The following is a 117,206-nucleotide window of genomic DNA, read 5'->3' on the forward strand; positions in this document are numbered from 1 at the left end:
TCTTGTATGTAATTTTGTATAACCCTGAGGGTCTCCTTCCATTTCCAAGCAATTTCCCTTCTCTCTCCCTGTCCCTCCCACCTCTCATCCCTGTTTAATGTTAGTCATCTTCTCATGCTCTTCTTCCCTACTCTGTTCTTAGTTACTCTCCTTATATCAAAGAAGACATTTGGCATTTGTTTTTTAGGGATTGGCTAGCTTCACTTAGCATAATCTGCTCTAATGCCATCCATTTCCCTCCAAATTCTATGATTTTGTCATTTTTTAATGCAGAGTAATACTCCATTGTGTATAAATAAGGCCAACTTCTTGAGAGCTGACTGCTGGAAAGTCAGGAGATGGCCGAGTGTGCCTTGGGTTGAACCAGAGGAGCTATTCCTGTGAGTAAAAGGAGGGACTGAGGAGTGTAGCAGCACCTACAGAAGCCCCTTTTGCTTAAGGGAACTCCCTCCTTCCTTCCCTGAACTATGTGGATTACTCCATCTTGATCTACTTTGAGAAAAAGGAAACTGAATGCAGTAAAATCGGGACACCTTGGCCTTTCTGTAAGCTCCCCTGCAGTGTGCACACCAAGACCCTTGATTCTACATGTCTGGTTCCCCTTTTGGGACATCTTTGGTGTCTCTGGTGTAGAAGTCATGGTTAAGTGGGAGTTGGGAGCTTCGGGGGACTTTCCCCTATCTGGTCTGTTTTAAAGGTTCCCATCTATTGGACGTGGTTGGGATTCTCAGTTTGTCTTTATGATTTTTGTTTGTATCTGTTTCTGGCCCTTTAAGACAGGGACAATACTGTGTTGATTCTATAGGTTGTTTTCTTGGGAAAGATCTTGGCCCAATGGGTTACCTATACATATAAACCTATCTAAGAAAAAGATAATGTTTTACTGTAACAACCTGGTCTTTGAATGGTTTTCTGAATTATTGTACAAACTTGCAGTTGGAAGTTGGTCTGTCAGAAACAAAATAAGTGAAAGATTCTGTATGTACAGGTATGTATGCAATTACAAAATAAGGAGTCTAAACAGTCAAAAACCAATTTGGATGCAAAAAGATACTGCCTCTAATGTGTGAGCAAAGCAGGACACAAAAAGAAGATCTAAAAAATATTTATTAAATTTTTTATTCCTTTCAACCCGGTGCTGACAGTCTAAGCACTCCTTCTCATCTTGGCCCCAGGCAGCTGCAAATCATCCTACTGTGGGTCAGAGCCACCAATCCTGGGATAAGGGGTGGGGGGAAATCCCAGGGAAACTGTCTGGTCTATAGAGAAATGAGTAAAGAGGACCTGGCTTCTACCCTGCTTTCCAGCCACTCTTTGCCCATGGAAATAAAATCAGAGTTTGAGAACAAGGCTCAGTTTGCCACTTCTGCAGACAAATGAAATCTATGTGGGCTGTAGCCTCACTGATTTCTTTCTGGGTTCTTGTGTCATGGATTCAAGCAATGAAATCCACCAAAGGTGGTAGAGGACAAAAATAAAAGAAATAAAATTAGTTCTAAATGAGAGACAAAAATAGACAGAACTCCCCATGATGTGAGGGGGAAACCAGCAGAAAGCTTTTCCACTTGAGTACACTAGTCTGGAGACGTAATGCTCTGGGTAAAGGCATTGGTCAGAGTCCATGCTGAACAGACCCAACAGTGTTGGGGGTAATCGTTGGAATCTATGCTGCACAGATGATGGGAAGGCACCTAGGCTAGTGTCTTGACCTCTGACTTTCTATTTAACTGTGTGCTTTTATTAGTCTTAAGTCTCTATTTTTTGTAACCTCCATTTGGATCCATCCCCACTTCCATTCTCCCTGCCCCTCTGAGACAAAGGAGTGAACTGGAAAGCTTCACCTCACAGGGTTGCCTTTACATTCGAACCAAGCCTTATCTGGGGCCATTACACTCCTTGTCTGATGATTAACTAGCCTATCTTAATGGAGGTGGAAGATGAAAGCTGCCAGTCACAAGGAACGGGGCAATGGGTTCCAGGACTATTAAATTATAACCCTGGGACAAAATAGTTTCCCCCTTTAAGATCTGACAGGGAGCCCCAATTGGCCAGGGGACACTTCCGGGTGCAGCCCTTCCTGTTGCCCACAGAGTTACAAGGGCCTACCCAAGTCCCCACGTATGCAAGTGTCTGTGTCTTGGCTCTGATGATTTCTGCAGAGAGAGGTCCCTAACAATCTCTGTATGGTCATTGTGACCTTCACTGGACAGAGTGCCCTAGATATAAAGATATATAAAGAGAGTCCCTGGGTACAACTAACAGTGAGGAACTCATTTAAAGTTGATGGCATTATGATGATGATAAAGGAGACTGGTCAAATAACAATGTCCTGTGCTCAAACCCCTTGAGTGCAAACTAGAAGGAAAAAAGATTAAGGCACAAGTTTTTAAATAAGGTCAGACTGCCACTTCCCTCTCCTGGGACAAAATTGGTTGTGTAAATTAAATGTACAGATAACATTCTCACCCTAAAAGCAACAGCTTCATTTGCAAGAGCCTCCCAGGGGAAGACGGAGGTCTCCTAGGAGTGAGTAAGACCTTTTAGGCCAAAGAGACTCTGAGTAAGGTGACCAATGTCATCCTAACCAAAATTTGTTTTAGGAGGAAATAACTTGTTCCAGGTGGCGGAAATAGCCCCTTAAGAAAGAGGCATTAATGGGGATTAATTCTCTTCTGGATGGTTGTTTAAAATGTGAATTGAGTCAGCTTTGCCAGATATCTTATTCTGCCTGTTGTGCCTGTTTAAAAAAAAAAAAAAAAAAAAAAAAACTCACACGAATGAGTCCCAATTTGTGCAAGACTTGAGAGCTAAAAAATATTTATGAAAGGGTGAGGTCCATTACTTGTAGGATTTTTCTTTGTCAGAGAAACAGATGAGTTAAAAATTTTGGTCCAGCTTGATTTTCAAGAATACCCTAAATATATGTGACTAGAGATACGTATACATCTAAAATTTAAAATGTTTGTCTGAGTTTTATCTAAATGTTCTTTGAAAGTTTATAAAATGAAAATTCATATAGATTTAACCAATAAGTGCTATCATTATGAAATTGGCATGAGCTGGCATCGGGGACAAGGACGGAGCGTTCAGTAACAGTTCCTGCCCAGAGGTCCTGGTGAAAGCACATGAAAGAGAATACAAAAAGAAAAAGAAAATGGAGGCCGACCTCATGGACCAGCAATGCTTTATTCAGCACTAAAGGGGCACAAGAGTCAGGTCATGGGAGGAGTTACTTTTGGTGGTGGGATCATTTATAGCTCAGAGTGGGGCCGGGCATGTAGGGCAACAGTAAGGGAAGTTCCTTGGGGTCTATTTTCCATATCCTTCACCTGGTGTCCCCATCCACCAAGGACAAGATAGAAGGGACCCAGGAGACCAAAAAAAAAAAAAAAAAAAAAAAAAAAGACACTAAAGGCAGTGGTTCTCAGCCTGAGCTGCACATTAGAATCAGCCCATAATGCCTGGAGTAGCCTCACTCTACCCTCAAGATTCTAATGACTGCTCAGGGGCAGGCCCTGGCAAAAGCATTAAAAAAAACACACCTTTCTAGGTAACTCTAATGTACAGTCAGAATTAGGAGACTTTTACCTGCACAGATGAACAGTCAGAAAATGCGAATATTGTCTCTTAAAATCTACTCCACAAGTTTGCTCTGACCCCTGGTGGTCAGACCCTGAATACCACGGAAGATCTCTTCCTGGGTCCCAGGGCCAGCACTACAGAAGGGAGCCCTCCTTCCTGACCTGTGCATGTGAGGATCTGTTCAGTGAACCAGCCACAACCAGTGTGAGTCCAGGGGTTCTCCAGGCAGGATTCCCTGGGATGCTTATTAAACCTGTGGAGTCCCTGGCTCTAACCCCAAATTACTAAGTCAGAATCTCTAGGATGAGGCCTGGGAATTCACATTGTTTCACAAATTCCCCAGGTGAATCCCCTGCACCTATGTTTGAGAACTGCTGTTGAGAGCTCTCTGCAGGGCACCTTTCTCCTAGGCAACCCCTCCACTCCAAGGAGCCCTCCAAAGAGCCCTCTTGCTCTTGTGTCGTTTGACAGCACACTAGCTTTCTATAGTGGGCAGTACAGGTTCCTGGATGGACCAATCAGCTTGTCAATGAGGATCTGAGAATCAGCAAATTCCTTCTAGTTTTTTTTTTCCCCTTTTCGCAGGTATGATAAACATTGCTTGTGAATTGTCCCAAATATATATTTTTTTCCTGGTCATTGTACAACTGAATTGAAAGTTTTGTATAATAAAAGGTTAACATAATGAGCTGAAAAAGAAATGAATAAAGCTTGATTGTTCTTTTCAGGGGCAGCATTTGCAGTTGAGCACACTGTATTTATCTTCCTGTTTGGTTCATTGTCTAATGATTGTCCTCTCAAGATGTAAGTATGGCCCTAATGCTGATAAAAATAGATATTAATAGACTTGCTTGCACACACCTCCCCAGAGGCACTGGCTTGTAAGGAGGCACAAATATTCCTCTGACCACTCAGCTGGCTTTGTGTAATCACAGCGGGCGCACCCCAGCTAGCTTGCAGCCCATCCTCCTGAGGCCTGTCTCGATATGGCTCTTATGCGGTGATCCTTGGCAGTTTTAAACTTCCTCATTTACTCCCTCAGTGAAGGCTCCAGTATCCATATTCATGAAATTATTTTGATTGTCTTTCATAGATAATGCATCCGTGGGCGGCAGACCCTCTGCTGGGTCAGGCCTCAGGGTTCCCCCTTCATCCTTCTCCAAAGGCCTCTTATCTTCTGAGGATTCACCCTCAAGACTGGCTGTAGATGAGACGGTCTCAACGGGACAGCCCTTTCTTTCTGTTCCTCCAAATGAGCACAGGCATCCCTTTTTGTCAGTTTTCTTGCTCATCGTCTTGGGGAATGGAGAGAAGTACCCAGGAGTGCTTGGGTAGCAGCAGCACTAGCCCACACTGGTTCTCCAAGATTATTTCGTTAGGGTACCGGGGGCTCTCCTGTTGGGACTGAGAGCATCTTTTCAGGTGTCTGACTCACAAATGAAGCTGGCACTGCCACAGCCTCTCGTGGATTGAGCTGGCACTGCTCTCAGGCCTTACTTGTCCATCCTGTGTCCTTGGCCTCCTGCCTCTTCTTCCCCAAAGTCCACTCATCCCCATAAGTCACTTTGACTTCAACAGGCAATTGAAACATTTCCCCACCTGTGTGCCCAAGTCCTTCCTTCGTCTTCAAGCTATTCTGCAGCAACTCTGAACACCACTGATCTGTGCCTGTCCCCACCCTACCATTCAATGCCTTTGGGAGAAGGTAGGGCTTTTCATGAGGTTGCCAAGTTAGCTAGAGGATGATAGCTGGAGTACAGCTTCCTCTAAGCTCCACCTACCCACGTTCCATCTTGACTTAAGCCCTCTGTCTCAAATTCTTGAGAAAGCCTTTATTAGGGGATGTAGTTGAAGAAGGAAGTAGTAAGAACAATCCCAAATCCTGCTATTCAATCAATATGCACTGGGTGTGTCCCCCAAAGTCCATGTGTTGGAGACTTAATTCCCAATGTAATATGTTGGGAGTGGGGCCTGAGAAGTGGATCCATGTCATTATTGCGGGGTGGGGGTTCCTTATTGTGAGAGTGGATTTGTTTTTAAAGTGAATTTGGCCCTCCCTCTCTCACACTGTTGCACTCTCTGATCCTCTGCCTTCGGTCATGGACTGATGCAGTCAGAGGGTCCTCACCTTATGCTGGCACCTTAATATTGGACTTCCCAGGCACCAGAACCAGGAGCTAATAAACTTCTGTTGTTCCCCGGTCTGTAGACATCCTGCTACAGTAACACAAAACAATGACGCCTGTGCTCCCCTTTGACCCCAGGACGGGATATGGTTCTGGTCCAGGTGTCTTCTGAGGCTGCAAGGACAGATAGTGGCCACCCTTGGACTGTGATTTCACGGGTCTGGTGTTCACCAAAGGGGCACAACCTGAGGGGTGCTGAAGTATGGGAGGAGACAGAGCAAGCTCCATGATTGACACATACTCCCACCAGGGCACAAGAAGGACCTGTACTGCTCCAGTCCCCTCCACCACGGCCACCACACCAGAAGGAGGGAGGGGTTCCTTTCCTTCAGTCCACCTGCTACTAAGGTTTCCCCATCAGTGGCAGAGCGCATTTCTCTCTGGATGGAATCTTCTGTCTTTATAGGTACGGCAACGCATGGCAGCAGCCATATTTTGCTAGTCGCTTGGTTTCTTCAGGCCATATTTACAGCATACTTTTCCCACTCTAGACTTTCTCTTGGTCAGTGTTGGGACCTACTTTACTGTCCTGGGTTGTCTCCTTTCTCTGCCCATTAATGTTCTTGGTTCCTACCTCAGGAGACCCAGCCTCCCTCCTAACCCAGTTCCCCTACCCTTCCACCAGCCGGATGCTAAGTCACATTTACTAAAGAATACCCATCATTTCCCAAATAGTTATTATGTACCAGAATTGGCATTAAATAATCTTCTTGCTGTTGGATTTTTCATTCTTATGACACCTGATAAATTAAATTCTATTATCATCACCCTTTTGATGTTGAGAAAACAGACTTAGAGTTAAGCAGCTTGTTCAGGATTCTGCAATAAGAAAGTGGTAAGGCCAGGACAGTCTGATTTGAAAACTTGAGTGTCGCTAATGTACTTTTGAAGATAATTTTAGATATTTTTTCACATATTTCTTCAATCTAAAAGTAAGACAAGACCTATCCATCACAGAGGCCATGAGAATCTGCAGGGCGCATCCTCCTAGAGGTCAACCGCCTCATCTCTGCCCCTCTAGCAATGTTCTCACGGGCCTTCCCTGTCAGTTCCAAATTCTAGTCTAAGGACTCCTTCTAACTTATAGTTCATTTGTCTAGGTAAAATAATTATTGTAGCCCAAGATAAATGAATGGTCTTCCTCTTCAACACTCAAGTAATCCACTTGATTTATGTAGTGCACTAAATGCCACACAGATTTATTGAGCACCTACCTTGGGCCATGTATCTGCTAGGAGTTTGGGACATAAAGGATACATTATCCTTGCCATGTAAGTAGCCATGTATATAGTATATAATAGCTTAAGTGAGTGAGTAAGACATTGTACAGAAAGAGGAAGAAGCTGTAAGATTCACAGAGGAGAATTTCATAGAGGATAGAAACCTAGGCTCTGAATTCAGATTGAACTGAGTTCAAATCAAAGTTGACCACTTCCATCTATGTGATCTTGGGTAAGTTATTTAACCTTTCAAAGGCACTCTCCTTGATGTGTAAAATGGGGTCAGTGACACCTCTCTTATAAGGTTATAAGGATTAAATTAAAGTATATGTCATATAAAAAGGGCCTTCCTATAGTATTCCGTAAAGATGTCATAGTAGGGGCAACTGATGATATTTATTAAACACTGGCCCCTAGTAGGTAGTGAGAATCATAGCAGTGATATTTGAATTGGGACTTGAATGCTGATTGGAGTTTGACTGATCAGAAGAGAGGTGATGAGAAATTCTAGACAAAGGAGGAACATAAATGAAGTCATGGGAGTATATGATGTGTTCAAGGACTGCTAATTAGCCCTGTGCCTGGGGCTGGGCACATGGCATGGGGGAAAATGCCACCTGAAGGAGAGGTGCTGGCTAGATGAACGAGATCACAGAGGTCCTTTGAGGGTTTGGAGTTCACTTCTTTACTCTCTAGTACTCCATCTTTCCACCCTAGGGAAGTGGCACCATTTTGTAAAGTAAAAATACTATAAAGGAGAGAGAAAGGCCTTTCTACACTGCTGGAAGGGGCGGCGGGTACAGTCCTTTGGAGGAGAATTTTAGCAATAAAAAATTAAAGACCTTTCCAGGGTTCGTAGCTCTTCATCTGATAATTTCACTTTTAGGAATTTAGGAAATGAATCATCACCTTTTGAAAAGATTCCCACGCAAGGATTTGTAACTTTGACAAGGCCAAAAGTTAGAAATGATATAATGTCCAAAGATGCAGGATAGGTTAACTTTCCCAAACTCAGGTTTGGAAGCTCACCCTGCAGAAAAACCAATGCCTGAGAGATCAGTGTTGGGGAAGAAGAAAGGGAAAAGAAAGGGGGTACAAGAAGAGAGACAGAAACAGAGCAATCTATGGAGAGTAAGTTTAAGTTATAAACACCTCCCTTCAGAGGCATACAATTGCATGATTGGTTTGCACAGGAAGAGGGCCCCAGCAAGGACTTGGGGACAAGAACTGGGGCTGGGGACAACGTAACTAGGTGCAGCATGAGTCCAGTGCATTGTGCAAGGCAGTTCAGGGTGGCCTAGTGGGACACATGCTCTGTGGACACCCAGAAGACACCCACAGGCTGCCCAGAAATATTGGGGGTGGTGAGACTTTGTAGGGAAGAGGCTCAAAGTCAGTAGGGTAGGTCACAAACTCTGGGTCAGCCTCTCTCACATGCAGCTGTAAGCTCCAGTGACTGAAGTGATTAAGTTTTTGTTTTTTTTTAATGGGTGGGTTTAGAAAAACAGTAATTGTTAAGTAACCACCACCTGGGTTCCTTCTGTCCCTCGTGCCTGTCCCCTTCCTGCCTCTCCACCTTCACATGCACTCCACATTCTTATCCTGCATAGGAATGGAAACTCCAGCTTTTGTTGGGATCCTGTCTCCCAGGGCACAAATTGGGGAGGAAGGGACCTGTGCCTGACTTGGATGGTTCATATTTATCCAGACCACAATCCACAGCTTAGCAAACACAGGCTGGATGAGTTTGGGGCGTCATCCTTCTTAAGAATAACAAAATCATCTCACTTTGTTGACTTTGCCATTTCCGCTCCCTGAGGAATGTAACAACACATGAAATCTCCCAGCTGATCTGTTCAAGCACCCTGTATACCCGTTCACCCGGCCCCACAGTGCCCTTTGTTATGTTTTACATGGAAATTTGACTTAATCCCGTAAATCAACACTGGTTTATTTTCTTATAAAGAAAAAGGGAATGAGGCTTATCAAAATTAACCAGACTGAGGACGCTTTACCTTGGGGCTGCCTGCAGGACACTGTGGGGAGGTGTCCAGGGAGCTTCTGGGAACCCAGTAATGCTGTTTCTTGACATGGGTACAGGTGTTTTGGCTTTTACTTTGGGAAAACTCGTCCAGGGATTTGGACTTTCTTACCACTCTCCTGCTGGCTGGTTCCTCGCATCTGCACTCCTCAGGGAGGCCTCCAGTGACCCCTCCACTGGGGGTGGGGGTGGGGAGGGGGTTTCCTTGCTTTGGAGTTTCATCAAACCTGCCACCCCTGCCCGCCTCACGGCGCTGATCCCAAGTGAAATCATCTAGCTGTTCTGTGGTTACTGGTTGAGGAAGCCTCTCACATTAGACTCCTAAGCAACAATGCTCGCTGTGTCCACCTGGTCTACAGCTGCGTGTGCTGAGGCTAGCACAGGGCCTGATACACAGGGTGGCAAAGGGCACTGTAAAGGAATGATGAAGGAACAGAGAGCGAGTCAAGCAGAATAGAGGACTTGGAGAAGAGGAGGAGGAGGGAAGGAAGGGGAGGGAAGAAGAGCTGTGTCTCTCAAGATCTGGGTAACTGGAATCATGGCTACAGGCTGGGGAGGGAGAGCCTCCAGGAGTGAGTGAGCAGAGTTTATCATGAGTGAGCAAAGAGGATCCCGAGACAGAAGTCTTTCCAAGGGAAGGTAGGTTGGTTCAAGGACTATAGCCTAAGTTCCTAAGGTGAGGTTGAAGACCCTGACCCTCACTGCTTTCTGATTTTCTTAAGGCTCAGAGGACAGTACAAAAAAGAGCTATTTCTCTATCATTTCTCTAGGACACAGAGCATGAGATGTCAGCAGTGTGGGTGCGGGGAGAGGCAGCACCAAGGACAACCATTACATTATAGAGTAGTGGTGGGGTGGGGTTGCAACACTGTGGCAATGAAAGCATCTTACTACAGTACTCAGGAGCAGCCCCAGCAGCCTGACTTGGGCGGCCACAGCAGGATCTCTGCATTTGTTAGACAATGGAGGCCTCTGGGTCTTGGTGACATAGCTGCTGTCACATGCAAGGAAAGAGATCTGCCTCAGGAGAAAGGGTGGCCATGGCAGGTGCCACTGGGGGACCAAGGGGCTGCATCTCAGAGCAGGATGTGAAGTGAAGGGCATTCCTTCAGAGCAGGAAGTCCCATTAGGAATTTACTGTTAGGTGTTACCTGGTTTATGGCCCCAGGCTGGAATTCTCTGGGAAACACAAATCACTGAGAGTTGGTCTCTAAAGAGCACAGACAGGTCGGGAGGAGAGCGCCAAAGAATCCAAGAAACCAAAAAAGCAAACAGCCACTTGGATTTGTGAACAGGTCTTCCTCTCAGGACCCCTCACCTTTGCCATCCTTATCATACAATTATCACCCAAAGAGACTTGTCTCCTGGCACCCAAATCTCCCTCGAGAGATATTTCCCTTTGAACTCAATACTCCCAAAGACCACTCTAGGGACAAAGGCTCCTGCTCTTAAGGGGAAAAATATTTCATGAGATGAGAGAAGACAAAACCATCATCAGTCAGTTGGAAAACACCCAATTATTTTCCTTGAGGCACTATCTCAATATAGGCTTGTGTGGGTGGGGCTTGCGAACACATTTTCTCACCTTTTTTTCCCAATATGCTGGCTTCCAAATGTTTTTGATTGCATACCCTATTAGTAAAATTATTTCAAGCAGGTACCACAAATATAGGCATGTTTATTCATTAACTGTCCTTATATAATAGTGTGTGTATTGTATTTATAGTGAATGTTCTAATAGCATACGTCCCCAAGTGTCCCACTAAACAAATGTGAGGCAGACAGGGCAGGCACCATAAACCTCACTTCACAGATCAGTGAACTAAAATTCAGTAGGGAAGGGACTTATCCAGGCTATAAAGCCAGAATTTATGGAATGAGATTGAAAGCCACCTCTGCTCAAGCCAGTGACCCCTACTAACCCACTGTGCTGTCTCCCAGGGTGGTTTGAGCCACATCTCACAGGTGCTCTGATTCTTCCTTCCGTGTTTCAAGCTCCATCTCTTCTCAGCCATCCCAGTTTGGAGAAGGTCCAGTGTTAGTTTCTGGTGATTTTCACATTTTTTTCCTGCCTTACTGATTTTATCAGTATCTCAGATAACACAGGTGAACTACGCCATCAGGGTTCTGGAATCAGGAACCATGGGCTGTTAATGCCTCATCTGTTGCTCCCTGACCCATCAACAGATGATGCAGAGATCATCTCCAGGTCTCGCTGGGCCCAGAGCTAATGAGTTCTGCAATTTATTTGCAGAAGGAAGATGCTCTGTCCAGTTGAAAGGATGTGTGCCATGATCCTCCTTGAGTGACCACTCTTGACAGGAGGACATGGCACATGTGCTCCCCACACTAGAATGTGGCATGAAGGAGAGTTACTTCCTGGAGTCTTTTCCTGGCACTTTCTCCCCTCTCCTAGAAGGGCTTTATAAAAACACCAATTTCCTGAAGCAGAATAAAGATGAAGATGAAGAAATATATGGAAACCACAATTGAAGCAGTCAAGATGTCGGTATCTGGAAGCATCCAGAAGTGAGGTGGGGTCAGATGGGGAGAGGGCTGGGGAGAGGACATGGGAGAACTTGCTGTTAGAACCCATTATTGGCTGTCTCTCTCTCTCTCCAGTGCCAGGGCCTGGACACAGAAGTCACTGTTTAACTAGGGTGGAGCGGCAGCACCTGGCGTGCCCATATAAGGAAGAGCCCAGGGAAAGAAGCAAGCAGATGCCAGGACTGCCAATTGGCCCACAGCTTCTCTGAAGACTTCTCCGCAGTCACCACTGCCACCTTACATCACACAAAACTGCTCCTGCTGAGGCTGTGGGACTGGGTCCCAACTGGGTTTCCTGCAGGAATACTGCCGTGGATGCTGCTCCATCAGACGTACCTGTGAAGGACACAGGTAAGGTGTGAATGGTGAACTTTTGGGGCTCTGAACCACGAAGAGTCTTCTAGAATTAGAGAATAATTCATGAGGCACATCCTGAGTCCCCTAGAAATGTGATTCAGTAACATGGAAGACCAGCTATGTGTGATCAAAGTGGTCCTAGAAGATGCTTTAAGAATGAGGGCAAAGGACGAGTTCACTTTCTAGGAGAAGATTATAGAGATTGTGGGCTGGGGATGTGGCTCAAGCGGTAGTGCGCTCGCCTGGTATGCGTGTGGCCCGGGTTCGATCCTCAGCACCACATACCAACAAAGATGTTGTGTCCGCCGAGAACTAAAAAATAAATATTAAAAATTCTCTCTCTCTCCTCTCTCCTCTCTCACTCTCTTTAAAAAAAAAAAAAAAAAGATTATAGAGATTGTGCCCAGTTACTGCAGAGAGAGGACCTCACAGTCACTGAGCCATCTTTGCCTTCTGCTCAAAGTCAAAGCCTTGAGTGCATCATGGACCATGAGAGAATTGTGCCCCTGTGTTCCCCTATGTATCATTTCTGACCCATGTAAGTGCTTAACGAAAATTTGCTAAAAGGAGAAAGGGGGCCCAGGCCTTCTGTTTTCTAAAGATGTAGCAGAATAGTTACATGAACAAAGTGGCAAAGTCTGGACTAATCACAAAAGATAGATCACTGCAGTTTCAGAGAGTCAGATGCTTCCCTTCCCCCTACAGCTGTGTCAGTCACAGATTTGTCCCTGTGGCTGCTGGAGTCAGATCATTTTTGAAATGTGATGCTGTTCTCAGGGAGATAGTCCAGCTGCTTAACTTGAGCTCAAATGCAAATGTTTTCCAACTTCAGTCACCCTAGTCATTGACTACTCTGTTTGTCCTGGGTCACAAGAAAAACTTTGTTCATCCCTAAGAGAGATTAAGTGGATCTCTGACCTGCACATCTTCTTGAATTGCTCCACCACAAGGGGCATTTTTAAATTTTTTTTGGTGGTGGAGGGGTGCATAGTAGCTGTAGGAAGGTTTACTTGTTTGTTCATTCACTGATGAGAATATAATAACCTAACAATTTCTAATAGGCATGAGTTATATGTGGCATGAGCTCATGGTTCTCAAATTATAGATGGACAAAGCGTCTACCAGACACAAATGACAGAACTAAAGTTCTATCATACCTCAGTTTGTCCCATTAGCTGATAGTGTTCAATGACCCATTTGGAAGAACACCTTAGAAGAAGAAGTGCTATCAAGAAAGGCATTCACTAATGACCCACCTCCCGGGACTGAGGGCATATTCTGTGTCAGGTATTGTGCCTGCTACCCTACTACATGTGAGCTGAGGGAATCTGGGCCTCAGTTTTCTCATCACTAAACTGTGGTAGCCATAGTATCCACCTCATACCATTGAAAAAGTTAGATGGGGTTGGATATGAAAAGTACTTAGCTATATCTGGCTCATGGTAAGTGCCCAAGAAATGTTAGTTATCACTAATGATATTTCTTTAGACTGGTTCTCTGTGAAGCAAAGCCCGAGGTGAAGCATCAGCAACATGCACTCACTTCCCTGGAGGTGTGATACCTGGGCAATGGGAGTGAGGGAAATGGAAAATAAGCAGAGAATCGTGGGAAACAATGCAGGCCACCCACCCAACCTGTCTTCACAAAGAGGCATGGAGGTCACTTGGCAAAGCAGGCCATCTCTGGGCTAGCTTTTCATAAACATTTTGGCTTAGAATAGAGAGAAGGTGGAGAGGAAATGGTGATACACTGGCTCCTTATCTCCTCCCTCTTCTGGTTCAGAGGAGTTTGCTCTCCTGCTTTCCTGGCTTGTGTCATTTTGCTCCCTTGGCAGCCTCTAGAAAACTCAGATCTTAGGTCCTTGAGGCTGAGGCAGAAATGACGAGCAGAGCCATGTGCTTGGCTAGAGTAGAAAAGGAAACTTAGAGTCCTGGAGACAGGTGAGGCTAGAAGAACCTGAGATAGCACTGGAGATATGCTCAATGAAGATCAAATTACCATGGTTATTATTTTCTGAACACTGTGCCAAGAACTAGTGTTTCCTGGGGTCACCTCTTTCTCCCATAAAGAGAACTGTGAAGGGTCATCTGAAGTCAGCTGCTCCATCCCGTTTCTCCTCAATGTTTGGAAGTCTGACAGAGTACATTCTAATGCTATCAAACTTCATGGTGGAGCCTGCCACTGATAGGTGGTAAGGAAGCCCAAGACCGTACAAAAAACACCAGAGCAGAATCAAGAGGGGAGTGTTGATTTTCTACCACCCTCGAGACAATAGGGTCTCCTTATCTGTGGTTTCTGTATCTGTGCATTTGACCAACTGCAGCTCAAAAAGATTGGGAAAAAAAAAATTTGTGCTGAACAGAACAAGCTTCTTTTCTTGTCATTATTCCCTAAACAATACAATATAACAACTATCTGCACTGAATTCATATTGTGTTAGGTGTTATAAATAATCTCGAGATGTTTGAAAGCATACAGAAGAATGAGCATAGGTTATATGCAAATACTATGCTTGACAGTCCTTGAACATCCTCAGATTTTGGTATCCACAGGATACTACACTACACAGTGTAGTCTTCTCAGTATCCATGGGGGACAGGTTCCAAGACCTCCTGTGGATACCAAAATCTGAGGATGTTCAAGGACTGTACAAGCATAATATTTGCATATAACCCATGCTCAGGATACTTGGGCTAGGAGAGAGCCAGGGTTCTGGAGCTAACATCCTTACTCCACCAAATAAGCCCAAGAGGCTTTAAAACCACGAGTGGCCAAGACCCTTGTTTGCTTTTCCTCTGAAAGAATGGTCCCTTGGGCAGCAGTCTGCCCTCTGATCCTATTAGGTCAGCCCTGCCAGGCCCACCTGCCAGTCCTGAGGATCAGCCTGAGCAGGACCTCTCCTTACACACAGAGAACAAGCTGACCCTAGCAAACCTGAAGACCAGAAACATGAGGGGCATCCTGTCCCTCAGAGTGACCTCACCTGCCTTCAATGACCACATCTGGATCCAGTGGACTGTCAAGGGCCTGGGGTGGGAGAAGCGATGAGGTCCCAAGCCATAGGAAGCGTGCCCCAGATCTCTATTCAAACACTGGCTTTCCCCAGCAAGCCTTCACCAGCTTGCTGCCAGTGTTAAGCTCCACTAGGACTTTTGTGGCATTACCTGGGGGAGAAGTTCAGGGCAGAGACTTTCTGGGTCCCAGGACTCTGGTGGGCAGGCTGGCCCATTCCATCAACTCGGTCCATCTTGACCCAGCTCTGCTCTCTCTGTCTCACCTGTCTGTGAACCATGCCTATTCCCTCCGCCAGGTTGCTTTCTCCAAAAGGACACAGGCCTCACCCCTGGCTCCCTGTCAACCTCATCTGTACTGGAAGGCTGTCCAGGCAGCAGGAGGGCCCTTCTGAGGTAGAGGCTCCCAGACCTGTCCACCCTCGTGGACCTGTCCTTCCCTCACCTCCCCTTCGACCTCCCCACAAGCTGGTTCTTAAACCATTTCTGTTCCTCTCTCTTTCCTTCTTGCCTGAAGCCCCTCCTGGAAATGCTCCGGCCCTCACCCCACCCCTACCTCGGAGTTCTAAGGGATGGGAACAGATGAAAGAGGAACACGGGGCCCCTCAGAGGCTTTTCTTTGCTCCTCTCTCGCACCCACAAACGCTTGTTTCTTCCACACTGCTCCTTGTCATATTTAATCAGAAAGCTTTCACTTTTTTCCCTCTCACTGGTCCACACACCCCTGTCCCTGACCCTAGAGGTGTGACTCCATCTGCTTGGATGGAAGCTTTCTTATTCAACCCCCCCCCCGCCCCCAACCATCTCAGAACATCTCAGAATATTGAGACCCTTGGTTCCACGCCCAGCGCCACAGAAAAACAAAAACAAAACAAAACAAAGGCACCTGAATCCCAGGATTCTCAGAAAAAAATCTGAGAAGAAGCTTGGCCTGGGCCCTCCTGAGAACCACCACAGGGTGACCTTGAGCTCCTGGTTGGGACAGAGATGGCTCCCTTGGCCAAGGTGCCTGGCTGCTCATGCTGCTTGGTGTTTCTCCCACCCCTGCCCCATGGTTGGGGGGGGGGGGCATTGGCAGAGCCAGGCTCCCACTCCCAGCTCTGCCCATGCACCTCTGTGGCTGCCAACAGCCTGAGATGCCCAGAATGACCAGGCCCAGGCTGGTGTGCCTGAGGTAACCAGGCCAGAGGTCCACCTGCCAGCTCAGCCGCCTTTCCTCCCTGCTCTGTTGTAGGCAGCGCTCCGGGTGGAGGGGTGGAGTCTCAAGGGCTCCTCCCAGGGGTACAGCAAGCAGGTGCAAGTCTCTTTTCCTGCTGTCCTTCAGCATTCCCATGGGATGAATGAGGCACAATGACAGTGAGCCAGGGACACCCAGGCTACACGTGAACGGCTGCCTTGTTGTGTCTTTGCCCTTCATTTCATCTTAGCCTCTCCTGGGCCACTCTCCTCCTTACAGTCCCTCTCCCCACTGACTGGCCTTTCCTTTCTCTCTTGGCTCCTCTCTGGGTCTCCCTGCCCCGCCCCTTCCCGCTCCCTCTGCCTTTATCTGCCTCATCTATTTCCTTTCTCTGTCTCACTTCAATGAAAGACTAAGAAGATAGGCCAAGAGGAAATTCTTTAAGAATAAATGGATAATCTAATTGTGGCCTCAACTTCCAAAAAGCCTTTGGAAGGGGCAGGGAGAGGAAAAGATGCCTAACCCAGTCCTCTCTGGTTCATGCCTTTTGGAATAGATCAGGTGGGGAGCCTGGGGAGTACTGGTCCAAAACAGAAGCTCTTAAGACCCAGCATTTTAGGTTGACAAATGGGCCCCATCCTCCTAAGTGTCCCAATTGACTCAGTAAGTGAACAGAACATTCCTTCATCCATGCCTAGAAACCTAGGAAAATATCAAATATTGGCAGAGCCAGGCTCCCATTCCCACTCTTTGAGAGGCATATAATTGCGGAACCCAGGGAGAATGCTCTATCTACCTTGTTTGTAGAACGCAGTTGACGATCTACTCAAGAATGTTCTAGGCCTCTTTCTCAGTTGAATGACACATATCAAAGATGTCTAGAGGGGAAAGAGGAGAATAGTTTTATGCAAAATGCATCATGTTGCCACACAATGAGCCTAAACTTAATGGCAAAGAATAAAAACATTCTGTGGGTTCTTGTTTTATCATCTGCCGAACAATATCACTTAGGGCTTAGAAGAACCCATATTCTCAACTCCAGAAGCACAGAACATTAGGGTTGAAAAACACCTAGAAAAGGAAATCCAACATTCTTAGTGTTCCCAATGGGGGAAGCTGGGCCAGAGGACGGAGCCCAAGGCTCAGAGACTTTAGTGGAGCTGCACAGATTTTTCTGCCAGGCAAATGTCCTCTTGGCCGCCTCACAGGGTCTTCTGGGAAGGAGCCATCTGCTGAGGTCTCTGAGCTCCCATGGGCCCGCAGGCTGGGTCCCCGTGCAAGGGCAATGGGGAGAGAGAGGATGTGGCTGCTCCAGGCCTGGCACCATGGGAGGTAGCTTCTGTGTTCTGCTCTCTCGTGCCAAGCTGTTGATCTGCTTGGCAGCCAGCCCTGAGGCCGAACCCAGTCACTGGCAGGCAGTGGATAGTTCCATTCTGAGCACTCACTTCTCTGGCACCTGCTCCAGATCTGAGATGCTTTGTAGCATTCTAAATCTGCCTCTTTCATGTCTCCCACTTCTGTGGCCCCTAGTGGATTAGAGATTATCTTAGAGGCTGAAAAACACTTGCTTACCTGCACCCATCTCAGCCCCAAATGAGCAGAGAATAGAATGCACAGGGCCAGGCCCTGCTTACAGGCCAGATCTCCAGCCTGCAAGCTGGGGCAGAGCAGGAGTCTCCTACAAGTGCTGTCCAATTCTCCTGATTGATCTTGAGCCTCAGTTTCCCCTTCTGCAAAGTGAGCCCAGCAGAGTCGTCCTCTGAGACCTGTCTTTCTGGGGGTCACAACCTCCACCTATAATTTTTAGGCCACCAAGGCATGAAAAGGCTCTGAGATGACTCAGATGCGTGGGAGCAGCCTGGGACGGCACCCTTCTGGGGTTAAGTACGATATTCAAAATCCAGAATTAGTGCTCATCCTCACTTAGCACCATATCCCACAGTTCTCCCGAGATTAGTCATGTGTCCCCTCTCTCCGTCTCTTCCTCTCTCTTGCTTCTCTCTCTCTGCTTTACCCTTTTCCTTGCCATTTCTCCTCTGTTTTCTCTTCCCCTTTCTCTCCCCCCTCTTCCTTGCTTTGTCTGATTCTCACCCTCTCTCTCTATTCCTCTCCCCCACATTCTCCCTGCCTCCCTTTTCTAGCTTCTCCCTCACTCCTTCCCTCTCTGTCCCCGAAGCCCTGAGGTGTGCCGAGGTGGCACATAGCTGGAAGTGATTTGCACTGGGTTTTTTTCCGCCAGAGAGCAGTTAAGTGCCTTATTTTCTCCACTTGGGTGGCTAGATTATTCTCCATGTGTTAAACAGTGTAATTAAACACATACACACGAGAGTGCGCGGGCCCCTTCCCCCACCCTTCCTTGTTCCTTGTCAGCAGAGAGAGTGTCAGCCCCAGCCTTCAAGCTCTGTTAGTTTTAATTTGAGTTGTGGAATTAGTAATGGGTTTTGCTGGAACACTGTTGTGGGAAATAGATCGCTCCTCGTGCAGGGCTTGGGCACCATTTCAAATGAGTATTTGTTAAGGGGAAAACCGTCCCTTGTCGTGTTCTGCTACATTACATCAGATTTATTTCCATTGTTCTGAAAAACACCAGCCACAGGAGAGGGCTGTGCGCATCACTCCTGGGCAGACGACGATTGAACCGAACCGCTGCTTCCTGTTTCTTAGTTGATTGAAAAAAAAATGCAAACAAACTCACCCTTTGTGGCTGGGAGATGCTAAGCAAGTCTAATGGCACAGTGACCAGGCCAACTCCTGCACCCTCACTGTGAGGGCTAGGGCAGCTGCTGTCCTGCATGTGAAAACTGGATGCTGGAGGAAAGCACCAGAGAGACGAGAGCCCAGTGGGTCAAAGGTGAAAGGGAACTGCCCCGCTCAGGGATGCTTCTGCACCACCTCTGCTTGACCAGTTCCACTCAAGTGTCCTCACACCCTTGTTTATATCATTCATAGCTCTTTTCTTGGTGCTGTCCAATAAGGCAGCCACTAGTTGCATGTAGATATTTACACATTTAAATGTAAATGAAATAAAATGGAATAAAATTAAAATTCAGTTCCTTAATTGTACTAGCCATATTTTAAGGGTTTGATAGCCACACGCAGCTACTGGCTACTGTGTTGCCTGGCGTGAGTTTAGAACATCTTCCTTGCTGCGGAAAATTCTGTTTTAAAGATCTTTAATCCCTTCCCCCAAAATCTGAGGACTAGTTGCACCCTCTAAGCCACACAGATGATGTGTGCCTCCTTTGCCTTCCAATTCTTTCCACTGGGAATGTGATTGGCTTCAGGGGCATGCTGCCCATCATGGCAGGACAGGGTGGGCACGGAGATGCAAATGCCCTGGGATAGGGTGGAGGCTGCGGGATCCTGGTGCAGTTACAGGTGCTGAGCAATAGTGCAGTGTACAGCTCAGCTGCGTGCCCATGTAGGTGGGCACTCAGAGTGGCTACCAGGCAGAGTGGTGAGTGTCCAGACATTTGGGAGGAACATGACTCTGGAAACCTGATGTTGGAAGTCCAGAGGAAGTCTGGCCAGGGCTTGGGGTACCCATCACATGGTATGGAGCCCCAGTCACTGGACTCAAGTTCAGTAGGCCAGGCAAGATACCTGAGGACTTCCTGATAGGATACTGGTCACAAGATTTTCTACATGCCCCACCAAGAGTCTTCTCCCTTAATACCCACGGGGCACTATGAGGCTGGTTTTACTACTTTCACCTCCAGTCTATTTTATATGTTAGGAAAGGAGGCTCGGAAGTTCCAGTGCCCAGGGTCATGTAGTCAGTAAGACACAGCTGGATCCAAACCAAAGTCCCCACCTGATTTCACCTGCTTGTGCCCACCACCTCATTCTGCCTCTTTTGCTCTTTTATTTCCTCTTTCTAAAAGGGCAAGGCAGAGCACAGCTTTTCCACACTGGATCTTAACATTGGGACAGAGAACTGCCAGGGAGACAGGAGTGGGGAGCCCTGTTGAAGGTCTGGAAGTGGTTGAGCCCCTGTTGTCTCAGTGACATCCATCTGGAGGGCCAGGGAAGGGGGCTGCAGGGACAAAATGATGAGTCTGTAGACCTCTCCTCAATCTGCATTTCTCCCAGTAAACTCTGGAACTCCAGCTCTTCTTCCCAGGAAGTGACTTCTAGGCTCCTGGTCTACTTGGCTTAAGTCTGGATGGCACACTTGTGCCAATTAGATGGCCATCGCCTGTTCCTAGTTGGTATAATGCCTGCCAGGAGAGCTTCCTGCCAGCACAGTGCTTGCCTCCCTGGCCGGGTGACTCCATACCACTCAAATACTCTTTTTTTGGATACAACTGAGAATGTTGATGAACCTCTTGGAATGCAACTTCTAGAACTCAACCCAGACATTAACGCGGCTCAAGAGAAGCTTCATACCTGGGACTGGAGCCTGGATCCCAGTCACAGCAATGCTGTACTGCCCTAAAGGCTGTCAAATCTCTCATAGTTTCGCCTCATTATAAAGAGGAAGGCAAGGAAAGCATGCAAAATATTTTTTAAATGAAATGTAGCGAGACAGACCCTGCTCACTGTGTACTTGCACAATTAACTTTGAAATGTGAAGACAGGTTTGCAGTCGCATGGAGTAAGTTTCATCTCCTGGGTTCTGAGGTCATTTGGGTTTTAGTTCTTCCCTCTGCTTGGTTAGTGGTTCTTCCTTTATTTCTACTATTAAGCCTGAAAGAGATGAAAAGGATTTTTAAATTTTCATTTCAACACTTTCTTCCAGGATTAAGATTTAAAAAAAAAATTTTTGTTTTGAACAGGAAAAAACAAGGGAAAGAACTCTGTGACCATTATAATACAATGATTCCAAGATAATCCAGAATCTTTCATCCATAATCTCTGCAGCAACTGTGAATTCTATTTACTAAGCTCTACTCTACCTTCCTGTGCTACATTTCACAGCTCTACCATATGACATGATGTACAACTTAGCCTGTACAATCTGTTTTCACCATCTTATATGTAAGAAATAGGTGATTTCATCAAATGATTTTTAAAGATTAAGAAATTACACACACACACACACACACACACACACATCCTCTTCATTCAGCATATCAACTAAGTACTCAAAATACTCCTTTGTAAGTCCATTTCAGGTTTTTGCTATGAATATTAGACTTCTTAAAAATATAATTATGGAGCTACAAAAAATTTTAAATCAGTATTTGGAAAATGATGGCCTTAATTGCAGATAAACTTTCTGTTAGGAAAAGAATCTCTCACAAATTATCTTATGTTAAATTTCTATAATAATTAACATTTGGCTCAATTTATAATAATTAAACTTATCAGCAGATGTTTGTAATACCTCTGTATTTGCATAAGGTAAAGAATAACTGTGCTCTTCAAGAGACACTGTTTAAAGATTAAGAAGATTAGCTGCAAACTGGGAGAAGATATTTGCAGCATATATAACCAACAAAAGATGAATATCCAGAGTAAGTAAAGAATTCCTACAAATCAATAAGAAAAAGACAACCCAATAAACAAATGGGCATAAGATATGAATATTCATTTCTCCAGGGAGGGAACATGAATGGAGAAGAAACATATTGAAAGACGCTCAATCTTACTGGTAATCAGGAAAACAAATTAAGACCATAAGGAGTTGCCATTTACTCCCACTAGACAGATACAAATAAGAAGCTTGCCAATACCAAGAGTTACTGAGGATCTATAGCAATGGGGGCTGTTTGCAATGCTGGTGGGATTATAAATTGGTACAACCTTGAAAATAATTTGCCATACTTAGGTTCAGTATGTGCATACCCTAAACCCAGAAATTCCACCCAGGAGTACACCTGGAGACATTCTTGCATGTGTTTATTGGGAGATCTGCTCCAGAGAGGAGAGGTCTAAGTAAATTGTAGAATGATTACTTTTTTATATACAGCAATGAAAAGGAAAGAAATACAACTACTTTTTAAATTTATGGGCTTATAAAAAAAAGGAAGTTGCTGAAGACTAAGCTATGTACAGCATTTGATTATTTAAGATTTATTCTAAAAATTAAAGTATATATGACATCAGAATGCATTTTGATTCATATTACACATATATAGTACAATTTTTCATATCTCTGGCTGCACACAACATAGAGTCACACCATTCATGTCTTTAAAACAACCTCATTTAGGTGCAATGAATGTACAAAAACTGCACATATTTAAAGTATAAACTTCAGTAAGTTTGATATGTGTTTACGTGTGAAATCATCACCACAAAATGGTAAATATTTACATGGCCTCCCCAAATTTTCTAAGAACCCCTTTAATCCATTCCTCCCTCCACCCTCATTTCTGAACAACCACTGAGCTTCTTTCTGTCGTGGTACATTAGTTTGCATTTCTAGGATTTTATATAAATGAAATCATAACAGATGTACTCCACTTTGCCTGGCTTCTTGCACTCAGAACAATGATTTTTGAGATTTGTTCATGTTGTTGGATATATCAGTAAGTGTCTAAGGCCCTTCCACCATTAGGGAACCCTCATTATCTTTAATCCAAATGATGTCTGCATACTCTGCACATTAGGTGCTGCTCTGCCATTTTTGTGTCTGCTGTCATCCTTTACCTATACCCCAAGGTCCTAATTAATATGCTCCAGTTCCCCCGTGGTCTGCATTCTTCCTGGAATACACAGTCAGAGCCTGAAAAGTCAAGTCAGCCAGGAGTTAGTCACTGCTGTGGCCTGAACCATGTTTACCCAGAATTCATATGAAGCCCTGGCCCCCAGCATGACCATGTCTAGAGACAGAGACGATTAAGGTTAAAAGAGGCTAAAAGAGGTCATAAAAGTGAGACCTAATAGGCTAAGACTGTGTCTCCTCCCCTCCCCCTTTTTTCTTAACATGTGAGGACACAGAAGCTGACATGCTAACACGCTGGTCTCAGATTTCCAGCTTCCAGAAAGAATTGTGAGAAAATAAATTCTGTTGGTGAAGGCCCCAGTTTGCAGTATATTTTTATGCAGCCCCAGCTGATTGTGCCTGTCCCCAGACCCAGCAGGGGAATCACAGAGGCCTAGAATCAGCCTCTTTCACAGACCCTGAGGCCAGCAGAAGAGGCCTCATGACCGCACTGTTCCTCCTGCCTGCTTCAGCCTGCTTCTGAAACTCCACACATCAGCTCACAAAAGTTCTCGTAGGAAGACCTTTGTGTCAACTCTCTTTGCCAATTTCTGAGCTCCTCCTGTATCATTTTTCTTGCCAACCCAAGAGATCCCTCCTGAAATAAGACAGACTTTAACCTTGGTAGGTCTTTAGGTAGGCCTTTTGTCTCTTACTTCCTCTTTCTTAAATCAAGGCAGCGGAGTCTCTTCCGGCCTTTGTATATCTTACACGATGGGGCAAGCAGGAGAGAGGTGGGGAAAGAAACCATCAGCCCTCTCCAAGTTGACCATGGGAAATTTGGTTGTTCTTTACTGGGTAACAACAAGTAAAATATTAAGTTCTGTAGACTCTTCCTGAGAAAGTGAGCCCAGAAGCTATTCCTTGGTCAAGCCATGAGCAATTCAAGAGAAAGCAGACCCTGGTAGCCATGGAACGTGGGTGTGAAGGCTGAACTAGCTTCCCTGTTTGCCTTCTCTGTTCCCCAGGAAGGTTCTCCCCCAGAGCAGCCATTTCCTCTAACAGCCAACTTCCGGCCGGATGCCTGTCCTCAGAGCCCTGCCCTGCCCTCTCGGCTCTGGGCAGCTCAGTGAGCTATCACAGAACAGCAAGGCATAGTGGATCACCCAGGCAGCCCTCACCCCTGAAAGCCCCTCTGAGCCTCGCCTGTCCTTGGCCATAAGTCAGTCCTTAGAGGGTGTCTGGCTTCTGCACAATCCTTCCAAGCTCCAAGTGATAATGATCATGGAACTAATAGCCATTATGTATTGACTGCTTTCTATTTACTAGTCACTGTGCTAAGCATTCTATAAGCATGATTTCATCCGAGCCTCACAACAACCCTATTATGTGAGTAATATGATTATGATCTCCATTTCACAAATGAGGAAGGTGAATCTTAGAACAGGGATTCCTTAAGTCTGACCAGCCCACCCTCCAACCCATAGTGGGCAGTGAGGTCCCCCAGATGGGTTTGGAATGGATTCTCACATGAAAGGCCTTTGTATAGTTCTGATGGAAAAAATGAAGCAAAGTTCTTTAGACTTTTATTTTCACCTAATATTAGGACTGCTTACCAGCAATCCTGTAATTGTGTTATTAAGAGTAACTACAATTTGGTTTTCATGAACCGAAAATAGCTCATTGCTGGAGTCTATCACACTCCAATTTGACAGAGAGGTGGGAGCTTGGCAATGCTGTGCTGGTGCCCCCATCCCTGAGCACGCACAGAGAGTAGAAAACCCACAATCTCTCAGCTCTTCATTACCAGGTACCATTGCCTTTGTCTCGAATTGACAAGCAATTTCTATCACTATTTTCTTGCTCTTGAATGATAGCTTGCCATTATTTTAGCTTCATCACTATTTATTTAATTTGTTGTGGGCTCTCCATGTAACTCCATTGCGAGTGGTGGGACATATTGAATATTTTGGTCTGTTATTTTCCAAAGATAAGATTGAAGAAATTCATCTATCACATTAAGTAAGATCAAATGAAACTGCCTGTATTTAACCACTATTTACCTTAGCCTATACCACATGAATACGACTCTATTCAACTATTTTGGATCAATAAAAATGCCAGTTTTTCACAGTTCAAATAAAAATTATTCACATCCTTTTTGGAAGACAATTGTATGTACTATTCCCTCCAAATACACTTGTATAATGACACTTAATCGGTGATATTCTGCCTATGAATCTGCTATCTACAGAATTTGCCACATACCATTATAAGAGAACTGCAAGATAATTGTGAAGTTATTTCAAGTTTGCATGTGTTTTTCTAAAATTCAAAATCTTGATTGCAAACTCATGCTCTTTCTTTGTAAGTTATTTATGCTTTTTCTTCTTTATCATTTGACTTTTTTTTTTCCACTGAGATTCAGTAATCAGTGGGACACTTGGTCCTCAGGGTTTTTTGTGCCACTCAAACAAGCTTCCAAAACACTCCTTTGAGGCCTGAGAAGCCATCATTAATAAGGTAGATTTTGTATTCAAATCGAGGCTAATCTCATGATTGAGGATATGATGCATATTTTGGAAAACAGCAATAGTTGCCTCCCTGTGGCTATCTGAATGAGAAACCTCACCCATCCTTGAAATCTCTTTAGGGAAACTGGACACCAGCATTTATTGAATGCCTACAGTATGACAATCCCTCAGGTTGATCTATTAGGTCAAATTTGAGTTAATTCCACAATGAACCCAATGCGGTTGGTAGAGTCATTCCATACAGATAGAGAAACGGGTCCAACAGCTTGAATACCAGCTCAGGATTATAGAAACAGTAAGAGGTGAGAGCAGAACGCAAACTTCAAAACCCATGGTGTACTGCCTTTTCTTCTCCCCGCTCACCTCCCATATTTGATTCAATCTCAAATCCTATTGGCTCTACCTATGAAATGACACTGGAATCTGGCTTGCCTCCACTTTCTTCACCACTGATGCTCCATCAGGGTCTCACAGGGACAGAGGCAGCAGCCTCCTAGCCTCATCCCTGTTTCCAGGCTCCACCTATACCCCAACTTGTTCCCTGCAGCACCATCCTATCTACAGATCTGATCAGGTCCCCAGTCTTCAGTGGGCCTGCAGTACCTGAAGGGTATAAAAACATCTCAATCCATCTTTCCAACCTGCCTTTCTGGCCATCTCTTCCAATGCTCCCTAAACCCAACCCCCACCCACCAATCCCCCAGTGGCTCCCTGAGCCCTCCACACCCCATGGCCTGCCAACACAGCTCCTGGGCCTTCAAGCCCTTGCTACCCAGGGCACCTGCAGATACTTTCTAAGAAAATAGTTTACCTATCCATTCTCCACTTGGCAGATCCTTCTTCCTTAAAGGCACGATTCACTCTCTGTAGGAGAGTCATGTGGGAATATCCTCCTCCAACTTCCTGTGGGAGGATAATCCCAGACTGTCTATGACAGCTGCTAGCTCCTCCTCTTTAGGTCCACAAGTTCTTGTACACATTTTTAATTGACAGCTTATATCAAATGATAGCTGGCTGCTGAAATGTCTAATCCATCTTTTCCACTTGATAATGAGCCCTGGAATTATAAAGATCACAATGTGGTTCTCTCTGGATTGCCAGCATTCAGAAGAGTGCCTGGCCCAAGGTCAGTGCTCAATAAATGCTCATTAAATGTACAAATAACCCCCATAGCCTTTCATGCACTTGTCAGCACACTGAGAGGCTGCTTGGTACAGCGGGTTGAATGCTGAACTGGAAATAAGGATGCTGAACTTCAGTTGAGGCTCACCCATCCACTGGTTATGCCACCAGGCACAGCATAAATGTGGGGAGATAGGAGTGCCCTTCTGGGACTCACATCTGATGATGCAAGGCCTGGGCATCTCACCCCTAAAAACATTCCTTTTTCTCACCAGAAAGAAAGAACCTCAGAAGTCTTCTAAGGAGAGTCATGGCACATAACCCAGAGCCTCTGTCAGAGACCTCTGTCATCAAGTTCAATGATCAGGACTTCCACTCCTTGCGGGATCGTTGCCTACGCAGCCGCCTGCCATTTGAGGATGAGACGTTTCCAGCTGAGGCTTCTTCCATAGGACAGAAGCTGCTCCAGGGAGACAATCTTTCCTTCCTGGAATGGAAGCGGCCATGGGTGAGTCCGTACCCCAAGAACACACCCAGCTCTGCCACCCTCGGAGCTGCCTGTCATGGCACCTCCCAGTGAAGGAGCCACTGTCATAGGTTGTCCAAACCAAACTGGAAGGAGAATGAAATACATTGGGACCCTCTGCTACAGTGTTGTGTCCTCTCAGTGGGAAGGGAAGACCCTGTGCCAGGAGCCAGAGCCCAGATCTTTGGTTCTAACCCAGTTCTAACTCTGAGTATACCACTGGATTAAAACGCCTCAGCTCTGTCATGGAAAAATGAAAAGCCATTGGTATGAGGACTGTGGTAGTTGGTCTTTAGGGTCTCTCCCTCCTCCATAATTGAGCCCATCTATCAGTCTGTCACCCTTTATTCTCTTTGGATGTCAATGTCTTTATATTCTTTTTTCTGTCCCTATTAGGATGCACTCAAAGGGGATATATCATGCTGGTCATTTATACTATGGGATGAATTTGAATAATTGCCTGGCCTCTTTTATATTCACATTCTCAATCTTGTAAAGGGTTGATCGCCTATAAAAGAATTTCAGACTTCCACTGTAAAATTAGGGAGATATTTCAAGGCAGCATTCGAGCTACCCTGACTCCTCCCCTCAGCAGATAGCATCTTACTCCACCTTGCAGCAGGGTGAGCCCCACTAGTTTTTCTAGAACAATCGTAGTTTTAGAGCATGAAGCTCCACAGGGAATTTCTCAGCAGATTCAAACTTCTCATAATCTCATGAGGACTACTACTGATGAGAAGGGGACAGGTAAGAAACACTTTGAGGATCCTGAGACTCCAACCTCCTGTTCATGCTTCCAAAAGCTCCAGTAGAACCTTTAATAAGAAAAAAAAAATAGTATAAAATCTAGTAGGTGAATGATGGTCAGTATAAATGACTGACAAGACATATTCCTTTTGAGTAAATTCTAATAGGGAAGAAGAAGAGACTATAAAGACACACTGAGCACAGATGAAATGCCAAGCTCTCTACTGAGCACGTCCAATAAAGTTGGTTCAGGTATTTTCTGATGATGCCCAATGAGATGCCCAGTGAGAGTTCTGATGATGCCCAATGAGAGGCTGTGCAACCCCAAAAGTATCTGTCTGGTGTGTAGATAGCTAACTCACTTCTGCCCATGAGAAGGACAAGTCAAATCCTCTGGCTCTGGAGACGACACCTCTTGTTTACATCAGGACAGATTTGTATGGGGGTAGGGGGCGAGGGTTCGTGGAGATCAGGTGAATCATAGGATGGTGCTCAAAGGAAGATAAAGGTGTTTCAGCCTTCCAGGGCCCATCGCAGCAGCCAAGGGCAGTAAGTCCACAACAATGATTTCTTCTGGCCTTTACCTCCTGTGCAGAACTGAGGCAAGTGAACTGTATTTTTTTTTTTAATTCTGAGCTAAACCCAGTGGTGCACACCTGTAGTCCCAGTTACCTGGGAGGCTGAGGCAGGAAGATCATAAGTTCAAGGCCAGCTTGGGTAACTTGTGAGACTCTGTCTCTAAATAAATAGTAAGTAAATAATAAATAGATAGATAAAGAGCTGGGGATGTAGCTCAACGTAAAGCACACTTGGGTTCAGTGCCCCATACTGAAGTAAAGGAAGAAGAAGAAGAGGTTTTGAAGGGTCATTCTTTGTTAATTTATTTCAAACACTGAGATTGTTTTAGAAGTAGTAGGGTTTTTTTTTCTCACTCTTACAGGTGTTGAGCAATAGATATGAGACATATTTATAGTGCTGAGGAATTTATAACATTTCTATTTAGAAAGGGTTGACTTTTTCTTACTATCTAATTCCAGCAATGCCTCAATTTGTGATGCATTTTAGACGCAAGGAGAAACTGAGGCAAATAGGCATGAAACCATTCATACAGAATCGTACCAGGAGCCTAAAATAGAGGCAGCTAGGGGCCATTGTGTTTTTCCCCTTACTCTCCTTGTCCAAAAGCTTTCCTGAATTCTACTGGAGGTCATTCTTCACTTCAATGTTTCTTTTTAAATATCACATTTCTATGTGTCCCTTTTCAGAATCGACAATACTTAACATTGTACAGGACTTTCCATAAAATCTTTGTATCCTTTGTTTTCTAATTTTATAGAAAAGGAAACTGAGGTTCAGAGAGGTGATGTGACTCACCAAGGTGACACGGTTAGGGAGGGAAGGACCCAGGACTTTAACAAAGACCCCTGACCCAGATGCTGCTCTTAATGCCCCTCTCTCCCTCTTTCCCTTTTCCTACTTTCCCTTCCTCTGCTGAATCCATTTTGCTGATCAAATTTTGTTTTAAGAAGAAGCTCCTTCTCTACCTATTTTGTTTTGTTTTCCTTTAAAGAATTTCCAACCCCTCCCCACAGACCCACTCAGCTTCATAAACAGCCTGTGACCTTGTGGTGAAGGGACTCAACAACTCATCAGTCTCAGTGCTTCCTGTAACCCCCGCTCTCAGCAAGAGATAATACTAAGAATCATACTTACATCTGGGGTGTCTGTGCCACATTCCCCTGAATTAAATGGAATACTTAGAGTAGCTCCCTTTTAGGAGAAATTTTATATCATGGATAGCAATAATAAATCCGTTTATCGAGAGCATGCATGTGTTAGCTTTATTTGCACTTTTTGTGCAGTTTTCATTTAATTCTCCTCACAGTCCTGTGAAGTAGATGATATCACCCTCACTAAATCGATCAGCATTGTCCCAGGGACCCTTCCGTGATGCTGGAGACGTTCTTTCTGTGCTATCCAATGCTATAGCCATTAGTCACATGTGGCTTTTGAGCACTTAAAATGTGGCTGATGATACTGAGGGACTGAAGTTTTATTTTATTTTATTCTAGTTTTTAGTCTGAAGCATTATTATTTGTTTATTTATTTTTAAATTTTTTAAATTTATATACAACTGAAGAATGCATTACAATTCTTATTACACATATAGAGCACGGTTTTTCATATCTCTGGTTGTATACAAAGTATATTCACACCAATTCATGTCTTTATTCATGTACTTTGGATAATGATGTCCATCACATTCCATTATCATTTCTAACCCCATGCCCCCTCCCTTCTCCTCCCAACCCTCTGCCCTATCTAGAGTTCGTCTATTCCTCCCATGCTCCCCCTCCCTACCCACTATGAATCAGTCTCCTTATATTAGAGAAAACATTTGGCATTTGGTTTTTTGGGATTGACTAACTTCTGTTAGCATTATCTTCTCTAACTCCATCCATTTACCTGCAAATTCCATGATTTTATTCTCTTTTATTGCTGAATAATATTCCACTAGGTATATATGCCACATTTTTTTATCCATTCATCTATTGAAGGGCATCTAGGTTGGCTCCGCAGTTTAGCTATTGTGAATTGTGCTGCTATAAACATTGATGTGTCTGTGTCCCTGTAGTATGCTGTTTTTAAGTCCTTTGGGTATAGACCAAGGTGAAGTTTTAATTTTATTAAATTTAAATCTGAATAGCCACATGTGGCTTGTGCCTACTGTATAGGATGGCCCAGCATTGTAGATAGTGGAGCTTCACAACGGTCACCAATGTGTGTCAGACCAATGGACAAGAAGGTCATCTTTGTCCCCATTCTATAGTGAAAAAACATTCCAGTTTTCAATGACAAATGGGCTGAGTGCCAAAAGCATGTTGTCTACTGGGCACTCAGAGCTCAGCAGCAGCCCCGTTGTGGGTCTGCCTGTGGCCGTCCCAGAGCCAAGTCCTGCCTGTCCACAACGGTGTTCATCTTCACACAGCCAGAGCAGTTTCTGATGGTATAATTCACTAGAAATGATTCAGCTTGGTACCAAAATGTGTTTTTCAGAAAAGGAAGAGGTTAAAGAGTGGAGAGATGAGTGTAGGGTGGATTGCATAGATGTCCCATCAGGCAACAGGTAACAGAAGGTGACAGAAGTGACTATGCCAACAGCCAATTGCCACTGAATCAAAGAACTATGATAGCAATATATCAAAGCCCTCTAGGAAAACTAAAGGGCGTGAAGTTCTACCCGTCCAAGGCTTACCTCTGGACACTGTCTGAAAGGGCCACATGTCAAGATGCATAGTGTCTCCTCATCCAGAGCAGCATGCAGTGTGGGGAAGTCTTGAGCAGCCTTTGAAGAGAGTGCAGAGTGATGCCAATGCTGACACATTGGGAGAGACACTCCAAAGGCAATGGGGGGACAGGGGCTGATGAACCACTTCAGAGGGGCTATTTGCTAAGATCCCAGGAGCTCTTGTGTTATAGGAGCTTCTGAAATACCTAATAGAACAGAGATCACCCCAAACTTTGCTCGAAAAATGCCCCCCTCCAGAACTCAATTTCTGAAATTACTTAGTTTGACTGTATTACTCAGGGTTCTCCAACACACAAAACCAATAATATGTATCTCATTGAGACACATGTGTAAGTTATAAATATTGAATATTTATTATTTTGATAAGTATATTGACTGTATGTCCTATTACATAGCCTAACATATATACCCTATTACACACACACACACACACACACACACACACACCCTATTGATAGAGTTATATATACATCCTAATATATATGTCCTATTGATACATTTATTAGAAAGATTTTTTTTAGGAGCTGTTGGCTCATGTGACTCTGGAGGCTGAGAAGCCCCATGATACACCATCTGCAAGCTGCAGCCGGAGGAGGGCCAGAGACAGACTTACATCTGCATTAGGGGCTGGAGAACCAGGGGAGCTACTAGAGTCATTTCAGTCTGAGGACAGGATAGAGCTCAAGCTGAGAAGGGGCTAATTCACTTTCTCTGCCTTTTGTTCTATTCAGGGCCTCAGTGGATTGGAAGATATCCCCCCACACTGGGGAGGGTCATCTGCTTTAGGAGCCCCACAATTCAAATGCTAACCTCACCCCCAAACACCTGCACAGACACAGCCAGAAATCATATTCCCCAGCTACCTGGGCTGCCTCTGTTCCGGTGAGGAAGACATATCAAATTCACCTCCACAGCTTCCTTGTGTACACCTGGGCGTTTCCAGGGCCCAGGCCATCTCACGGAGTCACAAACCCTAAAGCTCAGAAGACTGTGACTGCTGCTATGGTTAGAGGGAAGAGCACGGCTCCCTGTGGGCAGAGTGCCCAGTTCCTAGCCTGCTCCCGTAGGAACTGGAACAAATCACTCAGCTCTCCCTCACCCTCGCTGGGCCTCAACTGGCCTGAGGAACCATGTCCATCCTGCACCCTACCTCTGGCTGATCTGGGAAATCAGAACTGGGAAGGCGGGGCTGCCCAGGGATCCTGAGTCACCCTTAGGCGGTAGTTCAGCCTGATCTGATCTAGCATCTGATCACGCTGTCTTCACCACGGCTCTAGTGCCCTTCCCACCTGGTCACCGGGCACCTGCCCAGGCCAGGGCTTATTTTCCTTATGAGCCTTGGCTCAGGTACTTAGTTTCATTATGGGCCTTGTCTCAGGAAATCAGATGAAAGACAAAAATGCTTCTGAGCATGTCTATTCCTCTTGTGGTGGCCTCTCACAGCTCTAAAGCCCGTGGTAGGGAAGGGACATGTGCCTGGAGGACTGGAGACACAGGTGCCTGCCCATCTGGACACAGGTGATTGCAGGGTTTCTGTGTAAACTTGAGGTTGACTATTGATTTCATGTTTGAAATAATCTCCATTTAATTTTGATCGCACTGGGCTGGAGATGTGGCTCAAGCGGTAGCGCGCTCTCCTGGCATGCGTGGGGCCCGGGTTCGATCCTCAGCACCACATACAAAACAAAGATGTTGTGTCCGCCGAAAACTAAAAAATAAATATTAAAAATTCTCTCTCTCTCTCTCTCTCCTCACACTCTCTCTCAAAAAAATAAAATAATAATTTTCATCGCACTAAAATAGCCTCTGTTCCTAATTCGCTAATGTTTTTTAATTATAACTTCTATTGTTTCAGCAAAAATATAAAAACTTGTGTATTAAATGCCTTCATAGCAATCAGTGACATGAAATGTCAACCCTTTACCCCCTAGGAGGGCTAGTTCATGTTATGAGATGTTCTGAAGTCATTTTTACATTCTGCATTTCTACAGCAAATCCTATTTGATGGTAATATATTAGGCAAAATCAGTCTGGTGTGTGTGTGTGTGTTCTCTCTCAGGTTGATCATCAAGGCTATACTGGCTTCTTAAATGATAACAAGATTCTTTTTTCTTCTTAACACTGAACTAGTAAACGACACAAGAACTGTCTACTCCCTATAAGTCCAAGAGACTCAGCAGGAAAATTTCATATACCTGGAAGCCTTTACAGACATATTAGGGAGCTACTCCTTATCGTAAAAATATTATCCCAAAGCTATTGGTATTTCTAGTTAGTAAATACTTGAGTCATTTCAGCCATGTTAATTTTTTAAAATTACTAGTATAAAGTTAATTTTAGAAAATTACTAGTATTTCTTAATTGACTAGCATAGAATGTTACATTGTATTTTTATATTTCCAAAGCCCATTTTTATCTAATCTTGTTTGGGTTTCTCTACCACATGTGCCAAAGGTTGGGTCTGTGTAAATTGCCTATCCTGAGTAGAACTTTTTTTTTTTACTTGATTAATCTTACTGTTCTTCTGATTCATCTCACAATTCACAACTGTTCTTTTCATCACTTGCATTTGCTATTTTTGGGAGCCCCTTTGTCTTTTTCTTTCTAATGTCTATGAATTGATGGCTTTTAATTCATGTTTTTATTCTGTCTAGCAACAAATGCATCTGAGGCTATGGGTTTATCTATGAGCTCAGCCTTTTTAACCTTGCAGGTATTTCAGGAGAAGGGAGTCAATATTTATTGAATATATACCCTGTAGGACGCTGTGCTAAGTATTTCACTTCCTTCCTCATTTGCAGAATGGAAGGACTCATGCTGCTCTGCAAGGCTGTCTGGAACCTGCAGGCAATAATCCAGGAATAAACAGCCAGCCCTCAGCCAGGGTTTCAAAAACAGCAGCCATTGCCTTATTTCATCATTTGAGTCTCCTGTCTTTACATTCTGTTCCCATTTTACACATGAGGACACTAAGCCTCTGCAAAAGAGAGAAAATGGCTCAAGGTCTTCAGGTCATCTGGGGAGAAACGTCAGGGCAGGACTCCACAGCAGGTCTCTCTGAAGGACCCCTCTGAATGCACCTGCCCACCCTCATATGCAGGTTGATGGAGGGAAAGCAGCAGGACAACAGCAGAAGAGCTGGTGGTAGGTCAAGAGAACAGAGCAAAATCTGGGCTGTGTTGGCACACGCCTATAATCCCAGTTACTCGGAAGGCTGAGGCAGGAGGATTGCAAGTTCAAGGACAGCCCAGGAAATTTAGCAAGACTATGTCTGGAAATAAAATTAGAAGGGCTAGGGATGTAGCTGAGTGGTAGAATCCACTTGGGTTCACTCTCCAGTGACAGAGAGAGAGAGAGAGAGAGAGAGAGAGAGAAACACATGAACGCTTGAGAGTGAAATAACAGGACTTCTTTGAGACCTGTAGTTCCTTTTCATAGTAGAATGGGAGAATTAGCGGTTACTAAAGTGCCCCAAGTTGTTTTCAAACTGGCTGGCTGCCCTATGCACACAGCTGAAGCCCCCAGGGCATTCTTCCCTGACTACTTGGCTTAGGGACCCCCAAGTCCAGCCAGACCATGGCTCTGGCAGAGGAGCCCCCTCTCCAGGCAAGGCCTGCGGGTGCCCCTCCTGGCATTTGATGGTCAGTTAGTTATTAAGAAGGCAGGGGAGGCTGGGTAAGAGGATGCCCTTACCCGGTGCAATGTGTTTGCAGAGGGGCACACCTTTGTTTGTCCCATCTGGGTCCCCTCCAGGAAACTGGCCACTTGCACTAGTCTAGCAGTTTCTACAAGGTGCAACACTCTGAACTTTCATGGCTGTTGGGCAATTTAATCTATTTCTAAGGTGCGACCCTCCTCTCTGGGGACTTATCTATTTGTCAATGTGAAAAGAAATTATGCAAAATTATGCATACTATGCAGTGGAGATCAGGAAGAGCTGCACTGACTCCTCAATAGGATAATCCTGTGGGCCCTTAGTAGGGACAAACTAGAAGGTGGGCCAGTTCTGGGGAGGGAGCTGGACCTTCAGCCCAGTGTGCCCCCAAAGTGCCTGGGGATTCTCTTAGGAACTCTCACAACCCTGCTGAGTTCCCCCTAGTTTCCCCCAGATGTTGCTGTACGTGGAACCCTCTAGCATCCCTTTTTTCTGGTGGGCGGGTGTGTGTGGGTTGGAGGTTGGAGAAGGACAGGGTCTTCCAAATTCAGTTTATGGGTGAGCCAGGGGTGGGCAAAGATAAGATCATGCCTACCTTTTATCCTGTGCAACAAGTGGCTGATCTGGGACCCAGAATCCAGAACACACGATGTCTGAGAATTGCCATTTCACAAGTTTTATTATGAAAAGCTAGAGCACCTATTACATTTATAAAAGTCTCACTCATCTACCACATGTATCTTATTCATTTGTGTTGGGAGTCGCCCCAGCTCCAAAGACTAACCTCCCCATCCCCCCCCCCAGAAGAGCCAGCCAATGGTGAGCCCTGCTGGCTCACATGATCCTTACCCACCAATCAGAACTTCCCCATCGCCATCCAATGGTGAGTCCTGCTAACTCACATGATCCTTACCCACCAATCAGAAAGCACCCCATGCCAGCTGCCAAAGCTGTTAAAACTGTTAAACTGTTTCAACTGTCAGACCACCCCCGCTCTATACATATGCAGAGCTGCCTCAATAAAAGGGCATTTTCTCTGACGGCAAGCCTTGATCGTTCTTTCAATTTGTGTGTGTGTGTGTGTGTGTGTGTGTAGCCTCTTAATAATAACATTGGCTTTTGGGGACCAGAAAGGCTATTTACTATAAGAATCTTGAGCCTTTATTTATGTTGTCCCCTCATGCTTCTATGTTTATTGCCTTTGACACCTGCTTTCCTAAGAACAGAAGAGCCTGAAGATGAAAAGAACTTTCCTAATTTAGTTTTTTATATTTCTTTGTTTTGTTTTCTTTTACTGGTGATTGCGTCCCAGGTGCTTTACTACTGAGCTACATCCCCAGTCCTTCCTTAATTTTTTTTTTTTTGAGATAGGTTCTCGATAATTTGCTGAGATTGGCCTTGACCTTATGATCCTCCTGTCTCAGCCTCCCACCTAATGAAGATTTTAAGCAACTGTTTAAAAATTAAACTCTATCCCTCAAAGACAAAGTGAATGAGGTCTTAGGTCCCACCTCAGGGCATAAAGAGGTGAAAGATGCTCACAGCTTTTCTTCCTCTTTCCTAAGGAATTATCAGAGGTTCCCCCTCACTTCATCCTGGAAGATGCAAGCAGATTTGACATCAAACAAGGAACAGCAGGTGAGAACTCAACATCTTTCCTCAAAGCCCTTGGACTTGGACTTCACCTGCTAATAAAATTTCTACCTGGCCACCACCCCATAGTCCACTCACAGGGTTTTGCTGACTGGAGAAAGGAGCTCTCTAAGTGTGTCTCTGTGGCTTCTGCACTGAGCACAATGCCTGCTGAAATAGGATTCAAACAATTGTTCCTGTTGAAGGTAAAGGAGAGACTCAAGGGAGGGGATAAGCATGTTCAAAAGGGCCCACAATGGTGCCCAAGGAGAAACACAAGGCCCACATCCCTCAAGGCAAGAAGAGTGAATCCTTGTGCAGCCTACAAAGGCCCTGTGTAGGTAGGAGCTGAGCAAGTATCAGCAAAGGTCTGTTTCCCATGTGGTATAAAGCACCACTGCCACCTTTGCTAGCAGCAGAATTTTCTATGACTTTAGCTCTGAGCACTTTGGCAATAAGAGAATCAAGGAGTAAGTTGGACCCAGCTCTGTCAAAGGGTGGCTGGGGTTACCCCGTGCTCCCTCACCACACCATCACCCCCACCGCCACCACTACAACAGCCATTAGCTGTCCCTTCTCTACTTCCTTGGAACTGGCCCTAGTGAATCCTTTCCCCAATTTTCTTCTCTCAGAGGGCAAATATGGGTTATACATTAAGCCATCTTCATTCAAAATCTGAAATGCTCAAAAAATCTAAACTTTTTGAGAGCCAGCTTATTGCCACAAGTAGAAAATTTCACATCTGATCTCACGTTATGGGTTGCAGTCAAATACAAGTGCACTAAAAATATTGCTCTGCTTAAAATTTGCCTTCAGGCACTGTGTATAAGGTGCATATGAAACATATATGAATTTTGTATTTAAACTTGAGTCCCTCCCCAAGATAACTCATTGTGTATATGCAAATATTCCAAAATTTGAAAAAATCCCAAATCTGTAACTTGTCTGATCCCAAGCGTTCCAAATAAAGTATGCTCAACCTGTATTCATAAGGAAGTATGCCAATTCTGGGGACCAAGGACCTGTAAAGTCATGGGATGGGTCTTCCAGATGTGTCCACATGGTCTCTATGACTTTATTCCTTGCCAGGAGACTGCTGGTTCCTGGCAGCGCTGGGCTCCTTGACCCAGAACCCTCAGTGTCTGCAGAAGATCCTGATGGACCAAAGCTTTTCACACCAGTATGCAGGGATTTTCCGTTTCCGGGTATGTATGCTGCTGTCACTCCTTAGATGATAGAGCACCCCTTGAGCACAGAGGTACAGAGGAAGCCAGAATCATGGGTATTCTTGTGGCCTGGGAGCCTGAGATGAGAGTGACATTCCTGTGTTAGTTACACAGCCTATCTCATGGGGCTTATGACTTGATTACACATATGAGAATTAAAGTGTTTTCATGGAAATAAGAAGAAATGACAGTAATAATTAGCAAAATAAAAGAGTTATTGATTCAGAACCTTGTAATGATGGTAGGTTCTTGTCTCTCTATCTATTCCTGCACCGTGTCCTGTTATTTTGATTACAGGAGTATCATAGGAAGTTGTAACCCCTGGGGCAAAGTCCCCCCCCCCCCTTCATTATTCATTATTATTTTCTCAAAAATATCTTGGTACTTCTTGCACATTTATTCTTCTGTGGGAATTTTAAAATCATTAATCTAATTAAAAAGAAAAGCCACTGTGATGTACAATGTATTAGCATCAAATTTATGTATTAATTTGGAAAAATTACATTTTTATTGTTTTAATTATTCTCTTCCAGAAACGTTGCCTTTCTATTTATTCAGAACTAGTTTTATGCCCTTCAGTAAAATGTTATAGTTATCTTTTCTTATTGGTGCTCTACCTTTCTTGGTAAATTTATGCTCAAATATTTTATAATTTTATAGCTAATGTGAATGAAGTTGGGTTTTTTTGTTTATTTGTTTGTTTTTGTTCTGCTCATTTCCAAGTAGGCATCACTGGAAAAAAGAAAAGCTACTATTATATGTTAAACTGGATCTAAATACCTTACCAAACTCTTTAATAATTTCTTATTTTGTTATTTGGCAGAATCTGGATCATTTTAGTTACCTAATAACTGAAGTAAAGATAATTTTTCTCGAGACTGGAGTTGTGGCTCAGTGGTAGAGCGTTTGCCTCACACATATGAGGCACTGGGTTCGAACCTCAGCCCCACATAAAAAATAAATACAAAAATAAAAGTATTGTGTTCATCTACAAATAAAAATAGAAAACAAAGCAATCCAATTTTTTAAAAGATAATTTTGTTTCTCATTTTAATTTTTGTAGAACTTATTTTGCTCTTCTTTGCCCCATCACATTAGTTAGCAACTCACAATTTGGAATCAAAGTGAAAAGAGTCAAATTCCTGTCTCCCTTTGATTTGGGGAATATACTTTCCTGATATACTGTCAGATTCAATTTGCTAAATACTTTGTTAGAATTTTTGTCCCTGTATCATGTGTAAAATTAGCTTCTAGTTTATGTTATTTTGTCACATTTGCGTTATGCTAGCTTTTAAAAATGAATTGGTTGAGATTGAGACTACTTTTTAATTTGAGATAATTTGAATAATATTTTCTAATCATTATCTGTCCTTTGAAAGTAAAATAAATAAAAACGAAAGAAAGAAAAAAATAGACAATTGTTAAATTAGCTGACCCTGCCTAATCACATTTTAAAATATAATTTCTTTAACTCCTTCTATATATTTAGTGGCTATTAACCTGCTCAGATACCTTATTTCTACTGAACTTAATTCTTGAAATTTATTCTTTACCAGAAAATTCAACTATTTCTTCTGTATTTCCAAATGCATTTCCTTAGATTTGCTCATGTGATTCTCTGAGAATCCATTGTACCTGTGGCTAAATCTACTTTCTCAACAACAGTGCTATAGTTCTATTTTTCCATAATCCAGTTTTTCTTAATCCAACTAATCTGTTTGTATTGATATTTTAAAACAAATCAACTTTGATTTTCACTATTCATGCTATTTTTTTCCTTTTAAGGTTTTGATTTCTATGCTATTAATTTTAATTTTATCTTTATTAATTCCTTTTTTCTTTATCTTGGTTAATTGTATTGTTCTTTTTTGTTTATTGAAATTACACAGTTTAGTATTTGAATTCTTTTTTAATGACAAAAGCTTTTAAAACTATAAATTTTCCTCTGAGATCTTATCTGAATCTATAAGTTTTATTATAAAATATTTTACTTTTGGCCTGGGAATGTAGCTCAGTTGAAGAGTAGCTGACACAAGACTCTGGTACAATCTCCAATACCCCCCCACACACAGATTTACTTTTATTAATTTTAAGATGATTATTTTTGGTTTTTAAATTTTGGTTTGTTCATTCATATACATATGGGGGTTATTCCTTTAAAGTTTATTTAATTTATAAATGATGACATTTTATAGGAGAGGGCAATCATCTGGTTGCTGAGTTTTAGTTTTGTTAGATTATAGCCGAAGAATATAAATCATAAAATATCAACATTCAGGGAAATTATTAAACTAGTTTTAGTTATGGTTAAGTCTGTGACAGTTTTTGTTGATGATTCACGGACGCGAGAATATAGGTTATCCAGTGGTCATGAGGGTATTCACTGAATCAATCTTTCTGATTTGCAGATTGTACTATCTACAATTTTCTATTTTATCTGGACTTAATTTTTCTGCTTAATTTATCAAATACTAAATGGACAATTGAAGTTCCTCCTCAAAGTCATCCTTTTGAGACTTCTCATGCTTCCAAGTATTCTGGCTCTGCACATATTCTCCTTGTATCCTTTGGTGGCCAGAGGTTTATGATCTTTATCTTTTTGTTAGGATAAACTTGTGTAGCATCTCTATTTGTTATACTTAAAGCCTTTGGCCTTGAATTTCTCTTTATCTGACAATCACATTGCCACACCAACTTCCTATTATTTACATTTCCTTGTTACATCTTTGCGTGTCCCTTAAATACCAATTTCATTTTCACTATTTTAGGCCTGTTTCTTATAAAAAGCATGTTAAGAACTCATTGATTACCACTGTTTCTTCTACCTTTATTGCTTGAGATTTTTGTTCTAATTTAACTTTCATTGGATAGAAGTAGCTCTTTGCATAATTTCCTCAGTCTACATGAAGGGTTTTCATGTGCTCTTATTTAAGAAACGACATTTTGGTTAGATTTAGGATTCTTGGAACATGTTCCTTTTCTCAAAATTTCCGTGTCCCATTGTCTTGTGGCTTCTAATATTACAGAAGAAAAATCCAATGCTAATCTATTTTCCAGGCTTTGTATGCAGAATGTACTTTCAAACTGCACATCTCTAAGAGGTTCTCTTTCTTTCCCCGGAATTCAAAAATCTTTCTAGAACATATTCAGATGTGTGCCTTTAAGAAATAGTCCTGCCTGGAATTCAGTGAACTCTCTATCTGAAGACCAGCCTTCTCCTGCTCAGTCTCCCTCCATCATTGCTGGGCCTCTTGCAGTGCATCCTCAGCTGGATGTGTCAGCCCTGTTCTCACCTCCTGAGGTCCCACTGTGTGCATCCTGGTTCTTTTGATAGGCACCTTGGTGATACTGCTGCCACTGCTGGTACAGGGACACAATGAGGAGTGCACTGGAAGATTCAGGATTGAACTACACCTGGGCTCACCCTGGAGCTGCCAACATGGCGGTGGTGGCGGGGGTTGGAGGAGTTACTTAGTGGTTATAGACCCAGGCAGGACACGCTTTGCCCTTCTGGGTGACAAAGACAGTTGCACAGTTCCCCAAAGGCATCTACAGTGCTGAGCTCTGAAGGCCTCTCCTCATGGCTGTGTGCTCAAGCAATTCTTCTGGAGAGCACCCAGTGCCCATGGCCCCTTGGATACTTTACCCAAAACACTTCTGGTTTTCCTGTCAGGCATTTGGGTGCAGGCAAAATGGTGCCTGCATGGTTCTTAGAGGGTAGAAACCCTGTCCAGACACCAGACCTCCTTCCTCATCCAGTAATGCAGACCAAGAAACATAGGTTCATGGTCCCATTCCTGACCACCAGTCAGGCCATTTACATCCTCTCTTGCAACAGCAAACTTATCTGATGCTTTCTTTATCTAGGGAGAGAAAGTTCCATCAGCATTTCTGGTAAGAGAAGATGGAGGCAAGGGTGATTTCTAGTCATTGTAACCAGAGCAGCTTACTGGAACCAGGATGCACTCAACTTGTGCAGGCCTTCTAGGCACCAGGCTCTACTCTGGGTGCCAAACAAAATGACTGTTGACAAACAGTCCCTCAAAACAACACTCTCGCTTTCACAGTCATCTGATCCCAGTCACTGCCTATAAGGAAGTTGGTTCTTAATCTTACCATCATTTGACAGGTGAGGAAACTGAGTCACAGTGAAGTGTCTCACCCAACATTTGTTGCTTGGGCATGAAGGGTCAAAACCAGAATTCACATACAGTTCTACCAACTGGACAATCTCGCTCTGTGTTGCTACTCAGTTAAGTCCAAAACCTAAATGGTGCTTCCAGTCCCTGACTCTTCTGGGAGCTGGGATCAGCATCTGATAACATGCCTACTCCCTCTGCCTCGCCACCTACACATCTTGCTGCTGGATGGGAGAAGATGCAAGTCCACAGTATGCCTGAGTCAGCTGCAGTGCACGGACACATTCGTGTCCATGAGGACGTGTTCTTTGCTGTCTCTGCTGACATCTCTTCATCTCCATCTCTGCTCTGAAAGTGCGTCCTCAGCTGGATGTGTCAGCCTGACATCTGGGACATCCAGCTGTGGAAAAGGCCATGTGGATGAGAGATCACATCCACCCAGCTTTAGCGGAGCCCCTGTGGCTTCGACTTGCTTTCATCAAGGCTCAGGGCTGAAGCTGGAAGCCCTGCTGCTCATCCAGCACAGGGGAGGCCAGCAAAGAAACTCAAAAGTCTGGCTTTGTAATGGATTCTCCTCATTTGGCCATGTCCCCGGGTGAACTGTTTAGAGTTGAATGCTAAAGATGAAAACAGTCTGTTTTGGAGAGGAACATCTGGCTCATTGGAGCTCTTAGCAGCAGCAGTGCCAGCCAGTTACATTTCTTTGTAATGGCAGTGCCAGTGTGACGTGAGGACAGGAGGGCCAGAGGGAGACTGTCACCATCTCGGTCCTCCTGAGCCATGAGCATCATTCTGCCTCCAAGCCTTTGCCCAAGTGGTCTCACCTCCTGAGATTCCTTCCCTATCTCCTCATCAACTGCCTGAATCTTACCTCCTCCCTCAGGCTCTCAGCTCCTGGTGGGTTTTCCCGCCCCTCTTACAATCCTGCATCTACCACTCTTCTTGGTTATTTAGCACATTCTCCCTCTACTGCCCTTTGTGCACTAGAACCTAGAGAGTCTCCATGTCCTTGCAATTCACAAAGAACTTGCCAATGTGAGGTCATAGTTAGCAGAAAAGCCAAACTAGAACCCAAGTCTCCTTCCTCCCTGGGCTAACTTGGTCTGTGCCTAATTTTCTCCATCTACCAATATGGGTGACACGCCCTTGTCCTGTTTAGCAATCTGAGCTGGGATTGCTCTGGGTCTAATTTGTTTTTGCATTATGGAAGTCTTGTTGCAACTGTGGCTGTCTTTTTACTTAGGTTGGAGGGCTTCAGAGGCTCCTTCCTGCCTCACCACTCCTAAGACATACATGTGTCTCTCTTCCAGTTCTGGCAGTATGGCCAGTGGGTGGAAGTGGTGGTTGATGATCGACTGCCTGCCATAGGCAGAGACTGCCTTTTTGTACGTCCTCGCAAAGGCAACCAAGAATTCTGGCCCTGCCTGCTGGAGAAAGCTTATGCCAAGTAAGTATGGGCCTGCTTCTCTCCCCAGAGTTCCATGCTGGCCCTGCATGCCTATGCCTTGCCCTTGCAGATGTTCCCCACCAGCTGGCCCTGTAACTCTCAGCAGCTCTCCTGAATGTGGGCAATGTCCCTTGGAATATCAGAGCCATTGCCACCTGGCTGGGCATCCTCTGTAAATAATCATCATGTGCAAGAATCAGTGCTGGGGCCATCAAGAGGGACCCAGGGAGACATAGTGAAGTGTGGGCAGGGCAGAAGACAGAGATATGCACAGATAATATTATTGCTAGGCTGGTGTGAGTCCATATGAAATATAGCCCTCCTTGGAATCTGAAGGAAAGTGGTTCTAAGACCCCACATGGATTCTAAAACCCACAGGTGCTCAAGGTTATTATATAAAATGGTGTAGTGTTTGTATATAACCTATCACATCCTCCTGTATGCATTGAATCATCTCTGCACTACATGCAATACCTAATGCAATGTAAATGCTCTGCCAATTGTTGTTAAACTGTATTGTTTAGGGAATAATGGACAAGGAAAGATTGTGCATGCTCAGTACAGACCCAGTTTTCCTCCCAAGAGTCTTGATCCATGGTTAGTTGAGTCGTGGATGTGGAGCCTGCAGATACAGGGGGGCTGACTGAGTGATACCTTGGTCAAAGTCCAGTGAGAGGGCAGAGAAGAAACTGAGCCTGACTGTCCAACCCACAGAGAGTCAGGTTGAGTCTGTAGGAGGAGGCAGCATCCGAGTGAGGCGGAAAGGATGGGGGATCCCGCGCAATAGGGGACTTAGGGGCAAGAGCAGCCCCAGCAGAGAGTGCGTCAGGCAAAGATATCAATGGGGCACTTCAAGCTGAGGTCCAGGCAGCTGGAGGCCTGGCATGGCTGATGTGAGGTGGCAGTGGGTGTGGGTGTGGGGCAGCTTTTGCCCATTCTCCTGTGCTATGCTCAGGGACTACCTTCTGGCACTGACAGGCTGAGGACTTACAGCATCTGACTCACGTTTCACCTGGGCTTTGGGGCTGGCTTTTATTCAACGGATGTCTCCTGAGCATCTCCCCAGATGCCAGGCACTGGGGTTGGCACTGGGACAGACTCTCAGGCTGTGTGTGAGGAAGAGGGCACTGTCCTAAAGCCCCTTACCGGTGAACAGATGCTCAGACTTTCCAGAATCAGAAAAATGCAAATAAAAAGAATAATAAAACACCTCTTCACTCCTAGGAGACTCCAGAGGTTAGAATTCTGGATAATGCCGAGTGTTTGCCAGGAATCCTCCAGGAGCCCTGGAGGAAGTGCCACAAAACAGCCTTCTGAATAGCCACTCGACAACAGATTAGTGACATGCACATCTCACACCCTGTAAGACACTCCTAGAGGGACACTCAGGAGACAAGTCTAAGGCTGTTCCTGACAGTGCTGTGGGGGTGCAGATTGGATCTATGGTGGCACCTATCACCAGGTGCATAGGTACCACGGGGCAGATGTGCTCATGTGGAAAGCCACACAGTAGTTGGAAGCCTCAGATCCAGTCTGCACATAGGAGTGTCTTCGGAGGCCAGGTACCGAGAGAGTGGGACAGGAGACACTGAGCAATAAAACACAAAGTTATTTATGGGAAAGAAAATGTGCCTCGGAAAGTATACACTTGACAAGGACACATGAGAGTGAGCAGTTATCCCTCCCAGGGCAAAGGCCACACAGAGAACCACACCCTGGAGAAGAAAATGAGCAGGCGGGGGTTCCAGGATCACCACAACCAGACCCTCATTTCACACGTGGGGAAGCCCAGCCTCCCAGCAGTTGGAGGTGGCAGGTGTAGGCAACCTGAATCAGCCAAGGCCTCTGGCACCTGACCAGGGGACCCTAGGTACAAAATCTATCAGGACTGCAGCCCTGGCTGCATCCAGTGCTAGGCCCTCTGGGGTGATAATAATACCACCCAATAATACCTCCCAAGTTCCTGTCCTTCTGGAACCTACAATCTAAGGAGCAAGGTACCCGAGTCCTCTTGGGGTACCTTCTTTTTTCTCAGGCAGCTTGTGAAAAACCGAGGTTGTTGCTCATTTCCAGTGTTAGGAAGAGCTGTTCGTTAGCACAGGAAATGAAGCCCAGATAACAGCAGCGGCTGTTGAACTGGTGCACATGTTTGGGGAGGTTAATTCACTTCTAAGCTACTTACAAAAATACTGCCATTATCTTTCCAGCATGGATCCCGCCCCCATCAGTCCAGGGCCTCCTTTTTCTCTTATGTGAAAGGGGGTAGCGTGGAGGTTCACTGGGAGAATTAGAAAGCTGCAGAATGAAATGATGACTTTGACCCCATTTTGTTAACAGCTGACCTAAAGCAATCATTCAGCTTGAAAAGAAATGGGAAAGTAGACCTGGAATCCAAATTCCGCTGCCCAAAGAAATCTAGCAGAAGGTAAAATGTTTCAAACTATTAAAGCCATTTAAAAGCTTTGCCCCCACCCATCCAAAGAAGGAAGCAGGTGAATGCAGGAGTGAGTCAAATAGAATTATAGCACTTGAGAGCTGGAGGGGACTTCTGTGAGTATTGAACCATCTCTTCTTCTGTGAAAGGTGAGGAAACTGAGGCTTAGAGAGGTGAAAAGGCTTGCCCAAGGTCACACAGCGTTTGAGGCCAAGCTGGTACAATAACTGTTCTCCCTGTCACATACTTTCCCACCAGTCCTTAATAATGTTAGTCCTACAGAAAGAGATTTGTCTTCTTGCTTTGGATAACTTCGTGCCTGGCACATGGAGACTATAGCACACGTGTGGAAAACACGTCTGTCTGTGTACAGAGCCCTCTTTTGCTCCAGGGGTGTAAGCAGCTGCCGAATAAGCATGGGGACTCCAAACTTTCAACTATTCTTGTGCCTGAGGATTCTGGAAATTAATTGGTCAAGTCAGTCAAATGTGGGGGGAAGAAATCCATGTTTGGGGATTCTTTTCCCCAGAGGTTATAAAATAGAGAGCAGATTAGGTACAAAATCTGGCAGGCTGCATACTACCCTTCATAAAGTCTCTGCAGGTGAGAATTGCAGTATTTCAGCATCTTGTCTGGCTCAGATTTAGACATCTGGATTCTTCCCTCTCGTATCATTGCAGGCAGATAGACATTTCCCCCAAATAAAGCTGAAGCAGAGAAATAAGGACAAGACTCTCAGAATTCCTGGGTTCTGGTTTAGTGACAAGGTGGCAAGCCCAGTTCTCTCTCTCCCCTTTTCTTTCTATTTTCTGTCCGCCAAGGGGGCTAAGAATAGTTGCCGCGTTCCTGAGCATCAACGGAATCCTTGAGCTCATGTTTGGAAAGCAGGGCGGTAGCTCCTTGTCAAAACACCCAGCTGCTGCTGGGACCAGCTTTGTGAACACTGCAGACAGACAGTGAGAGAAGGTTCTGGAAGTCCTGGAGGGGTGCTGGCCTTGGGAGTCAGGAAAGGGGTGTTTCTGGTGACTACAGGACAGTGTGGGTGGGAGACCTCAGATGAGACCCAGGGCCACTGAGACTGTGTCTGTGAGATAGCCAGGGAGGGGACAGAGCCCTCCACTGCTGTTCTGGGGTGGCTAGGATGCTGCCCTGGAGGGTTTGGCCAGGAAGGGGCTATTGCAATGAGGCTCCAAAACAGGCTCCAGAACTCCAGCCTGGAACCTTCAGTAGCCCTGCAATGACAAGTGTGACCTCAAGAACTGAATGCTGAGACCCAGTTGGGCACTATTGTCATCAAAGGGTGGCTCTGCAGTTGACTGAGCAAGTGCTCCTGAGATAAGAGTCTCCTATCAGTCCTAACCCAGGGTCAGAGAGAGGGAGAGGGGATGATAAGATCAGAACCAGTTTTAAAACAAGTTGGGTAAATCTGTCACATGGTGGTTCCTGGAGAATTGCCCCTTTGTTCTGTGGGTCCTTCACTTTCTTTAGCAACTGGCTTTCTAAGCCGTCTAGGCATCTGTGCTGCATTCCACTCGATACGTATTTGCTGAAGTGAATTTATTGGAATTTTAGGTAGTTTCCTGGAAAAGTGACCTAGGTGGAAACAGGGTGAGAAAGAAGAGTCTGGGCTCCAAGAGCATCAAGTCCACCTTGCTCTTTCCAGCTGAGTGGCCAAAGACAGGGCAGGGCAGGGACTTGTCCAAGGCCAAAGACACTGTAAAGTCCGCAGTGGGCATGGATCTAGGGCCCAACTCACATCTGATTTTGCAGCACTAGAAAAAAAATGGCACAGCAAGGTTCCCCCAGCCCACACCTGCTGCCTGCCCCTGTCAAAGGCCTTGTCCCTGCTTGCTACAGACAGGAATGTACAGGACTCTGGAAAAAAGCCGGAGTCGCAGAGATGACAAAGGCAAGGGCAGCAGCCGCTGGGCAACTTTGAAGCCAGGAGGCAACCCTAGGCCCTGCTGCCCTCTGCGTCCCTGCTGCCTGTCCTGTGTGGTTGCCCTGGGTGGATTTGGGGATTCCACAGAAAGACAGTTCACCCCACTGACAGGAACTAGATGACCCACCCCACCCCACCCCCGCTCGCAAAGTAAATAGGATATGTCTTGTCCCCGCTCCCTTCCCTATTGCTGGCCCCGTCACCAGCTGTTCAGGTGCTGGGGGTCTCCCCACTGCGATTCTTCCTCCTTGGAATACCTGTACCTCTTTCCTTACCTGGGTGAACCTCGACTCAGAGGGTCCCTCCCAGAAGTCTTCCCTAGACCCCAGGTTAGGTTCGGCCTGTCCTCTCTGTTCCACAGGGATCCCTCATGTTTGTAGCAAATACACACCAAGAAGGACCGAGAAACCTGGTATATTGTTATTATGACCCCCATCTAAGGAGAGTGTGTCCTGATGTCTCACGTTGACACCAGTGTCACAGAGCCAGGTGCACACGATCCACTCACCAGCAGTGACCCCCACAGCCCCACAAGGCAGGTGCTGTTCATGCCCATTTCCCAGATGAGCCCTAGAAACCTTCAGCCTCTTCTCAGGGATTGAGTGCTCAAGAGCTCCGAGGCCAGGGGTTGGGCCCAGGTGGTCTGTGATGAGCCACTGAGGCTTGGGGCAGAATCCAGAGTAGGGCAGATAGGGACATAGAGGCTGGGTATTTGGGGGTGCAGATGCAAAAACAGAAGGCCCAGTAGTGGTGGGTGGTGGGAGATGGGAAGAGGTCTCAGGATGACAGTCTGAGGGAGTCTTATGTCAGATTTGTCCCTTTCTGTGTTACCTGAGTAAAGACACCTTGTCCCCCTGCTGATTTCAGGGTGGTTCTGGGAACAGAAGCTCTCGATCAGGGTCTGCTGCTTGTCCCTGCTGGAAGGCAGGGACGGGGTCTTGTTTGTCTTTGGACACATAACTGGTGTGTTCCCTACCCTGGCCCCTAATGTGGGCCTGGCACACAGTCAGGGCTTAGCACGTTGTCCGGCTGAACAAGGAGTATTAGATACTCATTAAATAACACCCAGGGTTTACTAAGGGCTTGTCATGTTCTTTGCTCCTGAGTGGTTGTCCTCCAGAGTGGATCAAGCCAGTCCTCACCTGGGAACCCCGCAGAGGGTCAGTGTGCAATCTCCCTTCCTGATGTGTCCACTCAAAGGGTTCCGAATGCTGATGTGACTTCCCCCCTCCCAGGTTGCGTGGATCCTACTCCCAACTGCACTATGGCTACATCGAAAACGCCCTGGTGGACCTCACAGGAGGGGTGGTCACCACTGTCAACCTGCACTCCTCCCCTTCTGACCTGCTGATGACAGTAAAGATGGCAGCCAAGACAGGCTCCCTGATGACTTGTGCCACCCCAAATGGGGTGAGTAGATGAGGAGCCTCTTTGCACTGTTCCAGTCTTTGCTCCCCCGGAGTGTCCAGCCAGGGACCCAAAGTCGGGGAGGGGAAAGGCAAGGGCCACGGTGGAGCATTTGCTGGTGAGCTTTACCCAGCTCACATCTCACCTCGTCTAATCCCAGTAGCCCTCCTTCCGAACTGAGTAGTGCAGAAATCACTTCCCAGAAGAGGACACAGGCTGAGGGGTAAGCAGGGTGTTCCGCACATAGCCAGAAAGTGCTGAGCAGGGACTCTGGTGCTGCCTTCAAAGCCTGGACCTACTACTTCTTCCTGACCAGGAGCCTGATAACCAGGGGGTCATCACGCACTGCATAAGGCAGTTTCTGCTGCCGTGAGGAGCTTCTTTTATTCTGTTTTGGGTTTATAAGGCCAGCACGTCTCATTTTGAAAAGCTTGGGGGGGGGGATCCTCCAAGTTATTTGAGTCTGTTAGGCAAGGTCTGTTCCCTATCCATGGGACACTTCCTGCACTCTTTAAATGTATGGGTTTGGAGTCCCACCTCTCTAACCCAAAATGCCACCAGAGATCTACAGTAGATCAGAGATCTACAGTGCACATTAAGTCCCCGTTGCTCGTTTCAGGGGCCTCAGCAGAATCCCTGCCTCCTGCTGTCTATTCGGGACACATTCTGTGCTGGGTCTTGTCCATCCTGGGTGGTTGGTGGAGCAAGCAGCCCAGATCATCAGGACTCTGTGGTGTTCCATCAGCCATGGGGCAGTCTCCTGGACCCTCAGTCACCCTTCGGCTGTCACCTCTGCCTCTCTATAAGAGAGTTCTGCACACGGGGAGGGAACTCAGTGCTTGGTCTTCCTTTCTCCTCTGCAGCCAACTGCTGGGGCCCAGGTGATGAAGAACGGGCTGGTGAGTCAGCACGCCTACACCGTGACCGGGGCTGAGAAGGTGAGGCTGGCTGGCTGGCCTGGCGTCCTTCCCCTGGGTTCTGCCCTGGGGGTCTTGCCCCTCTCAACAGGAGCCAGAATCCCATGCCTCCAACAAGCCCAGCAAAGCTGACATGTGTCCCTCCTACCCTCACAGTGGCAACTCCCGTGGGCAGCCTCGCTCCCTGGTTTTCAACCAGGAGTTCTGGTACCCAGGACCCTCTGTCCCAGGAACCGCTCAGTGACCTTGCTCTCCTTAAAATGATCTCAGGTCAGAGCCTCTAGCTAGGCCAGGGAGCAGCTAAAAGAAGGCAGAAGGATCATGCAGTTAAGTCAGGGCTGGGGTGATGTGCCCTGTGATGTTCACACTAAACTGATAGAACAAAGATACTCTAAACTACAGGGGCTGAACCAAGATAAATTTCACTTTTCTCTTGGTTAAGCAGACAATTGGGCCTCGTAGATGGCTCTGCCATCCTCAAGAGGGGCTGTCCACCTAAGAGCCCAAGACAGCTGCTCTGAATCCCTCATCTCCTAGTCAGCAGAGGAGAAAGAGGCCTAATTTAATCCCGTGGCCACACCAAAGCCCAAGGGAGGCTGGGAGACACACCATCTAGCCGGCTTCCATGTGCCCAGATGAAACATGATTCCTGTGGAGCGAGGTGGGGGGGACAGCACTAGAGGGCAATCTTTCCCCAGATGCATGAACTGCCGTGGGTGGACAGAGATGTGTGTAATTGCTGTGTGGGCATGATTTGTCTACACTGAAGTCCAGCTTTTTCCATTCATGTGGGGAAAGCTGAAGCCTGATGGGAAAAAAACGCTTTTTGCAAAGTCATGGAACAGCAGCCAGAAAAATGGCCCATTGAGGGACCTCGTTTCCCATTCCCCATCTGTGCTTGTTGTGCAACTGGAGCAATTCCACTTGCCAGGCTTGTGCGGTTTCTTGCTAATGGCCCACCTCTGTATTTCCCATTTCCCACTACTCCTCTAGGCCCTAAGAGACAGAGTTCCAAACTCCAAAGTGTCTGTCTCACAGGGACTTTTGGACCAGGATCGCTGATTGTCAGCTTCAATTTGTGGCTTTCTCAAACTACCCACCTCTGTATCGATCCGTTTCTCCTGGCCATTGACTGAGGCCAGTCGCTCCATTGTTTCATGTTTTACTGAGTGTCTCGATTCACAGAACAGGGCCAGTATCTCCTGTCTCCTGAGTGCCTCCCTAAGGTAAATCAACAAGGAACTGCTCCCTCTGCATTAGGTGCCTACTAGAAGAGAGCTGGCACCTAATAAATGTTCGCTGGATCAATGGGTAATTGTGCTAGCATGAGTGTATGAATGGATTTGTCTTTGGCCTGTGACCATAACATTGCAGATCCACCATCACAGAACAGAGCAAGGAGCCCACAAAACATTTCCCACCAGCAAGAAAAAAGCTTTCCCTGATCACCCAGGAAGCCCGAAGAGATCTGTCACAGTGGCTCCAGACTCTGGTCCTCCAAACTGTACCCCAAACCCTTGCCTGAGTTCTCAATGGGACAATCAGTACCATCATCAACCCTGACCACAGACGAACACTCTGCAGTGTGAAGCTCCCCTGCCCCAGATGTGGACAAGTCTGGGGATGGAAATAGCTTTTATCTTCAGCTTTTTCCACTTTCCATGCTGTCTGGACTCCTGTGCAGAGAAGACCTTGCCACTGAGTCCAAATGTGGAAAAGAGAGCGGTGATCAACAGACATCCGCCGTGTTAGTCGTGGGAAGAAGGAGTGGTCTGAATGGAGCACCTCACCTAGGATGATGGATGATCAAGACCATGTCTTCTGTGGTCCATCCCAACCTGCCATTCTGAGCAGCTGACCCTTTGCAGAATGTGCCTTTAGGAGCACTAGCCTAGAAGATCCTCTGTGAAAACAGGTTTCCAAACACATTTGGGAAAAATGCAGCTCATCATTTCCCTTTCTGGGAAACTCACAATATACATTAGTAGTTTAAAGGTTCTGAGAATGTCTATATTAACAAGATAAGTACTACTTGGTTTTAATTTACCTTTAGCCATGAAACCATATTTTCTGGGAATAACTATCAATGGCCAATGGAACATATTCAAAAGAATACGTCTGAGGAGCTACTATTCCAGGGTAGGTAACCTGGGCCACCTCTTGCCCAGCGACACCTTTTCTGAGAAGTTGGCCAAAGTAAGGAGTTAAGTTCAGCAGCCAGGGCAGTGAAGAAACTGAGTCAGCCCACTCTTACCTGTAGCCATGACCTTGCCTCAAATGTGACCCTTGCACCCCTTGCCAAGGTCCATGTGGTCACTAGTAGGGGACCATCATAAAGGACACCATCACACATGGTCCAGAACTTGACTTGGTCAAGGAATCCTCCTCCAGGGAGAGGAGGCTATAACGCTGAGCCACCAGTGTTAAGATTAAACCAGCCCATAAATGTAGCGTGCTTTTTAATCTGCTCATCCTCCCTCCAGGCAGGACACAGACAGGAAGATAAATGAAATTGGCATTTTTTATTATGCACCTAGCTCCGCAGTGACTCCCCTGGGCAAGGGGGGTGAGTGTTTATCGGCATGCCTCATTTAGCCCTGCTCCCAGCCCCTTTGAATCACTGGCTGCTTTCCTTCCATGTGCCCAACTGAGCCCCTGACTATCTGTTGGGCACTGAGGGTGGCTCATTAAGCTCTGTGGGCCACCGGGCAACCATTTCTCATGTCCCTCTGCTCAGTGGACTCCGGCAGGTGCTGGCAGCTAATGATGAACTGTGTGCAAGGCCTCGGGGTAGATCAGGGAGGGGTGGGAACTCTGTATCAGGAGACTCTGCGGTGGCACCAAAAGCCAGAGCATGTTCCACTGTGGTGCTGGCCAGAGATGGGGCAGACAAGAGAGCAACAGGAAAGACCCTCATCCCAGCCAAGTTCCAGAGCCCCCATGTGGCCATGTTACTTCTCAGGGCAATGCCCTGTTGGCAGCTGGGGCAGGGGGATCAAGGGTTAATTTTGAGGCCAAGATCACAGCCACATCTCAGAAGGGTCTTATCTATGTCCAGTTTCAAAATTAAGAGCCTGGTCTTTGGAGACGAACAGCATCTAGGATAAGAATTCTGCCCCACTCCTGGCTTGCTTTGTGGCCTTGGGAATCTTGCTTACCCTCTCTGATGCTCAGTTTTCTCCTCTGCAAGACAAGAGGAGAAAACCATCATGTAACCATCTACTCCAGAGGACTGCACCTGAGGTAAGGCAAGTTAGCCGGCCCCTGGCTCTGAGCCCCGCCTCCACGTATGGTCTTCTCTGAACGCTGATGCACTGCTCAGTTTTCTCAGCCCTTCTGACCTACAGTCAGTGGACTTACTCGCTCCCACCTTCTGCTCTCTGCTCAGAGAGCCTTAGCACAGATCAATATCCCAGCTACAACTTGATCATATTTTAATCCCCCCCCCAGGCTGAGGGCTCCAGGCCCCTGGAAATGGAGGTTCTAGGGTGTGCTGTTGTTTCTTGTACCTTTCCTACAGTCCTGCCTTTGGCTTAGTGGGAATAAAGGAGCCAGGGTGCGACCTCAGTATCAGATGAGTGACAACATGGAGAGCTTGACCACTGCAGGCCATCTGCTCTTAGAGGCTTCTGGCCAGCAGGATGAGGTGCAGGATGAAGAGGTCTAGCCTTAGCCCCTCAGTTCCCAGGCTGTCCCAGTATCGCAGCAGCCTTCTCTACCCTCTGCCTTCACGACAGCACTATGGAGATCGCACTGCAGCTCCCCACAAGAGCTGGCCGGGAAGGGGGCTCTGTCCCTGGGATAGAGATACCTTCTGTGACAGGGGGTGGAGGAGGCTGGGAACCCATAAAGATCTGTCCTCTGCAGCCGGAAGCTACATCCTCTGCTATTTATCTGCTATTAAATCTGAGCTCACCCAGGTTCTTGGATGCAGTCGGAGACTGTGATAAAGTGGCACCTGCCCTGCAAAGGGCTCAGCAGAATGAGGGGCCATTTTCTTCTCTATCTCATTCCAACTCCATGCAGGCGGCAAGAGAGACATTGATTTTTTTTTTTCCCTTTCAATTTTTTTTTTCCTGGCTGCAGCCAAATGAGGTCAGAAGTTAAATTAGTCCTCGGAGATAAAGAAGCAGCTGCATTCATATTCCCTCTTTCTGCTGACTTTTGCCAGAGAGCCCTGACAGTTTCCTTTTCTGTTCTTCTTACAGATTCAGTACAGGAGGGGCTGGGAAGAAATCATCCGCCTGTGGAACCCCTGGGGCAACACAGAATGGAGAGGGCGCTGGGGAGACGGGTATGGCTTCTCACTGAGAGCACAGCACTGAGAGCACCTGCCCCCGAGGGCAGTGCGTCCTGCCTGGGCAGACCTTTCTGCAGGCCTGACCAGTTCACTGCTAGGTGTGGCTGCCCGTCCACCTCACACTCCCATGATGCCATTCTCTAGTGTCTATCAGGCAACAACAGTGTGCCCTCTGTACACGGTGTGCTCTATGCTGCTGGGTGGGTGCTATGAGGTATGTACAGATGATGAGACCCTCCAGGACACGAAAGTCTAGGGCTGAGAACCCACATACCCAGGGCGGGTGGCAGGGCAGGGCTGAGCCCCTACTTGGAAAGAGAGAGAGAGGTAGAGAGGCTCATCCCTGAAAGAGAGCCCATGGAGTCACATCTGGGGGAACCGGGGAAACCAAGACAAAGGTCTGAACGATCTTTTTACTCAACCTACTCAGGTCAGGCCTGCCTGCTGATCTGGACTCCCAGGTGTCCCAGGAGTCTGCAGGGGCACCTTGCTCATGATAGGAATAAATGGAGTAGATGGATCTCCAGTGTCCAGATGAGCATGCCCTGGTAGGGGTCCAGCTGTATGGTCAGCAGCCAGGGGACAATCCCTGGTGTCCCACCCACCCCACACCCAACTGAGAATGTGCAGGTGGCCCTGGGAACGGTCGAGGGTTGGCAATAGGTTGCTTGCTTCTCCTGGAAGCCCTAGAGGCACTCCTCTGAGGGCTTGGGCAGATGTGTGAAATGCTTCACAACAGAGTGGCCACAGCCTTGTTGCTGGTGGGGGTGGGGGTGGGGAGCGTTAGGGGAAAGGAAATGCAACACCTTCAGACAGGAGACCGACCCAGTGAGCAGTGGAAAGCAGCGCTGTGAGCACAGCGGGTTCTGAAAGGTGGGCGCGGTCAGCTGGCTCCAGACCCCACTGCCGTCTGCCCAGACCCAGCCTGCAGCCCTGCCAGGCTGTGGCACCACTGCTCCGATTCTCTGAGAGACCCAGTGGCTGGTGTGTACCTGGCACATGTGGGAACTCAGCAAATGTTAAGATGAAGGCTTAATGGGAGTAGGGGACAAGTAGAAAAGCAAGGGAGAGAGGAAAGAAAGGGGGAAACAGCAAAATGAATTTGTAGACGCCCCCTGGAAAACAGAGCCACCAAAACCAGCCACAGAAGGGAAATAAGCTTGCAAAACCATGAACCAGTCCAACCTGGCAATGTCTTCCTCACCCCGTTCCCTTCCTCCTTTTTCTCTTGCCTCTATTCTTTCTTTCTCTTCTGGGGTCTCCTTTTCCCTTTCAACATAAATTCTAGAATCCTCTCCCTTTTCAAGTTCTTCTTGTCCGCCATTACCCCGAGCTGTCAAATATGGCACAGTAGGTGATTCGATTTAGCCAGAATCCCTAGTTTGGGGTTGGCTATTAGAGGTAGGAGTAGAGCAAAGGACGGTGGCAAGGACAGATTCTGTAGGCTGGGGAGCAGGCAGTCTTCTCCCAAGAGTTGCTATTTCAACAGTGTCCCCGTGCTAAGCCTCGAATGATCTGTAAGGGACACTAGAGATCAGGGAAAGACAATGTCCCCTGGATGGACATGTTGGGAAGAATGTCATGGACTGGATTGAACATGAGTTGCCTCTGCAGGGAGGGAATATGCTACACTTCAGAAGGGACACTGGGTAAGAGGGCCAGCATCCCAGCATCCCTGTCCAGGAATATGTGTAATCTGCTCAAGGCCAACAAGCTGGCCTGAGTCAGAAGAAGTGCAGAGAGTGGGGCTGGGGCTGGATGGCCCGATGCCAGCTTAGAAGCTTGGATTTATTCCTTACAGGCTCAGGCATGAAGGGAAGCCGTGCCTGCAGAGAGGGGATCTAGCAGCACCGGCTCTGTAGGATCATGTCCCTTGTGAATGCTGAGGGTTGCCACCTCCCAGCAAAACCCAGGCTGAAAGGAAGCAATGGGGTCCGCATAATCACTGTCTCCATGCAGGTGGTCGATTTCTTCCTACTTTTTAGGAATGGAGATGGATGGAGGGAGCTGGATGGTCTAATCTCAGCCATAATTGAAATTTCAGTCGCACACACTTAAAGGCAAACTTACATGAGTCGATAGAGTATTGATTTACACTACATTTATTTTCCCTTACACACTGCAGAAAATGTAATTATCACTTAATTATAAAATTGCCATTTTACAATAACACATCTGACTGCCTCAGCCTGCAGCCAGAAGCCTGAGTGGTGGTCCCTGCCTTGCTGTCCCAGCACAGAGGTGACTCAGGCTGTCAATGTGAGCTCCTCTACGGGAAAGATCTCATTAGATTTTGTGCCTCTGGGGCCCATCGCCTATGAGCTTGCCTCTGCTTTGAACAGCAGACTGAAGGAGGGTCTCCTCCTCCCTAGACTCTGGACGAGCTTCATCATCCCAGTGATGTGGACAGTGGTAATTAGTTATCTAAGCAAGAAAGCAAGCAAATCTTCTTGTGTCCTGACTACGTGACAAGGCATGTGTCAGACCCCTGTGGTGGTATAATGGTGCACGAGGCTCTTGGCACTTGGAATCTAGCGAGGGAGGGCAGCAAACTAGCAATAGCAATACAGGGTGCTGAGACTAAAATAGGAGTGGTGAGGGATGCTGGTGCTCAAAGGAGGGCACCTACTCTGGGTGTGCAGCAGGTGGGTCATCGGGGCCATGGGAGGCTTCCTGGAAGAGGTGCCCTTTAGAAGGAGAGATCAGTAAGAGTTAACAGGTTACAGAACAGAGGGGAGGAAAAGCACTCCAGATGGGGGAACATCAAGGTGAAAGCCAGCCTGTGGGGTTGGAGTGTCTTTTAAAAAATAAAGACATTAGTGACTGCTGGGGCACAGAATGAATTCAAGCACAAGGTGGGGTGGGGAAGAACAGAATTTCCCAGGTAAGTTTCGAGATGTGGGCAGAGGCCAGAGTTTTCTTTAAGGAGGTTGAACTTTGCCTGGAGAGTAATAGGGAACCCCTGGCATGTGTTCAGTAGGGAAATGACATAATCAAGTTCATATTTGGGAACAACGATTTGAATGACAATGTGGAGAGTAGGTAGGAACGTGGGAAGGACCCAGTAGAGGGAGACCAGTTCAATGTTCAAGGTGGGTGAGGGTGATAGGAAGAAGGACAACAAAAGTAAGGGTAGAAGTGAGTGAGTGGCTGCGAGAGGCGTGTAGGAGGCAGAATCAATAAATGAATAATCTTTGGTGACAGTTTAGAGCTGAGGGTACCAAGGGAGAGAGGCAGAGAGGGAGAGAGGAGAGACTCTTCATCTTTCTCAGGCAATACAGGAGGTAAAGGGTGAGTACGGACAGATGATTTGAGGTCACTGTGAGACTCTAGTGGAAATGGGTGATGGGATACAGATCCGTTCAGAGCTCGGCATAGAGGAACAGGCTGGGGACAGGTGTTTGGAAGCCATCAGCATGAGAGAATGACTGAGTCCTTTCCCTAGGAAGTAAAAATGGCCTGTGACAAGTGACCCTGCTAGGGCAACATATGGTTGATATAGAATACTCTGCGAGATCTCACCCGTGTCTGTCCACGCACAGGTCCTGGGAATGGCAGGAGACCCATGACCAACGGAAAAGCCAACTGTATGAGAACAAGGAAGATGGAGAGTTTTGGTATTACCCTCTTTAAGAATGCTGTTTTGAACCTTTAACCGTCGCCCAAACCCTCGGTCCCTACCCCTTTCCCTAAACTTTCATGAGGTTGGAAATGAGAATTGCAGAGACCTGTTTAGAGGGAGCCTATTTTTTCTACAAAGACAAAAAGACTTTGGATGTGACATCATCGTGTTCCCTGTCTTGGTGGGAAAGCCACCTTGGTTATGAGGTACTGGGCTTTCCCAGATATTTTGATGATAAAGGGAATGAGGGCATCCAGGGTTTGAAAGGAACAGCTTCTTGGAAGCCAGGCAACCTGGTTGTCATGCCCATATCTCCCATGTCATCTTGTTGTGACCCTGCATGTAATTCCACAATCTCCCTCTGAAATGAATCTCCAAAAGAGGAGCGGGAAGTTCATTTCTTAACCGGACTCTGGAATTCTGGGAGGGATGTCACTGTCACCACCCAGAAGTCAGGCAGACTAGACAGCCAGATGCTTTAAAAAGGCAGGTCCCACCATGTGCACACCTCGTAGAGGAGGAAGTGGACATTTCTTGGAGGGGTTGTCGAGTTTACTTAGTGACATATTTAGATGAAATTTAGCAGGTGTGAAAAGGAGCCTGGGTTATTAAGAATCAGAGGAACAAATGTAAATTAGAAGTATAAATATCCCCCAATATTTCCACTTTTTTCACAGTAGGAGGTGGGATTTGGGGTGTGGACTCAATTTTGTTTTCATAAAAACCTCAACAGTGGATTTGGCAAAGGGCCCCAGGGAAAAGCCAACTTCCTGGCAGCAGGTGGGGCCCACAGCAGAGAGGCTGGCGTGTCCCACTGATCATGGAGGGCTCATGGTTGGATCAGTGACTCAGGGAATAATTAATGATATAGCCCCTCCCAGGTGACACGAAAAACTCAAAATATGACTCTGTTATTGCCCTCCCAAACACTGGAGGGAGAGATCCTAAAAAAGCAGCGTGGTGCTAAATCAGCAAGAATCCGACCCAGGTCTTTGTGTGATAAGTCAAAGTATACTTGAGCTGATGCTGAAAAGATACAATGAAGTGATGGGAACCCTCACCAGGGGACACACTGGCCGTCCTTCAGTGACATGGATCTGTTTTCCACAGGATGTCATGTCAAGATTTCCAAGAGAACTTCTCCTGCCTGTTCATCTGTAACCAATTCCCCATCACTCTGGACCATGGGATCACACCCCATGAAAGATGGCACCTAATCATGTTTAAGAACCAAGTGCTTCTTGGAAACACCACAGGTAGGTAGGATGTTGGGGATCATTCTGCCAGACCAGCAGACCTTCAGCCCTACTGCTGCCCTGGTTTTGACCATCTCTGACCTTTAGTTCTAAACAGACCATTAGCCTGATGCTGAAAGGAGAGTAATTTGTCAGCCTAAAGAAGCTACTGCTTCTTCAAGGAACATGGGAGCTGGTGGGAGGTGGCGGGAGAATCTCTACCATGCCTCCCTTGGCCCTTTGTGTTCCACCAAGTTCCTTCTTCTCACCTCCATCTACCTCTAGGGAGTGGAACAGAATCCCTGCTCTTTAGAACATATCCAGGACGGTGGGTAAGGCTGTGAAAAGAAGCCCAGACCAAAGTTGAGACCTTGCGTAAACCATGTCTGTGCTGCACACTAACTTTGTGACTCTGAGAACATAGCTTATGCCTTTGTCCTCAGCCTCCCCAACTGTAAATGGTGGAATGAGTAAGCCTGTCTGCTCCTTGAACCTACAAAGCACCACCCAGACACAAGGAAGAGTGTCCCTACCCCAGGTTGGTTGTAAGACAGCTGTGGTGGCACTTCTGAGCCATTGACAGGTCCCCCTGGGATAAGACTTGTTGACTTTGTCCTTACTTCTAAGTCACCTTCCCTTATTGTACCTCCTGCTCCCTGTGACATTGATAAGTGAAATTGCTTCCTGTGGAGTTGAATCAGAGTGTGCTAATATTTCCTTGATAAAAGAGGTTGTACAACGTACAATATATTTGTGTGTGAAAGTGCGTATGTGTACATATGCATTTCTTCTCCTGAGCGGCTGCCCGCTGAGAATGTGCTGTTTGAATGACCCCAGGCCCCAGGGTGTCCCTCTTTTCAGCCTCCTGGTGCCAGTGATCACTCTGCTACTCAGATAGCCTCCTCACCAGGAGCCATGGACAGACTCAAAGAACTGCCCAGTCATTCTTGGGCAGCAAATGTTCTGATTCATCTTCCTGAGCTGTGCCTGCCTATACAGCCAAAGCCCTCTTTCCTGGATATGATGCATATCAATGAAACAAACAAAATTATGCATTGGGGCCATTTTTAGGAATACCTTACAGGGAGGGAGAGAAGGGAGCCATTGATGCAGCACCTGCTGTATGCTGCTCCATGCATTTTAATGCATTGTCTTGCTCAATCCCCATAGAAAGCCCATGACTGCGATGGTCTTCAGGTCCCTCCCCCACTCTCAGAGCTTCCCAGTTGTGACCTAAATCTTCTGATATGTGTCTATTCACCTTGATCCTGACTTACCTTTATTTTTTTATGCATTGAGGAAATGTTTCCACATGAGATTTTCTTCTCGCTCTAGCTTCCACGAGCATGCTTGGGTAGAAGAGCAGTGTGGATTGCCCTCTCTGCCTATTTTCTCATTTCCTTTGATGCTTGAACCATTGACACCATTTCAAGACTCCATGGTTACATCAGAGCATAAGGTCATGCATATTTCAGGACTCTGGAATTTCACTTATTATTATAAACACAGCCCTTGACTTTACATTTAAAAAACATTAGCAAGTGGGGACTTTACTCCCTCCCTGTTTTTAAGACGAGGAGACTGGAATTTAGGAAATGAAGAAACTTGTACCACAACTGGGTAGAGACCCAGGTCTTAGGTCTCCAAATGCAGAGTTTATAAGCCAACCCCACAGGACTCTCTGAACTGGACATAACCCTCATTGAGGGTCCCAGCAGTGGAACTGAGCACCAGTAATGGCTCTTTCTCACCCAGGAGCACCCAGGAAGGAAACTCAGTACTTCTTTGATGTGTCAGAGCTCATGAGGGGCCACAACGTTGTGGTGTCCTTCACTGTCAGGCCACAAAGCTTGAAGGCAGAAGATGAGAACTTTCCGATACGCTTCCAGGTGTTCAAGGTAAGGCAGCTTGTCTCAGGGCTTGCCCTTTGGGACATTTCTGTATACCTTGGGTTGGGGAGAGTGGCTGGTCAGGCTGGGAGATTGGAGTACACCACAGCTTTGAAGATAAAGCCCAAGGGTCTGGAGCACTTCCTGTCCAACTTGAAATTTGAAATGAAACAAAATGAAAAAAAAAAAAAAACCTTAAAACTAAAGGGAAATTAGACTTGACATTGTTTGTAATGGGACATACCTCCTGTCTGGGTCACTTGTCAGCTTTTCCTGGTATGATGCAGAACTTAATGCCTGTACCTTAAAAGGTGGTCTGATTTAAGTTCAGCTGTTGTAATTAGGCAGATTCCTGGGCCTGCCGCAGACCTCCTAATCAGATTGTGCAAGAACAAAGTCTGAAAATCTGTGTTTTAACAAGCTCCCGAGGGGCTGATTACGCACATTATGTTTGAGAATCATTGGTCAAACTTTTGTAAAGAGTTAAAGGAAAACAAAACAAAACAGCAGTTATAAATCCAGGAGTTGTGTTAAGGTACCTGGTCTGCCCAGCCAGGACTCAAACACCAGATAAGTCTACTAAAAGCATCTCAGCCAACTCTTCCATTTCGAATGGAAGACAGAAGCCCCAAAGACGGTCTCGGGGCTGCCCCAGTGCACAGCTCCTGGGGTGGTTACTTATGTCATTGTCTGCAAGCCTGGGGCCCCAGAGCTGGGCAATACAACACCCTGGTGTTAACTGTTTTGCCCAGAGTCTTTTCATTTCAGAAGCCCTAGCAGGTCTGTAATCATTCTCATTTTTAAAAATACTACCAGAGCCCACTTCTCTCTTTTTTACCAGAGATGCATTATTTCTCAGCTGCCCAAGATCTCCTCAGGCTCTCTGGATAGCTCAGTGGATAAGGATCCTGATTGAGTTAAAAAACCAAAGAGGAGTCTAGACCTTGACAGCTCAAAAGAGATTTGAGTTCTTTTTTGCTGTGCAGCTGAGAAAAGAGGCTCTATGTGTGCCAGCTGCTGGGCTCTCTGGCGCACTTGGGACTCAATGGGAACAATGTCTGGCACAACTGAAATTGTACCCCCTGGTGCAGGCCTGTGCTCCCCAGCTGCTGCAGGAGCAGGGAGCAGTGGTGGATGAGCAGCAGGCAGAGGTGAAGACAGTGGAAAAGGGTAGATAAGCCATTTCGCCCTTGCCCCAAAGTGCCTCCCCCAGGCCAGGATTGTGCTTGTGCTTTTCCTGGGCACAAGCCCTTCCCTAGAGTGACAGCAAAGTTCTCTCTTATTTCCAGCCCTGCCTGTGTCTCTCCTTTCTCTTCAATGTTATCACTGCCATGAACAGTAACCACACCTTGCTGAGGGACAAAGGGACACCTTCTCCTCTTCTCAGACACCTTCTTTCCTCTTCAATTTCCTTCTTGCTGTTCACAATGGAGTAGATTTCCTTTTTTACAATCCTGCATGGAGTTAGAGTAATCATCCATTTACCACCAGTGTGCCAGGGAACAGGTCAACTGCACAAAAAGAAGGAGCACAAGTCCCTGAGCCAGGCTGGGGGACCCCACCTATCTTTCTGTTGTGGTCTTGCTTATGTTAGTTGGATTTCCATTACTGCGACAAAATGCCTAGGATACAATCAACTTAAAAGGAGGAAAGTTTTACATTTGGCTCATGGTTTCAGGGGTTTCTGTCCACGGTTACTCAGTCCTATTGCTTTGAACCTGTAGTGGCTCAGTCCATCGTGGTGGGGAGGCCTATTCACTTCATTGTGACTGGGAAACTGAGAAAAACTGCACCATGAGCTGGGACCCTTAACACATGGGCCTTAGGGGACATTTCCAAACTATAGCAGGCCTCCTGAACATCTTTCTTCCTCTTCCCCACAGGTGGACTCCCAGGTATTGATCACCACCATCCTCACTGGGCAGGCTTCTTGGTGCTGCCCATTGGTAAAGTGTAACCTCTTCCAACACCGTGTCCCTTCACATGTCCTCTGGCTGCAAATTTTTGTTGACCTCTCCAAACAGGTCAACAAAGTAGGAAAATATTTAGTTGTCCTGGTCTGATATTTGGACCCCTAGAGGGTTCTCTTGTTTAACATTCAAGAGGGGCTGCAACCACGAAGCCATCCTCGGTTTTTGGCCCCTAATGCAGAAGGCGGGTGCAGCTGGTTCATCTGTATTGTTGAGGGGACCCGAGAAGAACCTTCAGACTCCCAAATCAATCAGCCCCAAATCCATCACAGACCCAAGTGTGCCGTCCGCACGCAGCTTCGGGCATACCCTCTGGTTCCTCTGATAAGCAAATTGCTGCCCCTCCTAAACAGATGACCTGGCTCAGTACTGATGACAGGTGACTTCAAACTCTAGAGGATAATAGAGAAGGATGAATGAAATCCAGAAACCCGTCCTCCAGGCACGCAGTCCCTCCAACGGCTGTGAGCTCTGCAGTGCCCTCGGCTGCCAGAAGAAGGCACAGGAGGTGGAAGGGACGCAGGTGGGCCACAGCCAACAGAGGGTGACTGCAGCCCCTCCAGGCCTTCCAAGACAGGGAGACTGAGAGCAGGGGAGACTCAGAAGTCCTGGCAGGAAGCTGGCAGCAGGAGACCTGCCCCACAGTGGTGGCCGAGCCACAGAGCAGAGAGTTAGGATCTGCCTCTGGCCCCTGGCCCCACCAGCCATGGATGTGGGACAGTGAAAGGGCATTGAGGAAACCCTCAAGGGATAGGAATGGGATGGCACTCTAGTTCCCAGAGCTGGAGAACAGGGTAGGGACTGGATCCAGGAAAAGGCAGAAGCCCCTTCCCTAGAGTGACAGTCAGCTCTGTGCCCAGCCAGCCCTGTATTAATTTGAGGTGTGCTCCTCGGAGCGCTGGACCAAGACCTCTCATGACTGCCCACACCCCACTTGCGGGCTGCCCTGAGCAAGTGTTTTCCAAAGAATAGGAAACCTGGCAGAGCTGTGAGGTCTAATGGAGGGAGGAGAGCAGGACACAGGGCCATCCTTGCCTCCTAGACTATAGCAGCCAGGCTGCCCACGTACCTCTGCATACACACGCCTGCCCAGAGCCACAGGACATAGCTCTGAAGAAGACAGTTATCATGGCTTCTGCCCAAGGGGCCCAAGCAAGTCAGGCTCCCAAACCTACAGGGGCTGTTTCCACCTAGCCCTCTGCCGTACACCTGGGGCAGTGATCTACCTCCTGTCTCACTCTGCAGCCCAACTCTGTTCCTGCTTCCTGTAGAGAAATTCTCCCCTTCCCCCATTTCTCCCCCACAGCAGAACTCATAAATAATCATTTCATGCTGCATAACCATTCTAAATGGAATCCCCATGCTCCACTGTAGTGGGGAAAATTTGTTTAGTAAGGGGTTTTTATTATGTAATATGTATGTGACATCTGGTAATAGGAACTGCATTATATTTATTGTTTTATCTCTAAGAAAATATTGAAATAAAAGGAAAATGATCAGGGCCTATTATTTTCCAATGAGAAGGAATCTCTGGGCTCTTCTGGAGAGTGGGAACAGAGGAAGGGAGAAGAATGCCACTCTGTAATGCAGTGACAGCCAGAGCATTTGCTAAAGGTTTAGGAGAAAGTGGGATATAAGGCCCCCAAGGAAATTCAGCATTGGCACGATGTCACCAGCCTTCTCTGTGTGTAAGTAGAGGGTCTGAAAAAACCAAACGAAGCCAGAGACCAGGATGCTGTTAGACTTAAAGAGATAGTTTTATGTGTCATTAATTGTAGTGTGTGGAGTCTAGATAAAAATATTGCCATAACTCTAGTGGGTTTTTTGAGAGTTCACTGTCTCCCTGTCCAGGCCCTGTAATTGCTGTTCTGGTGAACAGAGAGGGATCTGGAAGGTGAGCCTCTCTCCTGGTGTCTGGGGACCATGCTTTCTCACAATAATCACCTTTCTTCCAGTTCCAGGAATTCCAGGAGAGGTTGCCGCCCACATTTTTCTCCCCATTCAGACATGATATCCAAGGCATAGAGTATGAAGTCAACTCCAACTTCACAAAGTCCTTCCATCTGATCCCTGGGCACTATGTTGTGGTTCCCTCGGCACCCAGAGAGAAGACTGAATACTTGCTCCGAATCTTCCTGAAAATGCCAGACAGTGACAGGTACAGAGCCTTTGAGATTCTGAGTGTTTTATTCTACTTATTTTTGTAAAAATGCATCACATCACTGTGTGCAGTGCTCTGTGCATTGAATATAACATGGACGGTCAGTGGAGACACAATACTGGCCCTGCTCTCGAGAAGATCACGATAAAGCGGGACAAGAGAGACTGGGAATCAATAACTAGACCCCAAGTGATGGGGCCATTGCTGGAAGTAAAGCTGCGTGAGAGGACAGAGTGAAGGGCTCATTGCTGGCCAGAGGGATGGGAAGAGGCTTCTTTGAGAAAATGGCAGCACTTGAGTGGGTCCTAGGGGAAAATAGAAAAAAAATAGAATTTAATGGCATAAAGGGAAAGCCACACAAGCCAAAGAAAAAAGACTAGGCAAAGGCACAGGTTTGCTAAATAATGAATGAGGCTGGTCAAGGGTACGGGAAGGTGGTTGGTGAATGTGTGTCAACTTGTCTCAAATGTATCCAGAATGGGGGGTAGACAGCGGGACTGTGAAAGGTGGGCCCAAGTGACACATTTCTGGTCCTGGAAGGTCTTGAATATCAAGTCATTTGTGTCAACAAGTACTCACCCCACTGGGTACTTCATCCCCCTGGCCCAAGGCCCATTATTACCAATTCAAGATGGAACTTAAAACAAAGCCCTTCCCCACCCTGGCAATGGGGCTTGCCATACACCCCCACCTGGTTGTGAGAGATGAAATGGTTAGAAGATCAGACTGTGTTCATCCAACAGGCTGGGCACATAACCGTGGTGCTCCTCTGTTTGCTGACCTCCACAACGGCCCACTTCATATCCCGTGGTGCTGAGGTCTTTCCACTCTTCCTTGTCAGAAATGTCAGCCTCCTATGAATAATGTCCTGGTCATCCTTGTCACACTATTCTCCTGGTTTTTTAGGAACTCGAGCAACAATTTCGACCTCAGAGAATTGAAGGTAGGTGTGTAGGAAGGTCTGGCTGGCAAGCTTCCTTGGCCACACCCTGTCCCTAGGGCTTCTGCCTCTCTCCTTGCCCCACCACTAACTGGTAAAAGAAAGGTACCATAATGGGCCAAAGGTGGCTCAAAGAGGTGGGAGTGAGGGTGGCCTCTGAGGCCAGTTTGGATCCAACCTCTTCCTTCCACAAGCTTTGGTTTTCCAATTCCCCTAAAGGTTTTTTCCCCAACTGCCAGACAAAGCCTCAATCTCAGATCTTGGTGAGAGTCGTTCCCTCACTGTACCAGACTGGCGGCCTCCTCCCCAGAAGTTTAATGCTGGCTATTTTCCCTTTGATCCAGGGAAGTCTTCCAGAAAATGGCTCCCAACAAAGCATTTTCTACAGATATGCTCAGCAGGTACAGTACAGGGGACCTGTGTAGGCAGGTGATGGAGGGACTCGAGGGAGGGAGGCCTCTCCAGGCCCTTCCTGGGAGGCAGAGAGGAAAAGTGACTTGATGCATCATTTCATCAGCCTCTTTGACTCTGGACCATCTCCAGAACTGATCTGGCCACCAAGCTCTGGAGAGAATTGGTGGCACCATCTGGGTGGATGACATTGGGATGCAATGTGGAGCTTAGAAAATTAGGGAATAATTACAGGGTATGCGTATGGGATATGTCGCTTCTTGCATCTTTAAACAAGCCATTGGCAGCACCCTCTGAAATCATCCCTTCTCTGATTCGGCCTCCACCTCCCCTGATCTGGCATGGTTCCTCCCAGGAGCTGGCCAGCTTCAGAAAGCACCAACAGCACTCTTCCTGCCAAGTCACCTATGTGCACACAGGATTTTCCTAATAGTTTAATAAACTGTTATAAAGAACTCCTTGACTTATCAGGAAAAAAGAGCTGCCAAGGGCTCCACATGATGGGCTGTATACCATTAATAATTGTGTTTGTGTGGGAAGCAGAAAGTGATTCAAATGATGATGCATACCACACCGGCTTGGGCCAGGCAGAGACCAAGGACAGGAAGGTTGCTGAGCCCTCCTCTACATTCAGAAGACTAATGGGCTGGTGGCATCCTGGAGGCAGGCTGGGCCCAGAGGGAGAAAATGAGAAATCAAGAACATGGCTGAAATGAGGGGTACATGTTCCAAATAGCAGCTGACTGTCGGTCTCCCTGAAATCAGAATTAACCCAGGATCCAGGGCCACCCCCAGCTTGATTCCATAGGCCTTCACTTGATGCATGACAAGTCCAGCCAAGATGATTGTGGTCCCCAGAATGTGAGCTCCTGAAGGCAGGGATAACATCATATGCATTCCTTGTCCCCAATGTTGATCACTGTCCTTGGCCCAGAGTAGGTGCTCAATCATTTCTGTCAAATTGAATAAAGACAGATTAGCTTCCCTAGAGCAGATGCCAAGCCAAGTTTAGCTGTGTGCGGTGGTCAGCAGGGCTTGATTAGAATGCCTGAGACCTAACTTCCTTGGGAGGGTGGAAAATTCTAACGCATAGTCTATGCACCTGTACCTCTAAAATAAAAATAGGTTTTGTCATATGATAAGATGGTACAGATTCCAAACAACATCCAAATTCCTCCCCATGGAGAATGATTACCATCTCATATTGGGCCTTGGTGGAAATTAGAATAAGACACAGACACTGCATTGTGCTAAGGTGACCCTCAGCTGGGCATCCATGAGCAGGGCCTAATTGCAAAATACCCCCAAACTACCTTCAGACGCTCTGTCCTCCAAAGAAATTTTAAAGCAAAACATTCCTCCACTGTGTCTTCTCTCCTTATCTCTTATATTGGTTTCACCAGCTTTAAACTAATACAGTGACTTGTTACCATTCCTACCACTGGTTGCTTTCGTTACCCCTGGTAGTGGTGGTTATAACATCACCAGAGCCTGCCTGTGGGGAGGGGAGGGTGTCCTCTGACTCTGGGTTGGGCTAGATCCATCCACCATCTATCCTTTAGTCAATTGGCAAGTATTTCCCAAGCACCTGGGGCATTTTAAGTCCCACACTGAACTTTGGGAACACCAAAATGTCAGCCCGTGGGTAAATCCTGTTGTGGTGGTGGTGGCAAACATGGGCTTCTTTGGGAATCTGTTTCAGCAGCCATCATCTCCATCCCTACTGTCTCCACAAACTCTTTTGTTTGGTTATGGAGTGTGATGTTCAGGTCAGAGTCTGTGCTAGGTGAGGAATATGGAGAAGGAAGAGACGTGGCCCGTGTCCCCTGTTGCTTGTAGTCTGGTGGGTGGTCCTGTGTAAGTCAAGCTCCTCATTACCATGTCACTGGCTAAAGGGAGGCATCAGGTTCTGTGGTAGGAACTTTCCTGTCCTACCCAAACTGGGAGGTGCTCGATGGAGAACCTGGCAGGATGTGTTCTGAGGGGGCATCCTGAAGGCTCATGCTTCTAGCTGAAGGTCCACGGAAACACAGGCTGTGGGGTTGCTTTTGCTTTTAGTGCTGGTTGGTGAGGCCACCCCTGGGAAATGGAAGGGACAGCGTGTCTGTTTTTCTATGAGGTGCTGGTTCTCAGAAGAGCTCCAGAAGGCACCCTCTTCCTCCTGAACCCCTGTCCCTCTGCCAAGTCACCTGTTGAAAAACCAAACTCCTGTACCAGCTCTCCAAGTAAAAGTGTCCCCAAAGCAGCACACTTCCACATCTCTGTAAACTGGCCCGTCACACTGCACACTTCCTCCTGAGAAGCCTAAGGTCATTAAGCCTTCCGAGTTCAGGCCCAAGCACGTTCCTCCCCACCTTGGCCTCCGTTGCTTCCTCTTTTAATCCAAGGGGAAACCACCTCTCCCTCTGGCCGCAGTGCCTGGGAAGACTAATGCTAAGTAATGTGCTTGACTGTAGCACCTTCTCTGAGCCTAGATTCCTGGTATTTTTAACTCCTACCATCACACACGTGCGTGTGTGCACACACAGTTGTCTCATTTCCTTGTAGTCCTTTTTTGGAAGCAGGTGGAGAATGCACCTAAAGCCTGCCTTGATTCCCCCAACAATCCCCATCCCCAGAAGTTCCCCAGTGCCAGGCATGCTGGGGAGAAGGCCAGCGCAGCCTTCAGCCCAGTAAACAAGGAGGGAGGGATGCAAGGGAGCCCGGTGGGGACCAGACGTTGCTCAGGGAGGGTTATGGCCATGGCCCAGAGCATGACCCAGTTAAAAACCCCAGAGCAACAGGCTTCAGGACAAAGGTGAGGCAGGCATGTCGGAAGAAAAGGTTTAGAAACTGGAGAGCTTTTACAGGGTAGGGCTGGTGCTCCCCTCAAGTCCTGGCAATGGGCTGATGCCCATGTCCTTCCTTTGTTTGCATCAGGGGCTGGACATAGATGCCACCCAGCTTCAGAACCTTCTCAACCAGGAGCTTCTGACAGGTATGGTCAGCCCCTGAGCCTGCTGGTCCCAGCCTCAGCCTGACACACCTCCTGCTGCCACATCTGTCTTTCCTGTTTTCTCTCTTCTGGATCTCTAGGGGACACTTTCTCCCTGGACGAGTGTCGCAGCATTGTGGCTCTGATGGATGTATCCTTTGCAAGTCATCCCATCTCCAAGGCCTAGGAGTCCATCTTCTGTGGGTTTCCTTGGGAGTCTCTTAGGGCTCAGCACAGGGCCTGGGTCCTGTGGATTTTCCACCAGCTCACTGACTCTTCTGATCAACCACGTAACAATGGAAAAGTTACTGTTGATCAAACACCTACTGTGTGCTGAGACTTGTTATGGGTGAATATATATGTGTGTGTATATATATATTTTTCCTTATAATTCTAATACCCCTGGGATACAAGAGGTATTAGCCCCTTGTGCAATAGAAGAAATAGGGGTTCAAGGGAGTCAAGTAATTTCCCCAGATCACAGAGCTAGCCAGACTTGTGCCTGGATATGAAGTAGGAATTTTAGCCTTCAAACTCTATGTTCTAACTTCATCCTGCTCCCCCCTCCTTAGAACACTGATGGGAGCTACTTTCCCTTCCCCGCTTCCCTTACCACTCAAGAATGTTCCTTTACTCAACAAGCCTCCAATTCAATAAAGATAGCCACCAAAATGTGTAGAAACCTCCTTGGTCTACACAGCAGCTGCACCTGTTGCTTGCAGATGTGGACATTAGGTGGAGGAAGTTTGATGGGTCACCTAGTTCCATGGCTACAAGTGGCAGGACCCAGGGTCACACCCCAGTCCTGGCTCTCATCCTGACTTCTACACTCCACCCAGCAGTTTCTCTCCTCCCACCTCCTTTCCCTGCAGGCTGGAGAGGCTGCACACCTGTGCCATCCTGGCTGCTGACTGGCAGCTCCTCTCCAGCCCTGCGCTGTCTCCTGAGAGAGACAGATCGCCCGGCGCCCACACTGTTAACAAGGCTCGATTGGGAATGCGGAGTCAGACACTGTAGAACAAGAGGGCTTCTTGATGAAATCATAAATCAGACCTGTCTCTGCTGGCTGTGGTCACCATCATTCAGGGACAGAGGAATCCAACGCCCTTGCAGCCCCAGGCCAGGGCAGATACCCCAACGGAGGAGGTCACGATTGAAGGACCCCAGCAAAGCAGACAGGTCTTTTCTAGCTGTCCTCTTCCTCCCCCATGGCTCCCTTCCAGTTCTCAGGGGTCAGTTCTTTCCCTTCATTAGTCATCAATGAGCCCCTTACATGGAGTGGCCAGGGCTTGTGTCAGTACAGGGAAAGTGTTCCCTCCACACACAAGTGCACAGGGCTGGCACATTCACCTAGCACTGCTGCAGGACCCCTTCATGCTCCTCCCCACCCTACCCTGCCAGGAAACCCACCCCTCAACTGGTGAAGGCCATGTCTGGACTCACTCTCTTCCCCTGGGTACAAGTGATACCGGCCTCTCTCTCATAGGGCTTCCTTCTCTTTCCAATAGTCCATTTTCCTTTGTAAAACAAGCCCAAGCCAGGTTACCTTCAGAGACAGAGGGACCCAGCTGGAATGGAGCCACACTAGGTGACACCAGAGCCACTGAGTTCCTAGGTGATGGGTGGGGCGACTCTGGCTTCATTGGCAGGACCAGCACTCCCTCCCCCATTCCTGGCACCTGGACTAGTTAACTCTTAACTTCTCGTCCAGCTGAAAGTGAACGGGCATCTTGACCAAGAGGAGTTTGGGAGGCTGTGGAGGCGCCTTGTCCACTGCCAGGTATGGCTTGTTCTCTGCAATTACTACTCTTATTTCATCAAGTTTAGCAAATATTTACTGGGTGCCCAGCCCTGTCCCAGGGTCGAGGAGGGTGAAAGGAGAGGAAACCTGACACCAGCCACCAAAGAGAGCCCACATTTTGTTCCGGGAGATGTTCCTGCACTGGAAGGCCAAGGCACTGCCTGATGGAGTGGCAGGATGAGAAATGCTCTAGGAGGTTGGAGGGGAAAGAGGTCACCAGGGACCACAGCAGGAGTCACCAACTGGCATTTCCTCCTCATTTCTCCCCAGATTAATTATGGCATCCCCTAAGGGAGTCCATCTCGTTCTCCTCTGAAGCCTCTGCCAGAGGATCTGCCAAAAACACAGATATGGTTTGTCCATGGCCTCAGGTGGCCTCCTCAGTGCCCTCAGGACAAAGTCTAAACTCATCAGAGTGGTACACAAGACCCTTTCATTTTGCACCCCAACTTTGAGGCCCAAGAGAAGCCCATTTGACCCATCCCAATCTTCTTTAGGCCCCAACTATAAGACTTAGTCCCAATAAATGCCATGGCCTTATACCTTTGAGGTCCTCCCCTCTTACATGCATGCTGGGCATGGCCATTGCCAACCCCACTCAAGAGTCCAGCCTTGGACACATCTTCCACACTGAGCCTTCCTCGCCAGCCCCGGAGCTGGTTAGCTCCTGGCTCTGGCCCCTAACATGTGAGCCCACATCTGTCCGGGCAAGCCACGCTGATGTATTATGATTTTTTTTTATTGGTTGTTCACAACATTACAAAGCTCTTGACATATCATATTTCATACATTAGAATCAAGTGGGTTATGAACTCCCATTTTTACCCCATATACAGATTGCAGAATCACATCGGTTGCACATCACATTTTTACATACTGCCATATTAGTGACTGTTGTATTCTGCTACCTTTCCTATCCTCTACTATCCCCCCTCCTCTCCCCTCCCATCTTCTCTCTCTACCCCATCTACTGTAATTCATTTCCCTCCATGTTTGTTATCCCATTCCCCTCATAACCTCTTATATGTAATTTTGTATAACAATGAGGGTCTCCCTCCATTTCCATGCAATTTCCCTTTTTTTCTCCCTTTCCCTCCCACCTCATGTCTCTGTTTAATGTTAATCTTTTCTTCCTGCTCTTCCTCCCTGTTCTGTTCTTAGTTGCTCTCATTATATCAAAGAAGACATTTGGTATTTGTTTTTTAGGGATTGGCTAGCTTCACTAAGCAAGCATAATCTGCTCTAGTGCCATCCATTTCCCTGCAAATTCCGTGATTTTGTCATTTTTTAGTGCTGTGTAATACTCCATGGTGTATAAATGCCACATTTTTTATCCATTCATCTATTGAAGGGCATCTGGGTTGATTCCACAGTCTAGCAATTGTGAATTGTGCTGCTATAAACATCGATGTGGCAGTATCCCTGTAGTGTGCTCTTTTAAGGTCTTCAGGAAATAGTCCGAGAAGGGCAATAGCTGGGTCAAATGGTGGTTCCATTCCCAGCTTTCCCAGGAATCTCCATACTGCTTTCCAAATTGGCCACACCCGTTTGCAGTCCCACCAGCAGTGTACAAGAGTACCCTTTTCCCCACATCCTCGCCAGCACTCATTGTTGTTTGACTTCATCATGGCTGCCAATCTTACTGGGGTGAGGTGGTATCTTAGGGTGCTTTTGATTTGCATTTCCTTGACTGCTAGAGATGGTGAGCATTTTTTCATGTACTTGTTGATTGATTGTATATCCTCCTCTGAGAAGTGTTTGTTCATGTCCTTGGCCCATTTATTGATTGGGTTATTTGTTTTCTTATTGTCTAATTTTTTGAGTTCTTTGTATACTCTGGATATTAGGGCTCTATCTGAAGTGTGAGGAGTAAAAATTTGTTCCCAGGATGTAGGCTCCCTATTTACCTCTCTTATTGTTTCTCTTGCTGAGAAAAAAACTTTTCAGTTTAAGAAAGTCCCATTTGTTGATTCTTGTTATTAACTCTTGTGCTATGGGTGTCCTATTAAGGAATTTGGAGCCCAACCCCACAATATGTAGATCGGAGCCAACTTTTTCTTCTATCAGATGGAGAGTCTCTGATTTGATATCTAGCTCCTTGATCCACTTTGACTTTTGTGCATGGCGAGAGGAGGGGATTCAGTTTCATTTTGTTGCATATGGATTTCCAGTTTTCCCAACACCATTTGTTGAAGATGCTATCCTTTCTCCATTGCGTGTTTTTAGCTCCTTTATCAAATATAAAATAGTTGTAGCTTTGTGTATTAGTCTCTGTGTCCTCTATTCTATACCATTGGTCCACCCGCCTGTTCTGGTACCAGTACCATGCTGTTTTTATTACTATTGCTCTGTAATATAGTTTGAAATCTGGTATCGCTATACCACCTGATTCACACTTCCTGCTTAGAATTGTTTTTGCTATTCTGGGTCTTTTATTTTTCCATATGAATTTCACGATTGCTTTATCTATTTCTACAAGAAATGCCATTGGGATTTTGATTGGCATTGCATTAAACCTATAGAGAACTTTTGGTAATATCGCCATTTTGATGATGTTAGTTCTGCCTATCCATGAACAAGGTATATTTTTCCATCTTCTAAGATCCTCTTCTATTTCTCTCTTTAGGGTTCTGTAGTTTTCATTGTATAGGTCTTTCATCTCTTTTGTTAGGTTGATTCCCAAGTATTTTATTTTTTTTTTTTTGAGGATATTGTGAATGGAGTGTTTTTCCTCATTTCCGTTTCAGAAGTTTTCTTGCTGATATACAGAAATGCCTTTGATTTATGTGTGTTGATTTTATATCCTGCCACTTTGATGAATTCATTTATTAGTTCTAGTAGTTTCTTTGTAGACCCTTTTGGGTCTTCTAGGTATAGAATCATGTCATCTGCAAATAGTGATAATTTAAGTTCTTCTTTTCCATTTTTTATGCTTTAATTTCTTTCGTCTGTCTAATTGCTCTGGCCAGTGTTTTGAGAACTATATTGAATAGAAGTGGTGATAGAGGGCATCCCTGTCTTGTTCTGGATTTTAGAGGGAATGCCTTCAACTTTTCTCCATTCAAAATGATGCTAGCCTGAGGCTTAGCATAGATAGCTTTTACAATGTCGAGGTAAGTTCCTGTTATCCCTAGTTTTTCTAATGTTTTGAACATAAAGGGATGCTGTACTTTGTCAAATGCTTTTTCTGCATCTATCGAGATGATCATATGGTTCTTATCTTTAAGTCTATTGATGTGGTGAATAACATTGTATTATGATTTTGTACTTTAAAAGAATCTTTCCTCATGATAAAAGTAACACTTGTTCATACTAGAAAATGCAGATGAACCAAAATAAATTTTAAAAAGAAAACATGATCTTGCCAACCAGAGAAACTAGTAAAACCTAGTGAGTATTTTTCAAAAAGTTTTCCTATGTGATTGTATACCCACACTAATAAGTGATCTGCTTTGAGAAAATGAAAACCACCAATATATTAAATGTGTAGCCAGATTACTAAACGTCTCAGCAACATGTTTAAAGTCTGAATACGGTTCTCCCAAGTGGCTGGCCAGGATGCATCGCCCAGCCCCTCACTTGGAGTCATCTGGTTTCTCACAGGGACCACAGTGGTTGCCATGGCCACCCCTCCCCTTTACACTACAGGGTTCTCCAGGGAGGGGGTCCCTGTTGTCCTCTTTCTACAGTGTATTTTTGAACAGTGGTGTTCAAAAATGCTGAATTAGTGACCAAAATAGTCGATTAGTGAAGGAGCAAGAGAATACCCAGTTGAGAACTTGAGACTGTCTTACACAGGCCAAGCCAAATAAGGCCAAGAAAAAGCTCTCAGGCTGCCCCTGCACAATCCTCATTTCCCACAGATGCCCTCACACATGTGGGGGATTATTTTGCCTTGAAAAAGTACCTGTGGGGCAGCTGTGTTTAAACTAAAATTGGGAGTTGTGCATTCAGTTCTATACAAACCGCACATTTCACTTAAGGCGAGGTCTTTACCCGCCCGAGCGTCAGTTTCCTCGTCTGGGAAGAACAATGACGACCAGGATTACAGAGAGGATTAGGCAAAGGTGGAAAAGTCCTGGGTAAATGAGAGAAGAGTGTGCCATAGTGGCACATTCCAGGTAGTACTTCCTGCAACTGTGCTGGGACCCAGAGGAGGTTTTAACCTGCCTTCAGTATTTTCTATAGAGTACTCATTAATGCCTAAGGCATGCTCCCTAGCAATTTTAGAGTATCTACCGCCTCCCCCACAAAGAAGAATATCTGCCCATTTATACCTGGCAACCAAACTATGAGGTAGGTATTGTAATTAATCTTATGCTACAGACAAGGAAACTGAGGCCTAGAAAGATCAAATCACTTGTCTAAGTATTGGTTACATATCTGGTGGTGACTAGTTCAGCTGGGACTTAAACCCTGGGCAGTTGGTCAAGTTTATGCTCTTTTTACCACTATGCTGTGCAAACTCCTTAGAGATCCCTAGGCTTCCCTCCTAGGCGGCAAGCTGCCCCCACATGTCAGGGCCCCAACAAGGGGTGGGAAGAAGAGAGGAGGACAGGTTGGGAGAGGGGAACCCACTGTTCCCAGCAGCAGCCAGGCTGGTGGACTAGATGGGGTGTGGCCACTCCTGCCTGCCCCAGTCCTCTGCCTACTGCTCTGCCTGCCTCTGCGCTGGCTGCACCCACGCTGTAGTGCCACAACCTCAAGGGATGGAAACAGATTTTTTGGCACATCCCAGCCCTCAGGTCACACCCCCAGTTCTAACTCGGACTTCTTCCTTCTTTTCCCACATCAGCATGTCTTTCAGAACTTTCGGATGAGCTCTGGAGTCCTCCTGAGCTCAAACTTGGGGAAGGCCATAGAGAATACAGGTAACACAGGGGCCCTTTGAGCAGTGATGGTTGGGGGCCAGAGTATGCGATGCCCACGCTCCAATTGCTGTGTACACGCTGGTGCGGTGAGGCTGGGCAGGTGGGAGAGAAGAGAGCCACAGGTCCCCTGTCTTCCTGGTCTACACTGCCATTGATAGGCGACCTGGGCTCCAGACTCAGACATCATCCCCACCTGAGCTCTCCTTGCCCAGCAATCCCCCAGCTGCCTTTTCTTCCCGACACAGCTCTAATTGTGAGAAAATAGCCCCACATGACTGATTTTGTACCAGGAATGGAGCTCTCCTTCCAAACACTTCCAGCGCAGTGTCTGGGCAATCAAGGTTAAATACCCACGGACAGGCAGATGATCTCTCGTCTCTCTCTCTCCACAGAGGGCTTAGCGCTAAATTAAATCAAATGGCACCTGTCGGTTTCAAGTAGGCAAAAGCTTTCCGTCCTGGGATACTGATAACAATGCCTTAGGGTGCTTAAGTGCTTCACCAAGAGTCCTTATTCACCTCATCTCCTATGATTGTCCTGGCTCTCTGTGAACTGGGAAGGGCAGGATTCATTACCCCCATTGTACCTGTGAGGAAACGGTCACACAAAGGTTATGTAAGGGAATGGCTACCTTTCTTAATAAACGATGAAATCATGTGTCCCCAGGTTAACTCTGGAAGGAGACTCTGCCTCCTGCTCTGGAGTAGGGGTAAAAAAAACAGGATCTCACTCCCCACTTGATCCCCCGCTTAATTCTTCACAACAGCAGCTGTGATGCTGCAGCTGAGCTCCTCAGAGTCCCTTGCGGGTCTGAAGGCTGAGCCTCCCTCTAGTTTCTGCATCAGGGTTCCAGTTTGGAGCTAGAGAGGGGCATTTCTAACAAGCTCCCAGGGTGGGTGCTCCTGCCCCTGGTCTGGGACCACAACTTGAGAATCACTTGAAGAGCCAAGTAAAAATGAAACCATAAAGAAGTCTTCACTAATGACGCCAGTATAATAAAAGGGACACAAAATGGAGAGAGTTCAAGTTCAACTGAAAAGCCTCTGGGGCCACTTGGAGTCAACCCTAAGAAAATGGGTGATTTGAGAAGGGAGCATCCTGGAGAGTGATTACCCTAACTGAAAGCATCCCCATTCCCATTTTATTAACTCTACACTCACCAAATGTATCTCTAGCTGCATGGGGTCTACAGGCCACCAGGCTGGTCCCTTGATGAAAGGCTTGCAAGGTTCCACTTGTTATCAAAGCTTGCAGGCCCAACTGTTGACCAGCCTGCGCATGTCCCCTATGGGGCTGGTACCTCCCTAGAGCTTATAACTAGACATGAAAGATGGCACGGCCAAAGAGGGCAGGGTGCTGACCTCCTGCCCAGCTAGGCCACCTTCTTAGTTGGGTCTCCCCTGTGAGGACCAGCCTTTTTCTTGGATGATCAACTTAGAGCTGAATCTCCCTCTTCCAGGGAGACCACACCTGCCTACACTAGCACCACCCATGCACTAACAGTTGCAGGATCAGGGTGCCGGTTATTTCATAAAGTCACCAGCAGAGAGAGGCCTGGCAGAAACAGGGCTGGAAGCCGGCCCCAGCTGTCCTAGCATCTCCCTTGCTCTATGGGGATTATCTGACCATTTCAAAGGCCCACGTGTCTCTAGAACAGTCAGTGTCTTGAGGCTCCTGAGTGGTCTCTGGCCAAGCTCCAGAACTGTCATTGGGACCCAGCCAGAGAAGACAGAAGCATCTGAGACACAGACTCTGGGTGAGGTGGACCGGCTGCCAAGCCAGGCTGAGTAGGGAAGGTGGCATGAGTCCCCCAGGCCCTCTGAATAGGCTTCTCAGGCCTTGCAGAAGGCCACCCGCCCCTCCCTGCTCACCAGCTCGCCCTGCCACCCCAGTCTTCCTTACAGGGATCTTCGTAAGCAGTGAGCTGCTGGACCTCATGTCCCTTCGGTACAGTGACAGCATGGGCCGGGTCACCTTCCCTAGTTTAGTCTGCTTCCTGATGCGACTGGAAGCCATGGCAAGTAAGTGTCTCATGGGCACATTCTGGAGACTTTGCAGTGACCAAAAACACAGGAGAGGACCAGGAAGTCATGGCTGCCCCCAGATTTCGGGAGTCAGTGGGATGGCTTCCTGCCTCAGGCACCCTTGCTCCAAGAGGACAGTGCTAAGTGAGGCCACAGATAATATGGTCAGCCAGGCCCCGTCTCCCTCCCGCACTCTTCCTTCCCTAACATTCCTCTACCCCGGGTCTCCTCCCTATCAGCTCCTCTCTCAGAAACAGTTCACTTAAATCCCCTCTCCACTCGTACTTACAACTAAGACCTTGCTTCAGTCATGCCATGAAGGGGTGTTGGTCTCTGCTGAAGAAATGTCACACATAAGCAAATAGGTGGGGCAAGGTTTCTCCCCTGAAGCTTGAGAAATCCCGCCCTGCAGGCCAGAGGGTACGAGGCTTTTTAGAGGCATCACCTTTGTTTTAAATGAAATGTTAGGTGAGACCCTCATCCACAGAGTGGCTCAGAATGGATCTGGTGGGGGTGAGGTAGAATGGGGCTAGAAAGACCTCCACCTCTTGGCACCATCCTGCTATGGCTCTGGGTGGGCCAACTTATAAGGCCTGAGAGAATAGAAACCTGGGAGGGAAAAAGAGAAGCCTGAAGCTTAAATCTTGCCACCAGGGAGTTCTCACATGGACCAAGAAGTCTCCAAGACTTTCCCAAACCATGCCCCGAAAGAAAGTCAAACCCGCACACAACTGAATGGGGAAGGATGCAGGGTGCGCAGAGTCCGGGCAGGGGAGAGGCCAGAGAGACACAGAGCCACCCTGAGGAGGTGCCCTGAGCTCCTGGCAGCATAGAGCCTGACCCAAAAGAGAAGAGAGAGGACACAGGCACAGTGGAAGTGAGGCTGCCTTCCTGGAACCTCATTGGGTTTTACCTTCACATGGGCCCTGGCCCGCCCTGAGTCCTTCCTCTTAAGTCAATCAAAACCTTTCCTTCTTTATCCTAGAGACATTCCGCAACCTCTCCAAGGATGGAAAAGGTCTCTACCTGACAGAAATGGAGGTGAGGTCCTTTCCCCTGCCAGGGCCAGGCACAGTCCCAGGCTGCCTCTCCTGATCCCGTTCCCTGGGGGCATTCTTCTCCTGGGAGTATTGAACAGTCTCTCAAAGGCCAGCCAAGCTGCCAGCCCCCTGCCTCCAATTACTGTCTTTATATATTGCAGGCTGCCAGGTTGCTTTAGGATCTTGGCAGACAGATTTTATTTTTTTCCAATAGCTTAATAAAGCAGAGGATTATGTGGGAGTCATAAATCCAAGAGGGAACTAAAGAACAACCCGCTGAGCTCACCGTACATTAAATTTGCTTCCACTGAATTTTAGAGCCTCCCAACCGGCCAGCTGGTCGACCTCAGATACACTTCTCACTGCCTGGCTATTCAGGGGGGAGCAGAAGATATGTTGTGACAGGGGCCTGAGACCTCCTGCTTGACTTGGAGTTAGCTGGAAAGGAGTGATGAGGCGGAACTGAGATCTTTCAAGGGAGGAGGGTGGCATTTTCTCCATTCCATGTTAAATAAACAAGCTTAAAGAATTAGTTGTGATGCATTGGAGGAGGAGGGCAACAAGAGGGAGGGAGGATGGGAGGGCAGCCGCTAGTGCTCAAGATTGTAACCTTCCCGTTATGCTATGTGCATGTGCAAATATACCACAGTGAAGCCTCGTGTGTCTCTGTGTGTGTGTGTGTGTGTGTGTGTGTGTAAGTAATAAGAAACTAATTTAAAATAATAATAAAGGGGAGATCAGTAGAGTAGAGCAAGTGGATCAGGGTGTAGAAGGACAGGTACTAGGGAATGAGATTGATCAAATTATGTGCTTGTATGAATATGTCATCATGAATCCCATAATTACATACAATTAGAATGCACCAATAAAAAAAAAATGATCGTTGGTAATGATGATGCTTTTTTCTCAGTGGATGAGCCTGGTCATGTACACCTAAAGCAAGGAGTATAGAAGACCCTGTGGACCAGGTACGACATGGTAACTCTGGAATCCTTTCCTCCTGCTATAAACAGCTCCCCTTTTCCTCCAGGAAGCACACATAAGATTCCCTGGGAACAGCCCCCCAGCAATTACAGAAACCTTATCTTTGTGAGCTGAGGCTCAGCTGCTCAGGACCCCTAGTTGTAAGGCCAATGCTGAAAATTTCATGCAGGCCATTTAGACCAATGGACATTCATGTAAGCGTGTGGCCTAAAAGTCACAAATGAGGGATTTAACATTCTTGGTTGATGTTACAAAGACAAAGGCAATAGAAATGGTGGAGATGGAATGGTGGCGGAGCCATAGAAACAGCAGGCCTTGGGGAGAGGAGAATTGGATCCAGCCCCAGCTCTACCACTGCCTGACTACCAGCTTGGACAGATCGCAGACATCTGTAGGCATCAGTGTTTATATATCTAGCATGAGTGTGCCAGAGAATCAACACCCACGTCACATTTTCTCTACATTTGTTTTCATGGAACAGACTCTAGAGTTACATAATCCACACCCACACCTTGCTGTAGGAGAAGCCCCAGCAGAATCTCTCTCCTAGAAGCCTTCAAGACTGAGAAACTCATGCTCTCTCCATTGTTGGACATCTCCTGGTGTCAGAGGGAACAGTGTTCTTCCCTGTAACTTTCTACCCCTCATTCTAGCTCTTTTCTCTGGGTCATGGAAGAGAAAAAAGACTGGACTAGATGTCTTCTAAATGTCTTACATCTCAGGCCTCAAAGCATTGAGGGTACCTCTGTTGTCTCACCCAAAGCCTCTCTGCTGCAGTTATCTCTGTTGTCTCTCATCCGGGATCTCCCACTGACCATTTTGTGCATGCCTATGTCCCTTTAAAATGAACAGTTCTCCATGCAGTAGTCCGATGATCAGTGCCTTCTGAAATTCTGTTATTTTTTTAAATACTCTTAATTTTATCTACCAATAATGTACCTTGAATCACAAGATAGATAGATAAAGAAATAATATTTTAGCATAAATATTTCCTGATGAACATTTGGTGCTTCCTAATGATCACAAATTAACAAACGGCAGAGATCATGATTTGACTCAACTGTATTTTCTTGAATCCCCCTATTCCTCCTTTTTAAAAAGAGATCATTTCCAATATTTTTTGTGCCTATTCCAGTCTGCATGAGTTTTTAATATCAAAGACACAATTCAATTATATCTTTAAGCTAATTTGGTCCACAGGGCCTAAATGCCTGAACTTTTGAAATGACTGAATTCTCTGTCTTTTCTTCATCTGGGCTCTAATTCCTTCTTAATTAATTTTTCTAGCCCCTCCTGTTTTGAAGATACTATGAGAAGGGACTCTAATGTAAGGTGGATGGTAACATGCACTTGAGCCTCTTTCACCTGTCATCAAGCCTAAGCTGCTCCCCAGTGTCCTCATTAATCTCCACTTGTGACATCATACCCTAACACTTAAAGCTTGCCTGTTCACTCTTGGCTCGTATGTTGCTTACAGAATTGGAGGCAGGCAGATGAGGGATTTCTCTTTTCAAATCTACAAATCCACCTTCATCAGTAACCATTTCCTCCCCTCCTCCTGTTGTGTTAGAGGGCATGTCCCTCTGAGGGTGTTCTGTATCTCATTACCATCTACCTTTGCAAGGGCCTGATTGAACGAATTTTCTCCTCTGTCTTCTGAATACTAAACCTGTCTCTTTCTCTGGGGTTTTCCAGTTCCCATTCAAACATGCCTATCTTTTAAATTTCTTCCATTTCATATCCCCTTCCAGCTACAGCTGTATCTCTCTCCTCCCATTACACCTGAACATCATAGAAGAACTAATTATTTCCACATCTTCACCTCCCACTTTCCCCTCAAACCACTTCAATTTCAATTTCTTAGGCATCCTCCCTCTCCCTGACTTTTGCATTGGTTCCTAATCCATTCATAACCCTCACATCCATTTCCTGCAGCCAGAATTTATTCGTTGCATGCCCCAGGTTAAACCCATCAATGTCTTGCCATCACTGTACAGGACAAACCGAGAGTCATAACTAGGACCCCAAAAGCCTGCCCACCCACCTAGCCACGCTTTATTCCTGCTTCTGCTCCTGCCATACCTGCATACCACAATTTCCTTCCCTTGTCCATGTTTTCCCTGGTTTCTGACTTTACTGTCTGCCCAGGGTTAGTCACCGAACTCCATGTCCTTCATTTGGGCTCCCAAATTATTCCTCCTCAATCATGACACTCAATACACATTTCTTTTTTGTTGCCTATTCCTTTTTTAAAAGAGATTTATTAAGATCTAATTCATACACCATACAGTTCACTCAAATTATAGAGTTCAGTGGTTTTTAGTATAGTCACAGAGTCATGCGACCATCTCCACAATATGATTGTGGAGAAATTTTGTCACCATGAACAGAATCCCTAGGCTCATTCAGCTGTCACTCCCCAGCTGCGTCCCAGTCTCTCATCCTAGGCAACCACTGATCTCCTTTCTGCATCTATGGATTATAGATTATAGGATTATAAATATCCTATTCTGGATATTTCAGATAAACCAAGTTATGAAATGTGTGATCCTTAGTGATTGGTGTTTTTATGTTTTCAGGTCCATCCATGGTCTAGCATATATTAATATTTTATTTCTCTTTAGTACCAAATAATATTTCATTGTCACTCTACCATATTTTATTCACCTATCACTTAGTGGTCATTTAGGTTGTTTCTACTTTTTCACTATTGTTAATAATCCTGTTATAAATGTTTGGGTACAAATTTTGGGGTTGACATATGTGTTCAGTTCATTTGGTTGTATGCTCAGGAATGGAATTATGGGATTGTGTGGTAATTCCATGCATAACATTTTGAGGAACTGCTTTGCGAAGCAGCCGCACCATATTACATTGCCACCAGCAGGGTAGGAGTGTTCCAATTTTTCCACATCCTCCCCACACTTGTTATTTTTCATCTCTATATTATAACCATCCTGGAGGATGTGAAGTGATATCTCATGGTGGTTTTGATTTGCATTTTCCTGATGGAAAATGCTTATTGGTAAATGCTTATTCAGTGCTGGTTGGCCATTTGTGTATCTTCTTGATGGGAATGTGTACTCAAACCCTTTGTCCATTTTTAAATAGAGTTATTAATCTTTTTGCTATTGAGTTGTAAGGTTATTTTTATATCCTATTTACTTGTCCCTCATTGTATATGTCATTTGCAAAACTTTTCTCCCATTCTACAGGTTGTCTATATTAGTCAGGGTTCTCTAGAGGAACAGAATCACAGGAAATATAATTATAAAAATGTGATTTATTAGGTTGGCTTACTTGATCAGAAGCTGGATAGTCCACAATGGCTGTCTGCAAGCTAGAGAGCTGGAAGAACCAGCAGCTGCACAGTCCAAGAGGCTGAAGCCCCAGAACAAGAGGGGTCAATGGTGCTACCTTAGTCTGAGACCAAAGGCCTCTGGAAATTCCCTGGAGAATCACCAGCAGAGTCTGCTCTAGAAGAGTGAAGAAGCTAGAATCCAATATCCTCAGACAATCGCAGCAGCAATCAAGAACCCAAACAAGAAGAATTGAGCTTGCATCTACTGCTGCTTCCTTGTTCTTTGTTTTATCCAAGCCATCATCCTATTGGACAGTGCTGCCCATTCTTAGAGAGAGTCTCCATTTCAGTTGGCTGTCCCACATGCCAATCATTCTTAGATGTACCCTCACTGACACACCCAGAAGGCTCTTAATCATCCACATATCTTAATCCAATCAAGATGACAATTCAAATTAGCCATTACATTGTCTTTTCAGTTTTTTGATAATATCATTTGCAATAAGTGGGTTCTGGACTGATAAAATCTGACTTATTTTTTTTCTTTTCTCTTTTATACCATTGATGATATATCTAAGGAATCATTACCTAATGATTTTACACAAAGAATCTTATCATAAATATTTGCTTTTGGGCTGGGATATAGCTCAGTGGTAAAGTGCTTGCCTATTGCATGTGGAACACTGGGTTTGATCCTCAGCACCACATAAAAATAAATAAATAAAATAAAGGTATTGTGTCCATCTACAAATAATGAAAAAAATTAAAATAATCTGCTTCTGTTTTTCTTCCAAAAGTTTTACAGGTTAGGTCTTATCATTTAGGTCTTTGAACTATATTGAAGTATTTTTTTTAGTGTGTAAAGTAGGAGTCTATCTTCATTCTTTTGCATGTGGATATCCAGTTCTCCCAGTGCCACTTGTTGAACAGACTATTCTTCCTCCATTTTATTGTCTTGGCACCCTTTTCAAAACTGGCTTATCATCGTGTAAAGATTTATTTCTAGGCTTCCAATTCTATTCCAGTGTCTGAGAGGTCTAGCCTTATGCTGCTGCCACACTGTGTTGATTATTATAGTTTTTGCAATAAGTTTGAAATAAAGAAAGGTGAGTTCTCAGGTTTATTTTGGCTATTTTCAGTGCCTTGCATTTACTAATAGATTTTAGGACAAGCTTGTCCATTTCTGCAAAAAAGAGATGGGAAGAGGAGGCAGCTGAGATTTTTATAGGGATCACTTTAAATGTACAGATTAATTTGGGAAATATTGTCATCTTCACAATATAATTGTTGATCCATGAATATGAATATGAGATGTCTCCATTTTTAAAAAATCTTTAATTTCTCAAAACATTTCACCATTTTCAGTGCAGAAATCCTACACTTTTGTTAAATTTATTCCTAAGCATTGTATTCTTTTTGATGCTACTGCAAGTAGAACTATTTTCTTAATTTCATTTTCATATTGTTTATTGCTGGTGCATAGAAATAAATTTGATTTTTGTGTACTGATTTTATATTCTTTAACCTTACTAAACTCGTTTGTCGGTTCTAATAGTTTTTTTATGGGATTCTTTAAGATTTTACGTGTACAAAATCATGTCATCTGCAAGTTGGAGGTAATTTTATTTTTTTCCTTTCCAATTTTGTATGACTTTTATTTCTTTTTCTTGCTTAATTGTCCTGGCTAGAACCTCTAGTATAATGCCAAGTAGAAATAGAAAAACAGGCATCCTCTGCTCCTGATCTTGATAGAAGACACTCTGTGTGAGGTTAACTTGAGGTTTTAATAGCTATCATTCGTTCAGGGTTTTTATCGATGCCATTTGTCAGGTTGAGGAAGTCCCCTTGTGTTTGTAGCTGGCTAAGTTAATACACTTTTAATTACCTGCTTGATCTCTGTGTTCCCTGCTGGATTGTGAACCTAGGTGTCTTGTTTTGTGGCCCTCTCCTTAGCAAGAAGCAGGGAAATCACTCAGGAACCATTTCCCAAATGACTCAAGAAATCATTTGATCAGGTTTGTCTTCCTCTGTCTTATTCTCACCCTGACTTTTGTAAATATTATCTTACATCCAAGTTTCCTGCTATTTCAGACATTTCTCTATTTTCTTCCCCATAGGGGTCCTGGGGAGCACATAGTTTATATCATCTTGTTATTATATCCAATACATCATGATCCACATTCTCTTATAAAAGCTACTATCTGACCTATTTATCCCTCATCATTTGAAATCTGCCTTCCTGTGCCCAGGCCACCTTTGAACTCTGCACAACATTCCTCTGCTTTGCTACCTCCATGCCAAAGTTACTTTCTTCTAGGATTTCCATCACTCCCAGGATGGCAAAGAGATTTTCACTGTTGATGAGCATTTGGTCCAAAAAGGAATTCTATCTCTCTGCTTATTTGGTCTTCTGTGGAAAAAAAAAAGTATCAGAGGAGTAAACCAAGGCTTGGTCATATTTACTAAATGAGCTCTTCCCAGAGATGGGGAAGAGCTCATTTAGTAAATATTATTTGGAACCCCATCACCAGTCTTTGTGGCTGGGTTATTTTCTACAAACTGTGTACAAGAAGCCTTTCACGCACCCTAAGATTTACAGGGCAAGTTGGGTTGTACTGCCATTGCAAGAATACTTGTTTTGCTCTCTTCCTGTCTCATCTTCATCCCATCTGCTGTCCTCTGAATTAATACCAACCAGGCTGAACTCTTCCTCCCTGCCCATAATATGTATTTCTTCTGAACAAAGTATAAGCCTCCATTGCCACATTGCAGGTAATACTTAGGTTTGAAAATATCAAGTTCATAATTTTAAAAATGCTAATTGTACATTGGTATGTCCCCCTTGGACATTTGAGGCTATGCTGATCTTAATTGATTTCAAAGTCTAGAGGCTTAATGCATTGCAAATCACATCCTGCTGAGGTTTGTCTAGCGAATGTCATTTACATCCATGTTGGTCTGTTGTCAATATGGCAGTAGAGTGCCTTATTCTAACAAAATTAGTGTTTGTAAAAATTTCCCCACTGCCCAGAAGCAGTATCTAGAGGAAAGGGCCCCCATTCCTCCTAATGTGTATGAAAGTAGAAAATGGACAGCCGTGGCCTTGACCCTGCTGATTACCATCCACAGTCTTCTCCAGAGTGGGCCTGCTTCCATTCCAATAAATCCATCTCTCCCATCCTTCAGACCAAAGAAATTCCTTTTTTGGTACCAGCTAGACTTTGAGCTCAAGATTGGCATCATGGAGCAGATGGGACTGCCAGAGGTTGGGGTCACTCTCCTATGCAGGTTGTGTTGAGAGGAGTCTGGATTTGCCTCTGGCGATGTGAAAACTCCAGATGCCACTGTCAAGTCTAGAACCTGTTGGTTACTGGGCACCTACAAGGCCAGAGTGTTCAGGCTTCTGGAACTGCCTTTGAAGAGAAGTGGACCCAAGCACAAAATCACACGTGCACTCCCGGGGCATTAGGAAGAGTTGGGATCCAGAAAATGGGGGATCCAACAGTAGAGAGCCGAGAGCGCCAAGGGCAGGCAGAGGGTGCGCTTGGGGAACAACTGAACCAGTAGTTCATCAGGTTGCTTAATCATGGGATGAAGAGTGTTCAGCGGGGTTTTGAAATTCTGCTGGAGAGCCTTGGAAGAATTACTAGAATAATGACACACTACATTAAAAAAAATGAGATAATTATTATCTCCTGGAAGAACAAAGAGTCACAGAGGAAAGGAAATGTGATCCAAGAGTATTTCTTCACTCAGCAGTGAACAGTACATACATAACTGTAATAAAATAAAAATTGAATATTGATTGGACAAAAAGTGAAATAAATATATTAGAAGAATGGAGGAAGAGAAGATTCAGACATGGAAGTGAGTTAGGAGCTCCCCAGCCCCATCTTTCATCATAAGAAGTCAATAGGCATTTAAAATTGACAGATCATGGAGTAACTGTGTGAGGGTTGTATTTAGAAATACAGAGGGAAGGATCAAAGAAGAGAGTTTGGGGAGAAGAATCTAGAGTAGGAATGGGGCAGGAAATCAGTGGTTTTCCTTCCTGATCTGGAGTGCTATTTGAATTTTCAAATTATGAGCACTGAAATAAATTTTTATTACAAAGCAAGCAGACTAGCAAATAGGATGAGGGACAAGAGTTTCGGACTCAAGAGGAAGAAGAGGGAGACAGGGAAGAAGAGCTGAGGCTTTTTTACCCAATAGGCAGGGAAGTTGGTCAGTTATAGGCTCAGAAGAAATATCTATGCAAGAATAGCACTTTACTCTAAGCCACATGCACTGGAGAAAAGCCACTCCTTGGCCAAAGTCCTCAGCCAGCAGACAGGAGCTCAGCCTGGACAGAGGGCTCTTGTTATAGCTGTCCCAGCCTCAGCCTTTCCAATTTACCCACAGGTGAGAGGAACATCTGTCTGAGACTCTGTCCAGGCTGCTGTAGGCCAGGTGGGCCATGGCTTGGACTTAAGCTACAGGCAGGGCAAAGCGGGTGGAGAGTGCTCTGTAAGGGATTTTGAGAACTCGGGGATTTCCCCATCCAATGGGGGCACCTGGTGCGATGCAGCTCATCAGCCCTGCAGCCCATGATACCTGTGCTCCTCCTGCTGTCAGAGGGTCCAGAACAGCACCTATAGGCCTGGCCTCTGTGGTCACTCCAAGGAAGGAAATTTTTTTTTTTACTTTTCCAGGGTCTTCTACTGGTAAGTATCCATGTCTTTCTCTTAGGACAAGCTCCTGGTGGTCACTCAAGAACCTGTTTCATTCCAAGGGGCTATGTCCCCATGGTGGTGATACATCTAAACCTGCCCCATGTGGGGAGTCAAAGTCACCTTCCAGGAGCCTGGGCTGGTTTTTGGTTGAATCAGGTCCTGGTAAGCCCAGGGTCACTTGGAAGTTCATTCCATCACTTTGAACCATCAGCCTGGACTCTGTGGAGAATGAAACAGGATGTGTCCCACTGTGAGAAAGGAAGGCAGAAGTTGGCTCTTGGTCCCCTCCCATTAGTAGGAACCATTTCTTGGAAGAGCCAGAGTAATCCAGTTTTCCCACTGTGAGGGTGCTGTGGGTACCTGGGAGTGGTCCACCTGGTGGTGTTGAATAATCGCACTGGGCACTGAGTCTCACAGCTAAAGAGCAAAATAAAACCCATGTTCCATAAAGTTCTCTCACTGGGCTAAAAGAAGAATCTTAGTTCTGTTTCAAAAATACACTTGGGGAAGAGATGATCCAGCCAATGAGGAAGGTACCTCACTCCTCATCCATGAAGTAATTCTTAGGTAATCCCCAAAAGATCATGGCCCACAAACGAACAGAAGAAATTCAGAGAACAGCCAGGCCAGATCTCAGGAGAATCTCAGGAGAATCTGCAGCTTGAAAGCTCTTCTCTGGAAGCATCTTCCTAGTGAGGAATCCTTCCAAATGAGTGTGTCGCAAGTACAAGAAGGTGGAAAAGCTCCTGAGCCTGGGTATCTAACCAGACACCATCAGAGGTGGGGTGGGGCGGGGTGGGAATGACTGCTCCATCACGCACACTCACTGCCAGAAACAGGGTCAGGGTCATTGTTCGGAAGTGAATGCTTCCTGTGTACAAGTAACAAACATGGCCAGCTCACCTGCATCTGCAGGGACTGTTGCAGAATAGTCATGATTGTTCAGATGGTTTGGCCACCTGCTTAAAGAGTCAACTCCTTCCTGCTTAGATTTCTAAATTGTCAGAAGGTCAGAACACATCAATGCATTTTGTATCCTGGTCCCAGCTTGGTGAGCTAGGACAGATGGTCATGGTTAAGAGCATGGAATTTGGAATAAGACAGGGCTAGAGTCTGAAGGTCCTACACCCGGGGCACCCTGAATGCTCTGTTACACAAGTTCTTCAGGCAGAAAAACCTCAGACCGCTGGGTCATTACAGGCTTTCCTACAAGAAAAGTCCAGAAAAATCAATGAGCCATTTCCTGCAGGACTTGGAGATGAACTTTCCTTGGACATCCATGTAGAAAGTCCAGCACCCCTGCACACTTTTCTGCCCTAACCACATGTCACCCCAAACCCCTTCTAGCTGCTTGGGTCCTGGGAGTTAAGAAAGGACAGGCCAATTTTACAGGTCTCTTTCTATGTCCCTCTGCATTGGCTGGATTGGTGTCCGTAGATGTGGGGCAGTTTCCTCCTTCACAGGACATTGTTCAGGATCCAGGATGTAATTTTCTCCCAATGGGATGTAAGGACAGAGGTTGCTGGACCAAATGGCTGAAAAGCTGACTATCAGAGTCTTACTAGGGCTCCAGAGGGGTCAGAGAGGCTCCCAGGGCCATGGTTGAGGGAATCCAGAGCTTTATTCCAGTCTTCCAGGGAAAGGAAGCACCTTGGGCCTTAGGTCCAGCACAGGGCAGACCTTTGGCTTGTCCCCAGGCTGCACCTTCCAAGGACTCCTCACATCCTTCAGCCAAGGTGGGCACAACAGAAAGAGGACCTCAGATACCCCTGGTCTTGCCAGATTCTTACCTATAGATTCTGTAGCAGATTTCTTTGCCCCTTAAGATGAGGAGGTGGGCAAGTAGCACACTGGACAGAGGAATCAAATCGGCAGGCAGCCCTCCAGAAGCAAATAGCGAGGCCTGGGAAGCAAACCTCACCTGTGGCTTGGACTCCCCAGCGCTTCTGCAGCTACAGCCACCTAGGGAGGAAAGTAGGATGCAGGGCTGTCCTTGCCCATTTCACAGATGAGAGCCCTGACACCCTGTAAGGAAGTGACCACATCATTAGAAATGGCAGATACAATATGGAAATTCAAGTTCCTGACTCAGTGACTGTACCCTTTGAAGCAACTGGGCCTTAGGCTGACCCTGGGTGGAGGAGGAAAGAACCAGTCCATTTCCCAGGAGCTGATGGTTACCCATGAGGATGGCATGCACCTGTGTGCACACACGCGCATGCACACACATGCATGCACACACATACACACACAGAGACACACACACACTGGGGAAGCTGAGTCCCAGAAAGCAGCTCCATGTGCATACCCAGTAGTTATGGAAGAGGGCTGACTGACTTCAGCTTTGCTTCTCCCTAGATCAGAAATGGGCCCCTTTGTTCCCGCTTTGTTCTCAGCACCTCCAGGCCCAAAGGAGACACAGGCAGGATTCACAGTTGGAAATCACAGGGGCTTTTCACAAATGTGCTCCAACTCTTCCCTCCTCCTAACCCTCTATAAAGAGAGAATCCATGGAAGGCTTCAGATTGAGGCAACTAAATGTATTGGAGCAGTTTCCAACTTAAAGTGTTCAACTTTCCTATGTTTTTCAATTAAGAACCAAGACAATATAACTTATCCAAAAGTAAGCATTTAAAACTTTTAGTTCCATCTAATAATCGATTAGGAGCATGGGTGGAAATAAGAAAGAGGGAGAGAATACGGAATAAAAGAAGATAATGGGAGGGAGAACACAGAGTTTATCAGGCAGAGTCTAGTCAAGAAACTAGGAACCATTCAAAGTATTTCAAGAAGAAAGAAATTTAATACAGGGAATGAAATGTTTGCAAGCTCTTGGTTGATGGAGAAGCAAAGGCCAGAAGGGTTACTACCAACTCCCAGGTTCATCATTAGCTTTCAGACAATTAAAAAGATTGTGCCACTACCATCCAAGCTAGATAATACAGGGGACTGCCCAGCTACCAGTACCTTGCAAAAAAAAAAGAAAAAAAAAAACAATTCTGTTGGAGCCCACATGTCTGCCCACCCTATGGGAGGCAGGATCATAAGGATTCTCTCTCTTCATCTTCCAAATGCCACACTGAGATACTGATGTGATTCCATTTTTGAAAACAGCTTCTACCTCAAGGCCTGTCCAGAGGGAGGGGGCGTGACCCTTGTCATTGGAAAAACCCACAGAGCACTCCTAGGCACATACCCACCCTGTTGAGTTGTTTGTCTGCAAATAACAGGAGAGGTCTGTGGCCCCAGGTTACCCTGAGTCAGTCAGGCTAGGTGAGGACCCATAGCAACCCCTTAGCAACCACCAATCAGCATGAGACAGAGAAAATACCTGGGATGCCAGATGACCCCCTACTAGCCTGGGTGGTTGATAACGTGTTGGGAAACCATGTAGTTCAGCACGTACCACCCTCACGAATTAAACCAATCAGTTCAAAGGAATCCCCCTCTTGTACTAACCAATCACCCCTACCCAACTTATTCCCGCCAATGAATGTGCTAATCAATGTTAAGAGTTGTTGTTTGGTTTTCCCGCGGTGTGAAATGATTTGCTATAAAATCCCACTGAACAATGGACTGGGACTCATTCTTCGGGACCACTGCATCGGAAACGGTTGTGAGTCCAGGCTCCAGCTTGCAATAAAGACCTTGTGTGCTTGCATCGGATTCGGCTCCTGGAGGTCTATTGGGGTCCCGCGTATCTGGCATTCCAACACAAGTGGATCTGGAATTCTCCTGGCAAGCTTAGTTCTCAGGCTTTCAGACCCTACAAGATAGGAGAGAAGGTAGAAAGGGGGTAGAAAGGTATATTGTTTCTTGTCACCAAGTCCAGTGACAAGAGAGAATAAATAGCCAGCACAGAGAAAAAAGAAAAGTGGAGAGGGAAAAGGAAAGACCCAGATGGAAAGAGCTGGAAGGAAGGTGGAATCTACACAGATAACAGGGAGACAGAGGAGGCATGGCAGGGAGCAATGTAGACAAGGATGGGAGAGACAGAGGGCAAGACAGAAAGCAAGGATTGAGAGGGAAGAAGACTGACATCTGTGGGTGCTGGTGGGAGTACTGGGGATAAAGCCCTGTCGTGTGCAATCCATGCCTAATGGAAATGTAGACTTACCCAGTGTTGATCACCGTTAGCTCTTCCACTCTCAAACCTCTGATACTAGCACTCTCCTACCATATCAGGCTCAGGAATCACCTGAAATAACTGGTTACAAAATCTTCAGAGACTCTGATCCAGGAAGCAGGCCTGGGAATCTGTATTGGTGAAGCTCCTTAGGCTGATGGTGGTCCTGAGTGACCTTCCAGGAATCACTGCTCTTGGTCTCCACTGACTTTGACAATTCTCAGGGCCGCACAACCAGGGTAGCTAGAAATACATAGTTAATTCCAGCACGAGGCCCCATCGGAGGCCCCTACCCCCACCCCAGCCAAGCTCTGCCACCTGGGAGAGCTTCAAATCCCCTCATACTACCCTCTGCTCACTTCTCCCCTTCCTTCTGGGTCCCAGAGAACCAGTATCCTGGCTGATTTTTTCCCCTCTAAACAAGCTAATTAAGCAATAATCCTAGAAGAATCCATCACTCTGACAAGGTTGTTGATTAACCGTCCCCTGGCCAAGCCCAAAGTGCTTAATATCCCAGCAGAATGGTCAATAATGAGTGCAGCAATGGCCTGGGGCTGTGCAAAGCAGGTATTGGCTGCATCTGAGAAGACGAGTTCAGAATGGGTAATTGAGCCTGATTTTTGCCACCTGGTAGACAAAAGAAAGGAAGGTAGACAGGCTTGAGGGGGCACCGACTGGGGCTTCTTCATCCAGAGTCTAGATCATTCTGTGTGAGACCACCAAATTCCCCCAGAGGGCTTCTAAAGCTCTGAAAAACTCTGGGCTACGGAAGAAAGGCCATGTGTAAAGCTGTCGGCCGCACAAATGCTTCTCCAATTTTTGCAGCAGTGTCAACTATATAGATGCTGAAATTTAAAAAGGGACTGACAGACAATAAGATGACTAACTTTAAGAGGTGAATTTCAAGTCCAGACTGACATATGTGTCTCTTTTCTATACTTAGAATATTATTCCAAACACCCCTCTATTCCCTAAAAAGACTTCTGCAGTGCTCCCAGAATCGCCTTTGGCCAAGCAGAATGTGGTGGAACACTGCCCCCTGGTGCTCACAGTTGTTGCAGCATCCAATCATCAGCTTTCCACAGGTTCCTGTTCACCCAAGTGTCCAGTGTGGGCAGTAACAGGAGGATCCTCAGTCAGCCTAGCCCAAGCATGCCCCATCTGAGCTGCCATGCCCATGGATTGGCCTTGTCATCGTTGTCTAAACTTATCTCACTTCTGCCATTTTGACCTTGGCAAGCACTCTAGACCAAGAGGAGGAAAATGTCCCTAGCTATGATCCTCTGTCACCATGATGTTGTCCCTGATATGCCATGTCATCGTAGGTCTCTAAGAGTTTCCAATTCTGTTCAGCTACAAGGAAACAAAAACAGCATACAGTAAGTGCTCCATCAATGTTAAGAGCAGGAATGACTAAGCATACATAATGTGAAGCCCAAGGCAGAGCAGACAGAGCCCTGGGCAAGGATTCCTGGCCAAAGGAAGGTCGGGTCCTGGTTCCTTCTCCACCCCAGTTGTGTGTCCTTGAGGAAATGGCCTTCTGGACCTCCTTCTCCAAAAATTAAGGGTCTGGATTCAAAGGTCCCCTCCATGTCACAAACCTGGTGAGCCAGGTCTAAACAGATTCTAGTTGGTAATCATCATTGAGGGCAGCAGTCAATCACCAAAAACAAAACAAAACAAAAACCTCTAGTAATGTAGTAAGTGCAGCTCTGCCTGAGGCCTACCCCTCTGGGCCAGTTAAGTCAAAGGATCCTCACTTTCCTCAACCTGGGAAATACTGCTCTGCCTGGGATGCTCACCACAATAGAACTAAAAACTTCCTCCACCTATCTGGAGTTGACCCTCAGCCAGCATTGGCACCGCCCTAGGTAGATCACGGCGAGACAGTGACACCTAGTGGCCATTCTCACTAATCACTGCCCAATCCAAGGGCTCAGCAGGTCTATACCCAGAAGCCCAGCACTTGCTATTTTAAATTGGCAACAATAACCCACAGTCCGAGTAACGCAGACCTAGTCTTGCAAGTACTTCTTTGTCTGATTGTAGTCAGTTTCTTCAATTGGGGGTTTTGACCTGACTTAAATCCTTCCCTTTCAACTTCCTTGTTATCTGATCCCCTGCCAAGCTTATAATCGATAGTCAGGTCCCTCCCAGATAGGAAGGAGCAGCCCAGAACTGAGCACAGGGACTGGATTCCACTCATGCAGTCATGCACATATGTCAGTCCCACACCCACCTCCATGCAGCTGTGAGGCAGGACTACACAGCTAAGCCACTGATTGCAGATGTTTGGAGCCAAGGCCTGCATCCCAGCTGCCAGCTGTTGAGGTGGGGAAAGTAACAAGCCCACCAGGATAAGGTTGGTGGCCCAAACATTCTGCGGAATGGCTTTGTCACCTGGGTAGCAGATTGCTGGGGTCCACATGGTTCATGTAGCACTAAAGAACAATGCAGATGGGTTCTTTTAAGCATACTTTACTGCCTCATTTATACCCCATAAATGGCAAAGGGTGGAGGATGGACTTTGAGGTGAGGCTTCAGAACCTCCCCCTGGGCATGGACCTACCCCAATTGAACTGAGGCAAAGGTAGCTGAGCTTGGTGTGTCTTTTCTGAGCCCTATATTATTCTTCTCCTAGAATAATAGGAGAACAAGGGCTCCCTGCTTCTTGATCATGTTCCTCATCAGCAATTTTTGGCCTGAGTTTATTAGTCTTTCTCCAAGTATAATCTTTCAGTCCTGCATGATTTCTCTGGAAGATTTTGGTGCCCTTCAACCAGCAAACTGCAGAGATGCTGGATGAAGCCGGTGACTTCCTCACCCTTACCCTCCTGGTCTTCCTCTAGGCCACCACCAAGTGTACCGAGGTAGCACTCAGGAACCCCCGGAAGAAGCAACAGCTTGCACAGCTTGGGAATGCCAATTCAGGAGTTTCCAGAGCTACCGGTGGTTTGTGGTAATTTTCCCCACCATTAATGATACATAATGATTTTAAATCATTATGTAATCCTACTTTTTTGGAAGTGAGAGCAAGTGCAGCACCATTTTCAAACATCTACTAATATTTGAGTCCAGCCAGGAGACAAAGATCACACTTGAATAAGAATGTAAAAAGTTAAGAATTAGTAAAAGACAGTTAACTTCTATAAAAAGACAAAAGAGTCCTCTGCGGAATACAGGATAGCCAAAGCAGTGCCGGCTGCCACCCCTAGGGACAAGGGAAATTATCCAGAGAAGTGGGTAATCTTACCACGGAGAACCTGGACAAGAGGCAGACTGGTTACAGAGTGTAGCTACAGACTGTGGGACAGTAGCGCAGTTTACAGGACTCCAGTGGATTGGAGCTGTACCCCAGGAGGTCCCCTACTGGGTGCTGGAAACTGAAGAGAGCGCCCCATCCCCTCCCCAGACCTACCAGGTACTGCTGGCAATCACAGTAAAGGCGGGAAAAGGCACCCTGGAGCCATGGGGAGGAGCTCTTCCTCAGCGAGGCCTTGCAGTGTCTGTCTAGCGCCCTCTCCTGACGAATCTGAGCATTGCACCAGTTGTCCAAGGAGAAATGTTTACAGGCTCCAAACCCAGTTTTTTACAAAGTAGGGCAGAGAAGGACAGATGTGGAACTGAGAGGCAATAAATTGATAATAGGCACATCTACTCTATGCCGGGTCCTGTGTTATGAGTTTTGCATGCTTTCATCTTCTTTGAATTAGATATTAGCGTTCCCATTTGAAAGTTGGGGAGACGCTAAAAGCTAAGAGAAGCTACCTGAGAAGAGTGTGTGACTAGTAAGTGGCTGAGCGGGAGTTTAATGTGACTCTGGCCTGTGTGTTTCTGCACCAAACCAACAGTGTCTCCCTCTCTCTAAAGGATTAAGGGCAGTAAGATTCCTTCAATCTTGAAGGATTAAAGACAGCAAGATATTTTTCTCCTCTCTTTAACCCCTTTACTGTTAAGTCACCTAATCTTTCCCAGCTCTGTTCTTGGACTGTCCTCCTTGGGGAGACAGACCGTGAGGCCAATGTCCTGTGCTGCTCTAGGGCAGTGACTCCCAAACCAGAGTCACTGGAGACTTGGTGAAAAGCGTATCCTGGACCCACCTCTGGAGATTCCCATCTGGTAGATTTGGAGTTGGGGAAGGGGACCTGGAACCCGCATTTAATAAACTCTCCAGAAGTCTTCAGTATAGTCCAGGAGGAGTCCAGAGCACCCCCTCTGGGCTGGGTGTGGGCAGTGAGGGGCTGCCTGGCCATGGATGGGAGGGGAAGAGGCCTGGCTAACAAACTCGCCACGGCCAGCACCCCATGGACAGGTCAGTATTGACAGCTAGTTCCTAAAAGGAAAATCAAACAGGGCACATGGATTTGCTGTGTGGTTGATGAAGTTGTAATGGCTCTAACAGACACAAAATTGATTTCTGTTTGTCAGACTGGGAAATTGGAGAACTGGGCCCCCTCACCTCCTGACATTTTATCTGGCATGATTTCTGGACAGGAGAAATTTCAGAGGTAGAGCATGCCAGGGACCACCCCACCTGGCTCAGGAATCAGGGCTTCCAGCTCCTGAGCACCTATCCTGTGACAGGAAGTATGCTTTATTCTCCAACCTCGAGCCTCTTCAAGGGTTAATACCACAAACATCAGAGGAGGACACTGAGGGTCTTGGCCAAGGTCGTGTGGATACACCCAGAGCCGGTCTCTTTTCACTGGCCCATGTGGCTATGAGACAAAAACCCAGCTTTTGGACGTGGCTATCTACCCAGGGGGGGGCCAGGCCAGTCTTTAAAGGGGCAGAGCATGTTTTGCCCTGGGACCTGGCAGGCCAGGGAGAGCTGGTGTGTCACAGCCCAGGAGGCCAGAGCTTGGCCAGTAGAGCCCAGAAGTATCCCAAAGATGAGGTGGAGATGCCCAGGCCTTCCCAGACACCTGGAGATAGCATGAGGGGGTCCACCCAGATGGTGCATTCATAAGGTCCAGTGATACATTCCAACAGAAATTGTCATCCACCCATGTCACAAAGTCTGATGGATTTTCCTGCATCACTCTAGGAATGTCTCAAGTGCCAGCCTGTTCAATCCTATAAACGCTTCTGTGTCATGCTGCCAATGAGTGCTGGGGAAAGCTCGAGAAAGCTCTGTGAGTGCCAGCCTCACTGAGGCTGTGGGAATGCAGTGGGAATGGAACATCTGTGGTCCTGCTGTGGGCCCCTCCAAGGTGGCAGCTCTGCCCAGCTTAGGCCAACTGCAGTGGCCAACTTGTGCCTGCCACAAGGTGGGTCCTCAGTAGGAAGCCATGTGGCAGGTCCCTCCACTCCCTGCTTTGTGAACTTGGCCTAACCCTCTGGGCCTTGCTGATCACCTCTGTTAAATGTGCACTAAAATGTGTCAAATACTGTAAAGTGTCTAACACCCAGAGTGAACCACCGTGTAACTATGGACTTTGGGAGAAAATGAGGTATCAATGTCGTTCTTTGATTATGTCAAAGGGGCCTCTCTGGTGGAGGATGCTGAGGGCAGGGGAGAATGGGGAGTCCATAGGAACTCTGCGCTTCCTGCTTATATTTGCTGTGAACCTAAAACTACTCTGAAAAATAGTCTGTTTTGAAGTGGGTGGGGGTGGGGGGAGCTACTGCCTCTTAAGGTTGTTGTGAGAATTACATGAGAAAATGTTATCAAAGGGTCAAGCACAGTCTTTGGCACCCCATGGGGCCCATGGTAGATAAATGAGGATGTATCACCCTGTTAAGAGCCAGGAGGTCCTGACAGCAATGGGTGATGCTCACCTGCATCACGCTTCATCTCCTGCAGGTGGGGACAGGAACAAGAATCCAGCACCAGCCTGGGTCAAATCCCTCTGTGACTACTCAGGAGATGAGACAACAAATACGGCCCTGGCTGAGTAGAGTACCAGAGCTAACAGAAGAAACAGAAAGGACCTGGCTATAGGGCAAAAGCACCAATCTGGCGGGGCCACTCCCCTGCTCAGAAATCCTGCTTGGTCCCTGGTGACTTCAGAGGGCACAAAGCCTTCCCCTCCCTGGCTGGACCCTGCGCCATTCTGGGTAGCACTCAGCAGAGCCGACAGAGAACGACAGCCAGGTGTCTGGAGACCTGAGTTTCAGGTCTAATTCTGAGTGACTTTGGAAGCATCTCTCAGCCCTGTGCCTCAGTTCCCCCAGACCCACCTCCTCTTGCCTCCCATCCCTGAAGACGTGGCCAAGTGCTGACCAGGAGCCAGGCAATCTCTGAGGACCCTTCCTACTGTGGTATTGTTTGTTAAACAATGCAGTTCAAGTGCACGTCAAGAAATACAAAATATACACAGCAGGAAGATGAAAGTGTCAGTGGTCCCTTAATCCTGGTTCTCACACTGGGTGCACTTCCCCCTCAACTTATCTTTTGAACTGCATTTCTGTAGACTCTGTGTTCAGGAAGTGCTTGATACCTTCAGTGACAGCAGAGCTGGGCCCCCGTCCTTGGTGTGTGCTCACTGCAGGTCAGCCTCAAGTCTCTTTGTGGAAGGAAGTCAACGCGACGCTGGGCACATATGGATTCTTGTTGGATACTGCTTTTCATTTCCCTTCAGTCTCTCTCCACCACCACATGTGTTTCTCCTGCCAGGTGCTGCCCTGGTCCAGACCCTGCAAGAGCACCAGAACTTCCCTGGGGGAGGCGCATGATGTGGAAGAGCAAGCAGAGCTTTGGTTCCGATTTAGTTTCATTATTTACTTTCTGTGTGACCTTGGGAAGTTACTCAGCATCTCTGAACCATGTTAGGCTTTATCTATTTAGTGGAGACAATAAATCTCTACCTAATAGAGATTGTAAAGATTAAGCAAGATGACACAAGCGATGTCTCTGTCCACATGAATAGCAGTACTGCTTTATTTAATGAGCTACTAGGAATCTCCCCCTCAAGTGAGATAAGCCAGGTCAAGTGCTGGGCCAGTGCCCAGGTAAGAACTCCTCCTGTCTATTCTCATCCTGGTTCGCTCCCTTCCCTGTGACCTCCAGGTGGCAGCATGGGGCTGTGGAACCAGAGCCTTCTCAGGCTGCCACCTGGAATGGGCAAGCTGGCAGGGTCCTTGGGTGGCAAAACCACATGGCTATTCCCTGGACTCTTGCTGTGCTGGGAGAGTGGGGAGCATGTAACACAACCTGACTTTGGGTCTTTGGACCTGCTGAGGGAGGGGCCTGGGAGGTGCACCCCAGTGGGGGAACTGCTGAGGAGACGGAGAATCAAACTGAGGCTTCCAGGCTGCCAGCCAGGCACTTTCCACCGTGCTGGGGTCTCCTGGCAGGTTGCAGCACCCTCCCCTGGCTGGTGAGGAAATGAGACCCAAGGACGGAGGGAACGACCCCTGGAGCCCAGGCTCCTGGGAGCAGCCCATCAGCCAAGGCCATGGCACTGTCTGGAAGGCAAGTACCCCGTGTCACCTTGTCCCTCTGCCTCACCCAACAGGACTTCTTCCAATCCCCAGGTAATCCTGGCCAAGAGACAAAGGGATTTGTGGGAAACTTCCCCCAGATCCTCTGCTAATCCTCCCCTTTGACAATTCCTTCTGCAATTACATTTGCAGCTTGGTGGCCTCGAGTCATCTCACCCTAAATGTTCCTGGGAAACTTCTGGGGCCATCACAGGGACAGACCTGTGGTGCCAATATGTCCTACTTCTGTCTTCTTTCCTTCCTCCTGTGAGTCTTGCTTTAAAGCAAGCCAGGGAGAAGTCTCCGGTCCATGCCTTGTGGTCTCTGGACAGGGCACACTGGCCACTGGCTAAGCCCTCGTCCCCTCCACACACTGGCTCTCAGAGGGATGCTTGAGGTTAGGGCTTCAGCTTCCTTTCCTCTGAAATGGGGTCAAGATCATCTTTCCTGGAAGGGACGTTCTGAGGGTAAGAAACTTGCTGAGCTTAACTCAGCACTGCTGTGTAACAAGCAATGAGAGCAAGTCAGGTGCGAATAGCACCCGCCACCTGACCCCAAGAACCACTGTGGCCCACCTCCCTCTCTTACCTCTGAAGGTGTGGACCCCTGAGGGCCTGCAGCTCCTCAAGGCTGGGAGACACAGTGGTGGGGGCAGCTCCTGGGCAGGGCCAGCCCTCGGTGAGCTGTGCAGGGTCTGGGCGCTCCCTGCATACCGACAGTTCTGGCCAGGGAGCTGTGACAAGGCACTGAAGAGAGCTGAGACTTAAGGTGCAGCTGCCTCTGGTGTGGGCCCAACCTCTTGAGAGACATGGGAGAACAGGGCCCAGGAGGCAGCTCTGGGGAGGTGCCATCCTGCATCCCAGGCAGGAACAGGCTCCCCAGCCTCAGCAGAACAGAGAGGAGGGCCCCAGGCAGTTCTCAGGCAGCTAGAAGGGGAGAGGCAGGGACAGGGCCAGCAGCTCCAGCAACTACAGAGAATTCTTCCATCTTTGAGGCACAGTTAGAGTGTTATTTTGTAACTCACAAATCAAGGAGTTCCCACTGCCCCTAAGGGTTGGATCAAGTTGGCTCAAAACCCCTGTGGCAGGGAGTTCAATTGCTCTCTGAGATTTATGCTGGACCCTGACCTCCTGCCCCTGAGCTCTCCATCTCTGCTGGGGTTCTGCAGCTGTTCCCTCATCATTCCCAGATGTTGGCCCAATCACAGACTCCTGTCTCCGTTCTGGGTGTCTAAGCTACACCAAAAACAAAACCAAACTCACCCTCTTTGGGATAGACAGTCCCAGGCCTTCTCTGGGGTCATGCCCTGCTTAACTCAAAGACCAGAAACATGCCCCTAGTTAGCCAGAATCAGTCTTCTTACAGAAAAACATGAGTCCATCCTACCTGGCCACATGCAGGAGGCCAGTTCTACCATGCATCGGAGATGCTACCCTAGTGGACCTTTCCATGTTGGATGCCAAAGGCCAGGCTTCAAACTTTTCAGAAAAGTATCTTAATGAGTTACTGAAACTTTCTCCTCTCAGCCCAGAACTCCTTCCTATTCTATTCACTGGATTTCTTCTATGGAGACTGACATCTAAGGAGCACAAGATACAGTAGGGGTCTTTATTCCTAATTAGCCATCAAAGTGATTCAAAACCATCTTGCATTTGATCAATAATTTTATAGATTTTTAAATGTAAAAGAAACATTTTGATTACAATCAAATATCATGCAGGAGCCCTAATAGATACAAAATAGTAAAAACAGAACTTCTGTTCTGAATCTGGAAGAGACAGAGGGATTGAGAACACCTAATCCTGGGCTGGTCTCCACTCCACACCCCACAGACACTCTAAGGCCCCTCTGAGCACTAGAGTCGGACATTCAGCTTAACTCCTACTAAGATAAATGCAAATTAAAACTGCACTGAGATACTATTTTTCCTTCTATCAGATTGGCAAAGATCCAAAAGTTGGGGAACATTCTGTTTTGGCAAAGGTATAGGAAACAGACAAACTTTTATGCATTTTAGGGGAGAATCTAAACTGGTGCAGCATCTGCAGAGGGAAATTTGGCAATGGCTGTAATGCAAATGTACATACCCTTAGGTCCAGGGGTTCCATGAGCAGGAACTTGTGCTTCAGATAATCTCTGCATGTGAGGGAAATGACATAGAGCTCTGTTGGCAAACAATGCCAAAGGAAGCAAACCAATGTAAATGTCCTTCAGGGAAGTGGTTAAGTAAATGGCATGTGGTTAAATAAACAGTTTGCCTACACAATGGACTACACAACCACCATTGATTGAAACTTCCTAATATTGATCAGGAAAGATCTTCAAAACATATATTACTTAGTTAAAGAAGTGGGGGAAGGGACAATCTGGGCATGGTGGCACATGCTTGTAATCTCAGCTTCTTGGGAGGCTGAGGCAGGAAGATTGCAAGTTTGAAACCAGCCTGAGAAGGCCCTGTTTAAAAATAATAATAATAATGGGGCTGAGATTGTGGCTCAGTGGTAGAGCATTTGCCTAGCACGTGAGGAACCTGGATTTGATCCTCAGCACCACATAAAAATAAAGGCATTGTGTTATGTCCATCTACACCTAAAAAATAAATATTTTTTTAAAAAATCAGGAAAGACTATGACAGTCAGGGTAGAGTGATTTGGAGGATTTGAGCATTTGAGAAGCCTTGGGTTCAATCCCCGTTGTTTTTTAAAAAAAAAAAGCAATAATACAACTTATACTACCATTTATGTTAAAAATTAGTGAGGAAAGAATATAGAGATATTTTGTTGAAGTTGCATAAAATATTCTGAAAAGGCTAACAAGAAACTAAGAACACTGGCTTCCTATGTAGATAACCAAGCAGTAGGGTAGTAGGGATGGAAGGAATATTCTTGACTGTTCACATGTTTGAATTTTGAGTCAGCCGATTCAAAACTTAAATTTAAAAATTTAAAAGTGTATAACAACAAAGAATACAAAGTTATAGCATGAAATTAAAAACTGAGATGCATGGGACTAGGGTTTTAGCTCAGCAGTAAAGTGCTTGCCTTGCACAGGTGAGGCCCTGGGTTCAATCCTCAGCACCACATTAAATAAATAAATAAATAAATAAATAAATAAATAAATAAATAAATAAATAAATAAATAAATAAAATGAAGGTTGAATCTTAAAAAAAAGTAAGAGATATATTAGTTTCCTACTTTAATGATACAGAGTGATTTGTTCTCTAAAATAATTCAAAAAATTAAGTTGTAAGTTCTATTTTTAATGATTGCCTAATATTGCTCAAAAAAGTAAATTTCTAGACTTTTAAACTCAAAAGGTTCTAGGATTTCTGCCTCCTGCTTAGGATATAGAAAAACCACAGAGTATTGTTCCCGCTCTTTAAAAAGTCAAATTACCTTCAAAATGACATTTTTCTTCAACTCATAAGAGAACTGAGGTTACACGCAATAAGCTAATTCAAAATCTAAAAAGGGAAAAAAAGAAGGCTCCTCTGAGGAGAGACAGGACCTGGGTACCTGCTTACATGTTGGACTCTGCACACAATGGAAAGAATCAGCCTATTTAACAAATTGCTAAGAGCCACATGTGAGGCCTGCATGATTATGTAAACCTGTGGGGGCTACACACATAAGGGAAATCCACTCCCACTTGCAATCTCTTTTCCATGGACCACACTAAATGCTCACAGAAATAAGAGGAATAGGCTGAGGGCCCCACACAAACCTCTCTCCTAATTTGGGTTTGGGAGAGAGGAACACTGGTATAAGAAAAGCTAAAAATTCAGCAAAGACACTTCTCCCTAAATCCCCTTGGTTGGGGTTGGGGGACACTGGGAGAGAGGCAGAAAACCCTGTTTTCCTTAAGACATAGACAAAGACTCTTTGCAGCTGCAATAAAAGAAAAGTAAAAACTCTCTTCCCCTGCGTAAGGAGCAAAAGTCCAAATAGACCAGTAGAGCCTCCTACAGACAAGGGAAGGACAGAATCACTGAAATACCCCACCCCAAGACACTGGGACACAGTGTTGCTTAAGATGGAATCTGAAGTAGACCAGTGAGAATGTCCCTCATTCCTTCCCCAGTCCCAGTGTCCAGCTAAAATGTGTTGATTGACAAGGAATAACACAAAAACCAAAAGCATGAGGAGTAATTTTCTTGAAGACATAGGCATGACCAGAATTCCTAAAGTTTCAAGTGCAACAACATTAAGAAAACTCCTCTGGCAAGTCAGCTACCACCCAAAACACAAGATAAATTTAAAGTCTATGGTGCACTAGGGGTAAAAATAGCAAGAAACCTCAAATGCAGCTCAAATCCTGACTAGATTTTTCAACCCTCCATGATGAAGACCCAGTAAAAGACAAGGCATGGCCATTTCCAGCCATAAATACCATTTACCTATATCTCTACTGTTCTACATAATACTTCCACCTTTCAACAACAACACAAGTATAAAACATCCAAAGAATCAAGAAAAAGCAACACACTATCAAAAGACAAGGCCATCAATGGAACTATATTTAAACATTATACAGATACTGAAATTGTCAGACAAGGGATTTAAAATAATTATAACTAATATGTTTTTTATTTGTTCTTTTTAGATATACATGACAGTAGACTGTATATGGTATATTATACATATCTGGAGTATAACTTATTCTAATTAGGATCTCATTCTTGCAGTTATATATGATGTGGAGTTTCTCTGGGCATGTATTCATGTATGAACATAGAAAAGTTATTTATGATTTATTGTACTATCTTTCCTTTTCCCATACCACCTCCCTTCCTTTTATTCCCCTTTTATTATCCTAATCCAATGAACTTCTATTCTTCCCTACCTCACCCTTATTATGTGTTAACATCCACACACATATCAGAGAGAATGTTCAACCTTTATTTTTTGGCATGACTAATATGTTGAAAGTTTTAATAAAAAAGTAGACAATATGTATGATCTAGAAGATAATCCTGGCAAGAAATAGAGAAAGAAAGAAACAGTGAACATGAAGACATGAAGAAATGGCCCAAACCAAAACACAAAGTGAAAAATAGGACAAATTTAAAAAACTGTGGGAAATGTTAAACAGTCTAACATAGATGAAACTGAAATCCCTGAAGGTGAAAAGTTAGAACAAGCCAGGAGCAATATTCAAAACTATATTGGCTAGAATTTAAAAATAATGATAACAGACCCCAAAACACAAATCCATTGATCTTAGAAAAGCAAGATAGCAAGGAATGAGAAGAGGAAGAGGAGGAAACTTAAACATGTCCTATGTAAGCAACCAAAGTCCAAGAACAAAAAGAAAAGTTTGAAGGAGGCCACAGAAAAATAAAATTGAAACTGCAATGTACAGCAGACTTATTTTCAACAACTATGCAAGCCAGGAGATGATGGAAGATGATGTCTTTAAAGTACTGAAAGGAATGTGGGAGACTCTTCACCAGAATTCGACTCTCTTTCAACATAAAGGACAAATAAAAAATGTTTTCAGAAAAAAATAAAGACAATCTATAGCCAGCAGACTTGCCCTCCAAGAAATGATAAAAGGTCTTCAGAAGAAAGAGTTATAATAATAAACAGAAACTGGGATCTGCAAAAAGAAATAAAGAACACAGAATGGAGTACATGAAGGTAAATTTTAAATTGCTGTAAAAACTATTGATTGAAACAGTAGCAATGTCTTATGTGATCAGAGCACAAATAAAATGGAAATATAAACAACATTGGCACAAAGGATGAGAGGGAAAAGTTAGGAATATGTTGTTAAAAGGTCTTTACAAGACAAATGAAGCAGTAAGATAGTTTTTGAATGAAGACTGTGATTAATTTAATATTTACATTACAAACATTAGGGAAACCCCTGAAATAAATTTAAAATAAAATAAAAAATAATAACTCATCAGTGGAGATAAAATAGAATAATAAGAAATATTCACTCTGGAAAAAAATTAAAGAAATGGAATAAATAGAAAACAGGTAGCAATATTATTGATTTTAATCCAAACATATCAATAATTATATGAAATATAAATTTCCCAAATACATTGTACAAACTGAATTGTGACATCCCAAAATTGACATGTTGAATCCCAAATACCCAGTACCTTAGAATGACACTATTTGGAGATCGGTTCTTTAAAGAGGTAATTAAATTTAAATGAGGCTATAAACATAGTGCCCTATTCCAGTGTGACTGGTGTCCTTTTAAGAAAAGACAGACACAGTAAAAAGGCCATTGAGGACCCAGCATGGAGGCAGCCACATGAAAGCCCTTCTCAACCAAGGAGAGAGGCCTCAGGAAAAAAAAAATGCCTGAAGATACCTTGACCTTGGACTTCTATCCTCTAGAGCAGCAAGAAAATGAATTACTGTTGTCTAAGCCACCTGGCCTGTGGAAATTTGTCATGGCAGACCTAGCACACCAACACACATGCCAGTTAAAAGACGCAATGGTCAGATTGGATATATTTAAAAGCTTATATTATGTATCTTAATGTAAAGGCATAGATAGGATGAAACTAAAATAATGGGGAAAGATGTATCATGCAGAAAATTGCATTGAAGTGACCACATTAATATCAGGCAAAATAAACTTAGATCAAGAAACTGCCAGTGACAGAGGAGGGCAAGGTACGGCAACGACAAGGTGATACACCCCAAAACACTATAATCTAAACATGGGTCCACCCCAAACGGGGGCTTCAAAATACATGAAGCCAAAACTGATAGAATGGAAAGTAAACATAGAAAACCCCACACTGTGCCAAGCAGCTGCAGTGGCCCCACGTAGAAAAGGATGCAGAAAATCTCTAAGGACATGGAAGAACTGAAGACTAACTTCACCTAATTATTGTTTATAGAACATTCCACCCAACAGCAGCAGGACGCTCATTCTTTTAAAGAGCACATGGAAAATCCACGAAAATAGACCCCATTCGTGGCTATTTAAAAACTCACAGGCTTAAAGGAATTTAATAGAAAGAATGTTCTCTGCCCACAGCAAAGTTGAACTAGAAATCAAAACCAGAAAGGTAGCTGGAAAATCTCCAAATATTTGGCAAATTTAAAATAACACTTCTAAATAACCCATGGGTTAAAGAGGAAGTAACAGGAAATTGAAAAATAATTTAAACTGAATGAAAATAAAAACACAGTGTATCAAGCTTTATGGGATACATTCATGTTGGTGCTTAGAGGGGGTGAATAGCATTAAATATTTATATTAGAAAAGAAGAAGAAAGGTGTAAAATAAATGGCTGATCTTTTACCTTAGGAAACTAGAGTAGAAAATCAAATTAAACTCAAGGCATTCTCAAGGAAGGAAATAATAAAGGAAAGAGAAGAAAACAATGGAAATGGGGATAGAAACACAATAGAAAAAACTCAATGAGATGAAAAACTGGTTCTTTAAAAAAAATGAATAAAATTGATAAATACCCAAGCCAGACTGGAAAAGACCAAATGCTTGAAACCGTTATAAATTTTGCACAATGTGCAATACTGATATGGTGAAAATTACCAAATACTAATGAAAGACATCAAATAAATGGAGAGTGGGAAGACCCAATGTTAAGATGTCAATTCACCCAAGATTGATCTGTAGGTTTGATTGAATTCCAATAAAACTATACGTTTTTATAAACATTGACAAGGTGATGCAAAATTTATGTGGAAAAGTAAAGGATCTTGACAGCCAAAGAATCCTTAAAAAAAAGTGAAGGAACCCATCCAGGTGTGGTGGCACATACCAATAATCTCAGCAGCACAGGAGGCTGAGGCAGGAGGATCTCAGGTTCAAAGCCAGCCTCAGTAACTTAACAAGGACCTAAGCAACTTAGCAAGACCCTGTCTCAAAATTTAAAAAAAAAAAAAACAGGCAGGGGATGTGGCTCAGCAGTTAATTGCCTCTGGGCTAATCCTCTGCTAAAAAAAGAAGAAGAAGGAGAAGGAGAAGGAAAAGGATCCATATCACCTGATTTCAAGACTTACTAGATTTGAAGACTTGTGTAAGAACTGAACCTAACTGACATTTATACAATATTCCACCCAACAACAGTAGAATACTGTAATAAAGTTTAAAAAAACTATACTAATAAGGTGAGTGGTTTTGGAGAAAAAATATATATAATTATTTATATATATGTGTGTGTGTATGTGCGTGCGTGTGTGTGTGTGTGTGTGTATAATATATATAAAACAAAATAGAGTTTAGAATAAATCCACACATACACAGTAAACTGAAACTTTTACAAAAATACAAAGGTGATTCAACGTAATTTTGACAGTGATTTTATTCATAATCACCCCAAACTGGAAACAGCCCAAGTGACCCTCACATGTGGAATCGACAAAGAGTGCTGTGTTTGTGAAAGGTGCTGGACAAGCTCACCTTCGACACTGCAACATGGATGCAACTCAACAGCAGTTCACTAAGTGACAAAAGCCAGACTCAAAGGGGAAAACCAGCATGACTCCTTTTACCTGCCATTTGGGGGCTGGGTTTAGGGGACATGTGCAAAGGAGACAGGAAAATTTTGGAGTCCTGGGTCCACATCTGTACCTTGATTGTGGCAATGGTCACCCAACTCTATTTATTCCTCAAATCTTGTATACACTAAAAAGTGTGAAATACCCTGTATGTAAATTATACTTTATTTCCCATGAAACTGGGTTGGGGGGGCAGGTCGTAGACCCATTCACTTATGTTCCAGAACTTTCTATGGCCATCACAGTACATAGGGAGCATAACCATGATTTTAATCTGTCTCTTAGATTTCAAGGCCCATGTTTTTTTTTCACAGTATCCCTCAGCTCTTTGTTGAAGGAAAATAGAGCAATGCTTGTGTTGTGCGTTACAGATTAGAAAGTACTTTCCAAAAGTACTTAGAGATTCCTTGGCTTATTTGATCCTACAAAGCCCTGTGCGGTATTATTATAACCGCCATAGAACAGATGAAGAAACTGAGGTTCAGAGAGGTTAAGTGAGCTGCCCATGGTCCCCTGGTTAGTCCATGACAGATGTGGATCTTATGCCTCTAGTGCTTGTTCCTGTGTCTCATAGCTATAAACCTTGGTATGTGCAGCATTGTCTTTGGGGACCCCCACACCTTCAGGACCTCCTCTCTTCCCTGCCAGCATCTCCCGCCCTAAGGGCACGCTCCACTATACCAGGCAGTCCTTATCAAATTGAAACAAGCAAGTGAGTATTTGCACACTTACAACATACACTAAGTAATGTTCTCTTCTCTCTTCTCTGAGAGCTCTTGGAACTGTTCCCTGGAGAGCACAGCTTGGGTTCCCCTCTGAGACACCTCCTGCTAAGTTCTTTTTTTTTTTTTTTTAAAGAGAGAGTGAGAGAGGAGAGAGAATTTTTTTAATATTTATTTTTTAGTTCTCGGCGGACACAACATCTTTGTTTGTATGTGGTGCTGAGGATCGAACCCGGGCCGCACGCATGCCAGGCAAGCGCGCTACCGCTTGAGCCACATCCCCAGCCCTCCTGCTAAGTTCTTTAGGTCCAGATTCCCCTGCTTCTACCCAGGCCCACCCACCTTCCCTTATCAAGGCCAGTTCCCGGGTGTAGAGGACATCTTCGGCAGATGTCCTCTGGGTGTGTTTATCACTGCTCATCACCTTGGCTAAAATAGCTGATGGGAACAACTTCAAGGAAGAAAGGTTCATTTGGATTCATGGTCTCAGTCCATGGTCAGCTGGCTCCATCACTTTGGCCTGAAGTGAGAAGGAACATCATGGAGGAGGCAGGAGTGGCCAAGGAAAGCTGCTCAGCCTGTAGCCTCCAGGAAGTAGAGAGAGATGGTGGGTATCCAGGGACAGACACTGTCCCCAAGGGCATGCCCCAGTGACCTACTTCCTTCCACCATGGCCTGAGCTGCCTACAGTTTCCCCTCCGCCCAGAGGTCATTCAGATTATTAATCCATCCGATGGATCAATCCCTGATGAGGTCACAGTCATCATGGCCCAATCACTTCCCCAAAGCCCCACCCCAGACATGGCTGCATTGGGAACCTAGGCTTCAACACATGAACTTTGGGGGGAAATTTCAGATGCAAACTATAACACAGGGTCTCAAGTCTAGGCCCTTCATTAGGAACATAAACTCCTCCCTCTATTTTTCTCTCTCCCTCCAATTCTTGCATATCAGAACCTTGAATCTTTCCATGATTCCGCCAAAGAAGCCCAAGCAAAGTGTTCCCTTCCCTGATTCACCTCCTCGGGACTTGTGCAGCTCTGACAGTTCTGATGTCCAGCCTACAGTTAAAGTGCCTGTCACCCTTGAGGTGTTGGTGGTTGGTTACATAATTTCAAGGCAGAATCAAAGGTGTTCATCCTTGTCTCAGTTGGTCCTACTGTGTTTCTCAAGCTTGCCGTATCCATCCATCCTAAATCTTGTTTTGGATTTCCCTTACCCCAGATCCCAGCTTTGGATCACCTGCAAAGGAATCACCTCTTCTCTCTGAAATGTTACTGGAGCCAAAAAGGAAATTTCTCATTCTAATCTGATTCCCCTGGCCCCAGGCCTGGCAGATGTATCTCAAGATACATCTTCCAAACTCCTTCACAGTGAGTGAGAGCTCAGTGAATTGGAAGCAAAAATTAAAGGCCCAATCCCACAGCTTCCTCTGTGACTCTTTTACCCTCCATTCCTCCTGACTATCTGCTTGTGTATCGTCTATCTCTTCATCTATCATCTGTCATCTACCATCTATCTATATTCATTCTTCCTATTTATTTATCTACCTATCTATCTATCTATCTATCTTTCTATCCATCATGCAAGATAGGGGTGAATCAACCATAGAGAGTCACGGGATAGTAGATTTGGAAGCAAGTGCCCATCTTTATGTGTCCCTGTGGCTATGTTTACACAGAAGAATAGTGTGAGAGACCAAAGAAGAGGCAGGAAGAAATGAATAAAAATGATATTTTTTTCCCTTGGTGGGAAAGAGCCAGAAATTACATCTGTTCAAAAATGTCCTGCCTCTCAGATAGACAACAGCATCATGAGTACATGTGTCACTGGAGGATACTTTCAAAACAAATCCAGGAAGGGCCCCTTGAAGAAGCTGCTGGTGCTGGCGCCCTCCCCTTGCTCGGAAGCCCCGGTGCCCCACTCCCAGAGATGGTCAGGAGGAAGTGGAAAAAGGAGGAGGCCTAAGGCCTCTCCCTGGGCCTCCAGAGAGGGGAGAGGAGCAGGGCCAAGGGTGCTCCCCAGACAGGGCTGTGGCCAGAGGGTCTGGGTTACAGATGTCTGCCCCACAGAGGAGAGCTGCAGAGGCCTTCCCTCCTGGGATGGAGCAGTGCAGGCTCAGAACAAGGGGCTTCCCCACAGATGTGCACTTACCTGGTGTGCTGGCTGGAAGCAGGTAAATGAGCTGAGATCAGATGATTCAATTCCAAGGGTTAACCTACACAGTGCAGCACAGGCGCCTACCAGCCGGAATGCACTCCAGCCATTAACAATGGGGAGGCACGTGGTCTTAGGGCTATGCACCAACTCAGCTCTGCCTAGACCAATACGCAGCGCAGTTGGCCCTGCCACAGCCCAAAGGTATCGTCATGCCATTTTATGGATGGAGAGACTGAGGACAGGGGTGATTCAGTGACTCATCCAGGATCTCATGGTTGCTCATGGCAGAACTAGACTTTGTCTCTTCCAAATGCCCTGCTACTTCCCACCTCCCCAGCTCCCCCAGCAAGGCTAAGAAGTCCTACTGGTGCCCCAGTCTGGCCCTGCCTGCTAGAAGGAGCCTCAGTCAGCTGTAGACACTGGAGGGCAGCTCCTGGGCCCTAATCTCAGTGGGAACCAATAGCTGCCAGACAGACAGTCATACATCCTCCAGGAGGGAGCAGATGCGGACTTTTCACAGCTGTGACCTTCTCAGCTCCAGACCCAGGTAGAGCACCCTTCCAGGGCCTCAAGGTGAGGTTCAGCCCCTGAACCTCCCTCTCGGCTGCAGGGCTAGAACACTTTGCCACAGTCTGGCTGGGCACAATTCAGGAGCCACTTGTCAAAAGAAACGAACTTTATTTTTAGAACTACAAACGCCAAACAAAACAGCTCCTCAGGGAAAAATCCCTCAGAGCCCAACTGCCACCATCGGCTTCCCCAAGCCTCTCACCCCCCCACAAACCTCACCACCTCCCACAATCCTCCTGCTCTTGAGGCTGATTGGCTGGGTCGCATGGGCGGAGCCAAAGAAGTCCCCTAATGAGCAGCTCCGTGGAGGAGCCAATCAGCTAGATGTTGCTGGGGCCGCTGTGAGCCAATCATCAGCTGGCAGTCTGAAGGGCCGGGAAACAGCCCAATGAACATCACCGCAGAGGAGCCAATCAGCTAGATGTTGCTGGGGCCGCTGTGAACCAATCATCAGCTGGCAGTCTGAAGGGCCGGGAAACAGCCCAATGAACATCACCGCAGAGGAGCCAATCAGCTAGATGTTGCTGGGGCCGCTGTGAGCCAATCATCAGCCGGCAGCTGGAAGTTTGCTGGCAGCTGGAAGTTTGCTGGGGCCCCTTTGGCTGTGGCTCTCAACATCTCCCCCTCTCTGTTTAAACAACAAGCATGTGGCTTAGGGACCATTCCTGCCTTAGGTTGTCAAATACTACATATGGTCCTTACCCGTCTTCGGATGAGCTGACCTCAGGGCATCAGCCTCCTGTCTTAGGTTGGTACCATTGTAATTGGATCTTACCTGTCATTGACTACCGGTCCAGTATACAGCCACACCTGTGGAGAGGTCTTTGTCATGACAAGCAGAAGGGAGGAAGATACACCAAGCCAATTGACGGCTCTTGTTGGAAAAATTGTACAACCGATGACATCATCAGTAAAAATACTCCAACACTACCACAAGTCGCTGCACCAACAGATAGTTCACAATGCATACAAGTGAGTTCACAATGCATACAAGTGACACATAGTTTAGGCAAGTTCTGCAAGCAGTTCAGTGATGGCTATTGCAGAAACTGTAGATTAGTTTTATCTTTGTCTTCACCAGCACTGGGATGAAGATAGGAATTCTAGCAATAATGGCTAAAGAAAAAATTATGTAACATTCCAGAAGGCACTAAAAGAAAACAATTTTCTTAACAATTTACATTATCTTGAAGAGAATTATTAAATATAATGAAAAGGAAAGGTGAAAGTAAACAAACAGATCTGTTAACCTTCTTTTTTGTTTACATATTAAAACAATTCTTAACAGTTATTTACCCAATTTAAATTAAACCATTTAAATCACGTGAATAAAAAAAATATTTGGATCCATTTTTTCATGAGCGCTCATCATATATGATATATGGACATACGTACATTCAAACATATAACACAAAACACAAGTGTGCACACATAATATAATACATACAACACATAACATAATAGTAAAGGCCTTATAACTTTTTACAGGTGAAATCTCCATTGCAATGTTTAAAAACTCTATAGTCAAAAAAAAAAAATAGAACTGATCAGCAAAACATTAACCTAGGTCTGTATGAGCTCAAAAAACAAAATAGAACTTCATGATATGGGAAAGGGCAATAATAAAATAGATTTTGAAAAAAGCATCCTGGTTCTGTCGCAGATGTAAGGATAGCCAAATTGGAGTTTTGGATATCAGCTGTTATGGATTTGAGCCAAATCATCTTCTTTTTGGTCTGTAGAAATCGCTTTAGTTAATCTCTCTGGAATCCAAATCGGCTGCTGTTTTCCCTGTGGAAATACATAAACAGGCCCCCGACTCCAGACAATCACTGGGTCAGGACTTTAGTTAATCTCTCCGGAATCCAAATCGGCTGCTGTTCTTCCTGTGGAAACACACAAACAGACCCCCGACTCCAGACAATTACTGGGTCAGGACCTTTCCATTGTCCTGTTAGAATATCTTTCCAAAGTACCTTGGGCTTATGTACATTTTTTTGGACACATATGCCTTTCCGCAGCACTAAATCCTGATGAATCCAAATTTAAAAAGTTTAAAAGAGTAAAAAGCGTTATTTTAAGTTTATCTTTGGGGAATATATACCCCTTCCCAATTCCGTCTTTTTGCTTTAATAAGTACATTTTAATAGTTTGATGAGCTCTTTCAACTATGCCTTGTCCCTGTGGATTGTATGGGATTCCTGTTATATGAGTAATGCCAAATGATGAGCAAAATTGTTTAAAAGAGGTAGAAGTATAACCAGGGGCATTATCTGTTTTTAACTGTTTTGGAATGCCCACAGTGGCAAAATTTTGTAAGCAATGAGCTATAACATCTTTAGTTTTTTCTCCGGCATGAAGGGAGCCCATCAAAAATCCAGAAGAAGTATCAACTGTAACATGCAAATATTTTAATTTTCCAAATTCTGGCAAGTGTGTGACGTCCATCTGCCAAATATGGTTAGGTATCAATCCTCTAGGATTGACTCCAAGATTAACTTGTGGTAAAAAGGTCACACAATTTTGACATTGTTTTATTATTTGTCTAGCTTGTTCCTTAATTATTTTAAAACGCTTTTGTAAAGTATTAGCATTGACATGGAACCTTTTATGAAAATTTATAGCTTCTTCTAGTGTAGAGAAAATATGTATGCCATGTGTAGTTTTATCTGCTAAATCATTGCCCAAACTAAGGGCTCCAGGCAATCCTGTATGTGCCCTGATATGTCCTATAAAGAATGGATCTTTTCTGTCCCAGATTAAACTTTGTATAGTGGAAAACAAAGAGAAAACAGTAGAAGAAGGGGAAATCCTACCAGCATCTTCAAGGGATACAATGCATTAACTATATACGGACTATCAGAAAATAAATTAAATACAGAATCTTTAAACATCACAAAAGCTTGTAATACTGCATTAAGCTCTACCTTTTCAGCTGATTGTTTGGGTACTAAAAATGTAAAAGTTTGATCAGGTGTAACTATTTGAGTTGATCTACTCGTATTTGAATTTTTGGTGGACGGACCATGGTTGAGGATAATAGAACTCCTAAATAATTAATTGGAAAATTTAATTGTACTTTATCTATTGCTATCTCTAGATTATAATTTTTTAATAAATTTGTAAGTGTGGCATAACATTCTAGCAATGTGTTTTTAGCTTTGTGTGCTAATAATACATCATCCATATAGTGAAATATTTGTAGTTCAGGATTTTGATTTCTAAGTGGCTGCATTACTTTGTTAACATAAATTTGACACATAGTTGGGCTGTTAGCCATCCCTTGAGGGAGTACTTTCCATTCATATCTCTGATCAGGACCTTCATGATTTAGTGCAGGGATAGTAAATGCAAAGCGTGGACTATCCTCAGGATGAATTGGAATTGAAAAAAAACAATCTTTAATATCTATAACTAAAACATACCAAGTTTTTGGCAAAGCAGACAATTGAGGAATCCCCGATTGAGCAAGTCCCATAATGACCATTTCATTATTAATGGCTCTTAAGTCTTGCAATAATCTCCATTTACCAGATTTCTTTTTGATGACAAAAATGGGAGTATTATGGGGAGATACAGAAGGTTGTATATGTCCTTCCGCTAATTGTTGTTTGACCAGATCATGGGCTACTTGTATCTTTTCTTTAGTCAAGGGCCACTGAGGAACCCATACTGGTCTTTCTGATTTCCATGTAATTTTTATTGTCTCAGTAGCCCTTTGTGAAAATCCAACCCATGTCTGTCTGTTCCTTGATCTATTTGTATTGGTGCTGCTATACCTTGTTCTTGTTTTTCTAATCTTTTTCCTTTCCTAAAACCTTGTCTAGCCATAATAGTGGGTGCATTTTGATTGATATTATTTGTTAATGTCAAACCTAATTGATCTAAGACATCTCGTCCCCATAAATTTACGGGAAGATGATCCAATACATATGGCTGTATAGTTCCTTCACATCCTTCAGGATCCTTCCAATCTAACACCATTGCGCTTCTATCGGGATTAGTCGCCACTCCTAGGCCTCGAAGCATTTGAGTGGCTTGTTGTAATGGCCAATGTTTTGGCCATTCTTGATGAGAGATGATGCTAAGGTCTGCACCTGTATCCAGTAGCCCATTAAATTCATGTCCTTGAATATTTAGTTTTAGCATGGGGCGAGAATCTAAATTTAAAGAAAGCATAGCCATCTACACCTGTGGAGCCTAATCCCTTGGAACCTCTTTCTACAGCATGACTGGAAAATTTATCATGTAGGCTTGGTATTATTAGTAACTGTGCTATTCTATCTCCTGGTGAAATTACTGATATACCCTTTGGAGAACTGGCTATAATTTTTATTTCACCTTCATAATCGGGATCAATTACCCCAGGACTTATCAAAAGTCCTTTTAGAGTAGAAGAGCTGCATCCCAATAATAAGCCTACTGTTCCTTTGGGAAGAGGTCCTTTTACCCCTGTGGGAATGATTTGAACTCCCATCTCTGGAGTTAGTACTGATCTGGCGGAGGCACAGATGTCCAACCCTGCGCTCCCTCTGGTTTGTCTGATGAGGGATCTGATGGACAATGTGTCCTGGTCACTACCCTGATGGGGTTGCTGGGTTCCTCCAGTGCTCCATATATTTGTGGTTTGGGGCCCCGGAGCATTGGGGCCCCCTGTCCATTTTTTGGCAACAGAGCCTGATGCCTTTCTCCACGATATCGTGGATAAACACTTGGTCCTTGTTCGTTTTTTGATAATGGAGTACCCTCTATGGTGGTTTGAGAACGGCATTCATTAGCCCAATGTAATGGAGTACCCTCTATGGTGGTTTGAGAACAGCATTCATTAGCCCAACGTCTCCCTCTACGGCATCGTGGGCAAATACCCGGTATTCTACTCCTTTGATACCTAGTTTTGTTAAACCCTCCTCCTATGGGGCAATTCCTTTTAAAATGTCCTGTTTGTTGACAATTGTAGCATGTTCTTGGCCTGGAATATAAAGCCTGTTTTACTGCAGCTGCCACAATTTGCCCTTGTTCATTATTGTCTCTGGCATCTAAAGCCTGTTTTACTGCAGCTGCCATGACTTGCTCTTGTTCATTAATGTCTCTACATAATTTAATATATGTGTTTAAATCTTCCTGTTTCCATGGTCTAATGATATCTCTGCACCAATGATTCGCTTGGTCATAAGCCAGTTGTTTCATTAATGGCATTGCTTGTTCTGTATTCCCAAAAACTCTGGTAGCTGTTTGAATAAGCCTATCTACAAATTCAGCGTAAGGTTCATTAGCTCCTTGTATTATCTTAGATAATTGACCTTGTAAACCTCCATGTCCTTGTAAAGTCTTCCATGCCTTAACTGCATCTACAGCAATTTGTAAATATACACCAGGATCATATGCAATTTGTTGCTGCCGATCCTCATAAGGTCCCTTTCCTAACAACATATCTAGATTTCTCTGAGGATAACCAGCTGCTGCATTTCGCCTAGCCATCTCCTTGCAAAATTCCTCATTGGCAACCTTCCATAACAGGTATTGTCCTCCATTTAGCACAGCTTTACAAATATTAGCCCAATCTGCTGGCGTCATGTTTAAGTTGGTAATGGATTCGACCAAGCTTACAGTGAAGGGTGCTTGAGGACCATAGGTTGTTACAGCCTCTTTTAGCTCCTTCACTGTTTTGAAATTTAAACCCTGGTAAATTTGCTGCCCTCCTACCTCAAATACAGGGCATAC

At 45.6% G+C, this 117,206-nt stretch overlaps 1 protein-coding gene across 1 annotated transcript; it reads left to right on the forward strand.

Moving 5' to 3' along the window:
• Positions 1 to 26,679: 26,679 nt before the first annotated feature.
• Positions 26,680 to 79,926, forward strand: CAPN13 (calpain 13; the record flags this gene model as incomplete). Its single annotated transcript, XM_081265160.1, has 20 exons — positions 26,680 to 26,877; positions 36,173 to 36,245; positions 37,329 to 37,444; positions 42,915 to 43,051; positions 48,663 to 48,837; positions 49,698 to 49,772; positions 53,960 to 54,045; positions 57,594 to 57,668; positions 58,784 to 58,929; positions 60,664 to 60,818; positions 64,723 to 64,925; positions 65,835 to 65,871; positions 66,108 to 66,269; positions 69,199 to 69,256; positions 69,355 to 69,404; positions 70,965 to 71,033; positions 75,850 to 75,925; positions 77,818 to 77,946; positions 78,935 to 78,990; positions 79,900 to 79,926. 20 exons carry the CDS (start codon positions 26,680 to 26,682, stop codon positions 79,924 to 79,926), a joined length of 2,103 nt encoding a protein of 700 aa, XP_081121286.1.
• Between the last annotated feature and the right edge of the window lie 37,280 nt (positions 79,927 to 117,206).

This window comes from Spermophilus citellus (assembly GCF_964194105.1).
Source record: "Spermophilus citellus genome assembly, chromosome: 13".
Lineage (NCBI taxonomy): Eukaryota > Metazoa > Chordata > Mammalia > Rodentia > Sciuridae > Spermophilus > Spermophilus citellus.